The following is a 144,179-nucleotide window of genomic DNA, read 5'->3' as shown; positions in this document are numbered from 1 at the left end:
CCCACAGAAAGAAATCGCATGGGGTTAAGTCGGGAGAGTGTGGAGGCCATGACATGAATTGCTGATCATGATCTCCACCATGACCGATCCATCGGTTTTCCAATCTCCTGTATAAGAAATGCTGAACATCATGATGGAAGTGCGGTGGAGCACCATCCTGTTGAAAGATGAAGTCGGCGCTGTTGGTCTCCAGTTGTGGCATGAGCCAATTTTCTAGCATGTCCAGATACACGTGTCCTGTAACGTTTTTTCCGCAGAAGAAAAAGGGGCCGTAAACTTTAAACCGTGAGATTGCACAAAACACGGTAACTTTTGGTGAATTGCAAATTTGCTGCACAAATGCGTGAGGATTCTCTACCGCCCAGATTCGCACATTGTGTCTGTTCACTTCACCATTAAGAAAAAATGTAGCTTCATCACTGAAAACAAGTTTCACACTGAACGCATCCTCTTCCATGAGCTGTTGCAACCGCGCCGAAAATTCAAAGCGTTTGACTTTGTCATCGGGTGTCAGGGCTTGTAGCAATTGTACACGGTAAGGCTTCTGCTTTAGCCTTTTCCATAAGATTTTCCAAACCATCGGCTGTGGTACGTTTAGCTCCCTGCTTGCTTTATTTGTCGACTTCTGCGGGCTACGCGTGAAACTTGCCCGCACGCGTTCAACCGTTTCTTCGCTCACTGCAGGCCGACACGTTGATTTCCCCTTACAAAGGCATCCAGAAGCTTTAAACTGCGCATACCATCGCCGAATGGAGTTAGCAGTTGGTGGGTCTTCGTTGAACTTCGTCCTGAAGTGGCGTTGCACTGTTATGACTGACTGATGTGAGTGTATTTCAAGCACAACATACGCTTCCTCGGCTCCTGTCGCCATTTTGTCTCACTGCGCTCTCGAGCGCTCTGGCGGCAGAAACCTGAAGTGCGGCTTCAGCCGAATGAAACTTTTTGAGTTTTTCTATGTACCTGTAGTGTGTCGTGACCATATGTCAATGAATGGAGCTACAGTGAATTTATGAAATCGCTTCAATCGTTTGTAATAGCCCTGTAGAGTTATGAAACCTAAATATGGAGAAAATATTGAATTGTGTTGTCAAGACACAAATAGTTATATTTACAATATTAAAACTGAAGACATCTATGAAGATATAAAATCAATGATTGATTACTTTGATGCAAATGAATATCCAACTAATAATATATATGGTATTCCGCAAGTAAACAAGAGAGTTGTTGGAAAAATGAAAGATGAATGTAATGGAAAAATAATGGAAGAATTTGTGTTTTAAGAGCAAAGATGTATGCTTATAAAGTTGGAGACAAAATAGAGGAAAAATCTAAAGGAGTTAAGAAATGTATTGTTAAAAACAGAATAAGTTTAGAACACTACAAAGATTGTTTGTTTAACAATGTAGAACAATACAGAAGAATTAATTTCATTAGAAGCGAGAAACATGAAACCTATAAAATTGAAATAAATAAGAAAGCTTTAAGTCCACATGACAATAAAACATATGCTTTGGAAAACATAATGGTTGCATTTCCATATGGTCATTAGTCATAATTGAAAATCTAATAAATATTATCATGTATAAATCTAATTAATTTTTTTTCTATATAATGGATACTTTAATCAAAAAGCTCAATGTTATTAGTATCTCAAAAGATATTAAAAAATATATGAACTGGAGATAAATGTTTTATATAATGTTACTGATTGTGAATATTTAAACACTAGGTATGGAGAAAAAATTTGTATGGAGCTTAATAATGTTTTCAGTTATTTTGCCAAATAGGTATTAAAAATTAATTGATCACTGGGATTTAGAAATAACTAGAAAAGGACAAATGAAACTGAAATATAAAGGAATAAAGAAACTTAAAAATAGAAATAATGAATTTCATGACTTAGAATTCACTATGTGAAATTTTTTAAAAAATATTTTTCTCATTGATTTTATGTTCTTTAAATGGACAGCACTAAGCCATAGTTAAGGCAGTATAGTGAAAGTATGATCAAAAAAAGTATTGAGGAATTTTACAAAGATAAATATCGAACAAGTGGACATTCTTATGAATGTAATCAATGCTGCAAAGATCGTCAGAAAATTAAAGTAACTTGTGAATGTGGTAGAACTGTAAATAAGCGTTATCTCAAAAAACATTTACAAACAATAGCTCATAATAATCTTATGCCTCCTAAAGCAGAATATAATTAATTTTATTTTATTTATTATATATTATTACATATTATATAATAACAATAATATATTGTATATTTATTATATATTTATGTATTTAATATATTACATTCACCTATGGGAAATGTATGTAAAGTAAGTGATTTTTTTAGTACTTTACTAAAATGGTTCTACTTAGTAAAGTACTCAGTAAAGGTTCTACTTAGTAAATAAAGTAAACTGTTAATGTATGTTCTGGGTAATTAGATCAGTTTAATGGAAAATAAAAAAACTGTAAGCAATTTTTTATTTTCTATGAGACTCAGCTAGTGAGCCAGAACATACATTAATAATCTACTATTGATCAAATAATTAACCACACTGGTAGCAAAATGCCACACCTCACCCCCCCCCCCCCCCCTGCCACGCCCTCCTGGCAGGAAGTTCAAATTCCACCAGGACAATGAAACCTCTACTAACCTAAGAAAATAGAGGGAAAAAATAGCACCTCCACTAACCTAAGTCATCTGACCGCCGCCTCTTCCTAGGAATTGGCAGGAAAAAGAATCAGTTGATTGATCATTTGGAAAGTGTTCGATTGTAGTGTATGGAATATTGGTTAACTGCTTAAACATTGTGTGGACTGTATGGAAAGGGTATATTGTTTATTTATAAAAAAATTCAGTTTGTGGGGGTTGGATTTCTCTTACTCATCATTCTCTGCTGTTTGGAAACATCTAGGTCTTTCAAGAAGCAATTAGATGCGGCAAACATGTTGCGAAACCTAATCGTCGGCAATGTACTCTGTGTGTCTTAACCTAATGTTAGGCCCTTTATCGGTACTTAACCTATTGGTGTGTTAAGTGGTTTTCCATGTCACTGCACTTAAACTATTGTACCGTCTTCGATATGAAATTAAGTAATCAGTTATGTCCTCTCGCCATTTTCTGGTACACGTTTCGAATTTCACATGCTTTTCAAAGCCATTTCTGGCGCATCCTTCTGTGCCACCCACACCCTTAAACTATTGTCCTGCTTTTTATATAACAATTATTCAGATTAACTTAGTGTTGTGCCCTTAACCTGCTGCTCTGCTCCATGTCACCCACTCACAGGAATAGGTATAAACTGACCGAATATACATCGAAATGTGGGGAAACTGAGGAAGTACTTGTGTATCTTCTGGTTCGCGCCAGAAAATTTGTACATTGACAGAGGTAGCGGCAGCAAGAGGATTCCGAGGAAACGCCGACATCGAAACAAAGGGAATGAGGGAGGTAGTCAATTTTCCTCCGTCAAGGCGGCATTATACTGTATGTCTATTGAGGGACCAGTGATACACGCGGGTTGACTAATGTATTTGATGCTTTTCAGGAGGACAGAGAACCATCCGCCTCTAAACTTACTTCCATCTGTGTTAAAGGATAACAGTGAGTGGCTGGGATGATCGGTTGAGATGTAGCTGTTACGAGGTACGATTTAATGGTTGACTGATGATGCATTCTTGAGAAGGAGAAGTTACTGCAGGTCAATTTTTCCACAGTTCTGTCAGGATGCAACAGTATACAGCCACGTGTTCTGTATATGGTTTTAAGCACTGTCTACTTGCAATCGTAAACAGTGAACCTGTCAGTCATCAGAGGACTTCCATCTCATGTGTGATGAGACGTGGCACATTCCTCTAAACGAACTTTGATCTATGCGATGTACTCCATCCCCTCTGTCGCATCGTGGGTGTAATATCTAGACTTCAGAGTCATAACAAAGTAAGTGATAGCTGCTTGCGAGGCACTGCATTCCCTGAGTACACATTTGCCTGACAGGTGTGCTGTTTACAGAGTTAGTGACGGAATGACTGGTAATTTTCACATGTCGGACGCTGCTGCTATGCGTTATCTGTTTCCTTGTAAGAGGTATTCGCCGTTACTATCGATCACTTTATATAGGCCTGATGCAGGCATAGTATAATTTCCGCACCGTGATCGGATGTGAACAGTGGGCGCTATACATCTCTGGAAAGCTATATTGTACCAGTATCACACAGAGCCAACGTTTTAAGGAAGTAGTTTTTTCTTTTTGCGGTTCGATAACATAGTTTATCGTAGAGAAACCGGGAAGAAGGATGTATGTCCTGCCCTTGAAATATATTTCTTACATTGGAATATTAACACCGCTACATTCCATATGACTGAAAGGTTGGAAACGCAGGCGGTGTAACATTATAGCCCCTTTTCAGTGCGGAATGTTGTAGCCCTAGGAGTGCATGTTTTTATGTTCTCTCTTACTAATACCTTCCAGGTACCGATCCTAGACTCCAGAACAATACTTTAGAGTATGTTCGGTGACGCTCACACGCAGAGAGATAGATCGTCAGTTAAGCACTGTGCTCGAGGTGTTAGAAATACGTAGACCTCTGTCTGGTATTCTTTTATGATTTATGTGTTTGAGAATGAACACTGAATGGACGTACTGCGCAGTCATCTATCTACATTCGCAATGATACTCGCGAAGTAGAGAAGGGGCAGTTTAGCTATGATAGTGAAATTGGGGAAACGTGCAGTCACATCATTGGTCAGTGTTGAAATTACTATATAATTGCATAAACTGTTCGCACTATTAACTTGATAATTATTATTACAGTTCATCGGCAGTGTCTTTTCCATCCCATCCGTGCATTGGCGCGCTGTTGGTTACCACATAATGGTTGACTGACAGCGCTTGTTGGAGTTGGGGAATGAGTTTTGTGGATGGGTGACATCCTCTGGGGGTTGCTAGCACCGAAAGAGTGACCGCGTACATGAGTGCAATATGAGGAATCAGTCGAAAGGGAACGCAGAGCCATAATCTGTTCCATCACTGTGGGAGATTAGTATAAATGTAGAGGTCGTTAATCACTTTCGGACATCAGTTTGGAAACTCTGCACAACGTAACCAAACTCTTCTAGTTTCCTTATGTTGTAACTGTCTTTTATTTATAACCATCCACCGTGTGTCACGTGTTAAGGTAGCTGCAGTAACAAAATTATTTACATCGTGTAATGTCTAGTTTTCTGCGAGAGGCCGTGGATCAGAGTGTCTTAATGTGAGTTTAGGACCTGACACAGACCTCGAAGTCGTGGCAGAAAAAGAAAATGTATGGCAGTGTAAAAAGAGTGTTAGAAAACTATGTTTCTAACAACGACACAGGGTCACAGCGAGCATCTCTTGCGATTACAGTATAGTCTACGGGATACGGTCTACATCCTACAGTACGCATGATGAAACCTTAAACTGGTCTGTGCAGTTGATCAAAACTAGTATATTTAATAGGATCATCATATGTGCTCGATGCCTGCACACATGCGATATTTGGTTTCCATATATGGAAAATCTTATCTTGTTCTCTATCGGATGAAGTTAGTTGAGCTTTTATAGTTCATAATTTTTCTCTGGCTGATGGAATAGAATAACGAAGACAGAACGTTCTGGTGATAGACGTGAATGGACCCTGTGGGATGCAGATCTGTAGTACCTGCTTGTAGCTCGCAGAAGCACCACAATGCAGTAGCAAAATCCACGTCCTTCCCCCAGCTCCCGCATCGTCTTTTATACTACCTCGTGTTGCAGGATGAGGCTTCATTTATGTCGAGTGATTCAGACACAGTTCTGTCACTGTAACTCAGCTTCGTCTGTTTCTACACGGGTTGCCAAAGCTGGTAGATGTAGCTTTCTCCTACTTCTACTCAGTTTTGACTTACATTGGAAAAATTACATGTGCAAAGCTGTAGGAGTGGTAGCGTAGAGTCGGAAGGTTAGTTGCAAGATACATAGGGGCTTCCTAAAACCACATTGGAATTTTACTGTAGCAGATAGGTTCGAGAAAGGTGGCTCGTTTTCTAGATATGTGAGTGCCAGAAGTATGATATGGCAGCGAGTCAGAATGCGTTACAAATATTGGAGAAATATATAGCGGCAGTGGCGTGAGGGGGTTGCACACATCTGTTTCATACCACGCTCCTTAGCCGAATCACTTTCAAAATTCAGCGATTTTATCACAAGGTTGCATCGTGGGTTACGTGTAAGCGCGCTGCTATTGTGGTAATATATACTCCGGCAATCACCGTCTCGGTATTTGTCCCGATAGAAAAACTACATAATTCGTAGCTAATGCCATATGTGGATTTATAAAGCCGGTATAGCTTTTAACATGGATACTTGTCTGCATCTGTAGAAGCAAGACCGCTTGTAACAGTAACATACAGCAGTTGTTGTGATCGGGTTTATTAGCATCTGGCGGTTTGTAAGACGATCACTGTCTCCGTATTTGTCTGGAAACCCCACATGGTTCATAGGTAAAGCGATACGTGGATTTATAAAGCAAGTATAGCCTTTAACATGGACACTTGTGTGCACCTGTAGAACGAAGGCCGCTTGTGACAGTAACATACAGTTGTTGTTGCGATCGGGTTTTTTAAACATAGGAGACGATTATGGCTCTCTTTGTAAGAGGCAGTGGTACCATTCACAAGAAAACCTTATGAAACTTATGAGACATTTCTACCCATCGCTGATTTTCTCTCAGTATTATTCTATATCATAGGTAATTAGTTATTGACGAAGTATTACACTTAGTAGTAGGGGTGCGTGATAGGTTCGCCTTGATCATCAGGCACATAAAGTATGTGTTTGTGTTCCGACATATGCAAGGAAATGGCTATGTCCATTTATAAGGAAGGTATGGATTTGACGTCTAGTACTGTGATAGCAAAGGGAAGAGTATGCCAAGTCATAAGAATGGTACTGATATTCCTATTACCAGAGCCATAGCCGTCAACAGAGGCTATTTCCGATACTTCGCTCATTGTCGAATGTCATTCAACTTAGACCGCGATCGTAATATTTAGTTGTAAGTACAGGGATAAAATATATGTGTGACCGATTTCTTAGGATGACTGATTGTATCTGTGCGTGCTCGGCCTGCAGCGCCGGTGTCCTGTGTGGGGTTATTCACGTTTTCCTTTAACGGTAGGTGCTGTCAGAATGGAGAGGCCTGTTGGAGTGTAGGAATGTAGATGAATTAACGTGTTGTCCTCTAGACTACCGAATAGCGAACTAATACTTTGTATGTGTTGCATAGCTTTCGTGATCGCTTGGAAATTTGAGATTGAATATGGAGGTGCGTTTGTGCTGGACCGTTATTCCCTCCAATGTAAATTTTTCGGTTGACTGCTTCTGCACATTTCGCGCCTTTATTTAGTTGGCGGAGAATCGATTGTGGTGTGTGCATCTAGCATGTGGAAGAGACATTTACCAGATCTCTAGACATGAGAAACACCTTAGTTGACCTTGTAAATTATAGGGATGATTTGGAATCTGCTACATCACCAGCATCAGTATTCGCGAGTGGAGATATCAGTTTTCTCTGTTTTTCTCGAGTTTCTGGGTAAATGTCTTGGCATACGTGACATGTTTCTAGGTAGTCAGTGGTTTACAGCACGCCCCCATCTAGCTAAAGTTCCGGGTTTTGTAGAGAAATAATTTCCAGTCAGTATCTTCGGAATTATGTTGCGTGAGAGATCGGTAGGATACTGCTGCGTTCTTGACATCGAGAAGTACCGCGAAAATGGTATAATATTATGGCGAATCATACAAAAATACGTGTGTTTTTGTGATCCCCGAGACTGGAGATGTGTGTAGAAAAGCGATCATGCAAGCAGGTCTGGACCAGAAACAGTAATGCGTTTGTGCCGACAGGAAACGTGTCCAAATTTGTAGAACAGTTCTGAGAGTGACTTCGGTCCGCTGAGAGCGCTCTGGCCACCTGTCGGGGGTCAATGACCCCAACCTCACATGGAAATATCCAGTGCTGCGAGGAGTATATATGGTGCTGTCTGTCTTCACAGTAAATGTACGGATGATGTAAAAGAGATTATTTTATATGGTGCAGGATATGAAATTTGTGTTTACTACATCGAGATGGTAGGTGGTGATATATTGATGGGTTGGAGATCTGTTTCGCGCTCTAATATTGAAGCTCCTGTCCTCAGTGGGAGAGCAGTGTAGTTGAGGAAGAGTCTTTCCGTATTTTACGATACGTAGGGCACGTTGGAGGTTTTAATTGTCGATGCAATATGGTGATCTGTACAAAATGCAATCATAATGCTCTATTCATTCGCAAGACATCCATTGTGCTAGGATGTAGGAGCTTCTACAAACTGATTTGGACAAGATGGAGACAAGTTATGTACAGAAAGTTCTGAAAAAAGCAAGTGGTCAAAGACAAGTTGAAGCAGACCATCCATCTCTGGCGGGGATGCCGTCCCTCATCCGCCACTGTGGCATTAGGACATCTTCAGACCTGTAGCTGAAGGATACCGAATTTTCCGGACAATTTTTTCTCTTCTGTAAGACAGTGCTTCGAATTCTGCTTGCGTCATTGTTCTGATTTCTCCGTCTGTGCTTAGAGAGTGCTCTGTTTCAAAACAAAAAGAATGATTTTATGATTAACGGTGTTTTCGCTAGCGTGCACAGGCTTTCAGCGGTGAGAACGTTTGTGTTTGTTGAAAGCAGGGAGGGTAAGACGTGATGGACGGGCTGTCACGTTATTCTGCGCTATTTTCGTAAACAGGTTCTGTTAGGGCAAGAATTTCCGTGCATACAAGCCGAGACATCACGAAAACTCCTACAAAAGCGCACCTTAAGTATCTCTGGGGCACTATGCAGTTTGCCAGAGTTTGCTATAGATACTGAGATTCATTCCAGAACCACAGCCATCAAGAGGAGGCATTACCTGTACATCGATCGGTGTCAGACTGTACCACCAATCGCAATATTTAATTGTAGTTACACTGGTAAATATGTTCCTGGCTTTCAATATTCTTCTGAATTTTGTATGTATTTGATGATCTATAGATAACTTTTGTGGTGTTTACTGCCAGTGCAGTTTAGCGATCTGTGCAAAATATTTTTACCTCTGAAAGTCTCGTCTGCAGAAAACAATGGCGAAAGGATCGCTAGGGACAATGAATGCACCCTGTGCTATTCTGGGAAGCATTGGAACATACCTCTCGGGGCTGGACCATTCCACAGCTATGCGTCATTGCGTATGTGACCAGCGTGGGCGCGCCTTGGAGTTCTATGACGTCAGTATAACACTCGAAGAATTGTATTTGTATACAAGAAAATAGACCCAAGTTTCACCTGCAACGGTGTGTGAGCGCGATGGCTCGCGCTGGCTTGCCTCCGGCAGTGGCTCGCGGCGGCGGCTGCATTGGGAGCGGCGTCGGCGTCGGGCGTCGAGTGGCAGGATGTGTTTTCATTAGAATCTTTTGTTTACATTATATTCCATCGATTTCATCAACCCATAGGATGTTGCGAATTAAAAATACTACCCCATACATGTGAAGAATATCGATTTAATTAATATGCATAAATTTTTTATATCAACACAGTGCTAGCGGTACAGTGGTTAATGGGAGTTAGTGCGTGTGTGGGTGACATGGAGCAGAGCAGCAGGTTAAGGGCAAAACACTAAGTTAATTTGAATAATTTTTATGTAAAAAGTAGAACAATAGTTTAGGGGTGTGGGTGACACAGAAGGATGCGCCAGAAATGGCTTTGAAAAGCATGTGAAATTCGAAACGTGTACCAGAAAATGGTGAGAGGACATAAATGATTACTTAATTTCATATTAAAGGTGGTACAATAGTTTAAGTGCAGTGACACGGGAAACCACTCAACAGACCAATAGGTTAAGTGCCGATAAAGGGCCAAACATTAGATTAAGACACCCAGAGTACAGTGCCGACCATTAGGTTATGCAACATGTCTGCTGCATGTAATTGCTTCTTGCAAGACCTAGTTGTTGCCAATAGACATGGGGGATCCGCTCCTGAACTGATTCATAGAGTTGAATCTTTCAAAGGAGTGAACAATCAGTGATTCAAAAAAAAAAGAACGGTAGCTCCAAACATTTCCCACAGCAGAGAGGGAGAGAGAGAGAGAGAGAGAGAGAGAGAGAGAGAGAGAGAGTAGGAGCAGATCAGCGGGGCTTCTGCTGGTCAGAGCACACAACACAGCCAGCGCCGGCCTCTGCCTTGCTTCTGCCTTGGCTGCCTGCATTGTGCAGTGCCCCATTGGATTTTGTGTTTCACATATGCCGTGCTGTCTCTGTTCTTCCTCTGCCACGTGCAGTGTCTGGCGCACCTTAACTTAGCATCGCACTCCGTCGGCGATCGTTTCAGTCGCACGTCCTGCCCTCTGGACAGTTGATGTGAGCAACAGGACAGAGAGCCTCCTAGCGGAGAACATAAGAACTACTTGCAACAACCTGCTCGCAAGAGAACGGACGATTTGTCTCGGAGTGGGTGACTGGTGGCCGTTCACCGCTCCCCCCACCCTTGGAACTCGCCCACTCAACGCTCACCCCACCGTTCTCGACTCTAGCCAGAGCGTTGAGCAAAGCAACTCAGGTGTCACTCTGGTCTCTGCGGTCTTAGCTCATGCAGTAATACAGCTCGCGACTCGACTTGCTTCACTCAGCGCCTCTGCATTGGAGCTCGTCTCTACTGGATATTGTTTTTCATAGTAATACCGGTATGTACATTACATAATTATGTTATGTGTACATCATTTGTTTTTATTTTATTTTTATTTGCTTAGACTGATCAGATTAGGTTCCTGACAACTCCTCTTACTACAGGATTTTTTATTATGGGCACTCTAATTTACGCTTTAATTATGAGTGTGTGTCGACTGCACATACTAAAATATATTACTGTTTTTTACGTTACTTTTTATGCAATTAAAGTTTGTTTACATAATATGAATCAGTCTTATTTTCAAACTTTCCCTACCTGATAAAAATACTTAGAATTTTATTTTAATATTTTTATTTTTTCCACCAGACGAAATGTATAACTTTTCTATCTCAAAGTGACTCAGGATGTAATATAAACCTATCAGTGATTTTTCCTTCATTGTGGACTGCAGTCATACTGTACTTTATGAATGAAAACGCAACCATTTGATTAAGTTTCATTATTACTTCATTTCACACTATCACTATTTAGATGTGGAGGTTTGTTTTGCGGGGCACTCAGAAGCGTCGTTATCAGCATGCTATTTTAGCTTTGTAGCCATTATCACATGCAAAGGTGAAATATTTATTACATATCTGACATGTCTGAATGATTGTTGTCACAATATTACAATCATTCAGACATGTCAGATATTTTATGACTATTTCACCTTTGACCATGATAATGGCTACAAAGCCAAAACCACGATAGTGCAAAATAAATCAATAATCAAAAACTTTGTCATATTGTGGAAATTTCAATAAACAATACAAAATTCTTACTCATTATCTGTGTTACTTCAAAATAGGATCAGATAAGATCAAAATACAGGTATAGTACTGGAATAAACCAAGTTTAAAGGGCAATGTGCCTTCCATTTATTTTCTATTGTGAATGAGTGGTGAGTCATGAAAAAGAGCTAGTTCATTTCAGGGAGTGAACAGTTCTGATCCGATCTCTGAAAAGAACAGTTTTGCCCATCTCTAATTGCCAAACAGCAGAGAATGATGAGTAAGAGAAATCGAACCCCTACAAACTGAATTTTTTATAAATAAATGTTGTGGGTTGGCAGGAGAGCCAACACTGGGTACTAGAGGAAGCTGAAAAGGCACGCGTTTTAGCTCACGCAGGCTGGCGTGAGGTCTGGAACAGAACAAGGAAATTAGACTTTAGAAAAACGGACGTAGCTGGTGGAATACTTAACTTTAATCCATTAAGATGAGCGTCGCTCTTGACTGTACATGATTCAGTATCAATAGTAACTGGTAATGGCGCCTTGCTAGGTCGTAGCAAATGACGTAGCTGAAAGCTATGCTAACTATCGTCTCGGCAAATGAGAGCGTATTTTGTCAGTGAACCATCGCTAGCAAAGTCGGTTGTACAACTGGGGCGAGTGATAGGAAGTCTCTCTAGACCTGCCGAGTGGCGGCGCTCGGTCTGCAATCACTGATAGTGGCGACACGCGGGTCCGACGTATAGTAACGGACCGTGGCCGATTTAAAGGCTACCACCTAGCAAGTGTGGTGTCTGGCGGTGACACCACAATAAACAATATACCCCTTCCATACATTCCACACAATGCCTAAATTGTTTAAACAATATTCCATACACTACAATAGAATACTTTCCAAATAATGGATCAACTGAGTCTTTTTCCTGCCAATTCCTAGGAAGATGTGGCGGTCAGATGACTTAGGTTAGTGGAGGTGCTCTTTTTCCCTTCATTTTCATAGGTTGGTAGAGGTTTCATTGTCCTGATGGAATTTGAATTTCTTGCCAAGGGGGCATGGCAGGGGGGGCGTGGCACTTTCCCGCCAGAGAAGTTAGTTAATTGATCAATTTAATTAAATAGTCAATGTGACCTATCTTCCCGCCATTTTCTTTGGTTAGTAGAGGTTGTATTGTCCTGCCATTTGTCTAGGGGGGGGGGGTGAGGCACATAAGTGCAGCGACATGCAAAACCAGGTAACAGTTCAATAGGCTAAAGACCTGTCAATCAAAGGATCAATCAAAGGAGAACAATAGGTTTACCCCTGAGTGCATACCTGCCCCTGATGTAGGGAACCCACACTAACAAATTGCGCCAGCACTGCCTTCCCGAGGGGTGGGGTGGGGGAGGGGCGGACAATGGTTTGATATGGAGAAGCACTCAACAGAACAATAGGTTGACATGTAAAAGCACTTAAAAGAACAATATGTTTGGACCTGAGTGCATACCTGCCCCTGATGCATGCAACCCACACTAACAAAATGTGCTCGTACAAACATAGCCTTACCACTGGCATTCAGGCATTCACATACTGTTCAGCCATTACGACACCTTCCTTGACCACCAGCGTCGTACCTCGGCCTCACATGATGCCACCCCAAAGCAGGAGGGAACCTCCACCTTGCTACAGTCACTGGACAGTGTGTCTGAGGCTATCAGGCTGGCCAGCCAGTGTGGCCGAGTGATTGTAGGCGCTTTAGTTTGGAACGGCGCAACCGCTACGGTCGCAGGTTCGAATCCTGCCTCAGGAATGTATCTGTGTGATGTTCTTAGGTTGGTTAGGTTTAAGTAGTTCTAAGTTCTAGGGGACTGATGACCTCAGATGTGAAGTCCCATAGTGCTCAGAGCCATTTGAACCATTTTCGATCAGGCTGACCGGATTGCCTCCAAACACGTCTCCAACGATTGTCTGCTTGAAGGCATATGCAACACTCATCGGTGAAGAGAACGTGATGCCAATCCTGAGTGGTCCATTCGGCATGCTGTTGGGCTCATTTGTACCATACGGCATGGTGTCATAGTTGCAAAGATGAACCTCACCGTGGACATTGGGAGTTAAGTTGCCCATCATGAAGCCTATTGCACACAGTTTGAGTTGTAACACGATGTCCTGTGGCTGCACAAAATGCATTATCAACATGGTGGCTTTGCCTTCAGGGTTCCTCCGAGCTATAATCTGCAGGTAATGGTCATGCACGACGAGTAGCCCTTGGCCAGCCTGTGCGAGGCATGTCATTGATTTGGCACAAAGTAATAATGTGGACACGTTCGAATCGCGGTATTGACTGTCTAGGCATTGTTGAACTACAGACAACCCGATCCGTGTACCTCCTTCCTGGTGGAATGACTGGAACTTGTAGGCTGTCGGACCCCCTCCGTCTAATAGTTACTGCTGATGCATGGTTGTTTACATCTTTGGATGGGTTTAGTGGCATCTCTGAACAGTCAAATGGACTGTGTCTGTGATACAATATCCACAGTCAACGTCTATTTTCAGGAGTTCTAGGAACCAGAGTGATGCAAAACTTTTTTGATGTGTGTATATCTTTGAATACACTGAGTAAGGTAGCACAATTGTTAGCGCACTGGATTCGCATTCGGGAGGAGGAGAGTTCAAATCCACATCTGGCCATCCAGGTTTAGGCTTTTCTTGAACTCCCTAACTGGTTTCAGGTAAATACCGGCATGATTCCTTTGAAAGGGCTCAGCTGACTTCGTTCTCCTATCCTTGAAGCAATCAGAGTGTAAGGTGCAACATTTTTGGTTTACTTATTCTAGGATTGAAGACAACTGTGTAAGTTGAAATGACATGTTGAATGTCGCAATATTAGCACAAAAATACACGCTTTTACTCAGTTTTCAATGTGACAACAAAAAACAGTTGTCAGGATAACGCATCTCGTCAACATCAAAAAGTGAAATAATCCTAAACACAATAGTATTAAATATTAACTCTCAGAAGGTTAAATAATCCTAAACACGACAATATTAAAGTTTAACTACAAGTTTTTTACAAAATTGTTCCTTCAATTGCGTTATGATGTTGGTCAGTACTACGAAAATCGTCCGATGCCGGTTCAAAGTTAGGTACCACTTTTAGGATGACAATCAAGTCTATGGTAGATGGTTAGTTATGTGACAAATTGAGCAAAAAATTACCCAAAGTCGCTCGAGTTTACAGCGGACGCAAGCTGGTGAACCAACAGTTTTACCCTTCTGCGCGTGGTATTTACCTTATGCTGCGATGAGCTGTCGTCTGCTAGGCTGCTCTCTTCCACTGAAATTCCTATAAAATTAATTACACCTTTGCTGAATTTTCCAGCAGAAACTTTCCCTATGTTTCTCATTATGCGAGAGAACATGTACTCATCCCTAGTCTTAGAATGTGGTGATATACACGGGCATGGTTGGAGCAGCGTGCATACTATAATGCCCTATCAGTTCTGGCAGGGACGATTAACTAATTGGCTGGTTCGTTTCTCCACAGTTTGAGCTAAACGATGCTACAGCTAATTTCTTGCTGGATATCAGCCGCTGTGAACACAGTGTTCACACAAATGTCTCCTTTGCGTCATACAGAGCGTTATGCGCTCCATTCTGCACTTGACGCCATTTCAGAGATGAGTCCTCTAAAATTTTGGTCTTGTCTTACTCATAGCCGTTCTGTCTCCCCATCCGGGTTCTTTTGTTCTTCACGTCATGTTTTTTCGACCAAAAGGAGCATTCCTCTTGTTTTGTGGAAACTGTCTCTACCAATCACAAGGTCCCTATCATTAAACTGTGTCGAAACTTTGGCTCTTTTCTCCTTCCAAGCGCGTTTCCGCCAATCGAACGCTTTGTGACCATTCCAGATGCCTAAATGCTTACATTGACTCTCTCACATGTGCACTATTCGCTGGACATGTGATCGAAAATGCGTCACTGGTCTTGTTTGGTATCCATTTGGAACTCCGAAATGCAGTTTTCTAAAAGCTTTCTTTCCTGTCCTCCCTCAGATGGACCATTATACTCGCTCTCCCTGTATGATTCACCTAGTCGGTGGTTGACTTTCCGCCACGAACACCCCTTTAAGTGGTTTCCGTGATAGCCCCTGTAGTGTGGCCTTGCCTCTGCCCTCGAATTCCAAACTAAAATGCTTCTCGCTGCTTGTTTCACCTTCCGCTCAAACATGCAATATAGGAAACGTGTGTTAATTACTATCGATTGAGTGTCATCCCTTTTTGCATTACATACTGATAGGCAAATTTGCTCATTACCGCCGAATTAAGTTAGGTGTCATATTCACCTCCCCCCTTGCGATGCATAAAGCTCTCATGTAAGGTGCGAATCTGACCTTCGTTTATTCTGCTACCTTACAAGAGTTAGTACACCATCTCTAATGGCCTTTGTGTCAAGGGAATATAAACTATAATCTACCTTACTTCTTTCAAAACAATGGAATTGTTGTTATCAATGCCCGCATTTTTCCTATTACTTTGTCTACGCAACATCATTGACCTAGCAATTGTCCCCCCGTCGGAGGTTCAAGTCCTCCTTCGGGCATGGGTGTGTCTTGTCCTTAGCGTAAGTTAGTTTAACTTAGATTAAGTAGTGTGTAAGCCTTGGGACTGATGAACTCAGCAGTTTGGTCGCATAGGAACTTTCCACAAATTTCCAAATTTTTTCCTAGCAGTTGTTGTATGGTAGCTGCCCAGTATGTGTGTGTTACAGCTAATGAAAAATGTAAACATGAACGTCGCTACAACGCGATTTGTCGAAACATTATTACCTTCGTGTGTCATTTCCACTATATCACCTGATCGGTATGCAGGGCAGAATTTGGTAGCACTTCAATTTTCGACGTTTACATATCGGAGATTTTAATGCGTGATAGAGAAGGCATCATCAGAATTATGAATATAAAAGTATGTACTTCTTTTTACCGCTCTTAATGACTACATACACAAATGATTTTTATTTTGTGTATGTTTATGGAAATGTACCTTTCAAATATATGAGTTTCACTGGCCTCATTGTATAATTAATATTAAAAATCGGTACTACAGTTTTGTGTTCACGTATTAATATTATGACATGAAAGTCGATCATCCTGCGTATAGTCCCAACTTGACCTCACCAGATTTAGTACTTAAAAGAACACCTCTGAGGACTTCAATTTCAACCAGAGGTGCACTTGTGGCTCCATCAACAACGTCAAATATTCTACACTAATGATATCAACAAACTGGGCTCTCGTTGGGGAAAATGTGTTCGTCGCTATTGTGACTATGTTGAGAAATAAATATGTTGACTTGAAGAATAGCAATGTAGGATGTTAATAACGTTTGTTTTATTGAAAAATCTTTGCGAGTTTGCACATAAAAAATTAGGAGGCATTACTTTTCAGCACTTCCTCGTAATAATAACTTGCTTACATTAATGCTTAGTACAAATGGTTCAAATGGCTCTGAGCACTATGGGACTCAACTGCTGAGGTCATTAGTCCCCTAGAACTTAGAACTAGTTAAACCTAACTAACCTAAGGACATCACAAACATCCATGCCCGAGGCAGGATTCGAACCTGCAACCGTAGCGGTCTTGCGGTTCCAGACTGTAGCGCCTTTAACCGCACGGCCACTTCGGCCGGCTGATTAGTACATTGCTTTCACATAGGTCCCAAGAATAATGACGATATAAAATCGATAATCCATAAAAATTATAAAAATGGCTGTACATATCACTTACTATCTGTAAAGAATCGCCATGTGGGTAAGAACAAGCCACCTATCAAAGGGGTGGAAGTGGCGGTGAGCAAGGGGTGTAGCCCATGACGCAGTGGTTCCCACACTTTAGTCCTGTGGTATTTGGGAATGATAGCATTTAGAAAGTCATACCCACCAGGGTAGCTAAGATCGCTAATGCGCTGCTGCCTGGACTCGGGTAGGCGCGCTGGCCCCAGATCGATTCCGCCTGGCGGATTAACAATGAGGGCCGGTATGCCGGCCAGCCTGGATGTGATTTTTAGGCAATTTTCCACATCCCGCTAGGTGAATACTGGGCTGGTCCCCACGATCCACCTCAGACTCACAGACATTTGAACACGTTCGCTCTATTTCATGGCTTACCCTAGACGCAGACAGCTGGGGGTACACTACTTACGTCCCGCAGGTGCAGGGTTCGTGATGGCAGCAGGATGTGTATCCGGCCACCCTAAGCAACTAACACTGCCAAATCTGTAATAACATGGCCGACCCCGCGTTGGCGTGGGACAAGGCCCAAAGAAAGAAAGAAAAGAAATAAAGCAATTAAAGAGTCGCAACAATCTCTACACGTAATTTCAAAGCCTTAAGAAACTTTTTCTCGGTGTCTACCAGCACGATATGATGAAAGGAAAAACTATTATCGCTTCCAACATTTTCGCTGTTCATGCAATAAATCGGCCGCATCAAGCGTGGCGATTTAATTTATTACTTCTTTGCTACTAATTCTATTCATGACACATTCTGTAGACGGTATTGACATATGGCACTAAATGTACCAGAAAAATTCCATCACATTGTGCTACAATAGTCCAAGACATATGACGCACTGAGATGCGTGAAAAATTACCACATCTTGCAACAAGATTAAATTTATTACTTCGTTGTTAGAAACTCTGTATGCAACGCTTTTCGCAGACAGTATTCATGAATGCCACTGAATGCACCTAGAAATATATGTCATTGTACGACACACAGTTTAGGAGGTATGACGTCAAACACTGAGGTCCATGGGAAACTGCCCGATCATGCATGACGTTTTAACTTAGTACTTCTTTACTATTAACTCTACCCACAACATATATCGCAGGCAAAAAATTATATCATTGTACAGCACGTACACACCTATGTCACAGAATTTACTACAATGACTTCTTATAGTACATCCATTGAGGTTTGTACAGTACCTTATCAACAAAATAGACAAAATTCCGTCTGAAAACGAGAACGATTTTGGTTAGTTACAAAAAACCATTACAAAACAATGCAGACTCTAACCTAACTGTACATCTTGATCATAAATCTCATTGTGATGATTATCAGTCTGTAGTAGTGAATGTTTCCTCCTCGCACACGCACACAGGTGAGTTCTTCCACTACGTGAGGAATGCTTTGGTTGAGACCTTCGGGTCTGTCTTGGAGTATAAGGTCCCACTCCTCAATGGCAGCTTCAGTGAGGTCCTGAAGATTGTCAGATGGATTCGGACGCTGTGCAATGGCCACCTTCATCAGGTCACATGTATGCTCAGTTGCATTCCTGTATGGGGACTGTGTTGGCCAATGCATTCGGCTGATGTTGCAACTTTGAAGATAACGAGACACTGCTATGGTACGGTGCGGTCTTGCATTGTCATCTACTAGGAAGAACTTACCACCGACTTCACTTCCGTAGGGTCTGACAATCGTTTGTAGGACCTCTTGGAGGTATCGGGAACCAGTCAAATTGCCGTGCACAGGAATTAGAGCTGTATGCCGTACTATCGTTATTGCCGCCCAGAACATTACTCTTCCACCTGCAAGCGGATGGACTTCCTGAACGTATCATTGTTCCTGGTGTTGTCTAGCGCTTCTCTAAACGCTAACACATCTAGTGTCTGGTCACAAACCAATCCTGGTCTCGTCATCAAACATGACTTACTCCATTCTGCAATGGTCCAATGTTGGTGTGGAAAAGCCCAGGTCCTTCGATTGCATCGGTACTGTTGGTTCAGTGCAAAACTTCTCATTCTCTTTTGAAATGAAGACCTTCCTGATGCAATCTTCTGTGCACTGTTTGGTCTGAGATACGAATACCTGTTGCTCGGAAGAAGTCATTTCCAATATTTCTGGTAGGTGATGTTGGGCGCTTAAGAGCCGACAGTTGGAGGAAACGATCCTACATTGGTGTTGTCATACGAGGACTACCTCTGCGACGTCTATCGTTCACATTTCCCGTCTCTCTGTACTTTCTCCACATCTTATACACACGACTTTGAGTGACATGCAACCGGTATTACCTACTGAAAGTAAAGCCACTACCCTGACTCTATAAAAGTACTGTATGCCCCTAGGAGGCATGTTACTGTAATTCTGAACGCAAACTAAATGAAGCTGTTGTTGATACTGGACTGTTCGTGGTGTGCTGCTGCGGCAGCGGTATGTTTACATGACTGGGAAACGGCACAAAGCATGCCAGTAGTAAACACGGTCCATTATATGGGCTCTAACTGGATTATGCATGAACTGCCTAGGTCAAATGGCTCCAAGCACTATGGGACTTAACATCTGAGGTCATCAGTCCCCTAGACTTAGAACTACTTAAACCTAACCAACCTAAGGACGTCACACACATCCATGCCCGATGGAGGATTCGAACCTGCGGCCGTAGCAGCAGCGCTGTTCCGGACTGAAGCGCCTAGAACCGCTCGGCCGCAAAGGCCGGCGTTGCCTAGGTCAATGAGAACTCTAGTGTCATAGGCTACATTTTATGATAGTATTCCAAAGTTTTGTTCAGCAGTATAGTTCCGAAGATACGACATCGTAAACATTGAGCTGCGTGAAAATGAAACTGCAGGGCGAAATTCTGTAGACAAACAGGTGACATGTGTGCGAAGATGCGTGTGAAATACGTTAAATGTTTGAAATGTCCAGAATGAGATTTTCACTCTGCAGCGGAGTGTGCGCTGATATGAAACTTCCTGGCAGATTAAAACTGTATGCCCGACCGAGACTCGAACACGGGACCTTTGCCTTTCACGGGCAAGTGCTCTACCAACTGAGCTACCGAAGCACGACTCACGGCCGCTACTCACAGCTTTACTTCTGCCAGTACCTCGTCTCCTACCTTCCAAACTTTACAGAAGCTCTCCTGCGAACCTTGCAGAAATAGCACTCCTGAAAGAAAGGATATTGCGGAGACATGGCTTAGCCACAGCCTGGGGGATGTTTCCAGAATGAGATTTTCACTCTGCAGCGTGAAAATCTCATTCTGGAAACATCCCCCATGCTGTGGCTAAGCCATGTCTCCGCAATATCCTTTCTTTCAGGAGTGCTAGTTCTGCAAGGTTCGCAGGAGAGCTTCTGTAAAGTTTGGAAGGTAGGAGACGAGGTACTGGCAGAAGTAAAGCTGTGAGTACGGGGCGTGAGTCGTGCTTCGGTAGCTCAGTTGGTAGAGCACTTGCCTGCGAAAGGCAGAGGTCCCGAGTTCGAGTCTCGGTCGGGCACACAGTTTTAATCTGCCAGGAAGTTTCATGTTTGAAATGTATTTGACGTATGCGTACGCAGGCAAAGCGACGGGTAAAAAGATCATCCTAAACCCCTGGAACGATTTCAATCAAGTTTTGTGCACATATTAGTTTGAGTTTGGAAAGAAATACTGTAGAGGTAAAAAGCACCAGCCTCTTACTGAGGTGAGCGTGATAACGAGGAGAGAGAAGGGGGAAAGAGGAGATGGACAGACAGTGAGGGGGAAGAAGAATGGCACGGATAGGAGGAGGAGGAGAAGACTGACCAAGACAGTGAGAGGAGGAGCTGGAACTAGAAGGGGAGGACGAGATGGACATAGAGAAGGCGAAGGAGGAGATGGACTAATAGAAGGAATAAATAGTTACCCGGGAAACGCCGAGTGCTCAGCTAGTAACGATACAAATTGCAACTCACCGTTGTCAGTACTTCAGTCAGGGCTACGACTGCAAATAGAGTTAGGCAGACTATGTCTATGTAGCCATGTCAGTGAGAGGAAAACTGGTTCTTTCAGTCGTTTTTGCCAGGAAAGTGAGTGTTTGTCATTATTTTCCTTCCTGGGGTCGCTTATATTTCTGTCTTGCCCTGCAAAAGTTCGGATGGTTTGCCGGTTCCATCCGTGAGTTTCTTGTTGTCAGCAGGCAGGCAGGCCGCTGGCTCGAATGCTCTCTGCAGCCTGTCAGCTTTACGTCGGCTAGCTCTCAAGCGAGCAACTGCTAATATTCAAAGCTTTTTAAAACTGTTTTCGTGGTACTTCATTTTCCGGTATTTATCTAAAAACTTTGGAAATTGATTTTCGTTGGGGGAGGTCATAACGTCGCTGAAGTGCCCCCGCCTTTTTTTTTTTTTCTTTATTGTATTTCAATTTCCCATCGGGGCGGGCTGGCAGCAGCATAGGCGCTGCTCTTCAGCCGAAAGACATAGAACAAAACAATAGAAGACATTTAAAAACAGCAAAGGAGAGAATAAGGTGAACATAGATATATAAAAGGGGGAACATCATGGAAGGCAATAGACAAAAAACGGGGTGACTGTAAAATGGAGATAAAAAACAGTTTAAAAGTAGCACACACACTGCAACGGTGAAAAGAACACAAGGCACAGTACGACAGGAGCATAAAGGTAGCGACGGATGGCATAGCACATAACGTAACACTGACGGCGAACCTCAAGGCAGTACACAATTAAAATCACACCTCTAGACGCAGACGAGAAACAGCACTAAACACAACACTGATGTGGCACACTGATGATGATCAATACAGAGGATCTGCCAGGCGCTAGGAGATGAGGGAGACCTGAAGAAGGGAGGGAGGGGAAGAGATGGGGGACGTGAGCGGGGGGCGCGCGGAAGAGGGCCAGGTAGGGAGGGATGTGGGAAGGAGAGAGGCAAGTATGGGGTGATGGGTCTCAGGGGAGGGGGGGACGGAGGAAAATCCGCTCTGGGAGAAGGAGGAAAGAGGAAAAGGGGGCCCTGGGGAGGGGGGGTGGACAAGGCCAGGTTATAGTTGGAAGGAAGGGTAGATGTCACGGAGAAGTTCGTCATCCGGGAGGGGGAGGCGTTGGAAATTGCCCTGATGAAGGAGATGGAGGGTGTGGAGGTGGAGAGAGGGAGGGATACAGCGATAGAGGCGCGGTGACGGGCGGGGGGTGGAGAGGAAGGAGGAAACCAGAAGGTGGGGGGGATCAAGCCTACGAACAATGTAAAGGATGCGGAGATGTTGGAGGAACAGGAGGAGGTGGGGGAAGGGGATCAGTTCATACAGGAGCCGTGTGGGGGAAGGAAGGCGGATGCGGAAGGCAAGGTGAAGCGCATGGCGTTCAAGGAATTGGAGGGCCTTGTAAAAGCGGGTGGGGGCGGAGATCCAGGTGACGCTGGCATAACAGAGGATAGGACGGATGAGGGATTTGTAGGTGTGGAGGATGGTAGAAGGATGCAATCCCCATGTCCGGCCAGACAGGAGTTTCTGCAGGCGGAGGCGGGAATGGGCTTTCTGCTGGATGGTCAGGAGATGAGGGGTCCAGGAGAGGTGTCGGTCAAGGGTGAGGCCAAGGTATTTCTGGGTGGGGGTGAGTTGGATAGGACGACCATAAAGGGTGAGGTAGAAATCATGGAGGCGAAAGGAGCGAGTGGTGCGGCCTATGATGATTGCCTGGGTTTTGGAGGGGTTGAGACGGAGGAACCACTGGTTACACCAAGTGATGAACTGGTTAAGGTGGGTTTGGAGGGTATGTTGAGACCGTTGAAGGGTAGGATAGAGAGCCAGGAAGGCGGTGTCATCAGCATATTGGAGAAGGTGGACTGGTGGGGGTGGCTTGGGCATATCAGCTGTATACAAGAGATAAAGGAGAGGGGAGAGGACAGAACCCTGGGGGACGCCAGCTGTGGGATAAAAGATACGGGAGTTGGTGTTGCGGAGGGTGACATAGGAAGGACAGTGCGAGAGGAAGGAAGCGATCAGATGGACAAAATTGATAGGCAGGGCGTAGGTTTGGAGTTTAAAGAGGAGACCGGGATGCTATACACGGTCATAGGCATTTTGGAGGTCAAGGGAAACAAAAATGGCGGAGCGACGGGAGTTGAGCTGGAGGGACAGTAGGTGAACAAGGTTGAGGAGTTGGTCATCAGCAGAGAAGGAGGGTCGGAAGCCACACTGGGTAAGGGGGAGGAGGTGGTGTTGAGCAAAGTGCTGATGGATACGGTGGGAGAGGATGGATTCAAAGACCTTACTGAAGATGGAGGTGAGGCAGATGGGATGATAGGAAGAGGCGGCAGAAGGGGGTCTGTTGGGTTTGAGGAATAAGAGGACACGGGAGGTCTTCCACAGGTCAGGGTAGAAGCCAGTAGAGAGGACGACATTATAGAGATGGGCAAGGACAGTCAGGAAGGAATAGGGGCTTTCGCGAAGGTGACGGTAGGTGACACAGTTGTGACCAGGGGCCGTGTTGCGTTTGGACCATAGGATAAGTTTAATGTCTTGTGCTGTGATGGGAGTGTTTACGTCGGAGGGGGGCAACTGCCCCAAGTACTGGAGACTAGGAGCAAGTGGAGCAACCGAGGTATCGGCACGTTCCATGACTGTGGGGAAAAGAGAATAATCAAAGTGGGGATCATCGGGGATGGAGAAGATCTCGGAAAGGTGGGAAGCGAAGTGGTTGGCCTTACTGAGGTTGTCGGGAAGGGGGCGATCGTTATGGAGAAGGCGGTAGTGGGGAGCGGAAAGGGAACCAGTAAGACGATGGAAGGCGGACCAGTACTTGGAGGAGTTGATAGGGAGGGTGGCGTTGAGTCGCGTGCAGGTCTGGCGCCAGTCACGGCGTTTCGTTGCTGTAATAAGGTTCCGTACGTGTCGCTGTATTTGCCGGTGGCGTTGGAGTGTATCCCTGTCACGAGTGCGCAGGAAGGAGCGATAGAGGCGGCGGGATTCACGGAGGAGGAGGACAGCCTGCGGAGGGAGAGTGGGATGGTGTGGTTGGATGGTTTTAGCAGGAACATGGGCCTCCACGGCGTCAGTAATTACCTTCTGAAGGAAGGACGAGGCGTGGATGATGTCGTCAGGATGGCGATAGGTAAGAGGGTGGCTTTCGACCTGGGTGGAGATGGAATCCCGGTAGGCATCCCAGTTGGTATGGCGATAGTCATGGACGACCTTGGGAGGGGGTGCAGTGTGCGGAGCCGGAGGGGGGCGGTGAGCAGACGTTATGGTGAGAAGGACCGGGAGGTGATCGCTACCTGTGGGGTCAAGGACGGCGACAGCGATACGCCCAAGGAGGTTGGCGGAGGCAATGACAACATCGGGGGTGGTGTCACTTTCGGGTCGGGTGTGCTGGGGAAGGGGAACAAGGTCACCTTGGATTGTGGAGAGGAACTGATGCCACCGCCGAAGGGCAGCAGGAGTGCTGCTATGGATGTTGAGGTCGGCAGCAATCACATAGGTGGAGAAGGTGTGGTCAATGTGTGAGATGAAGTCATAAGGAAGAGGTGCAGTGGAGCGGACATAGATGGTAGCACAGGTAATGGTGAGGGAGGGGAAGAAGACACTAAGGATAAGGTGTTCAGTGGGGTCATTGAGGAGAGGTTGTGGCCGGACGGGGATATGCTTAAGGTGGCCAATCGCGACTCCACCCTGCGCACGAGGACCAGGAGCGTCAGTGCGGTGGAGGATATAGGGGGAAGTGCGGATAGAATGGTGGGGCTGGAGAAAGGTTTCGTTCAAGAGGAAGGTGTCGACCTGGTGGTGGGAGAGGGTGTACATGAGGAGGTAGTTGTTGGAGCAAAAGGAGCGAATGTTCTGGAAGAGGATGCGAGACTCGTGCCGCGCCATGACGGGAAGGAGGGGGGGGGGGAAGAGAGGGAAGGGAAGAGACTTAAACTAGGGTGTCGAGGCGGGTGAAGGTGAAGTGGGCTTGGTTGTGGGAGTAAGTGGCGAAGGTGTTCAGGTGGAAAACAGAGCGAGCAGCAAGGGAGATTTGTTGGAAGGTTTGGGGGCGCTGAAATGGGTGAATGTTTTGGAGTACAACGGTAATGAACCGAATGATGTCCTCGGCCGTGGGGGGTGGATGGAGGGAATTGTTGGGATGGACAGGGGGATCAACGGGACGAACTGGGACTGTAAGTTCAGGGGTGGCTGGAGGGGGTTTAGCTTTACACTTGTGGGAGTATGTGGGATGGGGGCCATTGCAGTTATTACAGGAAGGAGGAGCAGCGAGGTTGGGGCAGTTCTTAAGAAAGTGGGAGGCCTTGCAATGGGGACAGGTGGGGGGGTTTTTGCAGTTGGGAGTCAGGTGGTCATTGTACATCAGGCACCGCTGGCAACGGTAGGATTGGGGAGGGGATTTGGAGGATTCAACAGGGTGGCGACGGTGGTATATCAGGGCACCCTGGGTGAGGAGATGGTCTATGGATGGGGCGGACTCAGAGAATATCCGCATGAGGTAGGTGGGACCAGAGGCATTGTGGATACAGCGGGCAGAGCGGATTTCCAAGTCCGGGTGGGAGTTCAGTTCTACCAACACTTCATCCTCTGTGATCACCGGGCTGAGCTTGGTGATCACAGCTGTGTAGGTGGGGGGGGCGACGGGGAGGCTGGGGCTGACGAGGAGTGGAAGCGAAAAGGAAGGGTGTCAGAGAGGTGTGGGGGCCAAACATAACTCGTGGGAGTTTTCCCAGGAGGTCTGTGTGAAAGGATGGGGACGGGGACTTGATAAGGACTGAGTCCCTGCGGGGAATGAGCTGGGAGATGGGAGCACCAGGTAAGTACTTTCGTATTTCCTTGGTGAGGGTACGAGCGTCGAGGAACTTAGGATTGGGAGTTGACAGGACAAAGGTGTGGAGGGTGGGGGCCAAGGTATGGGTGGCAGGACGAGGGGTGGTGTCCATGGTGACGGCAGGGGGAGGAGGAGGTGGTGTTGATTTTTTGTGGGAAGTGGCAGGAGCAGAGTCGGTAAGGACGCGCTTTTGGGGTTTTTTGGAGACTGGAGGCTGGGAGGAGGGGAGAGGGATGGGGAGGAGAGGGAGGTGGCGGGTGGCAGATCCCTGTGGCGTAGTGGAGGCACCGGGAGAAGCAGCTGGTTCAGTGGTGGCGATGGTGGCTCGGCGCGACATGATGCGTGCGGGAGATGCAGAAGACGAAGCGACGGGGTCGGTGAGAGAGGGGAAGCCAACCACCTGAGGGGCGGCAGCAGAGGCGGCAACAGAGGCGTACGTGAGGGCGGGGGTAGTAGTGGGAGCTGTTGAGGGTGTAGAGGCTGGAGGAAGGGTGTAGAGGTGTGGGTATACAGCAGGGGAGGAGATTGGGGGATGGGTAAGTGGGGGAAGGGAAGGGGAGGTGTAAGGAGGGAGGCTAGGGGCGGCACTCCAGGAAGTGACTGTGGGAGAGGGGGAGGGGGAGGTGTAGATGACGGTGGAGGTGGGAGTACTCATTGCAGACGAACGGCGACGGACAGACGGACGTGCAGCAGGCGGCGGCGGTGGCGGCGGCGATGGTCGGCGGCGAACAGACGGACGAACAGCAGGCGGTGGCGGCAGCAGCAGCGGCGGCGGCGCTGGCGGCGGCAGTGGTTACGACGACGGCGATGGACAGCGAGCAGGCAGGCGGACGGACGAACGAACGAACGAACGAACGAACAGCGATAGCAGCAAGCGGCGGGCAGACAGACAAACACAATCTTCGAAGACGGAGATTGCACCCTGAGAGTAGCCCAGGCTTTGCAATCTGACGCTTTCGAAGGAGGGGATCCAACCCTCTAGATGTGTGGTGCCCCCGCCCCTCGCATATGCGATATGAGTACTCGGTCCTTCCAAAAAGTTGCGAGACTAATTTATTACCGGCGTACCAGCGGCATCGACACAGTAAGTACGGTAGCAAGTTGAACTACGAGGGGCGTCTGGTAAGTAACGCAACACTTTTTTTTCTCGGCCAGTTTCGGTTAAAATAATGCGGTAATTGTTGTGGGACATCGTCACCTCAGTCCCCACAGTTTCATGAAGTTCCGGTAGGTGGCGGTGCTATACGTAGTCTTCAAAATAGCACCTATAGCGAAGGTGCGTTCCAAACAAAAAGCTGTCATCGAGTTTCTTTTGGCGGACAACCAGAGCATCGCAGATATTCGTAGACGCTTTCAGAACGTCTACGGAGACCTGACAGTGAACAAGAGCACGTTTAGTCATTACCGTTAACCTGTCCAATCTACCGCGTGCCGGCCTCACCAACTGTAATTCCAGCAATGTCGGAACGTGAGGACACTCTCGTTCGATACGATATTGCAGTGCAACATCATATTTATCCGCCGATACCCTGTACGGGAATCGTTCACCAGTGCCATCATCATCTTCAGTGGTTGTGCGTCGTCTCATCAGCTAGCAGTGTGGATTATCGACGAGTGTGAACGGCTCCGTGATTGTCTCTATGTGTCTCCTGTTTTATTGCCCACCGCTCTGTGACTTATGTGTCTTCTCACTGTTTTTGCTGCTTGTGTCTTCTATGGCTGAAGAGCAGCGTAGTGTGCTGCTGACAGCCTGCCTGTTGTACAGGTTTTAAAATAACAATAAAGTAAAAAAAAAAAAAAAAAAAAAAACCCTGTACGGGAATTACGTAACGTGTGGACTAATACAGACGCAGGACCGACGGCATATGGAAGTTTGGGTCTGGCTGCAAGTCACGCACAGATAGCCAATGCAGTTAAGGCAACCGCAGGAAACCCGGGTTCGAGTCCCGATCCGCCACAGAATTTGTCGCCGTTCCCTTTCTGAGCTGATAGTTGTTCGTATTCGCAACTGCGAATACATTTCGTGGGACTCTTGTTCGAGAAGATCGACGGATTGTAATCAAACGCTTCGCTGTTCCACTGCACGTCCCTGTTGGCACTGTAAACGCACACCCACCAGTTGGGGTACTCAAAGGGGTGTGCCCGTTGTGTTCCTCGTCGCCTAATATTGGACCATAAAGAGCACCGGAGGACCGTTTGTACAGAATTGCTCGCTCCTTATGTTTCTGACCGTGACAATTTTTCGTCGAACGTCGTCACTGGTGATGAAAGATTGGTTCATCGCTTCGAACCGAAAACAAAACGGCAGTCCACGGAGTGGTGCCACAACACATCTCCTTCGAAGAAAAAGTTCAAAGCCGCCCCCTCAGGTGGTAGAGTCGTGGCGACGGTCTTCTGGGACTCTGAAAGTGTTATTTTGTTTGATGTCCTCCATCACGATGCAGCGGTCAACTCCGAAGGGTACTGTGCTATCCTCAGGAAACTGAAGAGACGACTTCAGCGTGTTCTCTTTCTCCGTGACAACAGAAGGCCTCACACAAGTCTGCTCACAAAACTTCATTGGCATGCTCTTCCTCATCTACCCTAAAGCCCGGATCTCGCACCTTCTGACTTCGATCTGCTCGGTACGATGAACGATTCACTCCGCGGGAAGCAGTACGTGAATGAGGGGAAGGTTATGCAGCAAGACGCTGGCTCCGATGTCGCTCAGTAGAGTGGCACTTCCCAGTAAGATGGCGTAAGGCCGTCGCATTGAACGGCGATTGTGTTGAAAAATAGCGTTTTGTAGTCAAAAGAGTGGGGAATAATATGATGTATAGGAAATATGAATAAAGCAATCTACTTTCAGAAAAAAATATGTAGTGTTACTCATTGAACGCTCCTCGTATATTAATCCAGTTTCAAAAGGTTTTTGGTCCGCATCTCGTGGTCGTGCGGTAGCGTCCTCGCTTGACGCGCCCCGGTTCCCGGGTTCGATTCCCGGCGGGGTCAGGGATTTTCTCTGCCTCGTGATGACTGGGTGTTGTGTGATGTCCTTCGGTTAGTTAGGTTTAAGTAGTTCAGTATTTTAAACATAGCTGCGCTACAGCAATGGTTCCACGTAAATCAGACTAAGAACAGCCGACCAGTTGCAAAGGATAAAGTAAACTTTACCTAGGTTTCAATAGATATAAATCTATCTTCTTCAGAAGATGCCTAGGGACAATGAACATCGTAATATATATTAAGGTATGAAACATGAGTCAAGAATAAAGTTTAACATATGTTGTTGTTGTGGTCTTCAGTCCTGAGACTGGTTTGATGCAGCTCTCCATGCTACTCTATCCTGTGCAAGCTTCTTCATCTCCCAGTACCTACTGCAATCTACATCCTTCTGAATCTGCTTAGTGTATTCATCTCTTGGTCTCCCTCTACGATTTTTACCCTCCACGCTGCCCTCCAATACTAAATTGGTGATCCCTTGATGCCTCAGAACATGTCCTACCAACCGATCCCTTCTTCTGGTCAAGTTGTGCCACAAACTTCTCTTCTCCCCAATCCTATTCAATACTTCGTCATTAGTTATGTGATCTACCCATCTAATCTTCAGCATTCTTCTGTAGCACCACATTTCGAAAGCTTCTATTCTCTTCTTGTCCAAACTATTTATCGTCCATGTTTCACTTCCATACATGGCTACACTCCATACGAATACTTTCAGAAATGACTTCCTGACACTTAAATCAATACTGGATGTTAACAAATTTCTCTTCTTCAGAAACGCTTTCCTGGCCATTGCCAGCCTACATTTTATATCCTCTCTACTTCGACCATCATCAGTTATTTTGCTCCCCAAATAGCAAAACTCCTTTACTACTTTAAGTGCCTCATTTCCTAATCTAATTCCCTCAGCATCACCCGACTTAATTAGACTACATTCCATTATCCTTGTTTTGCTTTTGTTGATGTTCATCTTATATCCTCCTTTCAAGACACTGTCCATTCCATTCAACTGCTCTTCCAAGTCCTTTGCTGTCTCTGACAGAATTACAATGTCATCGGCGAACCTCAAAGTTTTTATTTCTTCTCCATGAATTTTAATACCTACTCCGAATTTTTCTTTTGTTTCCTTTACTGCTTGCTCAATATACAGATTGAACAACATCGGGGAGAGGCTACAACCCTGTCTTACTCCCTTCCCAACCACTGCTTCCCTTTCATGTCCCTCGACTCTTATAACTGCCATCTGGTTTCTGTACAAATTGTAAATAGCCTTTCGCTCCCTGTATTTTACCCCCGCCACCTTTAGAATTTTAAAGAGAGTATTCCAGTCAACATTGTCAAAAGCTTTCTCTAAGTCTACAAATGCTAGAAACGTAGGTTTGCCTTTCCTTAATCTTTCTTCTAAGATAAGTCGTAAGGTCAGTATTGCCTCACGTGTTCCAGTGTTTCTACGGAATCCAAACTGATCTTCCCCGAGGTTGGCTTCTACTAGTTTTTCCATTCGTCTGTAAAGAATTCGTGTTAGTATTTTGCAGCTGTGACTTATTAAGCTGATAGTTCGGTAATTTTCACATCTGTCAACACCTGCTTTCTTTGGGATTGGAATTATTATATTCTTCTTGAAGTCTGTGGGTATTTCGCCTGTTTCATACATCTTGCTCACCAGATGGTAGAGTTTTGTCAGGACTGGCTCTCCCACGGCCGTCAGTAGTTCCAATGGAATATTGTCTACTCCGGGGGCTTTGTTTCGACTCAGGTCTTTCAGTGCTCTGTCAAACTCTTCACGCAGTATCATATCTCCCATTTCATCTTCATCTACATCCTCTTCCATTTCCATAATATTGTCCTCAAGTACATCGCCCTTGTATAGACCCTCTATATACTCCTTCCACCTTTCTGCTTTCCCTTCTTTGCTTAGAACTGGGTTTCCATCTGAGCTCTTGATATTCATACAAGTCGTTCTCTTATCTCCAAAGGTCTCTTTGATTTTCCTATAGGCGGTATCTATCTTACCCCTAGTGAGATAGGCCTCTGCATCCTTACATTTGTCCTCTAGCCATCCCTGCTTAGCCATTTTGCACTTCCTGTCGATCTCATTTTTGAGACGTTTGTATTCCTTTTTGCCTGTTTCACTTACTGCATTTTTATATTTTCTCCTTTCATCAATTAAATTCAATATTTCTTCTGTTACCCAAGGATTTCTACTAGCCCTCGTCTTTTTACCTACTTGATCCTCTGCTGCCTTCACTACTTCATCCCTCAAAGCTACCCATTCTTCTTCTACTGTATTTATTTCCCCCATCCCTGTCAATTGCTCCCTTATGCTCTCCCTGAATCTCTGTACAACCTCTGGTTCTTTTAGTTTATCCAGGTCCCATCTCCTTAAATTCCCACCTTTTTGCAGTTTCTTCAGTTTTAATCTACAGGTCATAACCAATAGATTGTGGTCAGAGTCCACATCTGCCCCTGGAAATGTCTTACAATTTAAAACCTGGTTCCTAAATCTCTGTCTTACCATTATATAATCTATCTGATACCTTTTAGTATCTCCAGGGTTCTTCCATGTATACAACCTTCTTTCATGATTCTTAAACCAAGTGTTAGTTATGATTATGTTGTGCTCTGTGCAAAATTCGACCAGGCGGCTTCCTCTTTCATTTCTGTCCCCCAATCCATATTCACCTACTATGTTTCCTTCTCTCCCATTTCCTACACTCGAATTCCAGTCACCCATGACTATTAAATTTTCGTCTCCCTTCACAATCTGAATAATTTCTTTTATTTCATCATACATTTCTTCAATTTCTTCATCATCTGCAGAGCTAGTTGGCATATAAACTTGTACTACTGTAGTAGGCGTGGGCTTCGTATCTATCTTGGCCACAATAATGCGTTCACTATGCTGTTTGTAGTAGCTTACCCGCATTCCTATTTTCCTATTCATTATTAAACCTACTCCTGCATTACCCCTATTTGATTTTGTGTTTATAACCCTGTAGTCACCTGACCAGAAGTCTTGTTCCTCCTGCCACCGAACTTCACTAATTCCCACTATATCTAACTTCAACCTATCCATTTCCCTTTTTAAATTTTCTAACCTACCTGCCCGATTAAGGGATCTGACATTCCACGCTCCGATCCGTAGAACGCCAGTTTTCTTTTTCCTGATAACGACATCCTCTTGAGTAGTCCCCGCCCGGAGATCCGAATGGGGGACTATTTTACCTCCGGAATATTTTACCCAAGAGGACGCCATCATCATGTAATCATACAGTAAAGCTGCATGCCCTCGGGAAAAATTACGGCTGTAGTTTCCCCTTGCTTTCAGCCGTTCGCAGTACCAGCACAGCAAGGCCGTTTTGGTTATTGTTACAAGGCCAGATCAGTCAATCATCCAGACTGTTGCCCTTGCAACTACTGAAAAGGCTGCTGCCCCTCTTCAGGAACCACACGTTTGTCTGGCCTCTCAACAGATACCCCTCCGTTGTGGTTGCACCTACGGTACGGCTATCTGTATCGCTGAGGTACGCAAGCCTCCCCACCAACGGCAAGGTCCATGGTTCATGGGGGGGGGGTTTAACATATATTAGGAAAATATTGTATTACAAGATGTGAGAAAGATTCTTGGTACTTACAGTATTATAACAACATGAAGTGATATGTCCTTATCGTTTAGGCAAACATCTGCATAGTTACATTAATCATATAAAATATAGCCCTGACACCAGGGTTTGTCAAACAAATAAAATAGGTACATAGAAGTTGCAGAGCGCCTAAGCGACTGAGTAAAATCGGCCAGCGTAGTAGCACAGCGGCCAGGGCAGGTGGCGCTCATGTCGCGAACTATGTGCCGATAGGCGTACTGAAGTAACATTTGAAACATCAATTTTAATTGCGTTCTTAAATAGAGTGATAATAAATAAATTGGCAAGCATTTGACACTCCCGTTATGACATTGTGGGAGGTATAGGAACAATAACGTAGATACATACATCAAAAAGACAGGTGGCGCTTCCGCCGTGAGTTACATGCAGTGGTCTATATAGCCAAAATATAAAGTTATATTACCATATTAGTGAAGCCCATAGAACGTATATAAGTCAAACCATCAAGAACAATCAGTAATGGCTTTTAAGAAAATTACGAGACCTGGTCTACAATCCAGTTACTACGTAATATAGAATAAGAGAAAATTACATGAGGGCCGCTGTAGTGGCAGCCATATCTCGTGAAAAGAACACATTATATAAACGATAGTAAACTGGAGGATTTGAAAGTGCATTATAGCTTCCTGAGGAAATAGACTACTGAGGTTACTAACATTAATGTCATATATTACACAGTACGGGTTTAAAGCCTTCGAAAAATTGTTTACAGGCAAGGTTCAACTGATCATTCAGAATATTGCCGTCTTTGAGCTCTAGATGTTTAAAAATAAATAGCTCTTCCCACAGATCTAGTCTCCGTCCTTTGACCTGTCTATGTAGGATAACCGTGTCTTCTAACTGTTTAGGCGTATGGCCGGTTAACAAGAGGTGTTCAGCAAAGGTAGAGTTGCGAATATTCGTTCCTTTTTTACCTAACAGATGTTCTTTATATCGTGTTTTCACAGCTCTGCCGGTTTGACCAATATAATAAGAGGGGCAGTTATTACAGGTTAGCTTGTAAATACCTGAATTAGAAAACCAATCGCTGGCAATCTCTACTGACTGTACAAGATTTCTTTTTAAACTGTTATCTGTAGAAAAGGAGACGTTACAGTTATATTTTTTATTCAGAAGACGTTTAATCCTATACGATAAGTTACCCAGGAAAGGGATGGAAATAAATTTTTTAGTTTCTGTGGTATCCGTGGGGAGAATATTTCTCAAAGTCGAACATTTTTGGGAGATTTTCTTATTGAGCAGGTAATCGATCATATTCTGGTTATACCCATTATTAACCGCAATCGCTTTGATGACATTCAATTCCTTTTTTTGATCCGCAGGTGATAAAGGAGTGGTTACCATTCGGTGAATGGCGGAATGAAAAAATGCCAATTTATGAGCTTTTGGATGGGTTGAGTCAGCAGGAATGACATTATCAGAATATGTTTCCTTGCGGAAGATATTAAAATGGAAGGAATTATCTTCTATAGAAATTGTTAAATCGAGAAAATTAAGTTCACGTTTATCATTTTGAAGTTCTTTTGTGAAGGAAATTTTTTCGTGTAAACCGTTGAAAGTGTTAAAGAGATGCTCTAACTCATGATCAGTGCCATCAAAAGCAATGAAAATGTCATCAACATACCGTGCATAATAGCGGATTTTGTGGCGTAATTCTGAACTTGAATTGAAGAACGTTGTTTCTAAGGCGTTAATGAAAACCTCTGCTAGAATACCGGCGAGGGGGCTACCCATTGCTAGACCATCTGGTTGTACATACATTTTCCCGTTAAATGTGAAGTAATTGTATTTTAAAATGACTTTGAGCAAACCAATGAGTTCGGCAATCTGAGTTTCACTTAATTTTTTGTGTTTAAGAAGATTCTCTTTTACAAGGTCTATGGTTTCATCAACCGGAACATTTGTGTAAAGGCTGACGATGTCAAAAGACACCAGTCTAGTGTCAGGTGTACAGCTTATAGATTGAATATTGTGAATTAATTCCTTACTGTTTTTTACAGAGAAATTATTTTCAAAAGTGAAAGCATCTTTAATTTTAAAATGGAGGCGCCTAGCAAGTGTGTGATGTGGACTGCCTATACCATTCACTATAGGGCGGATCGGGTGATTTTGTTTATGCAGTTTAAACTGACTTCTAAGCACTGGTGGTTTAGGGTTCATATTTATAAGCCCTTTCTTTTGGAACTTATTGAACAAGCTGACGGAATTCGTTAAAGTACGCCGGATTTCATTTTGCAGTTCAGTAGTAGGATCTACAGTAACCTCAGTGATGTCGTTTTCCTCAAAAAACTTTACAGATTACAAATAACTGGATATTTATCGAGTTTAGCAGGCAAGTTATATTTAAGGCCTTTACACAACAAGTCATTTTCGGCCTGCGTAAAAGAGATATTGGTTTTATTTAGTACTCTATCGTAAAATAGGTGCTTAACACTATTGTCTGCTGTATTATCACTTTTACTTGTGGTCCTATTACTAAACTTTAAAAGCTTTCTTTCATGTCTGGCCTTGATTATTTCTTTACGATTAGAGAGCCATTCATTAATACTATTCCACAGGTGGTCAATTTGAAAATTACAAAGATCTTTAAAGGCTTTAGTTAAAAATAGGTGTATACAGTAGGCTTCACTATTAAGGACATCTTTTTTCTTGTACAAATTTACTGTGCGTACGTAAATTTTAAACAGTGTAACAGGGTGCCTTCTATTAAAAAGAAGCTAGTGCGTTTAGTCATTTCCGAGAGCACAGTAAATTTGTACAAGAAAAAAGATGTCCTTAATACTGAAGCCTACTGTATACACCTATTTTTAACTAAAGCCTTTAAAGATCTTTGTAATTTTCAAATTGACCACCTGTGTGGTCGTGGCTTATAAAAATGAATATATAGAGAAGACTGTAAAGTTTTTTGAGGAAAACGACATCACTGAGGTTACTGTAGATCCTACTACTGAACTGCAAAATGAAATCCGGCGTACTTTAACGAATTCCGTCAGCTTGTTCAATAAGTTCCAAAAGAAAGGGCTTATAAATATGAACCCTAAACCACCAGTGCTTAGAAGTCAGTTTAAACTGCATAAACAAAATCACCCGATCCGCCCTATAGTGAATGGTATAGGCAGTCCACATCACACACTTGCTAGGCGCCTCCATTTTAAAATTAAAGATGCTTTCACTTTTGAAAATAATTTCTCTGTAAAAAACAGTAAGGAATTAATTCACAATATTCAATCTATAAGCTGTACACCTGACACTAGACTGGTGTCTTTTGACATCGTCAGCCTTTACACAAATGTTCCGGTTGATGAAACCATAGACCTTGTAAAAGAGAATCTTCTTAAACACAAAAAATTAAGTGAAACTCAGATTGCCGAACTCATTGGTTTGCTCAAAGTCATTTTAAAATACAATTACTTCACATTTAACGGGAAAATGTATGTACAACCAGATGGTCTAGCAATGGGTAGCCCCCTCGCCGGTATTCTAGCAGAGGTTTTCATTAACGCCTTAGAAACAACGTTCTTCAATTCAAGTTCAGAATTACGCCACAAAATCCGCTATTATGCACGGTATGTTGATGACATTTTCATTGCTTTTGATGGCACTGATCATGAGTTAGAGCATCTCTTTAACACTTTCAACGGTTTACACGAAAAAATTTCCTTCACAAAAGAACTTCAAAATGATAAACGTGAACTTAATTTTCTCGATTTAACAATTTCTATAGAAGATAATTCCTTCCATTTTAATATCTTCCGCAAGGAAACATATTCTGATAATGTCATTCCTGCTGACTCAACCCATCCAAAAGCTCATAAATTGGCATTTTTTCATTCCGCCATTCACCGAATGGTAACCACTCCTTTATCACCTGCGGATCAAAAAAAGGAATTGAATGTCATCAAAGCGATTGCGGTTAATAATGGGTATAACCAGAATATGATCGATTACCTGCTCAATAAGAAAATCTCCCAAAAATGTTCGACTTTGAGAAATATTCTCCCCACGGATACCACAGAAACTAAAAAATTTATTTCCATCCCTTTCCTGGGTAACTTATCGTATAGGATTAAACGTCTTCTGAATAAAAAATATAACTGTAACGTCTCCTTTTCTACAGATAACAGTTTAAAAAGAAATCTTGTACAGTCAGTAGAGATTGCCAGCGATTGGTTTTCTAATTCAGGTATTTACAAGCTAACCTGTAATAACTGCCCCTCTTATTATATTGGTCAAACCGGCAGAGCTGTGAAAACACGATATAAAGAACATCTGTTAGGTAAAAAAGGAACGAATATTCGCAACTCTACCTTTGCTGAACACCTCTTGTTAACCGGCCATACGCCTAAACAGTTAGAAGACACGGTTATCCTACATAGACAGGTCAAAGGACGGAGACTAGATCTGTGGGAAGAGCTATTTATTTTTAAACATCTAGAGCTCAAAGACGGCAATATTCTGAATGATCAGTTGAACCTTGCCTGTAAACAATTTTTCGAAGGCTTTAAACCCGTACTGTGTAATATATAACATTAATGTTAGTAACCTCAGTAGTCTATTTCCTCAGGAAGCTATAATGCACTTTCAAATCCTCCAGTTTACTATCGTTTATATAATGTGTTCTTTTCACGAGATATGGCTGCCACTACAGCGGCCCTCATGTAATTTTCTCTTATTCTATATTACGTAGTAACTGGATTGTAGACCAGGTCTCGTAATTTTCTTAAAAGCCATTACTGATTGTTCTTGATGGTTTGACTTATATACGTTCTATGGGCTTCACTAATATGGTAATATAACTTTATATTTTGGCTATATAGACCACTGCATGTAACTCACGGCGGAAGCGCCACCTGTCTTTTTGATGTATGTATCTACGTTATTGTTCCTATACCTCCCACAATGTCATAACGGGAGTGTCAAATGCTTGCCAATTTATTTATTATCACTCTATTTAAGAACGCAATTAAAATTGATGTTTCAAATGTTACTTCAGTACGCCTATCGGCACATAGTTCGCGACATGAGCGCCACCTGCCCTGGCCGCTGTGCTACTACGCTGGCCGATTTTACTCAGTCGCTTAGGCGCTCTGCAACTTCTATGTACCTATTTTATTTGTTTGACAAACCCTGGTGTCAGGGCTATATTTTATATGATTAATGTAACTATGCAGATGTTTGCCTAAACGATAAGGACATATCACTTCATGTGGTTATAATACTGTAAGTACCAAGAATCTTTCTCACATCTTGTAATACAATATTTTCCTAATATATGTTAAACTTTATTCTTGACTCATGCCTGTATGATCTCATCCCCTTCCCCCACCTCCTCCTTTTCCTTGAAAGGATACGTATCCTGTACACCTCACGTAAACTTGATCCTCCTCACCCGCTCGTTTCCTCGCTCCTCTCCCACCCCCGCCCGCTGCCGCGCCTGTATTCGCACGTCCCACCCGGTCTCCATCTCTCCACCCTCCATACCCTCTCCCAAGGTGGCTTCCGCCAGCTCCCTCTCCCTGATGATGTCCTCGTCCCCTCCATCTACCCCTCCTATCAACTTTGACCCTGCCCCACCCCCCACTTCCCGTGTCCTTTCCTTTCGGCACCCTCCCTCCCTTCTCTTCTCTTCCCTTCTTTTTCCATCTCCCTGTCCCCTCCCTTCCCCCTCTTCCCCCGGGCTTCCTCTCCCCCTTCCTCCCTCCCCCCTATCTCCCCTGCCCGTGGCATCTCTGCTCTCCCCTCTCGCTCTCCCACTCCCCTTCCTCCTCCTCCTCTCTTGGCAGGTCCCCGGACTCGCACACGTATAGTGAACATTCGCGCGCCGGAGATCGTCGCCTTTTGTGCTTCGTGTGTGTGACGTCATATAGTGTTTTTGGTGTCCGCCATCCCACTCCTACGTTCACTTGTGCCGTCGGACTCACCAGTGTTTTGTGCGCCGTGCCGACGTGTTTTCCGTGTTGTTATCGTCACATGTGAACGACTCCGTGTTTTTTATGTCTCTGTGACCTCTCTCTTTTGCCCGTCACTCTGTTCATTGTCATTCACCATGTTTTATACTCTTGTAAACCGCTATGGCTGAAGAGCGGCGTAGTGTGCCGCTGCCAGCCTACCTGAATTGTACAGGTTTTAAAATAACAATAAAGTAAAAAAAAAAAAAAAAAACTTGACTCATGTTTCATACCTTAATATATATTACGATGTTCATTGTCCCCAGGAATCTTCTGAAGAAGATAGATTTATATCTATTGAAACCTAGGTAAAGTTTACTTTATCCTTTGCAACTGGTCGGCTGTTCTTAGTCTGGTTTAAGTAGTTCTACGTTCTAGGGGACTGATGACCATAGATGTTAAGTCCCGTAGTGTTCAGAGCCATTTGAACCTTTTATTTTTTTTTTTTCAAAACGTTTTGGACTGACGTGGTAGGTTGATGAAGAGTTGGCCACTGGCACAGCCGCAGAACGACGCTATGTCGAGCAGTTCCCGCAGAGATAACAACCCTATCACAAAACTTCTGCATCCCATATAAGGATTGTTGCATTATTTTATACACATTTTGGAAATTAACTAGTAAAGGAATTCTCTCAGTTGTGATGGTATTATCATAGAAACTAAGGCAAACGGGACAACGCACCGAATAAATCATAATTAATCATAATTAAATTATCACTCTGTAACGAATCACCAGAGACCAACGGTCCTTATATGCCAAAATACTTAGAACCAACCCTGAACAAACGCCGAAATTTATTTTTTGGAGTCCGGAGGCGCACTGTATATCGCCGCACGCTGGGCTCGTATTCGGAAGAAAGGCTTGAACAAGAAGGCACATTTAGTTTGTGTTCAGGAAGACGACTGTACAAGTATCCGTCCGGGCATCCAAATTTAGGCCTCGCGAGGTTTCCATAAAACACTTACGGCAAATGACGGGATGGTTCCTTCGGAAAGGACACGGTCTATTTTCTTGTCCTATCCTAGCTTCCTACTTCTGTGCGACAAGAGATGAATAGTTTAAAGAGTTAGGCACACTATTTCCTGATATTTTTAATAAAATCGCAAGAATTGTGGCCTTTTAGCGTACGTATGATTGTCGCCAACGGAGAAGTTATTGGCTTCACTTTCCTCATCCTTTTTAAGTATAGACTCTCGAATTCCTCTCGACATCTATACATCGTTAACAGCGGAAACGCCGGCCGCGGTGGTCTAGCGGTTCTAGGCACGCAGTCCGGAACCGCGCGACTGCTACGGTCGCAGGTTCGAATCCTGCCTCGGGCATGAATTTGTGTGATGTCCTTAGGTTAGTAAGGTTTAAGTAGTTCTAAGTTCTAGGGGACTGCTCACCACAGATGTGAAGTCCCATAGTGCTCAGAGCCATTTGAACAGCGGAAACTGGCACGGATGAAAGTATACGATAATACAGTGATGTGTAAAAATTGAGAACGAAAGTAACTTTCGCATGATGTTTCACTGCTAAGTAACATAGCTTGTTGAAACTTGGACCGTACGTACAAAGAACTGAAAGGATATGCAATGTGACGAATAGAAATGACAGTTTTATTCAAAAACAGTAACTACACTGAAGTCACGGTGATGCATGCGGATCCCTCGGACATTATAAATGGCGGGTGGTTCTTAGCGGGGTGCTTGATAACATGTACATTCTGCAACGTGCTCCTATCCTGGCCGCGGTTCACAACTACTGGACGTGCTGCCGCACGTCTTCCAATCGCAACTCACACGTCATTCTACGGGATTCAAGTAGGGGAACGGGCAGGCCAATCCATACGCCCAATATCCTCTCGTTCCGAGAGCTGCTCCGTGTGCGCTGTTCACTGTTCGACGCGGTCGTGAACTGTCATCTATAAAAATGAAGTCAGGGCGGAATTCACCCCTGAAAAGACATTAATAAGGTAAGAGTTCAGCGCCACAATAACGGTTTCTGGTGTGTGTTCCGTGCTCAAAAATTTGCAACATTATGCCTCCCCACACCGCAACACGTGCATCACCAAAACGTTCGTGTTCGACAATGTTCCTGAGTGCACTTCTCGCTATATGGTGTACGTGCAGAATGACTGCCCTGACTTAATCTGCTCACGTCCGAGAAGAGCATGCAACCCCACTCTCCGTTGGGCCAGTCCATATGATCTGGACACCATCCTTTATTGTGCCACCGATATGCGGATGTCGAAAGAAAACAACGGACTGGTCTTCGGGCAAAGTAGTCGCAGTGCCAATGTGGAGCGCGACATTGCATACCTTGAAGCCCTGTTAAATGTGATTACAATTGCACCCTGTAACTGGACATCCTCCTGTACCATTACTTTTCCTCAACAGTAGTTGTCGATACCAGTTTTATTTTTAGAATTTTGGTAAGGCCAGTATTATTTCAGCTGCTTTTCTGAAATCTTTCATATAATTTTATACCCAGTATGTCATATTTCAAGCTAAAATTTAGTAAAAGGAATTACTCCATTTTGGCAGCTATAATCGATAAGTACGGGTTCTGAATGTACAGTTAAAAATATTTTTTTAGAAGCATTTGAAAATTACGAATCACTTAAAATTTCTATTATTGATTACGCAATCTAGTACTGTTTACTATGTTTATATCTGGATTCATTTATGAAATAATAATCGAAACGAGTAGAAATTCATTTGTTAAGAAAAATTGTAAACCCTCTGGAATATTGTTATTTCCGCTGAGTGAGACAGTAGTATGCATGCCTCTGATATGACTGGACGTATTTTTGTATTTTGTGCGAACAACGTAATTTCGGCTTTGTTCATGTGAAAAATCAAAAGACTGTATGGTGTACTAAAATGTAACAAAATATATTAACGTAACAACAAAAATTCTGCAACAACTGTCTTCAAATTTATTTAGATCATTTCAACCATGAGGACCTAAAATGTGAGAATTTCGGCTTCAAGAATCAGACCCCTAGACAAGAAAAACTGGAGCCATTTCTACGTGAAAAGATACAGGGTGTTTCAAAAATGACCGGTATATTTGAAACGGCAATAAAAACTAAACGAGCAGCGATAGAAACACACCGTTTGTTGCAATATGCTTGGGACAACAGTACATTTTCAGGCAGACAAACATTCGAAATTACAGTAGTTACAATTTTCAACAACAGATGGCGCTGCGGTCTGGGAAACTCTATAGTACGATATTTTCCACATATACACCATGCGTAGCAATAATATGGCGTAGTCTCTGAATGAAATTACCCGAAACCTTTGACAACGTGTCTGGCGGAATGGCTTCACATGCAGATGAGATGTACTGCTTCAGCTGTTCAATTGTTTCTGGATTCTGGCGGTACACCTGGTCTTTCAAGTGTCCCCACAGAAAGAAGTCACAGGGGTTCATGTCTGGCGAATAGGGAGGCCAATCCACGCCGCCTCCTGTATGTTTCGGATAGCCCAAAGCAATCACACGATCATCGAAATATTCATTCAGGAAATTAAAGACGTCGGCCGTGCGATGTGGCCGGGCACCATCTTGCATAAACCACGAGGTGTTCGCAGTGTCGTCTAAGGCAGTTTGTACCGCCACAAATTCACGTAGAATGTCCAGATAGCGTGATGCAGAAATCGTTTCGGATCTGAAAATTGGGCCAATGATTCCTTTGGAAGAAATGGCGGCCCAGACCAGTACTTTTTGAGGATGCGGGGACGATGGGACTGCAACATGGGGCTTTTCGGTTCCCCATATGCGCCAGTTCTGTTTATTGACGAAGCCGTCCAGGTAAAAATAAGCTTCGTCAGTAAACCAAATGCTGCCCACATGCATATCGCCGTCATCAATCCTGTGCATTATATCGTTAGCGAATGTCTCTCGTGCAGCAATGGTAGCGGCGCTGAGGGGTTGCCGCGTTTGAATTTTGTATGGATAGAGGTGTAAACTCTGGCGCATGAGACGATACATGGACGTTGGCGTCATTTGGACCGCAGCTGCAACACGGCGAACGGAAACCCGAGGCCGCTGTTGGATCACCTGCTGCACTAGCTGCGCGTTGCCCTCTGTGGTTGCCGTACGCGGTCGCCCTACCTTTCCAGCACGTTCATCCGTCACGTTCCCAGTCCGTTGAAATTTTTCAACAGATCCTTTATTGTATCGCTTTTCGGTCCTTTGGTTACATTAAACCTCCGTTGAAAACTTCGTCTTGTTGCAACAACACTGTGTTCTAGGTGGTGGAATTCCAACACCAGAAAAATCCTCTGTTCTAAGGAATAAACCATGTTGTCTACAGCACACTTGCACGTTGTAAACAGCACACGCTTACAGCAGAAAGACGACGTACAGAATAGCGCACCCACAGACTGCGTTGTCTTCTATATCTTCCACATCACTTGCAGCACCATCTGTTGTTGAAACTTGTAACTACTGTAATTTCGAAACTTTGTCTGCCTGAAAATGTACTGTTGTCCCAAGCATATTGCAACAAACGGTGTATTTCTATCGCTGCTCGTTTAGTTTTTATTGCCGTTTCAAATATACCGGTCATTTTTGAAACACCCTGTATATAAACTAGAAAGTTTATTGCAATCTTCGCTCGTCTCAAACCTTCAGAAAAGACTAATGTGGACAATAGCTGCAACTAGGAAGGAGGAGGTAGATTACAACCCGCTGTTTGACGTGGGTCCCTTTTTGCCCGCAGCGGTGATCTGCTGCTGTTGTTGAGCGTGGTCGGCCTCCTCCTCTTCTTCTGGCAGCAGAGCCAGCGGTTCAGAGCGCTTCCCACGCACGTCAAACAGTGCTGTGAACATTAACAAAGTATGCTGCATTTTCATCAGTGTAGAACAGGACACACACATTACCTTTGAAAGCCAAAGGATTAACACAAGAAATTTGTACCATCAACACAGTTGGAGTAGATAATGCGTATTCAGAATAAATCAATTGACGAAATATCTAACAAAACACAGGCCAACATCAGTAACAGAAGCACTACAAGAATAACAACTTTTAATCCCCCCCCTCCTTCCTACTTGCAGCTGTTGTCCACAATAAGCAAAGTCTTTTATGTAAAATTTGAGAGGAGCGAAGATTACAATAAACTTTCTAGTTTACTTAGCTTTTCGTGTACAGCTGGCTCCAGTTATTCTTGTCTAGGGGTGTGATTCTTGAAGCTGAAAATGTCACATTTTTAGGTCCTCACGGTTGGATTGATCTAAATAAATTTGAAGGTTGTTGTTGCATAATTTTTGTTATTATGTTAACATATTTTGTCACATTTTAATATATCGTACAGTCTTTTAATTTTTAACATTAACAAAGCCAAAATTACACTGTTCGCACAAAATACAAAAATACGTCCGATCACATTAGAGGTATGGTTACTACTCTCTCTATGAGGAAATAACCATATTCCAAAGGGTCTACATTTTTTCTTGACAAACGAATTTCTATTAGCTTCTGTTACATTATTACTTTAGATTATTTTTTCATAAATGAATCCAGAAATAAACATAGCAACCAGTACGGTATCGCGTAATTAGTAATATAAATTGTAAGTGTGCCAATAGTTCGTAATTTCAAATGTTTCTTAAAAAATAATTTTAACTGTACATTCAGAACTAGTGCTTATCGATTATAATATCGAGACTAAAACATTTTATAAAGTAATTCATTTTCATAAATTTTAGCGTGAAATATAACATACTGTGCATAAAATTAGATGAAAGATTTCAGAAAAGCATCTGAGATAATGTTGACCTGTCCAAAATTCGAAAAATAATACTGGTATCGACAACCACTGTTGAGGAAAAGTAATGCTAGAAGAGGATGTCCGGTTACAAACTGACACAACACATTTCTTCACCAGTATTCCCTATTTAGGCACAGAATCACAAAAATGCTAACTTATTTAGAAACACCAATATTAAAATATTAATCTCCACAAATCTCAAACTTGGACAACACTTACTTCATGCAAAAACACAAACACCCCAATAATAAAACGTAGTGGAATATATAAATCACAATGTAACAGCTGCCCTGCCTTTTAACAGGCAAAAAGAAAGATCTTCCCACACACTATACAAAGAACACACTGATACTTTTCGACTTAACCACTTTGACAAATCCACAACAGCCAAGCACGTGTACCTTAACAGACAAGGACTAAGTGACACATGAGTCTAACTGTACTACACAGAGAACAGTGGTAAAAAACTTTATCTACTATAACAGCTAGAAATTAAGTTATTGAAAGTAATATCCCATTACAAATAACGTTTCACAAAGTAAAATCTTCTGATAACATGCTGAATGAAGAAACAGAGTTTAAAAGCCACAGTTTTTTCAGTAATCTTTTAGTTGACTTTTTCCCAAAGAAACAAATACTTACTAGTACAATCATATGATAACATAATGCACGTTTGACATGTTCACAAATATTTGTTTCATTGTTTAGTTAGCTCTATCTCATTTCCAAAAATGTTCATTTATTAAATCTAAAATATAATTAAAATTATAATTATCAAATCACAGTTTGAAAACAAACAGACACAAATGGCCACATATTACTTCATCAAAATATTGTATTCTCTCAGTATTATAGTATAGCTCATTTTTTCCCAAATCACAGTTTGAAAACAAACAGACACAAATGGCCACATATTACTTCATCAAAATATTGTATTCTCTCAGTATTATAGTATAGCTCATTTTTTCCCAAATAGTCAACTAGTTATTTTGGAACGTTACCCCCAAAGGACTCGAATCAAATTTTAAATTTTTTGCTTTATAATAAAAAATCCAGCAAGTGCCAGGATGATCAGATGGTTCTAAATTATCTATTCCACATTCATATTCTCTTGGATGATACAGTAATTCATCAATCATCTATACACCACGAAAGTGTTTAATTTTCAGTTGTTTAGGAAGTTTTTCTATGTCGAAATTAGATAAAGGACTGTTAAATTTTTCGATCAGCTCTTCGAATTTTTTTTGCTTTCATCAGTCCGACACCAACGACACTTGAAGCTGTCTCCAGACTGTGTCCAAATTTCTTCTCCATTGCTTGATTATGTCTTCCCTTTTCTTCTAATTCTGTATCGGCTTTCTTCTTATTTATTTCTGCATTTGCTATTGCTGCAGATCCTCCAGTGAGTGAATCAATAGTTGCTAGAAATGGTAATGCAGCCAAAAGTAATGGTAGAAATCCACCTTCATGTTGTGTTAGTCCTTTTCCTTCATTCTTTTTTGTTAGATATTCAACAATCTTTTTCACAACAGGAATAGCTAATGTAACAAGTAAATTTCCGCCAACTTTCTTTTTTTTCTTTTTCTTCTGAAGACCAGTCAAAAATGGTTCAATTGCATTTAATTGTTCATTATTCAACTTTAATTTAATTGATTTTCGTTTAGTCTTGCCACTAGGTAGCAAAGTGTAATCGATCGTAAAGTTTCATTTATGTAGATTAAAAGTTAATAAAGATTAATATTTTTTTAGGTAGCACCAAAATAGGACTACCAAAATTTTATAAACCTTAACCATTTTCATCCACATCTAAACCCATTCCTAATTTTCGTTTTCCATACATTATTCCTCTAACTGCTCCTGCTCCAACTTTTCCTCCTAGTGAAGCATCACTTGCATGCATTCTTTCTTTTGCAGCTAACTGAAGTTCTTTATAAGCTTGGTGTATAGATTCTAAATCTTTATGATCACGATAAGCAATATCATGTTTTTTACTAGCCTCATCTAGTAGATTAATTCCTGGATCACCACGTGATCGTCGCTCATGCAATTTAGTTCCCAGACCGCAGTATGAGTAGCCTGGAAGATGCAATTCGAATGGTAATTCGCTGATCAGAGTGTTTACTGGGCCTTTCCCATATTTTTCGCTTCTCCAGAATGTGTGTAGTAAATTATTCAAAAATCTAATCCGATATGGAATGCCATTTGGATTGTCGATTATGAAATCACTACATTTATTTGTTAACATCTGTGCAATGCTAATTTTTTCATGTTGAAAATTTTTATTCCCCGATAGTTCTTCACCATGGATTACTGCTAATCCATCGATTAATCGCCGAACATCATTCATCCAAACATATTCAACTGGTTTTCCTGTATACTTTTTAATTAAACCTTTACCTTTTTTCTCTGCATCAGATCTACGATCAGGTGAGCTAAAATCTGAAGAATCTATAGTTGGTCTTCTTATGTTTGGGAAATAGTCATCAAAAATTGCCTTTACCAGATATTTATATTTATTACCTCTACTTGGTTTCATTTTATTCGGATTGTTGTCGGAACATAATGCTCCTGAATTATATAATATATGTGCATAATTTGATAAATCGACACCATCGAACTTTTCATTCATATCATCCATAATAATTTGTTTTTCAGTTAAAAGACACATTAATTCATCTGTTCCTTCATATGTCTTTCCAAAAATTGTTAATTTATCCCCACTGAATTCATCTGGTAAATTACCAACATATTTAAACATGCCAACAAGTTTCAATCCAAAAACTTTATTCTCACTATGATTAATATACTTTAATATTATTTCACTAACATTTATTTTTTTAGCTTCATCCTTGTGACTGCCAGACTGTCTCTCCTTAGATTGTTCCTCTTCTTCGTATTTATTCAATACATCCTGAATTTCTGATTCACTTAAGGTGTAGTCATACTTTCCAGAAACGTCATCAGACTAATCATGTATTTGTCTAATTGGAGATAAATCTCCAAAATCTTCTATATGATGACAATATGGAATCATCTGTTTTTCAACTTCTCCGTTTTCTTCTATCGCCTTCAGAATGTTATCTCCTAATCTTTAGATTCATCGTTTTACTTTTTCAATAGCAACAATAGCAGGTTGATCTTCCTTTTTATAGTTTTCATACTCTGTTCTTGGTTGTTTTTATCCAAAACTTGAATTGCTCTTCCAATTCATCAGCTTTCTTTGTATTTTGCTTAGTTTTTTTTAACAACTTCTTCATCGTACTTTGCAAACATTTATTAGGGAAGAAAAACATTAATTAAACATTTCTAACGTTTGTGTTGAATGCTTATGTTTGATGTTTATGGTTATGTTCAACCTTTATGTTGTTAAGGAATGTATTTTATTTCTGAGCTTACCTTCATTTGTTTTTCTACTCATGTCTATTGTGAAAAATCCAAAGTGGTCACTCCAATATTTGCTACACGTTTCTTTAAAAATATCAAACTTTAAATCTTCTCCAACAAACTCATGGTAAATATTATTTAAATTTGTGTCATCCTGTGTAAAGATATTTAAAAAAATTAGATTGGCTATGACTAACTGTTTTGGTATATTTGAATACGTTTGAGCTAAGTAAAAACAATCTATTCCTTTGTGTCTACCTCTAGTAAAATATTCTCTAACGATATCTTGATTTTCGAGAGTGAAGTCATCAAATACAACAACTGAATTTTTTTCACATTCATCTATGGAATGATTCCTTCGTTACTTTCAATAAAACTAACAATTTTTTCATTAATTTTATCTTCAATTTTTTCACAACTTTTTATAAATTCTTGGTATTTTGGTTGATCTACACTTTTTGAATAAACATACAGATGATTAATTTTATTCCAGTTCAACCGACCAGGAGCTAGAATATAATTGTCGACCATTAATGTTGTCTTTCCACATCCACTCGGCCCAATTATTGCACATTGAATATAATTTGGCAAAAGCTTACCATGTTTGTTTTTCGACTTCTTCTCTGGAAGTCTTATTTTTGGCTCCCAATCAGTTTTGCTCATTTATTAATAATTCTTTCAGTAGTAAATGGGGCAATTGTTTCAATTAAGTGGTAAGTCATCAGTTCTATTTTTAAAAAAACGCAGCTGATACCCATTTGACCCATGGCAGCGCCATCTAGCAGGCCAACTATAGCGCCATCTGGTTTCCCCCTTCAAGCTAGACAAGTTTCGTTCTTTGTAGTTTTTTCGTTTGATGCTTATTTCGTGAGATATTTGGTCCGGTCACTATCAATGGACCACCCTGTCAATATATATATGAAGATGGTATCTGTTCTTTCGGACATGTCCGAAAGAGCAGATACCATCGGTGACCATGCAGCTTGTTAGAATGAAATTACAGTGACATGAATACCCCTAGCTGCATACAGGTGTGGATATAAGTCAACGGGGACAGTTGAAAATGTGTGCCCCGAACGTGTTTTCGGGGAAAATGGATACAGCAAAAGAGACACCGCAAACGCTTTCAAGGGCCGCTGACGAAAGACACATGGTGAATCAGTAGAAGCGGCCAAACGGACTGCATTCCTGCCATACTGTGGAGCAACTAGGAGCAAGTTAGGACGTCTGCTGGAGAAACATGGACTAAGACCAGTGTTCTGGCCCGCCCCCAAGATACGAGATATGTTGCGCCCTGTTAAAGACGATATTGCTCTTCGAGTGTCCGGCGTGTATGTGAATGTGGCAGCATGTATATCGGACAAACTATTCGCACCGTTGCGGAGCATTGTACTGAGCACAAGCGCCATAGGGAGCTTGAGAAGTCGGCCATAGCGGAGCATTTCCTAGAAAACGGACATAAAATACAGTTCGAAAATACAAACGTGTTGGCTCATGCATCTACATATTGGGACTCCGTTATAAAGGAAGCGGCAGAGATTCGTTTAAACAACAACAATTGCAACAGAGACCAGGGGTACACACTCAGCAGGGCAGGGGGGCGAATGAAAGCAGACAGATGCGCGACGCGGGAGCGGCAGTTTGAAACGTGGCGCCACCTAATAAATAATCCTAAGTGCGAGATGGCGGACGCTGCTAGTACTTCCCCTGCTGTTACCCGCAGTAAGACTGCAACACACGAGGCGCGACGATCGACTGCAACCGCCGAAACTCGCGCCCCGCCCGCTACCGAAGGCAAGGGAGCGGCTGGCGACGCTCGACAGTTCGGGGCGAAAGCGCAAAAGCAGCTCGAGTCGCGCCGGCTAATCACCCAACTTTTCGGGGCGGACGTCTCACCCACCAAAACAACTACAGTCGACATCACCTTACACTCACCTGTCACTGGACAGTCATGTACCATTGTCCCACCGACGCCGCAGCCTCAAGAGATCGAGGCAGCGGCGGCGGATGTGGACACAGAAAACCACTACACAGAGCCCTGGCAGTTGGAGGGCCCAAAACGCAGACCCAGAAAAACACAAACACAAACAAGCGAGCAACCAAACTCGCTAGGCAACCGAAAGGCGCTGTTGCCTACACCTACTAGCTCATCTCAGGCTAGCAACATTAACACAAAACAAAACGCAAACACAGCTGTGGCGAACAACAGCAAAGCACACAGAGCCACAGTGGTGCCCACACAACACGAGACTGGTTTCCCCCCAGTCGTTATACAAAACTATGGGAACCTTAGTGCCCTTAACACTGCATTCCCGGAAAGGCACATAAACAGTACATTACACGCAAAGTACTCGGGGGATAGGGCCTCACTGTACGTTGCCACAGGCAACGAATATAAAGATCTTCTGACCTTCCTCAAAGATCGGAAGATCGAACATTACACGTACAGAACGCTGGACGAGAGAACCCAGCAGTACGTGATCGGGGGAGTGGATCCCAGTACCCCCAACGAGACAGTACAGGCGGCGCTCTGTTATCTGGGATAAAGAGGTTTCTGCGGCTGGACGTACGTGTAGAACTCCACGAACCACCCAACGTCCCCCAACAATGTAACACCTGCCAGCGGCTCGGACACTCGGCCCTCCGCTGCGGCCTGGTAACTCGCTGCCGCGGATGCGCTGGCAATCACAGATCCAACAGCTACACAACAGCCACAGACAACACCTGAAACCCAACAAGCATCGGTACCGACACCTATGCCCCCAAACAACACGACCCCACTCCCGGAAATCACGTGCTGCGAAGAAACGCACCATACACAGGAAAACACATCCACACAAGAACCCCCCGAACTCCAAACCCAGAGGAGGAATAGACGTACACGTAAACACAGGGCGGGGAACACGAAATCACCACAACAGGCCACGCAGCAACAACAGAACAGCAACACACAGGAAAACAGTCAACAAGACACCGAGACCGTAACTCACACTACCATCCCCCTCACCACAGAAGTAACACAGGCGCCACAACCTCAGTCACAAAACAAAAACACAAATGCCACTCCTAACAACACACCAATACCCGCACAAAATGGTTCAAATGGCTCTGAGCACTATGGGACTAAACATCTGTGGTCATCAGTCCCCTAGAACTTAGAACTACTTAAACCTAACTAATCTAAGGACATCACACACATCCATGCCCGAGGCAGGATTCGAACCTGCGACCGTAGCAGTCGATACCCGCACAAGCGGCCGCTAACTCCACAACAGCACCTCAGGCTGCCACACCCAACACCAACACATCACCTGGGGGAATACTGGAAACACTATTCCCTCGACACCCGACCGTTCAAATCCTTACCGAGGTGCTGACGGCCGTCACTACACTCATCACCCAGCTCATGAGCGCCGAACCCGGGCAATACTGGGCTGTCATACACACTGCCATCACAACACTCCTTCACACTCTTACATGAATAATATACCACACCCGGCCCGTAACGCAAACCCGCGCACAGTATCACAGATCCTGTTCTGGAATGCAGACTCGATCCACAACAAAAGGGTAGAATTTGCCGCGTGCGTGGAGCGCAAGGGAATCCTTGTCGCGCTACTGAGCGAGACTAAGCTTAAACCGCACAAACAATTATACTTTCCTGGCTACTGTGTCTATCGTACCGACCGACCGGGCGACGCCGTGGCAGGTGGAACTGCAATTGTCATACACAAAGACATTGAGCACACAAACATAGAGCTCCCTGAACTGGAAAAATCGAGGTTACGGCCGTCAGAGTCAAGTTAACGGAGCCTACACCACACTGATATCGGTATACAACAGCCCAGTAGGCTTTTCAACACGCGATATCAGCGCATTACTCAACATTTCACCGCGAGTAATAGTCGCTGGAGATCTGAACGCAAAACACCCAGAATGGAATTCACGCATACGAAATCCCAACGGCAAAAAACTGTACGAACATTCACTAGGCAGAAACTACATTATACTAGCGCCGACTGAACCGACGCACATTCCCTATCAGAGGGGACACAGGCCAGACGTGATAGACATGGCCCTCATCAAGGGCATTACATCGACACTCAACGTTGCCGTTGAAAACGATCTGCCCTCAAACCACCAACCTGTAATACTACACATCGAGGAAATACTGCAGCACATGGAACAACGCAAGATGTTGGACTACGGGCGTGCGAATTGGATATTGTTCAAGCAAACGCTCGATAGCCACATCCCACCTATACGCGAAATTAATGAAACAGAACAAATCGACGAGACAGTAGAAACCCTCACTAACGCCGTCCAGGACGCAATGGCAGGCACCATACCTGATCGCACCTCACAACAACGCAGTGTGGCCCTGCCCCAGGAAATCCTGGGCCTAATCTCAATGAGGAATCGCCTCAGGAGACAATGGCAGCGCACCAGGCGTTCGTACTTCAAACGGCACATTAACAGACTACAGGGCATCATACACGATAAAATACAAACACATAGAACACAACAGTGGAACCAAAAACTCGAAGGGCTGGACACCGCACGACCTGGCGTGTGGCAACTAGCGCGACACTTCACCAGGGAGAAATTATACACCCCAACGCTTCAAGGGCCTGACGGACCTGCATACTCAGCGGAAGAGAAAGCAGACCTAATGGCCCGAACACTCGTAGCGTCATTCACACCGAGTCTGGTACCGTCAGATCCAGTGTTCACACTTGCTACTGACTAAGAGGTTACACGCATTCTAGCTCAACCATCGCGAGACGACATTCGACATGCTAGCACAGCCGAAGTCTCCTGGGCTATAATGCATTCCGCTGCTAGGAAAGCCCCTGGTCATGATGGCATTTAAAACCGTGTTCTCCAGGAGTTCACGGATAAAGCAACTGAGTACCTAACACACATAACGAATGCCATACTAAAACACCAACACTTACCCGCCTTTTGGAAGATGGCTGAGGTCCTGATGTTCAGGAAGCCGGGGAAAGACCACAGACTCCCACAAAATTACCGACCCATCAGCCTTCTGAGCTCGCTCAGTAAGATTGTTGAGAAGGTGATTCTCAAACGCATACTAGGCACTGCATAACAAATGACATCCTGAGACCGGAGCAATTCGGCTTCAGGAATCACCACTCCACAACACAACAACTCCTACGGGTCGTTGAACATATAACATATGGCTTCAACATAAACAAAGCTACAGGGGCGGTGTTCCTGGACATCGAAAAGGCTTTCGACCGTCTATGGCACGACGGCCTCATCCGCAAACTCAGCGACGCGGGATTCCCCGACGGGCTGCTGCGTCTAATACACTCATACCTCACAGACAGGAGTTTCAACACTGACGTGCAGGGAAAACAATCAACACGACACGGTATACACGCGGGAGTACCCCAGGGAAGAATCCTAGGGCCCCTACTGTTTAACCTCTACATAAACGATCTCCCAACCACACACAACACAACGATGGCGATCTACGCGGATGACACAGCCATCCTTGCGCAAGATTGGAAACCATCAAACATTACGTCACGCCTACAGACTGCACTCAGAGCGGCTGAGCCTTGGTTGGAGAAATGGCGTGTTAGAGTAAACGTCGACAAGTGCGAAGCCGTTCTGTTCACTAGAAGATCGAAGCAACTGCGCAAACACCGCCACTGCAGACCAATAACTATACATGCACGCCCAATACGTTTCCGCGAGAAAGTCAAATACCTCGGTGTCTGCCGGCCGCGGTGGTCTCGCGGTTCTAGGCGCGCAGTCCGGAACCGTGCGACTGCTACGGTCGCAGGTTCGAATCCTGCCTCGGGCATGGATGTGTGTGATGTCCTTAAGTTAGTTAGGTTTAAGTAGTTCTAAGTTCTAGGGGACTGATGACCACAGCTGTTAAGTCCTATAGTGTTCAGAGCCATTTGAACCTCGGTGTCTGGCTGGACCGGAAATTACTCTGGGGGGACCACATACAACACATGACCAACCGAGCTAGCGCGAGGCTCAAACAGCTCTATCCTATGCTCAACAGGCGTAGCACACTGAACAGAAGGGTGTCGAGGTCCTTGTACATGACACTTATCCGACCCCTGATGACGTACGCAGCTCCTGTCTGGGGATACGCTGCGCCTACACGCCTGCGCCGTCTGCAGCTGATACAAAACAAAGTACTCAAAATCATAAGCAATGCTCCACGATACACACACATCGCGGACCTTCACCGGGAATACCGACTTGAGACTCTCACGGAGGTAATCCACAAACTCACCACAAGACTATACAGAAACTCCAGACATTCGCAGAACCCGTTTATTCTGAATCTGGGGAACTACGACCACAACCATAGATGGAAACATAAAAGACCAAAAGACATACTTGTAAGGACATAACATCTATGGCCAAGCATACGCAAACATAACGGTACAGGCGAGCCCCTGTTAATCAGACGCCATTACTGGATATCCAGCTGAAATACACTGCCGAATAACTGGTACCACACAGGGAAGCCGTACCGTACACTGCATGCAGACAAGCTCCATACATCCCCCACACAGTGAGATGATCTATGGCCGATCTCCCACTACTGTATAACGATCTTGATTGTTCCAGGAATGTAACAGCTGCAGCAACCGGGACACATCGCCATCGCTTGTCACGGTAATGATGCATGATACCTATACTAACAAATCCAACCTTGCATGAACTATCGCAGCTAGTAAGCCACTACTGCTCTTACTACCCATCCCACTGTCGCAGAGGTTTTTTTCCCACGGCACGAGCCATGGCACTTTTTTCCCCTCTGCTCTTCAAATCGCTACCCTCACTCGCGTTTCGTCCACTATCTATCACCTGATGGAACGTGTTAATGCGTAGTCTTACCCAGACGCACGGAAAACATCACAGGGGACTAATGACCTCAGCAGTTGAGTCCCATAGTGCTCAGAGCCATTTGAAAACATCACAGCCCAGCATCCTGTGATCCACTTACTAGATAACTAACATGTTTACGGAGGTGACGGTACAACTTTTGGTTTGGTCACCACATTGGTGCGGGCGTGGAGGTGCCCCATCTCTTTTTTTACCGGTGCTGCCACGGGCAATAGCTCCGCTAGCTGCCCAGGTCGACTTACGCCCGCGCGTCAGATTGGGTCTATCTGATTGGCTGCTGATGATGTCATCATGCCTATATAAGCGAGAAACCGTAGCAGCCCCGGCAGTCCGTGAACTCCTGACGACGATGGGGGAGATCGTCATCGAAAGCTCCAGGATTTTTTCGAATTGACGCGGCTTGAAAACCGAGAACGTTTTATTTATGTATGCTGCCGCGGAAGACTCCGAGGACACGTTGAGGAATGGAGTATTGCATTGATTGGACTGGAGACGTACAACAGCATCCCAAATATCACTGAGACTAACAGCAAACTGCATCTGGATGTTAATGGTGAAAAAGATATTGTGGAAATAGAACCGGGTGCATACGATATCGACGATTTAAACGAAGTCTTAAAACAGTCTGGAAAAGGTACTGAACTACGTACAAACATCAATATACTTAAATCTGAAATAAGAACTGTAAATGCAAAGATCGACTTCAACCAGAAGGGTTCAATAGAGCACCTGTTGGGTTTCACAAAAGGGCAGATTTTGAAGAAGGATCCAAGTAAATTTTACATGTCAGATCAGACTCTGGACATACTTCCCGGCAGCAAAATCCGAATCGAGTGTAACATTGCAACGAACTCGTATCTCAATGATAGTCTTCCCCTCAGTTGCAATGGGATATAAAATTGTTGAGATCCCTGCCAATGCAATATACCTCCCAGTGACAGTGAGCTGTGGACCAGAATAACCAATTTGTTGACTTTCGTGCTGGGGAGATCATTGTATGATTACATCTAAGGCGGGATGGGCGTACGGTATAAAACAAGTGCACGCAAACCTCAGCATGTCACTTCGCTACCGAACAGCAAAGTGACAACACATGCAAACTACGAGTTTTTTAAATCAGTGGACTTGAAACCGAGCAGAGACGTCCTCACTCAATATAACCGGTCTGGTAGAGTATGATGAGGGAATTATACGTCAGGAATACTTCTCTCATAAGCCTTACGCTTCAACCACATTTAACAAGAACGATGAAATTAGGATTGTCATCCAGCACCAAGACGCACTCACGCTTTCATGCAAGAGTTACATATATCTAGAAAGGTCATTCAAGAAAACCGACAGCAGCGATACAGTGGGATCCAAGCTTACACGTAACGCTTTAGCATTCCTGTTCCAATAGATACGCTATGAACTCAATGGGTCTGAGTTCGACCGTACACACAATGTCGACATAAAATCGACCCTTAAAACATACACTCTGTATCACACGCAGATTTGCATAGTTTATAAAATGCGGGGTGGTTCATAGACGATCCAAAGGATAGAACAGTTGCGGAGTACAAGAGGTTTACTGCAGGCATACCTCTAAAAATGATTATGGGCTACTTTCCGGACATGAGACAGATTATTATGAACGCTAAACAGGAGCTCATTCTGGTGCGGAGTGCGACAGGCAATAACTCATATTTTCAAGGAGCTCAAGAGGAGAGTATGATCACAATCAGCAAGATAATATGGAACATACCTCACATAGTGTATCTGACGAGGAGCATTTGAAGCTTTTAAAAGTCCTGAATTCCGGTACATTTCTGTCGTGTGTGTGTGTGTTTGAGGTTTACGGGTGCTAAACAGCGGGGTCATCAGCGCCCAGACATTTCTGTCACTGGCATTTCGCTCGTGAGAGGTTTTTGAGTACCCAGTGTTACCGATTGCGAGCAGACAAACGTGGGCTATTAAAACCTCCTCGCTGCTAGAGACATCTAGATTCATCATACTTGCGTTTCAGAGTGATCGAAGAGGCAATATAGCAAATGATTCCACCATGTTCGACAACTGCAAGTTAACTAATGCCAAAGTCTACCTCAATTCAGAATTCTAACCGTATGAAAATTTACATCTACAGTGGAATCAAAATGTATACAGTCTAGCTTATGACATGTATGCAAGAATTCGTGCTTCTTACTATGAAATTGCCAAAGGAGAGGGAGGAGGGTGTCTACTCAGTCCACATAAGTTCAAGGAGCTTTCACTGATCATCATAATAGACTGCTCAAGACAGAATGAGGTAATAGATGTGCGAATTGAATTTGAATCTTCGACAAATTTCCCAGAACACACTGCTGCATATGCTCTTGTTCTATATGACCATGTGATCAACTACTGCCCGCTCACCGGTGTTGTGCAATGAGCTGAATAAATGAGTAGGTGCTTTACCATACCTAGAGCATTTCACAATGGCGTTTCAAAGTCTGAACATCATTGTGGACGCTCAGGGTTTCTATGATGGTGAGCGTAGACAATTCGTATTTAAAAATGTTGCATTGTAGTGCACACACAAGATGTTGGAATAATAGAGACATACTCAGCAAACATTGCATCACCAAGGTCTTTCAAGTACATGAAGTGTGCTAAGACACGGAAGAGTGCAAAGTATTTAACGCATTTATACCATGGAATTCACTAGGATGATCCTGGCATACCCTATAAAGATATGGTGACGGTACTTAAATTATTTGATCACATGGATACCATCGTCTACGTGAAGTGGAAGGAGAAGATCTCATGGATGCGTCGAATCTTTAAGTTTGTTGCTATTCAAGACCTGGAATTCTACAAGTGTCTTTCTCTCCATCGACTCAAGAACATGTATGAAAAAAGTGTTGCTGTGTCTGCTTATGAAAATGTAAAATTACTTTTAAGTTGGACCAGAAATAAATGAATTTTTTCCTCACAACCTCAGTGTTCTTTTTTCTCAATCCTGCTCCCGCCGTGACAGTGTACAGTTTTTTTTAAAAAATGCTATGTCTGTGGTTTTCTTCAAGTACAGGAGATATAACTTTAGATATGTCCGCTATATAGCTTTGGAAGCGGACACAGTCACGTGCCTTCTGCTCCCATAGCCCAATTCGTTTCTGCATGATAGGCGTAATTCCAGGCAATCACTATATTTTTTTTGTTATCTTCCATCTTAAACTTCACCTCCTTAATAGCACTCATCTTCAGCAAAAACTAATGTCATTTGAGATGGTGCTCCCACACCGACAGCAGCTGCATTTTGACGGGTAAATTCAGTGTTAATTGCTAGGAGGAATGCACCATGTGCTATTCTGGGAAGCATTGCAACATCTCTTGGCAATGGACCTGCTTCGCAGCTATGCATCATCGCACCAGCAGTGGTGCTTAGGTGAACATGTATTTCGAAACGAATTGCTCAGGTGTGAAGTATGAAAGAGATGTGACCACCTCATGCTTGCGGGACCCAAATGCTCGTGCTTAGCTTCGCGGGGACCGTCAGTGCACCCTGATTCCAGTGTCGGGTGCTGGGATGTGTTTTTGATTAGCGATCTCTTGTATTCCATCGATTTCACCGACCAATAGGATGCTGTGAATTAAAAAAAAACTGCCCCATACATGTGAATAATATCGATTAAATTAATTTTAATAAATATTTTATATCAACGTGGTGTTAGCGGTCCAATAGTTAAGGGGAGGTTGTGTGTGAATGGGTGACATGGAGCAGAACAGCAGTTTAAGTGCATAACACTAAGTTAATTTGAATAAATTTTGTCTAAAATGCAGTACAGTAGTTTAAAGGGGTGGGTGACAAAGAAGAATGAGCCGGAAATGGCGTTCGGAAGCATGTAAAATTCGAAAAGTGTACCAGAAAATGGTGGGATGACATAACTAATTGTGCTGTGTGGGATTAGCCGAGCGGTCTAAGGCGCTGCAGTCATGGACTGTGCAGCTGATCCCGGCGGAGGTTCGAGTCCTCCCTCGGGCATGGGTGTGTGTGTGTTTGTCCTTAGGATAATTTAGGTTAAGTAGCTTGTAAGCTTAGGGACTGGTGACCATAGCAGTTAAGTCCAGTAAGATTTCACACACACACACACACACACATATCTAATTACTTAATTTAGTGTCAAATGCAGTGCAATAGTTTAAGGAAATGGGGGTGACATCGAATACCACTTAACAGGACAATAGGTTAAGTAAGATTTGTGTCAATCCTATATAGCACAGAGTGAGTCCTTTTCCAGCCAATTCCTAGGAAGAGGTGGCGGTTGGATGACTTAGGTTAGTGGAGGTAGCCTTGGTATGTTGCATAGTCCTGGTGGAATTTGAACTCCCTGCCAGGGGGGCATGGAAGGGTGCGTGGTACTTTCGTATCAGAGATGTTAATTAATTGATCAATTTAATTGAATTCATAGGAGTGATAGTGGGGGCTATTCCAATAACTCAGACATGAAAGTGTTCCTGTAGCAGTGGGGAGGGGAGGGGGGTTGGGGAGGGGGGGGGATGGGGGGAAACAATAGGTTAAGTGCCTGTCAATCAAAAGGAAATAGTGGTGACTTGGAAAAGCACTTAACAGAACAATAGGTTAAATCAGATCTGAGCCGGCCATTATGGCCGAGTGGTTCTAGGCACTTCAGTCTGGAACTGTGCTGCTGCTACAGTCGCAGGTTCGAATCCTGCCTTGGGCATGGATGTGTGTGATGTCCTTAGGTTAGTTAGGTATAAGTAGTTCTAAGTCCCATAGTGCTTAGAGCCATTTGAACTCAGACTTGAAAGTGTACCTGTAGCAGCGAGGGGTGGGGAGTTTCCTGAGGGGGAGAGTAGTAGGGGGTGGGGGAACAATGGGTTAAGTGCGGTGATATGGAAAACCACTTAACAGAACAATAGGTTAAGGACCTGTCAATCAACGGAGAACAATAGGTTAAGTTCCTGTCAATCAAAGGAGAGCAATAGGTTTGCCCCTGAGTGATTACCTGCCCCTGATGTAGGCAACCTGCACTAACAAATTGGAGCAGAACATAGCTTGTCTCACTACTTGTGTGTGCAAATCCGCTAAGTTGTGACTGAACATTTTTGTCTAACATTATGCATGTTGTAGTTGTTTACGTTCTTTATCCTTTACATTATTTCTACTTTACTAATACCTTTTTATTATGTTTTGTGGCAAAATAAACTAAACTTTGTAAAATTTTCGTTTGGTGCTTTAATTTTGGACACCAGTGTATATCCACCCTGTAGGAAATGTATTGCAAGAATAATATTCAATGATAGAACATAGCCCACCGAATTTGTCTTTTGGCCAGAATGTAGTCACTTTGTTATTCTCGGATGGGACTTCTTGCAGGTATCATAAGCAGTCATAGACTGTGGAAGATTAGAGCTCCATACTGACAAAGCTAGTCCAACAAGCAAGCACACATAGGAAAGATTTCTCTGGGCAGTTTTTTGCCGTTGAAGACATTGTTACACCTGCATAATGAACGAGATGAGTTGCAGTCGTGAACCTAGATGCTCAGTTAATCTGTGAAGCTTTTGTTGATTCCAATAAAACTACTCAGGCTCACAATAGAAATATGTATGCCAACGACGATAATTAGCATTGTAGGTGATCAACGAAAACTTTGGATCTCTAATTGTCCTTAGCAACCTCAAATTATCTGCGTAGGAACGGCCGAATCATTCCAAGAAGGTCAGCTTAAAACACTCGATGAAGCATTATGCTCCGCTGCCACTACAGTGTCGACTACCGATGAGTGTACAAAATCACAATAAAATATGTGTGCCCATTGCTGTGCATTGACGACTCTGTAGACTGCTCGATATTTCTAAACTACGGACATGAAGGCAGGCTACTGGCAAATCGAGCTTGACTAGGATGGCTGGGAACAGACTGCCTTCATAACTCCTGACAGCCACTACGAGTTCAAAGTTACATCATTTCGACTATGTAGCGTTCCGTAGACCTTCCAGCATATGATGAACAACCTGCTTTGACAAATTAAATGAACATGTCTTTATTATCAGGACGAAACTGTCGTTTTGTCGAAGACATTTGAAGACCGTCTAAGCTGCCTGACAATCATGTTGAAGTGTATTCGTACTGGAGGCCGCCACCTGAATCATAAAAAGAGCCTCTTTGCCGCCCAAGAAATAACCGTCTTGGGGCACCCAGTGATTGGTGATGGAGGCTGCGCAATCCACAGAAAATGAGAGCAGTAACAGAGTTTCCGATTCCCGGCACGTTCGTGACGTGAGAAATTTTCACGGAACGTGTTCATACAACTAGTGATTCATAAAGGACTTCTGTACCAAGGCACATGCCTTACAAGAACTAATACATGGAGACGCCACATTTTCCTGGAACGAGGTGCAAGAAGGTACTTTCTTTGTCCTTTGGCGCTAACATCTTCTCCAGACCTAGAATTGTATGACAAAAAAGCCGAGACAGAACTTCCCACTGACACTAGCAGTTATGGGGTAGATGCAGCTGTAGCACAAATGAAACAAGATCTTGATACTTTCAAAGTGCTCTCCAGGGCCGACGCTCTTTCGGAGAAAGAGTGCCTCACAATTTTTTGGGCTGTCGACAAATTCCGGCCATATTTATTTGACAAACCATCCCCTGTTGTGATGGACCTGTATGCTGGTTGACTAGATTGAACGATCCGTCGGACGACTGGAGAGATGGGAAAAATGGGAATCAACGGATAGCTAATTCACCTGCTACACCGTCACGAAAGGTGTGCCACTGCTGAAGCTCATGGAATTGCAGCGTTCCTTATAGAAGGCATTATTCTGAACGTTGTGTGATGATCTGTGATCGTCTAAAAGTTTTCAGTCGAGATTAGTATCATAGATAATTTACGTTGTGACTTCACCACAGGAAGAGAACTGACTACTACACACAGACGGACGGCCTGAGTGGTCGAGCGGTTCTAGGCGCTACAGTCTGGAACAGCGCGACCGCTACGGTCGCAGGTCCGAATCCTGCCTCAGGCATGGATGTGTGTGATGTTGTTAGGCTTAAGTAGTTCTAAGTTCTAGGTGACTGATGACCTCAGAAGTTAAGTCGCATAGTGTTCAGAGCCATTTGAACCATTTTTTACACACAGACAGATGGCCCCAGAGGACAGTTTAATACGGCTATGCTGGATATGCTCTCGATGAATGACGATGCCGAGCAGTAAGTTCGAGATACCATAATGCCATTGGGACATTCGCATATAACGCAGTAGAGTGGGACACTAGAGGCTTTACACTGATCTTTCTGTTCCACTGTCACAAGGACAAAACGATAATGATACTCAGGAAGACTATGTGAAACACTTCATCGTCAATACTGAAGAGGTAAGACGGCTGGGTCGTATATGGACCCAAGAAAATGGTTCAAATGGCTCTGAGCACTATGCGAGTTAACTTCCGAAGTCATCAGTCGCCTAGAACTTAGAACTAATTAAACCTAACTAACCTAAGAACATCACACACATCCATGCCCGAGGCAGGATTCGAACCTGCGACCGTAGCGGTCGCTCGGCTCCAGACTGTAGCGCCTAGAACGGCACTGCCACTATGGACCCATGAGCAAACGCTCAACGCTCAGGAGGAATACCGAGAGTGCCCTAACACGAATCACAAGTCAGTGAGGTACAGCCCATGAGACTTGATGTACCTGTATTTTACACCTGTGCGGAAATTTAGCCTATCGGAAAAATTATTAAATCGCTGCTTTTGGCTGTATTGTATCTTTCGTTATTTGTCGGACGTCACATAAGAGTTCGAGGATTATAGCCCTTCATCGAGAAGATATAGGAGCAGAGACTTCGTCCATACCTTCTATATGAAGGCCTCCTACAGTGTGGAAGTGCAGATCGACTACGGGAAATTCTCGTTTAACGTAACTGGAGACCTGCGAAGCTTCAATAGGAGCGGCCAACTTGAATGCTCGACATAGTGAAGATGATGTGAGAAGACGATCCGCCAGGCTGCCATACTGAGAACGAGTGACAAGTCTTAGATCCAGGGTACTGTAGTCAGGAGCCTGGCTGTTGTGTGATGTCCTTAGGTTAGTTAGGTTTAAGTACTTCTAAGTTCTAGGGGACTGATGACCATAGATGTTAAGTCCCATAGTGCTCAGAGCCACTGTAGTCAGGAGAGGGAGCAAATCCCTAGCTGTGTTGCATGTAGTGTGGCCTAGCGGCTGGCATCCACGGCTATCGTGTTGCGGGACCCCAGCACAAACCTGACCATTAGAAATTACTTGTTAATTGGTATTTATCGTTCCTAGAAGTTTCTCTAAACTTTTATCGGTTGTACGTTCTTGAATATTCGAAATTTGTATAAATACCATCACTCTCTCTTCAGGAGTACAGCTCTGTTTTGTTCTGGCTGTAAATCTGTGTTCATAATATAGGCGCTTTCAGTGCTAATTGTTGTGCTTCATTGACGACCCTGCTTCTGGATTCACTCTTTATTCCGGTTACGACGTGACGTTACTTCCGGTTGAGCGATAGTGTTGAACATCTATTGGTTGAAAGGTTGCTCAGCTGTACTGAACAGTTCAAACAACTTACAGAAGTGCAGCCAGGTGATGTCTTCGAACACCGCCCATGTTTCGACAAGCACACATGACACTCTCTCTCTCTCTCTCTCTCACACACACACACACACACACGCGCACACGCAGAAACTGTAAACATTAGCGCCATCACACAACAAAAGACGACCGACGTCAGAAGTTATCGATAGTGAATTTTAATAACCAACTGGTGAAGTAGCACTAAATCCGATCTCCCTGTTGTTTGACCACTGAAACAGCAGGATTCCACGAAGAATTTGAGCACAAACCTCCGTCTTATTTGTAAGTTCACTTACTGACTTAATCACAACTGCTTCCTCAATAACGCTGTTCCAGTAGTTGGAATTTATGTGTTGTTGTATTTCGTAGGATTACCGGTGTCAAGGCAATGTTCTGCGACAACAGATTTGCTCGGCCATCGTAAGCGTGTGTGACGCTTATGCGCAATACACCAGACCTTCACGGAGTATTGAGCATAAGCTGTATTTACAGTTTTTTGTTCGTGTGCTACTAGATCTTTTGTTGACACATCGTCTGGCATAGAATATTGAAGACACATCTTCACTATGTCTAATAGTTTTTCGGAAATACCGGATTACGGAGCGTATTTAAGTCCTTTATTTAGAATTATGAATTCTGTATAAATCGAGAAAACATTTGGACAGGCATAAGCATATGTGTAAGATCAGGCAGACTTCATGTTCCTCAAGGATTTCCAGGGAGTGAAAGGATTCTGGGTGGCCACGCATGCTACATTGGCAATCATAAAGATTAGGGCTCTATAGGTGTAAAGGATGAAGGAGGTGGAGTAATTCCCGCATACAGCTGGCCACTAGTTTATATATGTTATCAATTTTGTCGTCGTCAGTTAGCGGCATGGATTTCTATGTTAACTTGTCCTTAACGGTTATGGCTAATTATTGGACTAACTAGTTGGATTAAGATAGGAGGTGGTAGTAAGGGGAGCCAAGGAAAAACAGGTGTGGTACTCTCGCGATTACTGCCTTCGGCTTGACAGAACTGACCTCCACGGACCATCGTTTGCACTATCAGACAATTTTCTTAAAAATGATCAGGAATGACCTCTGGGATTTCTGGAGTGTCGTGTGCAGGGCCATATATTGAGGATCGTTAGAGTAGTCTTGTGTATATGGTTTGCTTGGCTGCCTGCGTGCACTGAAATAGTGTCGATGATAGGCTCAGTGTTTTCTAGCAGCTTCCATTTATGTTTTTTAACAAGTTTGGTAGTGCAAATCCTTGTCTAAAACACATAATGGCTCGTTTTTGTCTATTTTTACCTATTGTTTTTCATTCTAACTTGTATCAGTAGCATATACAGAGAGTGGGAATGCTGTTTGTGGATGCATTAGGAGCTGGCTGCTCTTCGCGAACAACTGAAGACGCTGTTGGCTGTGGTCAGACGTCTGCCTCGGGGTGGAGAAACTGCTGCGTCACGTGGGACACCTCACTTGTTTCGCTTGGCGCAGATTGATTCGCATCGATCGAGGCGGCGGATATATATAGGGACTAGGAATTTTGCCTCACTCATTCACCCTGTTGAATGGACAAGTGGCCACTCTTTCAGCAGGATCCAAGTAGCCACAGGGGGGACGGGGTTTGCTAGTTATCGGGAGCTCAGCATCGGGCGCATTATGGAGCCCCTTACGGAAACAGTGTCCAGAACTGGAAAGAAGTTGAAAGTACTTTCGGTATACCGACCAGAGGGCCTCATCTGTTCGACAGTAGCAGCTGTAGAATAATTCAAAGAAAGTCTACGTTCAGTTGCGCGGAAATACCCCGATCGTGCAGAATTAATTGGAGACGACTTTAACCTACCGAATATAGACTGAGACGTCTATGGATTCATTGCAGACGGTATTATGAAATAGTTTTGAACACGGCTTTCGAAAACAATTCTTACCATTCTACTTACGCGTCAGTCCGGAACCGCGCGACTGCTACGGTCGCAGGTCCGAATCCTGCCTCGGGCATGGATGTGTGTGATGTCCTTAGGTTAGTTAGGTGGTGGTGGTGGTTGGTGTTTAACGTCCCGTCGACAACGAGGTCATTAGAGACGGAGCGCAAGCTCGGGTTAGGGAAGGATTGGGAAGGAAATCGGCCGTGCCCTTTCATAGGAACCATCCCGGTATTTGCCTGAAACGATTTAGGGAAATCACGGAAAACCTAAATCAGGATGGCCGGAGACGGGATTGAACCGTCGTCCTCCCGAATGCGAGTCCAGTGTGCTAACCACTGCGCCACCTCAGGTTAGTTAGGTTTAAGTAGTTCTAAGTTCTAGGGGACTGATGACCTCAGATGTTGAGTCCCATAGTGCTCAGAGCCATTTGAGCCATTCTACTTAGAAAATGAATGGACGTCATTTAGTTCCAATACCACGGGCGTGAAGAAATTATGGGCAAAGTTTAAACGATTGTAAATCGTGCACTGGAGAGATATGTGCCGAGTAAATGGATTAAGGACGGGAAATCCCCAACGTAATTTAATAACAAAATTCGAAAAATGCTGAGCAAACAGAGGCAGTTGTATTCCCGGCTCAAAAAAGAACATGAAAATGACGACAGAAAAAGGTTAGTAGACGTTAGTTTGTCTATAGAGAGATCGATGCGGGAAGCAGACAGCACCTTCCACTGTCATACATTAGCGAAAGATCTTGCCGAGAACGCGAGACAGTTCCGGTTCCACGTGAAATTACTAAGTGAGTCGACGGCTTCTGTTCAGTCACTCGTCGACCAGGCTGGTGCTGCAATATAGGACAGCGAAGGGAAAGCTCAAGTTTTAAATTTCGCGTTTAAAGCGAACCGTACAGACGTGTCATAGTTTATCCGTCGCACAGATGCTCGTAAGGGTGACAGGCATCCCTGGCGTAGAGACGCAACTGAAAGAGTTGTAAATAAATGTCGCCAGGTCCGGTTTCGGTGCACAGAGAGCACTCTACAGCATTGGTCCCTTACTTAACTTGCATTTATCGCGAATCTCTCGCCCTGTGCCAAGCCCCAAGCCCCAAGCGACTGGAAAAAGCATATGAGACTCCTGTATATATGAAGGGTAAAATTACAGAACGTTTTCTTTAACATCGGTTTGTTGTAGAATTCTTGACATATTCTGAGGTCGAATATAATACATTTCCTTGAGACAGAAAAGCTTCTGTCCACAAATGACCACATATTTAGAAAGTATTGCTAGCGTGAAACGCACTTTGCCATTTTCTTGCACGCCAATCCGCGAACGATGGATAAAGGCAACATGCAAATTGCACATTCCTAATTTCCGAACAGCGTTTGTCAGCGTGTCCCGTTACAGACTATTAACGAAGGTCCAAGCTTACGACATAGGTTCTCAGGTGTACGAGTAGCTGGAAGACTTTGTTAAGTAATAAAACTCAGTACGTTGTCCTGGTCGGCAAGTGTTCGTCAGAGAGATGGGCGTCGTCAGGACTGCCCAGGGCAGTGTGACAGGACTGCTCTTCTTCCCTGTATATGTAAAAGTTCTGACACAGGAGACCGCATCTCGTGGTCGTGCGGTAGCGTTCTCGCTTCCCACGCCCGGGTTCCCGGGTTCGATTCCCCGCGGGGTCAGGGATTTTCTCTGCCTCGTGATGGCTGGGTGTTGTGTGCTGTCCTTAGGTTAGTTAGGTTTAAGTTGTTCTAAGTTCTAGGGGACTGATGACCATAGCTGTTAAGTCCCATAGTGCTCAGAGCCATTTGAACCATTTGAATCTGACACAGGGAGAGAAGCAGGCTGATGAAGCTGTAGTATACGTGAAAGTATCGTCGTTGAGTAACTCTAGGAGAGAACAGGCCCATTCAGACAGAATTTCTATTTCGTGTGAGGAATTACAGCCGCGCGGGTTTAGGCGAGCGGTCTACGCGCTGCAGTCATGGACTGTGCGGCTGGTCCCGGCGGAGGTTCGAGTCCTCCCTCGGGCATAGGTGTGTGTGTGTGTGTGTGTGTGTGTCATTAGGGTAATTTAGGTTAAGTAGTGTGTAAGCTTAGGGACTGATGACCTTAGAAGTTAAGTCCCATAAGATTTCACACACATTTGAACATTTTTGAGGAATTACAGCTTGCTTTAAATGCAGAAAAATACAAGACGATGAAGATGGGTAGAAACAACAATCCTGTTTATGTTCGAATACAGTATTAGCGGTGTGTTTCTTGGCACAGTCAAGTCGGTTAAATATCTAGGTGCAACGTTGCAAACCGGTATGAAATGGAATGAGCATCTAAAGATGGTAGAAGGGAAGGCGAATGGCCGACTTCGGTTTACTGGGAAACGTGTAGCTCATCTACAAAGGAGACTCTGTATAGGACACCAGTGCGACCCATTCTTGAATAACTGCTCTAGTGTTTGGGATTCTCACCAGGTCGGATTAAAGCAAGACATCGTAGCAGTTCAGAGGCGTGATGTTAGATTTGTTACCGGTAGGTTCGATCAACTTGTGAGGATTACGGAGATGTTTCGTGAACAGAAATGGGAATCCCTGAAGGGAAGACGACGTTCTTTTCCCGAAACACTATTGAGAAAATTTAGAGAAGTAGTCTCTGCGACTGACTGCAAAACGATTCTACTGCAGCCAACGTGCGTTTCTCGTAAGGACCACGAAGATAAGAGAAAGAGGGCTTGCACGGAGGCATACAGACAGTGGTTTTTCCATCGCTCTATTTCTGAATAGAACAGGAAACGAAATGACTTGTAATGGTACAAGGTACCTTCTGCCAAGCTCCTTATGGTGGCTTTTGGAGTATCTATGTAGATTTAGAATGCTTTGGATTCGACAACAGAACCGTAGAAGAGAGTTTAATGTTTAACTCTAGCCGACGACATACGGAGCACAAGCTCAGATTAGGGAAGGACTGGAGGTGATATCGACCGCGTGTTAAAGCTAAAATTGGGAGGTCCGACACGCTGTGGACCAGCGTACTGCCAAATGTGAGTCCATTGTCTTACCATTGAGCCACGTCAAAGCGAACGCAGAACATAGGAACTTCCGTATCCATGGAGATTACATCTTTAACTCTGCTCGCCTGAATTTCATGTAATTTGCGACAATTACTATAAATTTCAGAATGAACTTCTTCTTCACAGTCAATGAAAAAAAACTTTTTCTCTTTATCAAACGATTCAGAAATTTATTTTTTGTTCAAGATAAAAATAGCGAATGATTACAGTACGGTGTCTGAAGACTGACACGAATGTGGTAGCACGCGAGATCGCACCTTGAGCGTTGCGTGCTTTTCCTCAAAACGCAGAAGGTGATTCCGCCAAGTCTCAGCTGCAAAGGTCACGGATAACTGAAAAAACCCAGCTTTTTAAGTGCAAGCAGAATGACCTTCTAAAGATTCTCATTATAGAAGTAATGTGGCACCACGGGTTTACTAATAACTTTGCGAATAAGTGAAACATAATCATTATTGGCATTCCTGAGTAAAACTGTATTGATTCGCTAATTATACATATCTCAACCAAGCGATCAATTCACTATAATTCCTCTTTGGTAAACCTCTGAAATATTTTGCGTGAGTGTTGGTTTGGTTCTCGATTCCTAGTGCATGTGCTTTCGTCATAATGACATCAAAGCAGGAAAGGTCGATAGGGAGATTCACACCGTGTTCAAGTGTAATATTTTATTTTTGTGTTTAGAATACTTGTAGTACTGCCGCAACAACGTACTGGGGCGAAACTCATCTTGTCGTTCTCTGCCCAGAAATTTCATTCTTCGCCAATATAACACACTAAGCTTACTTCTTAGCAGAATTCAGCAAATCGATAACTCAAATCCAACACTACACTAAATAAGAAACTAATTTCGGCATTTCTGCTTTGTTAAAACGTCCACTGGCGATTATACGTACGAGTGATTTTGCCTTGTTTATTTGTCCGTCTTTAAAACGTGTTCAAGGCAAATGCATGTGCAGAAATTTGCAATTTACACAGTGGTTTAATGTATGTGTAACGTTTCCACAAAACCGTAGTAATTCTGCCTCAAGCTGATATTTATGAGTAGCAACAAACGAACCATCGTTAAGAAAGGACATCAAGGTTCTCTATTTGCCTTATCAAAACAGAATCCGTCTTCCAATACTTTTATACGTTTACCCACCTTACCTTCCATCACTTAAATAACGAAAAGATATTGTGAAATAGAAAAAAAAAACCTTCAGTCTGCTCCTCAGATTGAAGATCTACGCTCTCCCAGTTAATTATGTCAGACATGGCATTCCGTCTCCGTCACCATTCTACATGTGTTGCAATCAGTCCTACTTCAGACAGTCAGTAGAAATGTCAGTAGTGAGCTGTGGGACGGTAGGTGGTGAATATGTGCGTTTTCGTGGTTTGGCTGCTCTTGAGAGAAGGAAAATTTGTCTTCCTCGCACTGGAGGTTTTCCAAATCCGTGCCACCAGCTGGAACTCCAGGAGTTGGTGTCAGGAGTCCACATCGCAGAAGTTGGGGAAACAGCCCAAAATACGGTCCCCCATCGTAGTTACTATAAAGATATTTCGCTAAGCGTGAATCGGTCAGTAAGTTCCTAGAAAGTATTATCATCTAATCGAATGTATCAGAAAGCAGCAACACACCTCCATCCACTGTGGCTTCTGTTCTAACTACTTCGTGTGGCATAGATGCCCAACTCCTCCATTTTACACACCTACTCTCCCATCAATTAAATAACGATAATCCGCTATTTTCGTCTGTCGTGAAATCGAAAAACCTCAGGTTGCAGTTCTACGCGCTCCCAGTTACGTCTGCCTTCTGGAATCCTGTTTCCGTCCCATTCTACACGTGTTCTAACTATTCTGTAGGGCAGAGGCAATCAACTCCGCCAATTTGGCCACCTTATCTTCCATCACTTAAATAGCGAAAATCATCGTGAAATCTAAAAAAAAAAAAAAAAAAAAAAAAAACCTTCGGTCTCCTCCTCAGACTGCAGATCTACTCTCTCCCAGTTAATTATGTCCAACTTCCGGCTTTCTGTCTCCGTCGCCATTCTGCATGTGTTTCAATCAACTACATCTGCTGCTGGATATTTTATCCTACTACCGCTGGCTATGATGATTCAAGGGGTAATGAATTTCGTATCGTTGAATGTTGGTCTCCTCAATTGTTGTCGCGACGCCTTATCGGCAAATTATTTTTTTTTTTCATTTTCGCGACGTTAAGTTCAGTTGAGCACTTTATTTTCTAGTTTGGAGTTTTTTGTAGTTAAACTAACGCTTGGGCATGTGTTTCTGTCACATTCAAACTAGCTGCACGGTACACTTTGTAATTTTTGTCACGTTATGAAAATTGTTGAGTTCTAAAAAGGTTATTTCATTTTTCTATAATTTATTTTCGGGCGTCTGACTACTTGTTGTCAGCAAATTAAGTTTAATTTAAATCAGTTTTTTTAATGGATCAATTTTTCTAAACAGTCGATATGAGTCTTTGAATTGTATAAGTATCTCTGAATATTGCGCCATCGTCGGTGAATGGACGTATGTTACACATTCCAAATGTAGAGTACCTTGAGTTGGTTGTAAAGTTTAGGTCTGTGGCTAAAACTCCCATGTAAAAAAAGCTTCAAACGGCTGATTATTTTACAAATGAGTTAATAGGTTAAATATTTGATATTAAGCATGTAAGTGAGGAAAATTTTAGAAAAGATTTGAAGTTATCTTAAACGTTAATTGCAAATCCCTAAGTGCTCTCATTATCAAACACTCGATGACTACAGTCTTTGTAATTAGCGTTCCGTTTTACGAGAACATAGTGTTTGACACATATCCGTGTCAATGACGGTCCATCCCTTGAACTATGTGTCGTATAGTGATATAATGTGGCAAGTACATTATGTTATAAGTGGATACTGTCTGCAAAATTTGTTGCAAATAGAACTAGCAGTAAAGAAGTAATAAAATGAAACATCATGCCCGAGGCTGAAGTTTTACTGCATGGCAATCAAAAATCTAGTAAGCAACAAATTGCTTTCCTTTCATCATTCTTTGTTGGATGTCAACGGAAAATAGTATCGTAAAGGTTTGAATCCGTGTGTAAAGTTCGTTGAAAGTTGCTAATGGTAACATCCTCAAATACTGGATGAGCGTAGTCTGGATAGACTACGGTAGTTTTCCTAGTAGTCTTGCTCAGTTAAGATCGTAACCGCATTACCTGTACGCTAGGTGTGTTGCATTCCTGTCGGGCGTTACCTGATTTCGATGCGATCAGTGCCTTACTAGATTCCCCTAGAATCCGGAAGCGGTGAACCGTTCAGAAAGTGAGTGACGATATGTAAAGGACCGCGTAACCTACGGAATATTTCTGCTTTACATATTTTCCTCCTGCCTGTAACTTAAAAATTAACAGTATCTGTAGCAAACTGAAAATTTCAACGTTTAATTCAAGTTTTACTCGAAAACTCTTGATTTGTAACGTGAAACGGAAGGATGTTGTAACAAAATTAAAAAAAGAAATACAGATTTACCATGTAGCATTAGAAAACGCAATTTCATCAAAAAGACGTAAAATTTTAAAAAAATTGCAAAATAAAAACATGTCAAACATCGCTTCAATACTTCGTCAAATATGTATAAAACCTGTTTCTGTTATTCATAAACAACTTTCTCACTCATCAGTAATAACAGGAAACATTTGATTTCGATCAGAGTGAAGAACATTTCATTGAATACAAAATAGCATATTGACTATACAGATTTTTTATGTTTGTGCCTGTAAACTGTACTGCATCAAAAGTAATTGTTTTGCTTACATAAAAGTGCATATGTTACGCGATTAGCTAATTTGCTTACTTATAAAATGCAATTTGTATTTTGTAAGGATATAAAATACGTGGTGGACTAACATTCAACGACGCGCGGTTCTAATTATGTGCAAAACAAACAAATAAAAAACAAGGAGAAGTAGTCGGCTTCCAGTTTCTCTCTCACATATTCATTTATGTTTCGTGGAGGTATGTGTCACCTATGCAAGTAAATGAAGGCAATTTGTTTCTTGCCTGTTGTGTACATAGTTCCGCGTAGTCGGCGTGTACACAACTTTCCCACTAGAGCGCGCCCCGCTAAGCACAACAGCGCAGGCGCAGCGCTCGTCCGTCTCCGCACTACGACATGGCGCTGTCTTAGAGATGGACCAAATTCTGCTTCCTCCGATCCGCATATTAATATGTAACGCAGCCAATGAGATTGCTGCTAACGTAGAACCTTTTCTCACCTCCATCTACATCTACATCTACATTGATACTCCGCAAGCCACCCAACGGTGTGTGGCGGAGGGCACTTTACGTGCCACTGTCATTACCTCCCTTTCCTGTTCCAGTCGCGTATGGTTCGCGGGAAGAACGACTGTCTGAAAGCCTCCGTGCGCGCTCTAATCTCTCTAATTTTACATTCGTGATCTCCTCGGGAGGTATAAGTAGGGGGAAGCAATATATTCGATACCTCATCCAGAAACGCACCCTCTCGAAACCTGACGAGCAAGCTACACCGCGATGCAGAGCGCCTCTCTTGCAGAGTCTGCCACTTGAGTTTATTAAACATCTCCGTAACGCTATCACGGTTACCAAATAACCCGGTGACGAAACGCGCCGCTCTTCTTTGGATCTTCTCTATCTCCTCCGTCAACCCGACCTGGTACGGATCCCACACTGATGAGCAATACTCAAGTATAGGTCGAACGAGTGTTTTGTAAGCCACCTCCTTTGTTGATGGACTACATTTTCTAAGCACTCTCCCAATGAATCTCAACCTGGTACCCGCCTTACCAACAATTAATTTTATATGATCATTCCACTTCAAATCGTTCCGTACGCACACTCCCAGATATTTTACAGAAGTAACTGCTACCAGTGTTTGTCCCGCTATCATATAATCGTACAATAAATGATCCTTCTTTCTATGTATTCGCAATACATTACATTTGTCTATGTTAAGGGTCAGTTGCCACTCCCTGCACCAAGTGCCTATCCGCTGCAGATCTTCCTGTATTTCGCTACAATTTTCTAATGCAGCAACTTCTCTGTATACTACAGCATCATCCGCGAAAAGCCGCATGGAACTTCCGACACTATCTACTAAGTCATTTATATATATTGTGAAAAGCAATGGTCCCATAACACTCCCCTGTGGCACGCCAGAGGTTACTTTAACGTCTGTAGACGTCTCTCCATTGATGACAACATGCTGTGTTCTGTTTGCTAAAAACTCTTCAATCCAGCCACACAGCTGGTCTGATATTCCGTAGGCTCTTACTTTGTTTATCAGGCGACAGTGCGGAACTGTATCGAACGCCTTCCGGAAGTCAAGAAAAATAGCATCTACCTGGGAGCCTGTATCTAATATTTTCTGGGTCTCATGAACAAATAAGGCGAGTTGGGTCTCACACGATCGCTGTTTCCGGAATCCATGTTGATTCCTACATAGTAGATTCTGGGTTTCCAGAAATGACATGATACGCGAGCAAAAAACATGTTCTAAAATTCTACAAGAGATCGACGTAAGAGATATAGGTCTATAGTTTTCCGCATCTGCTCGACGACCCTTCTTGAAGACTGGGACTATCTGTGCTCTTTTCCAATCATTTGGAACCCTCCGTTCCTCTAGAGACTTGCGGTACACGGCTGTTAGAAGGGGGGCAAGTTCTTTCGCGCAGTGATACCTGAACGCGCGAGGTATTATAACGAGCGTACAGACCTCCGATTAGTCAGTCTGCCTCAGTCTGCATTAGTCTGCATTTGTCTATAGTCAAGTTTCGGTCTGCGCCTAATAAGATTATCATATTCCTGTACATAGCCATGAAGATAAATGTGTAGACACTTTGTCAAGTATCAGAGATATGTGAGAATAAGATTAATGTACCAAGACCAAAGGAACTTCAGATTGTCAATTGTAAATAGCATCCAGAATAAAGTTAAGTAAGGTTTATGACTGTTATTATTTTAATAAATGTGTGGGAAAATTAATCAAGTTCTGTTTAAAGTTGGTCACCGTCAATCTGCTACTCTAAGCGTGTAAGTGGCATTTCTATTGCCTGACCTAACGGCAGAAGATAAACACGCCACGATAAGACCACGAGACATATTGCTGACACTCGCCTACTTCGATACAGCAACAAGTCAAATAATCTGATGGTGTGTGTGCCGAAGGTAATACAGTACGCACACCACATTGCCATAGCGTTTCGCTTCTTTTATTTGGGAAGCATCATCAGTGCTCTGAAATACGTGTTTCTTTTTACACATACAATATACGTATTATCTGATAGATATAATATGCTACTATATTACACTTTGTCGTGTTTTTCTCTTGCTTTTTAGGTTAGAAGCGACTTTTGTAGCACAAGTTCCGTATTGTGAATGTATCGTTAGGTGTTACTTACGATTTCCAGCGCTGTTAACACATGTGTGTGGTCTTGGAGATGTATTTGTTAGTCTTCATACTCTATCTGGCCGATTTCTGGTGTTGTTTCATCCACATTTGTCACATCGCATGTTTCAGTTTTACTTCCATTTGATGATAAACATATGTGTGTATTCGGTGTGTAGTGTTGACAACTGTTGTGTGTTTGAGTTTTGTTTCTGTCGTGTTTGGTGTTTTTCATTTGTTGTCTGTGTGTGTTCGTGCACGCACGCACGCGTATGTATTCTTTTTCTTTGTGTGTGTGTGTGTGTGTGTGTGTGTGTGTATTTCGCTGGGCATTAAAATTGTTACACCACGAAGATGACGTGCTACAGATGCGAAATTTAATCGACAGGAAGAAGATGCTGTGATATGCAAATGATTAGCTTTTCAGAGCATTCACACAAGGTTGGCGCCGGTGGCGACACCTATAACGTGCTGACATTAGGAAAGTTCCCAACCGATTTCTCATACACAAACAGCAGTTGACCTGCGTTACCTGGTGAAACGTTGTTCTGATGCCTCGTGTAAGGAGGAGAAATGCGTACCATCACGTTTCCGACTTTGATAAAGGTCGGATTGTAGCCTATCGCGATTGCGGTTTATCGTATCGCGACAATGCTGCTCGCGTTGGTCGAGATCGAATGACCGTTAGCAGTATATGGAATCGGTGGGTTCAGGAGGGTAATACGGAACGCCGTGCTGGATCCCAACGACCTCGTATCACTAGCAGTCGAGATGACAAGTCATCTTATCCGCATGGCTGTAACGGATCGTGCAGCCACGTCTCGATCCCTGAGTCAGCAGATGGGGACGTTTGCAAAACAACAACCATCTGCACGAACAGTTCGACGACGTTTGCAGCAGCATGGACTATCAGCTCGGACACCATGGCTGCGGTTACCCATGACGCTGCATCACAAACAGGAGCACCTGCGATGGTGTATTCAACGACGAATCTGGGTGCACGAATGGCAAAACGTCGTTTTTTCGGATGAATCCAGGTTCTGTTTACAGCATCATGATGGTCGCATCCGTATTTGGCGACATCGTGGTGAACGCACATTGGAAGCGTGTATTTGTCATCGTCATACTGGCGTATCACCCGGCGTGATGGTATGGGGTGCCATTGGTTACACGTCTCGGTCACCTCTTGTTCACATTGACGGCACTTTGAACAGTGGACGTTACATTTCAGATGTATTACGACCCGTGGCTCTACCCTTCATTCGATCCCTGCGAAACCCTACATTTCAGCAGGATTGTGCACAACCGCATGTTGCAGGTCCTGTACGGGCCTTTCTAGATACAGAAAATGTTCGACTGTTGCCCTGGCCAGCACATTCTCCAGATCTCTCTCCGATTGAAAGCGTCTGGTCAATGGCGGCCGATTAACTGGCTCGTCACAATACGCCAGTCACTACCCTTGATGAACTGTGGTATTGTGTTGCAACTTCACGGGCAGCTGTACCTGTACACGCCATCCAAGCTCTGTTTGACTCAATGCCCAGGCGTATCAAGGCCGTTATTACGGCCAGAGGTGGTTGTTCTGGGTACTGATTTCTCAGGATCTATGCACCCAAATTGCGTGAAAATGTAATCACATGTCAGTTCTAGTATAATATATTTGTCCAATGAATACCCGTTTATCATCTGCAGTTCTTCTTGGCGTAGTAAATGTTGGTTTGTGTGTGTGTGTGTGTGTGTGTGTGTGTGTGTGTGTGTGTGTATTTTGCTGTGTGTAACTGTCCTTTTTTAAAATGTGTATTTCTTTCCCAAACAATACTACCAGTACTACTGGCAGTCCTATAATTTACTATGTCATTTATGTATTGTACCAAAACTACCGAACCCCAGTTTTGGTAGAGCGCAGCTCTAAGTCCGGGTAATTTTTTCGCTGTAGGTTATGCTGCCTAAAGATATATACACAGTTTCTACTTATAATAATTGTCTTACTATGTTAAATCTTTAACATAAAATTATACCTCTTAATGAATTGGCTGTGTCAGCATTTCAAATTTTTAAATGTGGTCCATGATTATATGAACAAACGAACAAACACCGCCCAAACAGGCCATGGAGACCCAACGGAATAGACCGGCCGCCGTGTCATCTCAGCCCACAGGCCTCACAGGGAGGGGCTTGTGGTCAACACACCGTTCTCCCTTCCGTTTTCAGTTTTTGTGGCCGGTGTCGCTACTCACCCCGTTTGCCAACAGCACTCGGCAGCCCTGGACGGTGACCCATCCAAACACTAACCAAGTCCGACAGCCCTTAACTTCGTTGATCTGTCGGGAACCGGTGTTACCATTGCTGCAAGGCCGTTGACATGATTATATGAAATATTGAAAATCAAATTTGTGTTGCCCCTTAAAGCCATTAGTAAGGCAACCTGCATCTGTGACTGTGCTCCGAGGCTCAGGTTAACATTTTAAAAAAGGACAGTTACACACAGCAAAATACACACATACACACACACAAACAAACATTTACTACACCAAGAAGAAATGCAGATGATAAACGGGTATTTATTGGACAAATATACAGGGTGATTCAAAAAGAATACCACAACTTTAGGAATTTAAAACTCTGCAACGACAAAAGGCAGAGCTAAGCACTATCTGTCGGCGAATTAAGGGAGCTATAAAGTTTCATTTAGTTGTACATTTGTTCGCTTGAGGCGCTGTTGACTAGGCCTCAGCGTCAGTTGATGATAAGATGGCGACCGCTCAACAGAAAGCTGGACTACAGTATCTTGAGATGTTAGAAAATTGGCTGTTCCCTCAGCTCGAACAAGAGGCACAACAATTCATATTTCAGCAGGATGGAGCGCCACCACACTGGCACTTATCTGTCCGTAACTACCTGAACGTCAACTACCCGAGGCGATGGATCGGCCGCCAGGCAGCCCGTGACAGAGCACTTCATCACTGGCGTCCAAGAAGCCCTGATCTTACCCCCTGCGATTTTTTCTTATGGGGGTATGTTAAGGATATGGTGTTTCGGCCACCTCTCCCAGCCACCATTGATGATTTGAAACGAGAAATAACAGCAGCTATCCAATCTGTTACGCCTGATATGCTACAGAGAGTGTGGAACGAGTTGGAGTATCGGGTTGATATTGCTCGAGTGTCTGGAGGGGGCCATATTGAACATCTCTGAACTTGTTTTTGAGCGAAAAATAACCTTTTTAAATACTCTTTGTAATGATGTATAACAGAAGGTTGTATTATGTTTCTTTCACTAAATACACATTTTTAAAGTTGTGGTATTCTTTTTGAATCACCCTGTATTATACTAGAACTGACATGTGATTACATTTTCACGCAATTTGGGTGCATAGATCCTGAGAAATCAGTATCCAGAACAACCTCCTCTGGCCGTAATAACGGCCTTGATACGCCTGGGCATTTTAACATTTGTACATATATGTACAAAAATAAAAAAAATCCTGAAAAACTTACAGAAATGATAATTGCTGATAGTCGGGTTTGACCGAAGCCGGAACAAGTCATTCAGCGCCGCTAACCTCTTCTCCACACTGTAAACACGACAATACGACAATCCTGGAGAACAGCTACCCGCTGTTTGAGGAGTTGTGGTCGGAGCCCTGGCTCTAGATCTTGCCAGTTGTCCTCAGTAGGGCAGCACTGGCGGATCATCGAGCTCGGCCCGTGTTGCCACATCATCTTCATTAAGACGAGCACTGAAGGTAGCTGTTCCAAAGAAGCTTCACCATCATCGAGCGGCTCTCCAGTTCCTTTGTACTAGATGGCCCCGTTGTTGATCTGCGCCTCAGGATTCTAGCAGAGCTTCGTATAGAGGACGAGAATGTGCTGTTGTCTTCTTGGTCAGGGTCACCATCCTCGAACACTTACGCTCCGTCTGACAACTGACAAAGTATAGCTCCACAATAACTTTTCTGATAGTCTATTTCTGCTCAGGCATAAAAACCCCACGAAGTCTCAAGGGCTGAACCTCATTGGGTGGTGCTTAGCATTATAGCGCTCTACCGCTTCCTTCCGGGCGTCTAGGCTCAATTTCAGAACAGCTGGCAGTAGATGAACTGTGATGACGAGCAACCATTTCCATCACGTCGGAATGTAGTTCCTCCTATACAACGCTCCTTTCATTAATTGGAATACGTCTTTGCCCTGTTCCTGCATCTTCAGGGCTTCTATGATTTTAAACAATACTGGATCTTCCCTCTGTTCACTAACAGTCACTTAATGCTGCGATGACTGAGATTTCGTCCATGGTGCTGTGTTCCGCCACAGGAGTGCTTGAGAGGCAGTTAGCGTCCTTGGGTTTGCGTCCGTTTCTGTGTACTACTGTTAAGTCGTATTCCGGGAAACTGAGTGACCATCTCGCCAGTCCCTTGCGGATTCTTCAGGCTAACCAGTTAGCGTAGCCAACAGAAATCCAACCCGTCGGTGAATGGTTTGCCAAATAAATATAGCTGGAAGTTGTTGTTGCCCAAAACAACAAGGCACTCTTTCTCGGTAGAGTACTTCCTCTCAGACTTCGGGTGTACACTGGAAGCATAAACTGTCACTTTTACAGCACCTTCTTCAGTTTGTACAAGAAATAACTGCTAGTGCTGGTGCGAAGTTTTGTCTGGGAATTCTTTTCATTCCATTCTAGGACTGAAGTAAATGTTCACGCATCCTTAAGGACAATAAAATATCGTTCTTGCACCTCCTTCCAGGAAAATTTAGCGTCTCCATGTACAAGGGTCGTTCAATAACTAATGTTCCACATTTTTTTCTCAGAACATATTTATTTTTAAATGTCAGAATTTGATGAGTTGGGCTGGGTTGTTTGGGGGAGGAGACCAGACAGCGAGGTAATCGGTCTCATTGGATTAGGGAAGGAAGGGGAAGGAAGTCGGCCGTGCCCTTGTAAAGGAACCATCCCGGCATTTAACTGGAACGGTTTAGGAAAATCAGGGAAATCCTAAATCAGGATGGGCGGACGCAGGATTGAACCGTCGTCCTCCGGAATGCGAGTCCAGTGTGCTAGACACTGCGCCACCTCGCTCGCTCAGAATTTGATGACACTATTCATCAACATGTCTTGTCCATTTCCTATTTTTCTACATAGTCTCCATCACGTTCTATGGCCGTACGCCAAGTTTGTGGAAGAGCATGTATTTCCTGCTGGTGAAAGCTCTTGTCCTGTAGGCGTAGCCATGTTTTCACTGCATGACTGGGACTCTCGTCATCTTCAAAGTGTGTTCCCTGTAGAGAATCTTTAAGCGGCCCAAGGAGATGGAAGTCCGAGGGTGCCAGGTCTGGACTGTAGGGAGGATTAGATAATGATGTCCAACCCAATATGGCGATGTGTTCCCGTGTTCTCAGACTTGTGTGTGGGCCTGCATTATCGTGTTGGAGCTGGATTATTGTCCGATCGAATGCGTCGGAAACGGTTCTTGAATTTATTCAGAGTCTTCATGTATGCCTCTGAATTGATTGTTGGCCCTCTTGGCATCACATCCACGAGAATGACGCCATCACAATCCCAGAAGACTGTCACCATGACTTTCTGGCAGAGGAAGTTGTCTCGAATTTTTTCTTTTGTGGTGAATGAGGATGATGCCACTCCATGGACTGCCTTTTTGTTTCCGGCGCAAGGTGGTGCACCCAGTTTTCGTCCCCCGTAATGATGCGTGACAGCAAGCCCTCTCCGTCGGTCTCAAAACGCTCCAACAATTCAGATGAAATGGCCTTTCTTTGAATCTTGAGGTCCGAGGTGAACATTCGTGAAACCCATCGTGAGCACCTCTTTGAATATCCGAGAGTCTCGATCATTGCAGACGCACTTCCAAGCTGACCGACAACTGTAGTGCTAACTGTAGAGTTGTGATGCGCCGGTCGGCACGAATAATGACATCTGCACGGTTGAGCTTGTCTGCAGCAGTGGTTGTGGCAGGACGTCCCGAGCGTGGCTGATCGTGGAGCTCTGTTTCTGCATTTCCTGGTGCTGTAACTTTCTTTACCCATCGCCCAATTGTACTCTTATCAACTGCAGCATGGCCATGCACCGCACACAAACGTTTATGGATGTTAACTACGGTTTATTTTTCTGCACACAAGGATTCAATAACAGCACGCTGCTTGTAACGTGAGTCGTATGTAGACGCCATTTTGACTACGGGTCTGCCATCTGCCAGCACGGTTCGAAACTTCACTGGCGCACAGAATAAACATCAAATGTGAAGCTATGTATTGAAATGGCTTTTTAAAATAATGTGGGGTATTACTTATTGAACGACCCTCGTAGCAGTTCTTGCAAAGGATGTGTCTTGCTACAGAAGTCCTTTATCAATCATCAGTAGTACGAGCATATTCTGAGGAAACTTTTCACCCTTCAAATGTGCCAAAGAGTTGGAAAATTTGTAACTGCTGTTACTTCGCCTGGATCTGGACCTACTTCATTACCATTAAATAGGTGCCCCAAGATTGTTATTTCTGGGGAGCAAGGAGGTGGAAGCCTGCAGTCTGAACATACATCAACATGGTTGTCAGATAGCTTAAATGATCTTCAAATGTCTTTAAAAAACAACAATGTCGTGTCCACCATATCCTCGAAGTTGGCTGATGCGTTAAATAGTTCGAACAGTATAACTTTGAACTAATAGTGCCCGTCAGGAGTTGTGAAGGCTTCTCAAGCTGTTTGACAATAGCCGACTGCGTGCTCCTGTCAAGCGCCATGTCACGGTTTGCGGGGCCCCTCCCGTCGGAGGTTCGAGTCCTCCCTCGGGCATGGGCGTGTGTGTTGCTCTTAGCATAAGTTAAACGTTAGTTTCTGTAACAAACGTCTTGGAACACTCTAAAAGTTCTTCCAGTTTATTCGCGTAGTTCTTGCTTACATATTTCGCAATCTTCCTGCTCGTTCAAATGGTTCAAATGGCTCTGAGCGCTATGGGACTCAACTGCTGTGGTCATAAGTCCCCTAGAACTTAGAACTACGTAAACCTAACTAACCTAAGGACATCACACACATCCATGCTCGAGGCAGGATTCGAACCTGCGACCTTAGCGGTCGTGTGGTTCCAGACTGTAGCGCCTTTAACCGCTCGGCCACTCCGGCCGGCCTTCCTGCTCGTAATTTTGTATTTTCTTTTGAACGTGACAAGCCAATGAGATGAAGCCTTGAAGTCCAGGCCGATTTGTTTAGCGTAATGCAATCTCCAAATCTGTAGGTCTGTATCATGCACTGCACTTAATTCATTTCTGGCTTTAATAAATTGTCTTTACACATGGCTTTCTAGTTCACTGAACTTCTGTCTTCGGGTTCCACCTCGTTCCATGACTTCTATGCAATATTTAATTGTGCTTCTTTCCTCCATCCCTTTAAATTTCTTAAATTTATTTGTTACTTCACTCCATAATCTATACTTGCGTCTTTTAATTGGTTTGGACAGTAACCTGTAATGGAGCATTTCCTTCATGTAACCCAAAGAAATACCATCAGATTGAAGTCGCAGTATTTCCTCTTTGTGTTCTTCGTACGGATCGTCAACAATCTCATCATCTGGTACATACAGCCCTGCAGCAATCAGAAAGGTATCGTCATCACCACACGTACTGTTTGTCAACAAATGTAGGAAATAATCATACAAATGTTCGACAATCGTTCAATCCCTTAAGAAACTTTCCGATTCCTTACAGTTCGGAAAATATTCATTGACCTTGTTATTGAAGTCGCGAGCTATATTTGCTGGACTCATATTGCCCACGGAATACATCTCACGTATTTAATGCACTCTCGTCCAAAGTAGCGAGCAGTCAACTGCCAGCCAGGGAGCCTTGTTAGCAGGAATACTCTCTCTTCCGTGCACTGTAGTCGACTGACGTCGTGTGTTTCGATGTTGGTTTAGGTGTAGCGTCCCCATACTATGGCGCAGTTACCTCGCATCGGACTGACCGACAGACAGATAATAATTGCCTGAAAATTAAAAATTAAACTTTTCACTTGAGGGAAGACTTGAACGAAAAACCTCTCGTTCTGCAGCTGCTCACGCTAACCACGGGACCACAGCGCTCCTGAGCTCACACTTTCCTTTATGTTGCATATCTTCCACATGGACTACTCAGTTTGTATATTTCGCTTATTTTTTTCATAGTTCCACACAACTTCTTCCTGTTTTCTCGATTGATCTGTGTTCAGATTTTCAAGGCCTATCCACTGTGCCAACTTATAACTAAATCTGAGGGGGGTGTGATGGGGGGTTCCCCTTGTTGGTACACAGTACTGCCACCAGAGGGCGCTCTCATCCATGATGTAATCCAAGATGGCAGGAAACAGTGTGTTTGCCACGAGGTCTGAACTCAAACCGACCTAGTACACAGCCCTACCACCAGAGGGCGCTGTCGTCCAAGATGGCGGCCATGATGTTAGGTGATGATGCAAGTACCATTATACAAGATGGCTCCAAACAGTGTGTTCACCATAAGTCCTAGTACATATTGGCACCACCAGAGAATGCTACCGTGGACTTGGAATGAATTTTCGCGAATGCCACGCCCACCTGGACACGGAAGGAAATAGTTAAAGTCTCCACCACCATCCTCATCCGACCGCAAAGTCCCCTTACCGACCGATGTTGTAGGGCTAACGTGCACTTACATGTATTAAAGTGTACTAACGTGCACTAATGTGCACTAATGTGTACTAATGTGCACTAACGTGTACTAACATGCACAGTGCATATGTCATCCAAGATGGCGGCTGTGACGTCAGTTGATGACGCAAATGCCAAACCCCCCTGGCTGGAAGTTTGAATTTTGGCGGAAAATAGATCAATTGGGCTACGTACTCTAACCTAACACCCAACCCACAGAAAAATGGCGGGAAGTTCAAATTTCAACACGATAATGCATCACCCCACGGTTTTCTCTACTAACCTGAGAAAATAGCGGGAAAATATGTCACTTGATTTATTTATGGATGGAGTATATTTATCATGCTGACACAAAACACTCGCCCTGATGTGCTTGGGGTCACAATACACAGTCTGCAGACATGCAAACTACTCGTAAATAATGCAACAGACATGCTTGCTAATTGTACACTGTCAAAGTAATGCATTCCACAGCCTACACACGTGAAAACTACTACACCGAAATAATTTCAGTACAGACCTGCAAACTTCTCCTAAATAATGCAGCACAGTGATGTGCAGGCACGAAATCGTAAACTGCCCAAATAACGCATAGCACAGCCTACAGGTCTGCTCGAAAAATAATGCAACAGACAAGTAATCAATGCACGCAAGCACCCTCAGCCACCTCCTGTCCATTACACTGCACAGGAGGTTAATGGCAGCCCGCACAAAGTGACACGGGCGTCAGCTGTCAAACCACATACAGGCGCCCATTAAGGTCCCACATGCATGAGGCAGTATCGTCCCTTTCATACTTGACACCTGAGAAATTCCACACAAAATACGTGATCACCTAGGCGTGCACAGTCACAGCCGTGAGCCGCCGCTGGACGCAGGTGAAAGTTGCCTCTATTTTCACGTATACAGCCACTGTTATACTGACGTCACAGAACTCCAAGGCACATTCACGCATTCTCATGTGCGACACACCTACGGGCAGAATGTGCCTTTACCATTGATGACAGAGTAGCTACAAACCTTCACAAACACATCTAACAATGTTCTCAATCTTGTACTCATGTCACATGTCTATGTAAAAAAAAAAAAAAGAACTAAGTCGACCTCAAGGAAATTGTGTAGTGTCCCAGAAATAGTTAACATTCACTTTCATGATGTCTCAGCTTGTATGCAAGAAAACTTTTGCGGATCCACATTCGAATGCTAACTTGGGTCTATTGTGGGTCCTGGGAGCCTTCCACGAGGCATGCGTATACACCGACATACAGAAAACAGAGAAAAACGCTCTCCGAATGTGGAGGTGACTGGATACAGTCGAGTACAGTGCTATATTACGCCTCCCTAGCAGTGCATTTGGGCTCTGTCTTGGCAGCTGTGCTACATTTACAGGCAATTTTAGAACACAGAACGAGGTCTCTTGTCTTGATACATGGATAGATCTGACCTAAAAGTGATAGAATTGCGAAAAATGATGAGTGAATGGGTATAAATTGACCAAATATACACCAAAATGCGGGGAAATTGAGGAAGAACTTGGGTATCTTCTGGCTCGTGCCGAACAATTTGTACATGGGAACAAGCATGCGGCAACAATAGGAATCTGAGGAAACGTCGACACCGAAACGAAGAGAATCTAGGAGGTAGTCAATTTTTTTCCGTCGAGGCAGCATTATACTGTATGCTTATTGAGGTACCAGTGATACACGCGAGTTGACTACTGTATTTGATGCTTTTCTGGAAGATAGAGAACTATTCATTTGACTGATGCATTCTTGAGAAGGAGCAGTTGCTGCAGGTCAATTTTTCCAGTGTTCTGTCCAGATGCATCAGTTGCATGACATAGTCTATGTTCTAGTCGTATACAGCTACATGTTCTGGATGTGGTTTAAAGCACTGTCTACGTGCGATCGTTAACGGTAAACCTGTCGGTCATCAGAGGACTTCCATCTCATGTATAATGAAACTTGACACATAACTCTAATCGAATTTTGATTTATGCGATGTACTCCTTCCCCCCTGTCGCATCTCGGGTATAAAATCGAGACTTCAGCGTCATAACTAAGTCAGCAATAGGTACTTGTGAGGTGCTGTAAATCCCCTTGTACACATCTGCCCGACAGATGTACTGTTTATAGAGTTAGTGACGGAATGACTTTTAATTTTAACATGTTGAACGCCGTTGCTATGCGTTTATGTTTCCTTGTAGGATGTATCCCCCGCTACTAACGATCTTTTCATATCGGCCTGATACAGGCATTGTATAATTTCTGAACTGTGATCAGATGTGAACAGTTGGCACTATACGTCTCCAGAAAGTATATCGTGCTTGTATCACGCAGAGCAATTTTTTTATGGAAGTAGTTTTTTTTCGTTTTATGGTTCGATAACAGTTTATCGTAAAGAAACCGGGAAGAAGGATGTAGGTCATGTCCTATAAATATATTTTTCACAATGAAATATTAACAACGCTACATTACATATGTCTGATAGGTCAGGAACGCAGGTGATCTAACATTACAGTCCGTTTTAAGTGCAGAACGTTGTAGCCTTAGGAGTGCGATTGTTTATGTTCTCTCTTGCCAGTACCATCCAGGTACCGATCCTAGACTCTAGAACGATACTTTAGAGTTGATAGCTTGGTTGATTTACGTAAAAATGCGTCGAACTCCATCCATGTGGTGCTCCATCGCACATAAAAATCATTCGTTTCTTGTTCTTCTTAACTGTCTGCTGTTACATCACAGCACTTTGAAATCTGTTACTAAACATCGATAAGGAGTGCTAAGCTCCTCGACATGGGTTCATGTCGATATGGATGACAACTCAAAATTGATGTACTGCAGAGTCATCAACCCATGTTCGCAATGATACTCGCAAAGTGGAGAAGGCGTGGTTTAGCTATGATACTGAAATTGGGGAAACATGCTGTCACATAATTGGCCTATGTTATAATGAGTGAGTGATTTCGCTTGTTTGAGTTGAGGAAAGAGTTTTGCTGAATCTACAGCAACTTCTGGGGTGGATAGCACCGAAACACTGATTGCGTGCTGGACACTGTGGCCGAGCGGTTCTAGGTGCTTTAGCCCAGAGCCGCGCTGCTGCTACGGTCGCAGGTTCGAATCCTACCTCGGGCTTGGATGTGTGTAATGTCCTTAAGTTAGTTAGGTTTAAGTAGTTCTACGTTCTAGGGGACTGATGACCTCAGATGTTAAGTCCCATAGTTCTTAGAGCCATTTGAACCATTTTTGAACTGATCACGTACATGAGTGCAATATGAGGAATCAGTCGAAATGGAATGCAGAGCCATCAGCTATTGCTTCAGTGTGAGAGACGGGTCTCAATGTAGAGCTCGTGAATCATCTTTGGACTGTAGTTTGGAAACCTACGCCAATGCCGTAAAACTCTTCCGGTTTCCTTATGTTGTAAGTATCTTTCATTTAATATCATCTGATTTGTGGCGTGTTATGCTATCTGCCGTAAGAACATGATTTACGCCGTGCAACGTCTAGTTTCCTGCGAAATGCCATGGATCAGAACTTCTGAATGTCAGTTTAGAACCAGGCACAGGCCTCGAAGTCGTGGCAGAAAAACGAAATGTTTGGCATTGTACAAAAGCGTGATAGTAAACAGTGTTCTAAACAACTAAACAGGACCAGAGGGAGCGCCTCAGGCGATTTAGTACAGTCTGTGGGATACGATCATTCGCCTAGAGCATAGGTGATCAAACTTTAAAGTGGCCTCTGCAGTGCCTGTATATTTAATAGGATCGTGCAACACAGGCGGTAGTAGCAGCAGCAGTTTGAGGTGTGCATTCGGTGAGGGACTGGGTATACCGTCAGAAATGCTTGGAGGGCTGCAGGCTGCGTTATTTTGGGGAAGCGTTGCGAAATCTCCTTCTCCACCCTGGAGCCGCACTTTTCTCTGTTTGGTGGTAGAGAATAACGATGATAGCATGTTGGGGTGATATATTTGAATGGATGCGGATCTGTAGTACTTGTATGTAGTTTGGGGATGCACCATAATGTGCGCATTTCCATCGAATGGTCAAAACATGCTCCTGTCGCACTAACTCAGGTCGCTATGTTTCTACACGGGTTGCAGAAGGTGGTGGCTATGGTTTCCTCCGATTTCTGCTCAGTTCTGACTTAAAATAGAACAATAACATGCGTGAAGCTGTAGAAATGGGCGCAGCTGCAAGATGCATAGGGACTGGCTAAAACCAGGTTGTAGTTTTACTGTAGCAGACAGGTTCGAGGATGGTGACTCGTTGCGAGATGTGAGACTGCCAGAAATATGATTCACTTGTGGGTGTGATCCGATGCAGGTATGTGCTTGAATGGGAAGACCTGATTCGAAATCGTGGACATCATTTCTAGTGGATAGCGTGACACTAGAGATCTGAGAAGCTAGTGTACATTTTCTTATGACCTCAATCAACACATCATCTATTACTACTGTTTGTGTTCCTTCTCAATCAGTCGTCGCCTATTACTTAGCAGATATATCGTAGAACCTCTGATATGATATTGAGACTGAATGTGCTACAAATACTATAGAATCATCTAGCTGGGGCGGTGTGAGGGAGTCGCAAATACCACTTACATACCACTTTCCTTAGCCGAACCACTTTCAAAGTGCGTTAATTTTATCACAAGGTTGCATCGTGGGCTACATGTTAGTCTGATAATACACATTCCTACGATCACCATCATGGTATTTGTCCAGAAAAAACCACCTCATTCAGGTTTAATGTCGTACCTCGATTTGTAAAGCGGGTATAGCTTTTAACATGGATACTTACGTGCAGCTGTAGAACCAAGACCACTTGTGACGGTAACATACAGTAGTTGTTGCGATCGGGTTTTTTAACATCTGATCGATTACATCTCTCTTTCTAAGTCACAGTGGTTAACACTCAGAAGACAAAACCTAAGAGACATGCCCACCCATCATTGATTTTCGGTCAGTTTTATTTTTCATCATTTATTGGTCAAGTATTATTATACTTAGTAGTAGTGGGGGGTTCACGACATGTTTGCATTTGAGCATCAGGCTTATAATGTATGTGTTTGCATTCCGATATGTGTAAAGAAGATGACTATGTCCAGTCGTAAGGAAGTTACATATATTTCCATTTCCAGAGCCACACACTTCAGCAGGGTGTATTTCCAATACTTAGCTCATTGTCAAATGCTGTTCAATTGAGACTGCTATCGTAACATTGAATTGGAAGTATGATGACAAAACATATATTGACTGGTTTTCTAGAATGATTCCGTGTATGCATGGCCTGTGGTGGGAATGATTCGCGTTTCCTGTTAACGGCAGCAGCTGTCCGAATGCAGGGGCCTGTTGGAGTGTAGGACTGTATCTGAGTTAACTTTGCCATCGTCTAGACGACCGAATAGTGAACTAATACTTAGTATGTGTTGGGCGGCTTAGTGATCAAGTTGAAATTTGAGAAGATTGTGTATGGAGGTGCGTTTGCGCTGGACTGTTATTCCCTCCCATGTAAACTGTTCGGTTGACTGCTTCTGCACATTTCGCGCCTTTATTTAGTTGAGAGAAGGTCGATTGTGGTGTGTGCATCCAACATGTGGAAGACACGTTTGCCTGTCCTCTAGACATGGGAAAGGCGTTAGTTGGCTTGAAAATTGTAGGGATGATTTGGAATCTGTTACATCACCGACGTCGGTATTCGAGAGTGGAGATATCAGTTTCCTCTATTTGTCTCTAGTTACTCAGTGGTTTACAGCACGCTGCACCTCGGTAAAGTTTGGGGTTTGTAGAGAAATAATTTCCAGTCTATATCTTGGGAATTATGCTGCGGTAGCGGTCGGTAAGGTGCTGCCTAGTGCTTGATATCGAGAAGTACCGCGAAAATGGTCTAATATCATGGTGAACCACGTGAAAATACCTGTGTTCTTGCAATCCCTGAGTCTGGAGATGTGTGTAGAAAAGTGGGCAAGCAAGGAAGCAGGTTCAGAACAGAAACAGTAACGTGTTTGTGCCAAAGTGAAACGATCCTGAATTTGTAGAATAGTTCTGAGAGCAGCTTCGGTCCGCTGAGGGTACTCTGATGTAAAAGGGATGATTTTGTATGGCAGAGGATATGAATTGCATGTTTACTACATCGACACGGTATGCGGTGATATATTGCTGAGTTGGTTATCGGTTTCACACTCTAATATTCAAGCTCATGTCCTCAATGTGAGAGCAGTGTAATTGAGTAACAATCTTTCCATATTTTAGGTTTAGTTGTCGGTGCAATATGGTGTTCCGTGTAAAATAGTTTATTGCTGCTGAATGTCACGTCTGTAGAGAGAAAGAAAAGGCTGGTGGTGCTTCCGTAGGACTGAGGAGCGTTGTGACATATAGCCACTGTGAGAATAGGCATACCATAATTTTTTCCGGTGCTGTACAGATATAAAAAATAACTGCACTGTTTATGTAATATATATATACATACATATATATATATATATATATATATATATATATATATATATTTATTGTATTGTAAAGTTACTGGGGCTTACATAGTGTAAAATGTTTATATATTGCATTGTAAAGTTACACTACTGGCCATTATAATTGCTACACCAAATAGAAATGCAGATGATAAATGGGTATTCATTGGACAAATATATTATACTACAACTGACATGTGACTACATTTTCATGCAATTTGGGTGCATAGATCCTGAGAAATCCATACCCGGAGCAACCACCTCTGGCCATAATAATGACCTTGATACGCCTGGGCATTGAGTCAAACAGAGCTTGGATGGCGTGTACAGGTACAGCTGCCCAAGCAGCTTCAACACGATACCACAGTTCATCAAGAGTAGTGACTGGCGTATTGTTAAAAGCCAGTTGCTCGGCCACCATTGACCAGACGTTTTCAATTGGTGAGAGATCTGGAGAATGTGCTGATCAGGGCAGCTGTTGAACATTTTCTGTATCCAGAAAGACCCGTACAGGACCTGCAACATGCGGTCGTGCATTATCCTGCTGAAATGTACTGTTTCGCAGGGATCGAATGAAGGGTAGACCCACGGATGGTAACACATCTGAAATGTAGCGTCCATTGAGCAAAGTGCCGTCAATGCAAACAAGAGGTGACCGAGACGTGTAACCAGTGGTACCCCATACCATCACGCCGGGTGATATGCCAGTATGGTGATGACAAATACATGCTTCCAATGTGCGTTCACCACGATGTCGCCAAACACGGCTGCGACCATCATGATGCTGTAAACAGAACCTGGATTCGTCCGAAAAAATGATGTTTTGCCATTCATGCATCCAGGTTCGTCGTTGCCTACGCCATCGCAGCGCTCCTGTCTGTGATGCAGCAACAAGGGTAACCGCGGCCATGGTGTCCGAGCTGATAGTCCATGCTGCTGCAAACGTCGTCGAACTGTGCGTGCAGATGGTTGTTGTCTTGCAAACGTCCCCATCTGTTGACTCAGGGATCGTGACGTGGCTGCGTGATCCGTTACAGCCACGCTGATAAGATGCCTGTCATCTCGACTGCTAGTGATACGAGGCCGTTGGGATCCAGCACAGCGTTCCGTATTACCCTCCTGAACCCACCGATTCCATATTCTGCTAACAGTCATTGGATCTCGACCAATGCGAACAGCAATGTTGCGATACGATAAACCGCAATCGCGATAGGCTACAATCCGACCTTTATCGAAGTCGGAAACGTGATGGTACGCATTTCCCCTCCTTACACGAGTCATCACAACAACGTTTCACAAGGCAACGCCGGTCAACTGCTGTTTGTGTATGAGAAATCGGTTGGAGGCTTTTCTCATGTCATCACGTTGTAGGTGTCGCCACCGGCGCTAACCTTGTGTGAATGCTCTGAAAAGCTAATCATATGCATATCACAGCATCTTCTTCCTGTCGATTAAATTTCGCGTCTGTAGCACGTCATCTTCGTGGTGCAGCAATTTTAATGACCAGTAGTGTAATATGCCTTATGTTGTGGCATGACTAGAGAGGATGGGACTGTGTCCTATCGTGAGGGACACATAGATTCAGCACATCGATAACTGTGAGCGTATGAGAGAGATTTTCTATGTCGAAAATTATGTGCGGTATAGATACTGAGATTCATCCCAGAAACACATCCGTCAAGAGCAGAAATTACGTGTTCATCGATCGGTGTCAGATTGTTGCGGCATCGTAATAATATTTAATTGCAAATGGATTAGTAAATATGTTCTTGGCTTCCTATATTCTTGTGAGTCTCGTACGTATTTGATGATCCGTAGAGAACTTTGCGGGTTTAACTGTGAGTGTAATTTAGCGATCTGTGCAAAATAATTTTACCACTGCAAGTCTCGTCTGCAGAAAGAAAGTAAAGGTGGATGGTGCTTCAATACAGGCGGCATCAGTAATTCGGCGGCTAAATTCGATAAGAGCCAATCATAATGCTCGATTCATGCACTCCTTTGTGCTGGGATATAGGAGCCTCTACATGGCGGAGCGAACGGTTTTGTGTGTTGAAAGCAGGACAGGTAAGAAATGATGGAGTGGGTACTACGTTAGGTCTGCGAGGAAGATTACATTCTACATTATTCCGTGTTATTTTCGTAAACAGGTTCTGTCAGGGTAAGAATTTTCGTGTATAAAATGGGAGACATCATGAAAGCGAATGTCAACTATTTCTGGGACACTATACAATTTCCGTGAGGTCGACTCAGTTCTTTTTTTTTACATAGTCACTTGACATGAGTATAAGATTGAGAATGTTGTTAGATGCGTTTGCGAAGGTTTGTAGCTACTCTGTCATCAATGGTAAAGACACATGCTGCCTGTAGGTGTGTCGCACATGGGAATGCGTGAATGTGCCTTGGAGTTCTGTGACGTCAGTATAACAGTGGCTGTATACGTGAAAATAGAGGCAACTTTCACCTGCGTCCAGCGGCGGCTCACGGCTGTGACTGTGCACGCCTAGGTGATCACGTATTTTGTGTGGAATTTCTCAGGTGTCAAGTATGAAAGGGACGATACTGCCTCATGCATGTGGGACCTTAATGGGCGCCTGTATGTGGTTTGACAGCTGACGCCCGTGTCACTTTGTGGGGGCTGCCATTAACCTCCTGTGCAGTGTAATGGACAGGAGGTGGCTGAGGGTGCTTGCGTGCGTTGATTACTTGTCTGTTGCATTATTTTTCGAGCAGATCTGTAGGCTGTGCTATGCGTTATTTGGGCAGTTTACGATTTCGTGCCTGCACATCACTGTGCTGCATTATTTAGGAGAAGTTTGCAGGTCTGTACTGAAATTATTTCGGTGTAGTAGTTTTCACGTGTGTAGGCTGTGGAATGCATTACTTTGACAGTGTACAATTAGCAAGCATGTCTGTTGCATTATTTACGAGTAGTTTGCATGTCTGCAGACTGTGTATTGTGACCCCAAGCACATCAGGGCGAGTGTTTTGTGTCAGCATGATATATATACTCCATCCATAAATAAATTGTTCCAAAATAAATAAAGAACACTCCTTCCTCTCTCCAGCAGCCCAGCTTAGGCTGAATCATTTTTTCACCAATCGGTGGTCGGGTGACTGAGGTTAGTGTGGGTAGCCCAACTGAGCTATCTTCATGCGATTTTCTTAGGTTAGTAGAGATAACCGTGGTGTGATGCATTATCTTGTTGGAATTTGAACTTCCGTCATTTTTCTTGGGGAAGGGGGCATGACACTTTCCTGCCAAAAGCTGCCATCTAAGATAATGGTACTTGCATCATCAGCTGTCGTCATGCCCGCCATCTTGGATGACGTGATGCGCTGTTGGCAGGTCTACACGTTGCAATCTTGGATGACGTTATCGCCGCCATCTTGGATACATCTGGCAACAATGCAGAGTGGGCTCGTACCCCCCTTGCCCCAATACTCATATTATTACCAATTCTGATATGGAGAACCATATGAATAAAGAAAGAACAGAATGCACATGAAAATGGAACACAGATTCTACACATTGTCAGCTATGCGAGCAGTGCTCTGATCGAACAGTCTTCATCTTCTGGATACATAAGCGAAGTATGTTCTTTAAAATGATAGTTTTGACAGTTTGGCTTCTGCCTTGAAGGGGCACCTTACTTGCCTTCCTTCCTATGTCCGCCTTTCTTCTATTTTGCCTCACTGACATTGATAGACTTTGCCCTGGGTTTCTGCGTGGTAGGCTGTCGCTGATCTAGTCATATGGACCTGTCTGCTCGAGAACAAAGGCACTGATGACGTAGTAGTTTGGTCCCTTTAAGCATCGAACCAACCTAACTCGTTACAGTTTCTTTCCTCAATCGATTTATATCAACCCAGTGTTGCTCTGGTATTATTTAACCCAGTTCTATTCGTCCAACTCCTTCACCCCCAATATCTGTCTATCTCCACGTGCCCCTTTCTCTGTCTGGCTGCTGCTACCCCCTCTCTCTATGTACCTGGTGCTCCCCCCTCTTCTGTCATGTCATGCTTCACACAGCAGTTTTACTGCACGAACAGCGAAAATGGGGGAAACGATAAATTTTTTCTTTCACCATCTTGTCGGGGTTTTCAGAGAGAAAAAGTTTCGTAATGTTTGAAATTATGCGCGAAGCTTGTTGCAAGTCACCGAGTGCTCTCATCCTTAGATACTGGATGCTTAAAGGCTGGGTATTCGCCCTTCATGGGCTGCACTACTCTTTCACCCCCAGCCTCACCCCTTTGATAGGTAGATGGTTCTTACTCCCACAGCGTTTGTTTCCAGGCAGTAAGTGATACATGTAGCAAGTTTGATTGAAATCGGTCCAGTGGAGTTGTGGAATATACATAACTCCATTTTTATAATATGTGTGGATACACCTTTGCAGACCCCACATATGATGATGAAAACGCTCAATATTCAGTTATCTATCGATGCCTTCAGTTAGAGTCGGTTTCGCGTCATAAACTTCAGGGGTTATTTTCTCAAGACCGTCTGGGTGTTGAGATGAAATATCTTACAGTCTTTGATTTTAGGCTGCACGCAAGTGACCTGTCAAATATGGACCCAGACCTTTCTCTTGTGAGTGGGATGGAACTGAGGTACTCAAAAAAAGTTTCAGGCTCGCAGAAAGTCGTAGTTTACTACGCTCTACCGTACTTCGAGAGGTCACCTGCCCCTCATCTACAGGTGAGCCATCGTAGATGGAACTGAAGTACTTTTCCAAAAGAAAAAGGAGCAAAGTGCACAGAATAGATATGCCTTTACAATCTGGATAAATAAGTTATTCGGCCGCAATTTCTGCGATATTACGAATAATATCGAATTACCGTAGCGTGTAAAATTTAAGGACGAAAGTAAGTTTCGCATGATGTGTCTCTATCAAATAACATACTGTAGCTCGATGAAATTTGGACCACACATAGAAAGAACTGCTGCTTTTGTATATAGTACAGAAGGTAATTAACAGAAATACGCAATGAGACGAATAGAAATAACACTTTGAATAAGACAATAATTGCACTGGAGTCACAGCGATTTATGATGGTCCCCTGGACATTAAAAGGGCAGGACACGGTTGTTAATAGGGTGCGTGATCACCACGGACGGCAGTGCATGCAAAGTTCGGCCACAAGGTCGGCAGAGAGTTGTTACAGTAGGGCGTTCCATTCCCCCGGCGGTACGGTTGATGGTGTTCGGTGCATGTGGACATACAGCAATACGTCTCCCACACGAGCTTGGTGGGAAAGGGCAAGCCTGTCTTTCCGAAAGCTCCTCCAGCTACCTGCGTTCTCCGATACATACAAATGAAGTCAGGGCCGAATGGACCCCTGAAAAGACACGCATGGCGAACGAGTACTGTGTCACAGTAACGTTGATCGGTGAGGGTACCGTGTTAAAAGAGTTTGAGATAAGTACACTCTTACAAAACGATCATGCTCGACAATGTTCCTGGACGCATCACGATTAATCCCTCACACTATATGAGGGTATGTCCAGAATCAGTACTGAGACTGAATTCGTTTGTCCAGTCCCTACGCTCTTGGCACCGTCGCAAACGGTGTCGCCGGTGTACGAGCGTCAACAGAGTACAACGCACTGGTCATCGGGCAAAGAGACTTCCCTCATAGAACCGCCGTACCACTGCGGAGCTCGAGACTGCATGCCATGCAGTCCTGTTATATGTGGTTGCAATTGGATCTGCTGTTTGGTGTGAGGCCCATTTTGCCTGTTGCATAACGTAGTATTGATCGAATGCTGTAGCTGACCGTGTTCGGCCACCCCCTCTCCTTCGGGCAGCTCCTCGTGCCCGTGAAACGATGTTGTGAGCAGTACCGAACTCCTGGGCCACACCCGTCACACTTCGTCCTTGTTCCAGTTTCCCTACGATTCTTCCCCACGTGAAGTTATCCAGATGTTGTCTCTGAGACAGCCGGCCGGTGTGGACGAGCGGTTCTAGGCGCTTCAGTCTGGAACCGCGCGACCGCTACGGTCGCAGGCTCGAATCCTGCCTCGGGCATTGATGTGTGTGATGTCCTTAGGTTAGTTAGGTTTAAGTAGTTCTAAGTTCTAGGGGACTGATGACCTCATGTTAAGTCCCATAGTGGACAGAGCCACTTTGTCTCTGAGATATGTTGTAATGAAGAACAGCACCGTAGTGCACCGTTACTGCTCGCTGATGATGCACTCTGTCTTTTCTCGTTCCTTCAACTGCCTCAAGTTGCTGCGCCAGCCCCATTTGTCGCTGTAGTCACGCTGACTTCACGCCACGTGACGTACAGCTTTCTGTGAAGAACTGGGAGACCTCCCGCACTTTCATTTATTTCCACTGATTTATTAATACGTTATGTTACTTTATCTATCTTCTCCAGGGCCGGCCACGGAATGCCAAGCTTGACGCGTGGAGTGTGTGCGGACGGCAGGCGGGATAAAGCGCAGCTTGTCTCAGTGCTTCTCCGTAGTACCAGGAACAGCGCGACTTTCATTGAATATTGCGCTGGGGCATTTTCGGGCAGCACAACTCTCTTCAGTTCGGCAGAATCTTGGTATCGTGAGCGCTGTTCACCTTTGCTATTCGTTCGTAGTATGGAAGACGTTCACAGGTCCTGTGGCTGTTTCCACAAAAACAGGCAGTCCAGCAACCTATCATCACACTCCTATGAATGGGAATGAAAGAAGAGAATCCTCCATATACATTATGCAGTAGCATAAAAAATGTATTTTGTTACGTTTTTGAGCTTCCACTACTATGAGTATGAATCCTGAATCCTTCCTGATCATACTTTCAAAGTTTTATGGATTTATTTGTAAAAGTATAGACAGTGGAAATGAAAATGTCCTGTGGTGCCTCTCCTGCTCCAAGTCGGCCCTTTTGACGTCCCTTGAATTCCCTTAACACTCCCCCTTACACTCCCCTTAACACTCGATAATCTACAACAGGCCGAAAATCCTTACTGTTCGCCTTAGGGACAAGGAACATAGGCGAGGCGTATGGAGATGTTGGTGGCCTAATAACACCGTCCTTCAACATGCTTTCTAATTTATGTTTTAATATCCTCATCTTGGGAGGGGAAAGACGGTACGGAGATTGCCGAACCGGGACGTTATCGGATAACTGAATCTGCTACTCAATAATATTAGTAACACCAACATTTATCGGAAAGCACATCCGGAAATTCATCTAACAATCTAACAGGCTGATTACAATGCTCACGCGAGAGGTGATTAAGTTCAAATTTACTACTCTCCTCCCCGACGACATTGACAGAATTAGACTGCCGACACGCGCAAAGTGCAATTCTTTCCTGAGGTTTAAATTTAAAACTTAGGGTTCTGCTGGCATAGTCCCGTATCAAACCAGTACGTTGAAAAGTCACAGCTTAACAGAAGTAACACAATTAAATCTTTAACCACCAAGAAGGTAATCGGTCAAGTGAAATTACAAATGGAAATACTCCCCTGCACCGGACCTACCACTGATAAGGCTTGACCACTACCGGCATAACAACTCTGCGCGGTGGGTTGAATAGGCGACAACTTATTTAAACGCCGGAATTCAAAATACCAGTCATAATCAATTAAAGACACGGAACTCCCCGAATCAATTAAGCCACAAAGGAGTTCTCATCCTACGCGGGCACAGATATAGGAAGAGGGGGCCTAGTGAGAGCACGAATGTGCGCACATCGAAACAGGAACTTACGTTTTCTGCCCCTCCTCCTTCCCTGGCGTCAAATACCTGACTTCAGGGGTTTCTGATTAGGGCAGTCGCGCACCACACCTAAAACAACGTCTTTTATTGTCTTCCGAAAGTGTGGGCCCTGTTACTGAACTCTGACTAAGTCTACGCTGCGAATCGGCAAACACAAGAGCTCGAATAGACTCGACCACAGTATCCAACTCCATAAAGCTTTTGGGCCGATTAGAAAATATAAGCCTCGAACGATCATCCGGGCGCATTCCCTCCAGAATACTCTGAACAGCATCCGCTCCAGAGACTGACATTTCCAGAGCTAACATGACAGTACGAATTCTTTCCACTTATTGCTCTAACGTTTCTCCCGGACCTTGCACTCGACAGCAAAATGTACGCTCAAGTTCATTTCGCATGCGTGCCGATAGCTTCCTAGTAATTATTTGGCCCCTCGAGTGTTTAATTAAGCCTTGTCACCTCAAAACTTCAGACACTAATTGATTTAACATTCCCCTGGTCAACGGGTAAAGCAACGAAAGGACAACTCTGTGAGGTACACCCAATGTGTCGGTCTGAATCTCAAGTTTAACTAACAACCACAGCAATTTCTGAATCTGAGTCAAATCATCTCTCGATAATTCTGATAAGCCGGAGAATAAGCTCATAATGGGGTTTGGCAATTTATCAAAACAATCAACGTTCACTTCTTTAGAATGCACCGCCCCAGAAATTCGAGTCCTACTAGCTCGTTGCTCTTGGATGCCTCCGTGTTCGGAACTGGTCCCTTCAGCTTCTAAATCCAAAGATGCGGCTCTAATCTGTAAACCACGCACATGATCCATAACCTGCTCAACTTCTCGTTTCTCTTTATCCTTAAGCTCTATATTACCCAGGTCTCTCAAACGATTCATGAAATGAATTAACTGTACTTGAACACGATATACTTGTCTATGTGTCGGTTGATTACCGCCCAAGAAGGTAATATTTCTATCCATCTCATCCACGGCACTCACAAGAAATTGCAGGACGTCACCTACCTTGCCAACGATGTCTGGGGAGACAGAAACCGGCCGATCTAAAGCCGCGCGCAACCTAGCCGCTAATTTCGGGACACTTCCCGTCACCGGGTGCTCCCTGATCTTGAGCTAACACTGCAAAAGCTCTTCCTTTAAATACCCAATGCCTGGACATTCCCTCTAAGCCATATCGGACGCCAAGCACCTGTGAACAGTAATGTTAAGTGAAAGCTTACAATAACACTAAATAATAACACACAAAGAACGAGTTATAAAGAATTAAGGGAAGACAGTCCTACCCCCCCCCCCCCCCCCCTTTGCCAACAGAACGAAACCACGCTCTGTTACCAATAATGATACGTGTTACAAACCGGACACAATAGGAAGGACTGGACCCCTTTGCATTTTTCTTTTATCATTCGTTTATTACATCAGAGAAATACACATTTTAAGACAAAATTTAACTACATGAAATATTGCTCCCAGTAAAGGTTAACATAAGCAGTGACAAAACTTAGCTCTCTTAAGGGTTTCTGCTGACAACAAATTTGAAGGAGGCAATGTAAGGTTTATATCAGTTTAGCTCAAACACGTAGCTAGTAATTGAAACACGGCACAGACACTTTAACAATTTCGGCAACAAATAAATAGCGTGAATTTGTACTCACAGTAACCAACTAATCAACAGCCTTCCCACTGAATAAGCAGTAGGCCATTTGAAACGAATTAGCAATACCCAGTAACTAGGGGAGTTAATACCAACAGTCTTTAAATGTCTTGCTCCCCTTTAAATAAACAAACTTACAGTAATTAAATGAATAACAAATCAAACACACTACGCCCCACTCAAACTTTTCAGTGGAAGCCAAGCCAAAATGAAGATTCCATTAACTGACTACCACTGAATGGTTCAAATGGCTCTGAGCACTATGGGACTCAACTTCTGAGGTCATTAGTCTCCTAGAACACATCAGTAAAACCGGTAGTGGAGCTAGCTCGTGCCACTGAAAATCAAGGCACTAGACTGGGGCACAAGGTGGCATACAATGAGGTTGCTTTAGTGCTATGCTGCGCTCCAAAATATTAATTCAAATGGCCAATTCAAAATTAAGTACACATAAACCAGCATTATTTAACGAGGAGTGACACTAGGTCGCTCGAAGGGATGACAACACTTAATTGAAAAGACGAATGCCGGAGACGGCAGTAACATCAAACACCGAATTTTAACCAGGAGTCACTTCCCGCTATACAAGTAAACATTTAACCAAGCACAAAGAAGGAACCCCAAAGAGAAAATTCAAATAAAACCCCCAAAAGATTATAAAGGACAAGGAACCCCAACTATTTAAATTTAAAAGAATTAGCTCTCCCCAAAGGCAGTGTAAACGCTAAGGCCACACTTAAGAGGCCACCAAAATTTGTTACAAAAGGTATTATACATTTGATCCTTTTCTTTAAAAGAAACACAAGGCTGCTTAACTTCTGCTGGACGTCCGGTATGGCTCGTGTAGGATACAAAAGGTATTATACATTTGATCCTTTTCTTTAAAAGAAACACAAGGCTGCTTAACTTCTGCTGGACGTCCGGTATGGCTCGTGTAGGATACAAAAGGTATTATACATTTGATCCTTTTCTTTAAAAGAAACACAAGGCTGCTTAACTTCTGCTGGACGTCCGGTATGGCTCGTGTAGGATACACCAGGCAGCAACCCAAGCTAGGCGGTAGCAAGGCAGGGCGAGCAAAATCAGGAGAGCAGACAAGCAGGCAGCCAACACCTATCCTCCATCCTGAACCGGCAGACCGTGTACAACCAACTCCACATATACATGGTTGCTTCCCACTTCGTACCTCGCGGCGTCTCAGCAGGTAGCCCGAGCAAATGTCAGCTGTCACTCGCTCCACGTACTGCAGAAAACAACAAAGCAAGCAAAGATAAGAAACATCCAAGGATCGATAATAGACATCCAAGAGACTGGCCCGCCAGTAACGAGCGCCACGGCTCACTTACGTCACATGGCTTTGTAAAAAAATAACAGTTAAGTCGTCCTCTCGTGAATTTTATAGTGACAAAGAAATAGTTAACCCTAACTTTTTTCATGCCTCAGCTTGTATGCAGTGAAATTCTTACCCTAACAGAACCTGTTTACGATAATAATATCGAATGCAATCTCCCCAGCGATCCTACCGTGTTATCTTCCTGCTCTCAACATATGAAAATGTTCTCACCACTATGTAGAGGCTTCTATATCTCAGCACAAACGATGGAGCATTATGAGTGACTCTTAAAGAGTTTATCTGACGAATTACTGATGCTGCCGGTAACGAAGCACCATCAACCTATTCTTTCTGGTCCTTTCAAAGGTAAAATTATTTTACACACGTCGCTAAATTACATTGACAGTTACACCCCCAAAGTTGTCTACAGATCACAAAATACACACTAGACTCACAAGAATATTGGAAGCCAGGAAGATATTTAACAGTGTAACTACAATTAAATATTACAATTGCTGCTACCGTCTGACACCGATCAATGTACAGTTAACGTCTCCTCTTGTCAACCTCGCTCCAGTATCTATAGTGTATATAATTTTCCATGTAAAAAAATCTCTCTCATACCCTCACGGTTATCGATGTGCTGAATCTACACGTCCTTCATGACAGGACACACAGTCATCCTCTCTAGTCATGCCATAACATAAACCATAGTAACTTTACAATACAATATATACACACTTTACGCAAACAGTGCAGTTATCTTTTATATCTGTACAGCACTAGAAAAAATTATCGTATGCCTACACTCACACAGGCGATATGTCACGATGCTCCCCAGTCCTAGGAAAGCACCGTCCACCTTTTCATTCTTTCTACAGACGTGACATTCAGCTGCAATAAACTAAACCGTTCGCCATACTGCACTGACAACTAAACCTCGCAACATGCCATACATATCGTCAAATACGTACAGACGCCTACTCATTTACACTGTTCTCCCACTCGTGCCAGGAGCTTGAATATTAGTGCGTGAAACTGATCTCCAACTCGGCAATATATCAACACGTACCGTGTCGATGTAGTAAACCTACAATTCCTATCCTATGCCATACAAAATCACCCCTTTTACATCAGAAAGTCCTCACTCAATCGAAGTCACTCTCAGAAGTTATGTGCAAAGACAGGCTCGTTTCCCCTCGATACAAACGCGTTACTATTTCTGGTCCGGACCTGTCTGCTTGCTTGCTTTTCTACACCCATCTCCAGACTATGGGATTACAAGAACACGTCTATTTTCGCCGTAGTATTGTATCATTTTCGCGGTACTTCTCGATATCAAGCACATAGCAGTAGACGCCCGATCGCTCACGCAACATAATTCTGAAGATATAGACTGGAAATTATTTATCTACACAGCCCAAACTTTAGCTAGGTCGAGCATGCTCTAGACCACTGGGTAACTAGAAACAAACAGATGAAAAATGATATTTTCAGCTGTGAATACCAATCTTGCTGATCTAACAAATTCCAAATCATCCCTATAATTTACAAGCCAGCTAAGGTATTTTCCATGTCTAGAGAACAGGTAAATGTGTCTTCCACATGCCAGATGCACACACGACAATCAACCTTCTCGCAACTAAATAAATGCCCGAAATGTGCAGAAGCAGTCAAACAAGCAATTTACATGTAAGGGAATAACAGTCCAGTGCAAATTCACCTCCATACACAATCTTCTCAGATTTCCACTTGATCACAAAAGCTGTCCATCTGACGATCACGGCCTCAACTGAACGTCATTCGACAATGAGCAAAGGATCGGAAATACACCATGCTGTCGGCAGTGGCTCTCGAAATATAAATATCACTACCTTTCTTATTACTCTGTATACTCTTCCCTTTGACGTTACAGTACTCCAAGTCTAATCCATACCCTTCTTATGAGTGGACATGGTCATTTCCTATCCACAAACACATACTTTATAAAGCGGATGCTCAAATGCGAACATATCACACATCCTCTACTACTACTACTAAATATAATACTTTGTCAATACATGACTGCCTGCAATACGTAATGGTACTGACCGAAAATCAACGATCTTTGTGTGTGTCGCTTATGTTTTTCCTGAGAGTCCTTCCACCCTGTCCTAGAAAGAGAGACGTCACCTGTGAGATGTTAAAGAAAACCCCGATCGCAGCAACTACCGTATTTTACCATCAAAAGCGGTCTTGGTACTACAGGTGCACACAAGTATCCATGTTAAAATCTCTACCCGCTTTATGAATCGAGGTACGACATTACCTGTGAATGAGGTGTTTTTTTTCCGGACAAATACCATGACAGTGATCGTATGGATGCGTATTACCAGCCCACGATGCAACCTCGTGATAAAATTACCCCATTTCGAAATTGATTCTGCTAAGGAACGTGGTATGTGAGCTGTATTTGCGACTCCCTCACACAACCCCAACTAGATAATTCCACAGTATTTCTAGCGCATTCTGTCTTGATACCATATCAGACGTTCTGCCATGTATCCACTGAGTTATAGGCGATGACTGATTGAGAAGGAACACAAACAGTAGTAGATGATGTGCTGATTGTGGTCGTAAGAAGAAAAATGCACACTAGCTTCTCATATCTCTAGTTTTACGCTATCCGCTAGAAATGATAATCATTTGGAGTCAGGTCTCTCCATTCAAGCACATACCTACATCCAATCACACCCACAAGTGACTCATATTCCCGGGACTCCCATATCTCGAAATGAATCACCTTTCCCTAACCTAGCTGCTACAGTAAAACTGCAACGTGGTTTTACTCACCCCCTACCCATCTTGCAACGGTTTCCATTTCTACAGCTTACCACAAGTGATTCCAATTTAAGTCTGAACTGAACAGAAGTCGGAGAAAGACATACCCACCACCTTCTGCAACCAGTGTAGAAACAGAACGACCTGAGTTAGTGCAACAGGACAGTGTTTTGACCATTCGGCGGAAATACACGCAATGTCCCCAAACTACATACAACTACTAAAGAGTCACGTTCATTCAAATCAATCAGCCCAACATGCTATCATCGTTATTCTCTACCCCCAACATAGAAAAATTATGAACTATAAAAGCTCATCCCATTCAGAAGTCATCTAGGCACCGATGTGGGCACAATGATGCATAGTTGCAGTGTGGTCCAGTGCGGGGAAACAGATTTCCCAATGCTTCACCAGAATAGCGAAGCGTGCAGCCATCCAAGCATTCCTAAGTGTTTACCAAGTGCCTCACCGCACTTACACCTCAGACTGCTACTGCTACTATCGTCTATTAAATATACAGGCGCTGCAGAGGCCACTTTAAGTTTGACCAGCAATACTCTAGGTGAATTGTCTTATCCCATACGCTATACTAAGTTGCATGAGACGCTCCCTCCGGCCCTCGTAGCGCCTGTATATTTAATAGGCGATAATAGCAGTAGCAGTTTGAGGTGTAAATTCGGTGAGGAACTCGGTAAACAGTTAGGAATGCTTAGATGGCTGTACGCTTCGCTATTCTGGGGAAGCACTGGGAAATTTGTTTCCCCATGCAGGACCACGCCACAACTATGCATCATTGTGCCTGCATCTGTGCCTAGATGACTTCTAAATGGGATGAGCTTTTAGAGTTCATAATTTTTCTATGTTGGGGGTAGAGAATAACGATGACAGCATGTTGGGCTGATTGATTAGAATGGACGTGGATCTGTAGTAGTTCTATGTAGTTTGGGGATGTACAACATTGCACGCATTTCCGCCGAATGGTCAAAACACTGTCCTGTTGCACTAACTCCGGTCTTTCTGGTGGGTATGTCTTTCTCCGACTTCTGCTCAGTTCAGACTTAAATTGGAATCACATGTGGTAAGCTGTCAATTTTTTAGGTTGGCAGCGAAACCCCAAGTGACGTTTGTTTACTGCAAAAATTCAAACTTGGCGCCAGTTCTTAGGAGGAAGTGGCTGTCGGGTGACTTACGTTAGCCCATGTGACCTATTTTCCCGTCATTTTCTTTGCTTATTAGTGATAACAGGGGTGTGATACATTATCCTTTTGGAATTCAAACTTGGCGCCAGTTCATAGGAGGAGGTGGCAGTCAGCGACTTAGGTTAGTACAAGTGAGCTATCTTTCCGCAATTTTCTGAAGTTGGTAGCAAAACCCCAAGTGACCTTTGTTTACCGCAAAAATTCGAACTTGGCAGCAGTTCTTAGGAGGAAGTGGCGGTCGGGTGACTTACGCTAGCCCAAGTGACTTATCTTCCCGTCGTTTTCTTTGCTTAATAGAGATAACGGGTGTGATGCATTATCCTCATGGAATTTGAACTTCGCGCCATTTTTGTGGGGTTGGGGAGGGGAGGGGATGGAGGTTAGTTTAGTGGAGGATTGCCCAATTGAGCTTCTTCCCGCCATATTCAAACTTCTCGCCAAAATCCGCTATCTTGATTTACATCAGCAGATGAAATCATCGCTGCCATCTTGGGTGACGTCATCGACGCCATCTTGGATAACGGTACTTTTAGTGTGGGGCTGGCTTTGCCCCAATACTCACGATATCATCATAAACTGTCAACAGATGTCAGTAAGATCGTGTTATGCAAGGAAGATGTCATTCCGGTCAATGGACAACCATGCCATCTGCTGTGAAAGGCCAGGGGAGGAATTGAAACAGGACAGTCTCAACCTGATGTAGCCCGATGATTTAGCGTGAATCGTTCTGTTGTTTCTCGGATGTGGTGACATTTTATAGAGACTGAAGCTATATCCCAAAGACCAGGACAGGACTGACCATGTCTAACACCAGAATGAGAGGAGCGTTCTCTAGCTGTAAGGGCACAACGGTTCCGCCTTAGTACTGCAAGGCAACTTGCATTTGATGGCAACATCCACTGGACGTCTCGTATCAAGGCAAATGGTGTACAGAAGGCTTCGGCAGAGTGGCCTGCTGTATGTGTACCTGTGACGTATCCTCACAGAAGGGAACGTCCAGAGTGGAGTCATCAATATGCCACTTGAATGGTGGAACAGTTTGCCAATGTTCTTTCCACAGATGAGTCCCAGTTTGGTCCGGAGAGTGATTCTAGACGGATTTACATCTGAAGGAACACGATTTCAGGAGCCAAACATTGTGTAAAGAGACCAATACCAAGAAGGATCCCTAATGGTGTGGGCAGGTATTATGTTGACAGCTCAAACACCTCTTCGTGAAATTGTACAGGTGAATCGACAAGGTTTATCTGTTGTCAGGTACTGTGACGAGATCTTCGGACCTCAAGTGAGGTTGTCACGAGGTGTTGCGGGCCCAGACTTCATACTGATGGACAATAATGTTCGAACTCACAGAGCATGGATGGTCGATGTTTTCTTGAAAACAGAAGATGCTGCACGCATGGCGTGGCGTTCTCGCCCTCTCAATTTGAATCCCATAGTGCACATCTGGGATGCACTAGGTAGAAGGATTCCACCACATCATCACTCACCAACCATTCCCTAAGATATGTGAGCTGTTCTGCAGGAAGAATGGGCGTTATTACCTCAACATGTGATTGATGACATCATTCACAGTATTTCCCGTCGTTGGGTCACAACCCATGATGAGCACATTAACCAGTTGTCAGATTTTGCCTACAAATCCGTTAAGTTGGAGAAAAACGAAGAACGTTTTTGTATACCATTATTTATGTTGCATTGCTTACATTCTGTATTCTTTACATTGTTTGTAGTTTACTCTCACATGTTTATACTGTTTTGTGGCAAAATAAACACATCCTTGCAAAATTTCCGACTGTTGTTTTAATTTTGGACACCAGTGTATGTTGTTGAGAAATGTGAACTATAAAACCAAGTCATACGCAGTGTTACTCCACTGCCATCCAAATGCGACAAGTCTGCAGCTTCCCTTTTTCACTTTCGAACAGGGTGGCGTGATGGTGGGGGAAATGTGCCAGCCACCCTGAGCGCTATGGCACTCGTGCCAGGGGACAACTCGCAAGCCCAAGTCTTGGACATCCCTGATCTACTCCCTACGTTTTGCAGAGCAGTATACAAACTTTGCTAGAACTTCAACAGTAAAAAAGTCAAGAAAATACTTTCTACCAACAATATTGGAGCACAAGTTCTTAACAATCCATAGCATGCCAATGTGGTGCAGAACCTGCATATATAACTCTTCTGTCGATTTGTAATATTATAAACATGTACAAAGCAATAATTCTAAAAAAGACAGGACATGACAGCAACGATGTTACATGTAAGGTAAAAACACCTACTGATGTGTTATAGCTTCTCAGATAATAGTTACTAGACCATTGTATTAAGGCCATCGCTTACTTATGTATTTAGAGAGTACCTGACGATGGAAATATGCCGAAATGGGCTCATCGTGAATGATATAAAATGTAAACAATTTACATAGCAGTGTAGCTGCCTATTATACATAATAATTATATCATTAAAAGACATATTTTTCCCTGCAGACCTCAAAGAACAAAAGGAAAAATTCTCTTTTCAATCAACGTGGCCACAGTAGTCTGGCAGGTAGAGCACTAGACTCTGGCTGTGGAAGTCCTGCATTCAGTCCCAGGTAGGACTATGGAATTTTCTCTCGCTTCAGTCTCCCAAGGACAGTCCCAGGTACACTCAGCCTGCTATCAACTGAGTACTGGCAATCTTTTCTGGTGGGAGGGGTTAAAAGGTGGCCAGGGCGAACAGAAAGGTAGAATGTACTCTACTGGTTGTCAGGCCAAAAGCCAATTCGAGGTTGGGTGCCACAGGCTTTACCTTTTACCTTTCCAGTAAAATTTGTGTACCACTGGCTTCCGGAGCCAGGACAACGAGCACGTGCCCATGTCCTGGAACACCGTGCCAACGCTGCTACACAGGTGACTTAGGGTTACCAGATATTGTAAACTGAAAAAAAAGGAGTGACGACTTGTTACTTGTTTATGACAAGATTTTCAAAACTAAAATACGCATATGTATTATATCATACAAAAAATTACATAGCCCCATCCATATATTTAGTAGAGTGCCCAAAATATTAATAGTGTGGAAGTACACACCTAAAGAATACAAAAATGTATCATTTTCAAGGGCTAGTCGCTCACGTTCAGTTAATACTAATTGTATTTCACTGAACGTTTGTCACTGTTTAATAACTGAATATCGCTGTATGCAAATTTTAAAAAATCCTGAACAGGGCATGCTTTCATAGCTCACTGTCAGTGTTGGGACAAAGCCTGTTCTACCCCACCCTATAATGTTTTCAGATGCATCCAAGATGACGGCGATGACGTCATCCAAGATGGTGGCATGTAGACTTGGCTACAGCACGTGAAGTCATTCAAAATGGTGGCCATTACGTCATCCAATATGGCGGGTTTTGGCGGGAGGTTTGAATTTTGGCGCTAAATAAAGGTCACTTGGACTGTCTCTACTAACCTAAGAAAATGGCGGGAAAGAAAAGGCACTTGGGCTACCTTCACTAACCTAAGTCACCCGACCACCACCTCGTCCTAGAAAATGGCTGACAGAGGACTCAACCTGTGCTGGACATAAGCTTTTATTTTGCATGCACCAGTCTTTATTTAAACAATTTGATGCAGTACAGCCATCCAGTGTGTTCACCATGAGGTCCAGAGTCCAACTGACCTAGTACACAGTACCGCCACCAGGACACTCCTTCATCCGTTCTGTGACATAATCCATGATTTAGGCCATGATGTCAGCTGATGATGGAAGTACCATTAGCCAAGATGGCGGAAAACAGCGTGTTCGCCACAAGGTCTGGGCCTAGTACACAGTGCCGCCACCAGAGAGAACTGTCGTCCATTCCATGATGTAAGCCAAGATAGTGGGGAAAAATGATAGGAAACAGTGTGGTCAGCATGAGATATGGACCAGAGGGTACTTTACCAGAGGGCGCTGTCGTCCATTTCATTACATAACCCAATATGACTGTCTGGAGGGGAAATGACTGAGCCTGCGCTCGACTGCTGGAGAGAGGAAGGACTGTACTTTATTTATTTTCGAAAAATTTACTTAGGGATGTATTTCAGATAGTATACTCATCACACTGGTACAAAGCACACGCTCTGACATGATTGGGGTCACACCACACAGCCCACAGATCTGTAAACTACCCCTAAATAATGCTCTGCAGACATGCAGACAACTCCTAAATTACCAAAATAATTTCAGAACAGACATGCAGTCTGCTCCTAAATAATGCAACACTGATGTGCAGACATGGAATCAACTCATAAACTGCCCAAATAATGCATAGCACAGCCTACAGACGTGCTCACAAAACAATGCGACAGACACACAAACAACATATGCAGGCACCACCCGCCACCCCCCACAAAATGACGCCCAACTGCCTGTTCGGGTCCCGCAAGCTTGAGGTGGCGACATCCCTTTCATACTTGGTAGCTAAGAAATTCCTCCTGAAATAAGTGTTGACCTAGGCACTGTTGCTGAAGCGACCGGATGGGGGTGAAGTCGCAATTGCAGAGTGCAGACGCTCCAAGGGCGCATGTGTGTCAATACCGTCGTGAGCCAACACCGGACTCAAGCCAGTGCAAGCTATCACTCTCACTCTGCTGCCAACGGCATGTGAAAGTTCTTCGAGTGCTATATGACGTCACATGTCTATCTAAATAAGCACCAAGTCATAGTCTGGACCGTGTGCGTGTGTGTTTACTGCTGCTGGTGCGATGACACGTAGCGGCAGTGCCAGTCTAGTGGGAACACCATTCGCCATTGTTTTCTGTAGACAAGACTTTCAGTGGTAAAATTATTTTTTAAAGATCGCTAAACTGCACTGGCAGTTAAACCCACAAAAGTTTTCTACAGTTCATAAAATACATACAAGTCTCACAAGAATATTGGAAGCCAGGAACATGTTTACTAGTGCAACTACAATTAAATATTACGATTGCTGCTACAGTCTGACACCAAGGAGTGTATACGGTGCTGTCTGTCTTTGCGATAAATGTATGAATGATGTAAAAGGGCTGATTTTGTATGGCGCAGGATACGAATTGTATGTTTACCACATCAATACGGTATGCAGTGATATATTGCTGGATTGGAGACCTGTTTCACACTCTAATATTCAAGCTCCTGTCCACAGTGGGAGAGCAGTGTGATTGAATAAGAGTATTTCTGTATTTGACGATCTGTATGCCACTTTGAAGGGTGCAATATGACGATCACTGTAAAATAGTTTTTTGCCACTGAAAGTCTCGTCTGCAGAAAGAAACAAAAGGCAGATGGTGCTTCCACAGTGGTGGCATCAGTAATTCGGCAAGTAAATTCAATAAGAGCTAGTCATAATCACCCATTCATTCACAAGACACCCTTTGTGCTGGGATATAGGAGTCTCTACATAGCAGTGAGAATGTTTGTGAATGTTGAAAGCAGGAAGAGAACATGTGATGGATGGGGTGCCACGTTAGGACTGTGAGGAAGAAAGAATTCACATTTTCCTTGTTGTTCTATCGATAGTGATGATGATTACAGTACACCAACCCACATCGGTGATGTCTTTCCAAGCATTATCACACATAGTGGCAGATGCCTGTCCTTCACAACACTTGTTTGAGAGAGTCTTGGCAGGATGCAGCACCTTCCAGAAGCGCTGATTGTAAGACTTTGTCGAATAATTTCTTAGGACTGAGGCGAATCGAGACATATAGCCGGTGTCAGTGTAGGCATACCATAATTTTTTCAGGCGCTGTACATATATAAAAGATAACTGCACTGTTTGTACAAAATGTGTATATATTGCAGGGCAAATATACTGTGGTTTATGTTGTGGTGTGACCTGAGAAGATGAGTGTGTGTCCTATCGTGAGGGACGTATAGATTCAGTACATCGATAATCATAAGGGTATGAGAGAGATTTTTTACATGGAAAATTATGTGCACTATAGATACTGAGATTCATTCCAGAACCACAGCCGTCAAGAGGAGACATTACCTGTACATTGATCGGTGTCAGATTGTAGCAGCAATCGTAATACTTAATTGTAGTTGCACTGGTAAATATGTTCCTGGCTTCCAATATTCTTGTGAGTCTTGTACACATTTGATGATCTGTAGACAGCTTTTGCGGGTTTAACTGTCAGCGCAATTTAGCGATCTGTACAAAATAATTTTACCACTGAAAGTCTTGTCTGCAGAAAACAATGGCGAATGGTGCTCCCACTGGACCTGCACCACTGCTATGTGTCATCGCGCCAGCAACGGTAAACACACGCGCACATGGTCCAGAGGATGACTTGTTGCTTATTTAGATAGACATGTGATGTCAGTATAGCACTCGTAGAATTTTCACATGCCGTCGGCAGTGGAGTGAGAGTGATGGCTTGCACTGGCTTTCGTCTGGCGCTGGCTTGTGGCGGCATCGACGAGCGCACGCCCATGAAGCGTCTGCACTCTGCAACTACGCCTTCACCCCCGTCCGGTCGCGTCAGCAACGGTGCCTAGGTCAACACTTATTTCGGGAGGAATTTCTTAGCCTAAGTGACCTTTCTTTACTGCCAAAATTCAAACTTCGCATCAATCCCTAGGAAGAGGTGGAGGTTGGATGACTTGGGTTAGTGGAGATAACCAAGTTGCACTTTCTTTCCTGCCATTTTCTTATGTTAGTACAGCTTGCACTATCCTGTAGGAATTTGATCTTCCCACCATTTTTTGGGGGAGGAGTTAGTTTAGTGCAGTTAGCCCAATCGACTTACCTCCCCACCAAAATTCAAACTTCCCACCAAAATCCACCATCTTTAACGACGTCATGGCCGCAAAATTGGATGTTGCCATGCGCTGTTGCCAAGTCTGCACGTCGCCATCTTGGATGACGTTATCGCTGCCAGCTTGGATGTATCTGACAACAATGGAGAGTATGGTAGAACCGTCTTTGTCCCAATAGTACTGTCACCAGGAGTTCTGCCTTGATTTAATCTGCTGCACTCCTGTTTCTTGAGTCACACCATTTACTCTTCACGAAGACATTGGAGCCCAAGAGACTGAACAAAAAGTTTACCACTTTGGAACTATTTGGTACACATTGCTCAGGTACTGAGGAAAAGAATTTAAACTAGTTTGCAATATAATCACCATCTTTGTTTACACTGCTGCTAAGGTAATTTCGAAACTGCTGAACTCGTCATATAGGTCGCGTATGCAAACATTTTCACTTAAGTTAAACAGTTCTATACCCATTTCAAACTCTTTCAACTCAGTCTTTTCCTATAGAGAAAATGCTATAGGAGATGCATAGGGGCTGTGGCTGTCACCTGTCACATCACACATTTATTAGTAGATACTGAAGCATATTGCTATAAAAGCTGTAATACTCTTTACTTACCTTTTTCTGTAACATCGTAGACAGTCAGTTTAGGAGTTTCTTTGCTTTGTTATAAAAAAAATTTGGATTTAGAATTTAGATGAATTTCGTATTAATGAGAAGTTGGTTCTCAGTGAGGTAAGATCATATTGGTATCAACTATTTGGGTTTCGTGTGGAAATGAGAGTAGTCAAAGAGACCTCTGCTCCATACACTGCTCCAAGGAATATCGAAGACCCGAACATTCGACGGTCAGTAACATCAACTACATTATTGTCATTTGTAATGGCATTCATTTTATATCACTTCAGTGTTGGACTTGGTTCAGGTCAGAGTCTTGTATAATGCTAGTTTTAAATCTTGTAATTACAGTGGGCCAAAATATAACCCAACCTAAGTGCCCAACAAGTTGTCAAAAGTTCCAGAGCTGACTTCTTATACCATATACGGGGTGTTCAAAAAGTCTCTCCGCAGTGTCGAATGATTGTTAGCCGCGCGTGCCTTATGCCGCAGAGAATATACTGAAATGACACTCAGTGAAATACAAGTTACTAATTTAACTAGTATACTGTAGTCAGACCTTCTAGCTACCACTTCTAGCTGACTCCTAACATTACTCAAGAAATTGCAGTGAAATTTAGGTAACACGGCCTCTTCTCGCTCATCTTTCATGAAAATGTTATGCAGTAAACATGAACATTTAGGAATACTATTGGAGCAACTTTTAATTGATTCGCAGTTCTGAAGCCGTCTAGAATTAGTTGGTGTTAATTCAACATAAGCAAAGAAACTATTACAAAGTCATTTTTCAAAAAGATAAGTTTAAAGATTATATTTATTCCATAAAATATAATACATAACAGACTTGAATACAAAAACGGAGGCTCATTCACTCCGGGTAAAAAGTAAACGGAGAAAGAAAATTTGGACGAAAAAACGGAAGAGTCCGTTAATAACGTAGTGTCTGGTAATCCTGAGATGATTCCTTAGATCCTGGGCCGTAGCGAAGGCTCCCGCTAACAGGGAAAGCACAGAGGAGAATGAGAACTGATCGAAAATAAAGTAAAGTAAAAAAGAAAAAGAAAAAAACAAAGGTTCGAGAATGAACTGGGAGAGGTATGTGAATTCTCTTACCCTTGTGTTTCAATATTTTGTCTCCTAGAAGAAGCCTTTTCCTCACCCCGTTTATGTAAACACACGCTGTAGGCAGAGAGAGAGTTATTTCTACAGTGCCATTAAGTACAAGTAGCTTCAGAAGAGACTTTCATCACCGAACGGATGACTGTTGATAACATTGTTTATGTGTCAAAGTCCGCTTGATGGACACATCTGGCGCCTACGCAGCTCGCTCGTGCTGAACAATGTTCTTGCTGTTATTTCGTTACGTTTCTGTAGGATACCAAAGGTCAGCAATCGAATGCTAAAATAGCTCTGATATTCTGACCAATTTTTGCTGATTTTTGCCGACTTTGAGCGAGAAGCAACGGTGGAGGAAGGAAGCAAAATACGTGGAAGGCGTACGTAATTTACTTGCCCTTCCAACCAGAACTTTTGCCGCTCCCAAGTTTCGGTTGATGCGTTCTACTGTGTCAAAAATAATTCAAGAATAAACTTTCTGTAGCTGACTAACAATATTACGGAGTGTGTTATTCTTCCTGGTTAAAGACAGTTGTACACTGTTCATCTAGCAATAAGATGAACCCTCGTGTAAACAAAGTAATGCCCGTCAGGGGTCATTGGCCGCATTGCTCAAGCGTCTGTTTTCGTGCGATCTCTGAAAATACGCCTTAACTACGTATTAGGTATTTTGTCCTCATTCCAGCTCAAATTGTGGTGTCATTATAAGACACCAATCCAGGAAGAGTACGCGACACCAGCGTCTTACTGGGTGCTGGAATATCGCACGTCAACGACAACTGTCGGGGACCAGCAGTTCGACAGCTCCGCTCCACGGGACAGCGGCTGCCGAGAACCAGCCGTCAAAAGACTTTATTCAGAGATTGTAAATGCTTGTTATGTTCAACACAACTGCTTTTCAAAATCTGAGTAAATGTGTTTGATTATTCAGTTGTAGCACTGTCGATCCATGTTCTGTGGTGTGCCCAGCTACTCTAGTCTCTCTCTTGCTTCTTAGTCCATAAATTACTGTCATGACCACCCGAGATACAACACAAACGAAATTCTGACATCTACATCTACACGGATACTGTGCAAATCACATATAAGTGCTGGCAAAGGGTTCATCGAACCACCTTCCCGATTCTCTATTATTCCAATCTCGTATAGCGCGCCGAAAGAATGAACACCTATATTATTTGGTACGAGCTCTGACTTCCCTTATGTTATCGTGGTGATCGTGTCTCCCTATGTAGGTCGGCATCAACAAAATATTTTCGCATTCGGAGGAGAAAGTTGGTGACTGGAATTTCGTGAGAAGATTCCTCCGCAACGAAAAACGACTTTGTTTTAATGATGTCCACCCCAAATCCTCTATCATTTCAGTGACATTCACTGCCCTATTTCGCGATGGTACAAAACGCGCTGCCCTTCTTTGAACTTTTTCGATGTATTCCGTCAATCCTATCTGGTAAGGATCTCACCCGGCGCAGCAGTATTCTAAAAGACGACGGACAAGCGTAGCGTAGCCGGTCTCGTTAGTAGATCTGTTACATTTTATAAGTGTCCTGCAAATAAAACGCACTTTCGGTAGTCTTCTCCACAACATTTTCTATGTGTTCCTTCCAATTTACGTTCTTCGTAATTGTAATTCCTAGGTATTTAGTTTAATTTACGGCCTTTACATTTGACTGATTTATCGTGTAACCGAAGTTTAACGGATTCCTTTTAGTACTCATGTGGATGACCTCCTCCCATGAACCATGGACCTTGCCGTTGGTGGGAAGGCTAGCGTACATCTACATCTACATCTACATTGATACTCCGCAAGCCACCCAACGGTGTGTGGCGGAGGGCACTTTACGTGCCACTGTCATTACCTCCCTTTCCTGTTCCAGTCGCGTATGGTTCGCGGGAAGAACGACTGTCTGAAAGCCTCCGTGCGCGCTCTAATCTCTCTAATTTTACATTCGTGATCTCCTCGGGAAGTATAAGTAGGGGGAAGCAATATATTCGATACCTCATCCAGAAACGCACCCTCTCGAAACCTGGCGAGCAAGCTACACCGCGATGCAGAGCGCCTCTCTTGCAGAGTCTGCCACTTGAGTTTATTAAACATCTCCGTAACGCTATCACGGTTACCAAATAACCCAGTGACGAAACGCGCCGCTCTTCTTTGGATCTTCTCTATCTCCTCCGTCAACCCGACCTGGTACGGATCCCACACTGATGAGCAATACTCAAGTATAGGTCGAACGAGTGTTTTGTAAGCCACCTCCTTTGTTGATGGACTACATTTTCTAAGCACTCTCCCAATGAATCTCAACCTGGTACCCGCCTTACCAACAATTAGTTTTATATGATCATTCCACTTCAAATCGTTCCGTACGCATACTCCCAGATATTTTACAGAAGTAACTGCTACCAGTGTTTGTTCCGCTATCATATAATCATACAATAAAGGATCCTTCTTTCTATGTATTCGCAATACATTACATTTGTCTATGTTAAGGGTCAGTTGCCACTCCCTGCACCAAGTGCCTATCCGCTGCAGATCTTCCTGTATTTCGCTACAATTTTCTAATGCAGCAACTTCTCTGTATACTACAGCATCATCCGCGAAAAGCCGCATGGAACTTCCGACACTATCTACTAAGTCATTTATATATATTGTGAAAAGCAATGGTCCCATAACACTCCCCTGTGGCACGCCAGAGGTTACTTTAACGTCTGTAGACGTCTCTCCATTGATAACAACATGCTGTGTTCTGTTTGCTAAAAACTCTTCAATCCAGCCACACAGCTGGTCTGATATTCCGTAGGCTCTTACTTTGTTTATCAGGCGACAGTGCGGAACTGTATCGAACGCCTTCCGGAAGTCAAGAAAAATAGCATCTACCTGGGAGCCTGTATCTAATATTTTCTGGGTCTCATGAACAAATAAGGCGAGTTGGGTCTCACACGATCGCTGTCTCCGGAATCCATGTTGATTCCTACATAGTAGATTCTGGGTTTCCAGAAATGACATGATACGCGAGCAAAAAACATGTTCTAAAATTCTACAAGAGATCGACGTAAGAGATATAGGTCTATAGTTTTGCGCATCTGCTCGACGACCCTTCTTGAAGACTGGGACTATCTGTGCTCTTTTCCAATCATTTGGAACCCTCCGTTCCTCTAGAGACTTGCGGTACACGGCTGTTAGAAGGGGGGCAAGTTCTTTCGCGTACTCTGTGTAGAATCGAATTGGTATCCCGTCAGGTCCAGTGGACTTTCCTCTATTGAGTGATTCCAGTTGCTTTTCTATTCCTTGGACACTTATTTCGATGTCAGCCATTTTTTCGTTTGTGCGAGGATTTAGAGAAGGAACTGCAGTGCGGTCTTCCTCTGTGAAACAGCTTTGGAAAAAGGTGTTTAGTATTTCAGCTTTACGCGTGTCATCCTCCGTTTCAATGCCATCATCATCCCGTAGTGTCTGGATATGCTGTTTCGAGCCACTTACTGATTTAACGTACGACCAGAACTTCCTAGGATTTTCTGTCAAGTCGGTACATAGAATTTTACTTTCAAATTCAATGAACGCTTCACGCATGGCCCTCCTTACGCTAACTTTGACATCGTTTAGCTTCTGTTTGTCTGAGAGGTTTTGGCTGCGTTTAAACTTGGAGTGGAGCTCTCTTTGCTTTCGCAGTAGTTTCCTAACATTGTTGTTGTACCACGGTGGGTTTTTCCCGTCCCTCACAGTTTTACTCGGCACGTACCTGTCTAAAACGCATTTTACGATTGCCTTGAACTTTTTCCATAAACACTCAACATTGTCAGTGTCGGAACAGAAATTTTCGTTTTGATCTGTTAGGTAGTCTGAAATCTGCCTTCTATTACTCTTGCTAAACAGATAAACCTTCCTCCCTTTTTTTATATTCCTATTAACTTCCATATTCAGGGATGCTGCAACGGCCTTATGATCACTGATTCCCTGTTCTGTACATACAGATTCGAAAAGTTCGGGTCTGTTTGTTATCAGTAGGTCCAATATGTTATCTCCACGAGTCGGTTCTCTGTTTAATTGCTCGAGGTAATTTTCGGATAGTGCACTCAGTATAATGTCACTCGATGCTCTGTCCCTACCACCCGTCCTAAACATCTGAGTGTCCCAGTCTATATCTGGTAAATTGAAATCTCCACCTAAGACTATAACATGCTGAGAAAATTTATGTGAAATGTATTCCAAATTTTCTCTCAGTTGTTCTGCCACTAATGCTGCTGAGTCGGGAGGTCGGTAAAAGGAGCCAATTATTAACCTAGTTCGGTTGTTTAGTGTAACCTCCACCCATAATAATTCACAGGAACTATCCACTTCTACTTCACTACAGGATAAACTACTACTAACAGCGATGAACACTCCACACTCCACACTCCGGTACCTCAGCAATACACATAGCCGTACCAAAGGTTCAACCACAACGGAAGGGAATCTGTTGAGAGGCCAGACAAATGTGTGGTTCCTGAAGAGGGGTAGCAGCCTTTTCAGTAGTTGCAGGGACAACAGTCTGGATGATGGACTGATCTGGCCTTGTAACACTAACCAAAACGGCCTTGCTGTGCTGGTACTGCGAACGGCTGAAAGCAAGGGGAAACTACAGCCGTAATTCTTCTCGATGGCATGCAGCTTTACTGTATGGTTATATGATGATGGCATCCTCTTGGGTAAAATATTCCGGAGGTAAAATAGTCCCCCATTCGGATCTCCGGGGCCGGACGAGGTGGCCGAGCGGTTCTAGGTGCTACAGTCTGGAACCGCGCGACAGCTCCGGCCGCAGGTTCGAATCCTGCTACGGGCATGGATGTGTGTGATGTCCTTCGGTTAGTTGGGTTTAAGTAGTTCTACGTTCTAGGGGACTGATGACCTCAGCAGTTAAGTCCCATAGTGTTCAGAGCCATTTGAACCATTTGGATCTCCGGGCGGGGCGGGCTACTCTGGAGGACGTCGTTATCAGGAGAAAGAAAACTGTCGTTCTATGGATCGTCAGATCCATTAATCGGACAGGTAGGTTAGAAAATTTAAAAAGGGAAATAGATAGGTTAAAGATAGATATAGCGAAGTTCGGTGGTAGGAGGAACAAGACTTCTGGTTAGGTGAATACAGGGTTATAAATACAAAATCAAATAGGGGTAATGCAGGAGTAGGTTTAATAACGAATAAAAAGATAGGAGTGCGGGTAAGCTCCGACGAACAGCATAGTGAACGCGTTATTGTAGCAAAGTTAGACACGAATCCCACGCGTACCACAACAGTACAAGTTTATATGCCAACTAGCTCCGCAGATGACGAAGAGACTGAAGAAGTGTATGATGAGATAAACGAAATTATTCAAATAGCGAAGGGAGACGAAAATTTAATACTCATGGAGGACTGGAATTCAGTAGTAGGAACAAGAAGAGAAGGAAAAGCAGTGGGTGAATATGAAATGTAGGTAAGGAATGAAAGAGGAAGTCTCCAGGTATAATTTTTCACAGAGCGTAGTTTAATCATTGCTAACACTTTTAAGGATGGATACATGGAAGAGACATGGAGATACTGGAAAGTTTCAGACTTTTAGGAACCACGATTTAACTTGTAAGACGTTTTCAAGGGCAGATGTGAACTCTGACCACAATCTATTGGTTATGAACTTTAGATTAAAACTGAAGAAACTGCAGAGAGGTGGGAATTTAAGGAGATGGGATCTGGATAAACTGAAGGAAGCAGAGGTTATAGGGAGTTTCAGACACAGCGTTAGGGAACGATGGACAATAACGGGGGAAGGAAATACAGTAGAAGCAGAGTGGGTAGATTTGAGAGAGGAAACAGTGAAGGCAGCAGAGGATCAAGTAGGCATAAAGACGAGGGTTAGTAAAAATACTTGGGTAACAGGAGAGATATTGAATTTAATTGATGAAAGGAGAAAATATAAAAATGTAGTAATGAGATCGACGGGAAGTGCAAAGTGGCTAAGCAGGGATGGCTAGAGGACAAATGTAAGGAAGTAGAGGCATGTATCACTAGTGGTAAGATAGATACTGCCCATAGGAGGAAAGAGAACAACTTGTGTGAATATCAAGAGCTCAGATGGAATACCAGTTCTAAGCAAAGAAGGGAAAGCAGAAAGGTGGAAGGAGTATATAGAGGGTCTATACAAGGGTAATGTACTTGAGGGCAATATTATGGAAATGCAAGAGAACGTAGATGAAGATCAAATAGGAGATATGATACTGTGTGAAGAATTAGACAGCACGAAAAGACCTAACTCTTAAGAAGGCCCCTGGAGTAGACAACTTTCCAGTAGAACTACTGATAGCCTCGGTTGGGGCAGCCATGACAAAACTCTACCATCTGGTGAACAGAATGTATGAGACAGGCGAAATACCCTCAGACTTCAAGAAGAATATAGTAATTCCAATCCTAAAGAAAGTAAATGTTGACAGGTGCGAAAATTACCGAACTATCAGTTTAATTAGTCATGGCTGCAAAATACTAACGCGAATTCTTTACAGACCAATGGGAAAACTAGTAGGAGCCGACCTCGAGGAAGATCAGTTCAGATTCCGTAGAAATGCTGCAACACGTGAGGCAATACTGACCCTAAGACTTATCTTAGCAGGTAGATTAGGAAAGACAAACCTATGTTCCTAGCATTTAAAGAGTTAGAGAAAGCTCTTGACAATGTTGCCTGGAATACTCTCTTTCAAATTCTGTAGGTGGCAGGGGTCAAATACAGGGAGCAAAAGGCTATTTACAATTTCTACAGAACCCAGATGGCAGTTATAAGAGTCGAGGGGCATGAAAGGAAAGCAGTGGTTGAGAAGGAAGTGAGATAGGCTACAACCCTATCTCAGATGTTACTCAATCTGTATATTTAGCAAGCAGAAAAATTTGGAGTAGGAATTAAAATCCATGGAAAAGAAATAAAAACTTTGAGAATTCCCGACGAAATATAATTCTGTCAGAGACAGCAAAGGACCTGGAAGAGCAATTAAACGGAATGGACAGTGTCTTGAAAGGGAGATATAAGATGAACCACAATAGCAAAACGAGGATAATGGAATGTGGTCTAATTAAATCAGGTGACGCTGAGGGAATTAGATTAGGAAATGAGACAGTTAAAGTAGTAGATGAGTTTTGCTATTTGGGGAGCAAAATAACTGCTGATGGTCGAAGTAGAGAGGATATAAAACGTAGACTGGCAATGGAAAGGAAAGCGTTTCTGCAGAAGAGAAATTTGTTAACTTCAGGATTTAAATGTCAGGAAGTCTTTCCCGAAAGTATTTGTATAGAGTGTAGCCATGTATGGAAGTGAAACATGGACGATAAACAGTTTAGACAAGAAAAGAATAGAAGTTTTCAAAATGTGGTGCTACAGAAGAATGCTGATGATTAGATGGGTAGAATACGTAATTAATGAGGAGGTACTGAATAGAACTGGGGAGAAGAGGAATTTGTGGCACAACTTGACCATAAGAAGGGATCAGTTGGTAGGTTACGTTCTGAGGCATCGAGGGATCATCAGTTTAGTGCTGGAGGGAACCATGGAGGGTAGAATTTGTAGAGGGAGACCAAGAGATGAATACGCTAAGCAGATTGAGAAGGATATTGGTTGCAATAGTTATTCGGAGATGAAGAACCTTCCACAGGATAGAATAGCATGGAGAGCTGCATCAAAGCAGTCCCTGGACTGAAGAGCACAACAGCAGCAGCAACAACAAAAACAAGAACAACAGTGGATGACCTCACACTTTTCGTTATTTAGGGTCAATTGCCAATTTTCGCACCATACAGATATCTTTTCTGAATCGTTTTGCTATTTGTTTTGATTTTCTGACGTCTTTACTAGTCGATTGAGACAGCGTCATCTGAAAACAACCCAAGACGGCTGCTCAGATTGTCTCACAAATCTTTTATATAGATAAGGAACAGCAAAGCGTCTTGGGGAACGCCAGAAATCACTTCCGTTTTACTCGATGACTTTCCGTCAATTACTACGAACTGTGACCTCTCTGACAGGAAACCAAGAATCCAGTCACATAACTGAGACGATATTCCATAAGCACGCAATTTCACTACAAACCGCTTGTGTGTCACAGTGTCAAAAGTCTTCCGGAAATCAAGAGATACAGAATCAATTCGAGATCCATTGTCAATATCACTCAACACTTCATGCTAGTTGTGTTTCACAAGAACGAAGTTTTCTAAATCTGTGTTGACTGTGTGTCAATAGACCGTTTTCTTCGAGGTAATTCATAATGTTCAAACACAACATATGTTCCAAAATCCTGCTGCATATCGACGTTAATGATACGGGCCTGCAATTTAGAGAATGACTCCTACTGCGCTACTGGCCATTAAAATTGCTGCATCAAGAAGAAATGCAAATGATAAACGGGTATTCATTGGACAAATATCTTATACTAGAACTGACATGTGATTATATTTTCAAGCCATTTGGGTGCATAGATCCTGAGAAATCAGTACCCAGAACAACCACCTCTGGCCGTAATAACGACCTCGATACGCCTGGGCATTGAGTCAAACAGAGCTTGGATAGCGTGTACAGGTACAGCTGCCCATGCAGCTTCAACACGATACCACGGTTCATCAAGAGTAATGACTGGCGTATTGTGACGAGCCAATTGCTCGGCCACCATTGACCAGACGTTTTCAGTTGGTGAAAGATCTGGAGAATGTGCTGGCCAGGGCAGCAGTCGAACATTTTCTGTATCCAGAAAGGCCCGTACAGGACCTGCAACATGCGGTCGTGGATTATCCTGCGGAAATGTAGGGTTTCGCAGGGATCGAATGAAGGGTAGAGCTACGGGTCGTAACACATCTGAAAAGTAACGTCCACTGTTCAAAGTGCCGTCAGTGCGAACAAGAGGTGACCGAGACGTGTAACCAATGGCAACCCCTACCATCACGCCGGGTGAAACGCCAGTATGGCGATGACGAATAGACGATTCCAATGTGCGTTCACCGCGATGTCGCCAAACACGGATGCGACCATCATGATGCTGTAAACAGAACCTGGATTCATACGAAAAAATGACGTTTTGCCATTCGTGCACCCAGGTTCGTCGTTGAGTACACCATCGCAGGCGCTCCTGTGATGCAGCGTCAAGGGTAACTGCAGCCGTGGTCTCCGAGCTGATAGTCCATTCTGCTGGAAACGTCGTCGAAATGTTCGTGCAGATGGTTGTTTTCTTGCAAACGTCCGCATCTGTTGACTCAGGGATCGAGACGTGGCTGCACGATCCGTTACAGCCATGCGGATAAGATGCCTGTCATCTCGACTGCTAGTGATACGAGGCCGTTGGGATCCAGCACGGCGTTCCGTATTACCCTCTTGAACCCACCGATTCCATATTCTGCAACAGTCATTGGATCTCGAAGAACGCGAGCAGCAATGTCGCGATACGATAAACCGCAATCGCGATAAGCTACAATCCGACCTTTATCAAAGTCGGAAACGTGATGGTACGCATTGCTCCTCCTTAAACGACGCGTCACAACATCGTTTTACCAGGCAACGCCGGTCACCCGCTTTTTGTGTATGAGAAATCGGTTGGAAACTTCCCTCATGTCAGCACGTTGTACGTGTCGCCATCGGCGCCAACCTTGTGTGAATGCTCTGAAAAGCTAATCATTTGCATATCACAGCATCTTCTTCCTGTCCTGTTAAATTTCGCGTCTATAGCACGTCATCTTCGTGGTGTAGCAATTTTAATGGCCAGTAGTGTAGCTTTCTTGAATATCGGTGTAACCTGTACAACTTTACAGTGTTTGGGTACGGATCTGTAGTCGAGCGAACGGTTGTATATGACGTGCGCTAAAGCTTCGAGTCTTAAGTTTCTTTGCTAATCACTGTGCTAAACGTCTAACCCACGGGGTTGTATAAAATCTCACTGGACAGTCGTTTCCGATGTGCCTGGCAGTCGTCGTACGAGCTTAACCGAATGCAGAAAAATGCGCATAAGTATGATCTTACGCCAAAAAGGGGTTGGTGTTAGTGGTGGTGGTGGTTGTCACAGCTTTGGCAGTTCTTCCTGGGGCGCAGGATCATCTCGGTAGGACTCTCCTCGCATCCAGCGTGTTGGCAAATTGTCCGGAAGCAAGATCCTGCGCTTACCGTCCCAGAAACCGATCTCGCCGAAATTCATTTAGCAGCACGAATTGTGCTAGTCGACACCGTCGCCTCATGTCTACGGTGTTTATAATTCAGTGTGCCGCCTCCGCAGGCGAGATCGCTAACGAGATTTTTAGAATCATATTTTCTAAAATTTTTTCATTCTTTTTTTCTTTTATGTGTACTGTTAGCCGCAAATTGATTAAAATAGTGGAAGTACTTATACAATATAAATGTTTCAAAGACATTGTGTTGATTGTAACACGTATTAGATAACCAGGGAACGGGTTTAATAAGTACAGAAACAAATGAATAACGTATCACGGAATGAGTGCCTGTGTCGCTGTCGATAGTGATCCGTCAGTCGAATGACATTCCAGTTTGTGTTATTGGAGAGGAATACATTATATGCCGACATCCCATTTCACTTTCTCCCTACTCAAAAATGGTTCAAATGGCTGTGAACACTATGGGACTTAACATCTGAGGTCATCAGTCCCCTAGACTTAGAACTACTTAAACCTAACTAACCTAAGGACACCACACACATCCATGCCTTAGGCAGGATTCGAACCTGCGACCGTAGCAGCAGCGCGGTTCCGGACTGAAGCGCCTCGAACAGCTTGGTCACAGCGGCCGGCTTCTCCTACTCATCATCTGCAACAACACGAACACAACACTAAACTGTAGAAGCACTCGTCACAGTCATCCACACGCAGAGATACACACTTCACGCTTCGTTACATGTCGGAGGAAGGCAACAGAAAACCACCATCTTTAGGATCTCGCCCAAGACGAAAATAGGCGATCCCCGCATCTACAACGTTCATTTCCTTAGTATGAGACTGACTCAGACTGTAGACAGCAGCCGGCCGGAGTGGCCAAGCGGTTCTAGGCGCTGCAGTCTGGAATCGCGCAACCGCTACGGTCGCGGGTTCGAATCCTGCATCGGGCATGGATGCGTGTGTTGTCCTTAGGTTAGTTAGTTTTAACTAGTTCTAAGTTCTAGGGGACTGATGACCTCAGACGTTAAGTTCCATAGTGCTCAGAGCCATTTGAACCATTTGTAGACAGCACAATGCTCGGAGAAAATATCGCTCTTTAAGTGCGCCAGATACATTTGTTACGGTCTCAGAGTTTCGTTGTTTCGTAGGAATTCCTAATCTGCCCAGACGACATCTTCTGGGCCCTCTGCCATTTCCGGTTGCAGAGGTGGTGTTATTCGTTTTAGTTTTGGAGGTATTCAGTTTCTTCTGTTATTGGTGTATGTTGGATCTTAGTACTCTGGCCCATGCACTGAATAGTAGCTTACTTAATAAGAATGCTAGAACGGAAATAAATGTCCTCGCGCAGTGTGGGGGCGCCGCCGATAGGAAGAGCGAGCTCTCGGATGCCGGGATTACAGCAACCGCAAAGAGCCCGCTTCCGGACTGCGTGACTCACTTGTCTTGCCTTTGCGATTGCGATCTTTCCTACAGACTCTTTTAGACGCACTGACTCAGCAATCTGTTCCCCGGCTGACGTCACTGCGACCTTCATCTCTACAGGTAAGCATTCTCGTTGAGGGGCTTCAGCACTCGGCGTACCCTGCCCTCCACTACAGTACACCGATGCACTGACGTGATCCACAGAGCCACTCCCTGACATAGTCACGCTCCCTACACGAGCGACAGTGCGTGGATAGCACTTGTATCTTTGCAATTTTTTGGAGTCCAATTGACAGCTGACACCCCGCTTAGGCAGAGGTTTCATTGATGCTGACACTGAACGTTTTTTTGTAATTTCTAAATTTTGGTGAGTAAAGTTTTCATAGTTTCTAAGTTACAACTTTCATCGTTTGTCGCCTAATAATGTATAACAAATATCTCTCATTTTTATGTCACTTTAATCCTAATTACAGATCTGATGTTGACAGTAGCCGAAAAGACATAAAAAATAAAGAAATACACTGATCGCTATAAAAAGAAATCCACCCAGAAGGACAAGGCGGATTGCGATCGCCGCGCGGGATTAGCCGGGCGGTCTCAGGTGCTGCAGTCATAGACTGTGCGGCTGGTCCCGGCGGAGGTTCGAGTCCTCCCTCGGGCATGGGTGTGTGTGTTTGTCATTAGGCTAATTTACGTTAAGTAGTGTGTAAGCTTAGGGTCTGATTACCTTAGCAGTTAAGTCCCATAAGATTTCACACACATTTTTTTTGTTTGCGATCATTGTTGACAGGTAGGTAGATGGTTCCATTCATGCGAAATGATTACACTTTAAACTTTGAAGGAACAACATTTGTTGCGCTACACGGCCACAAAATGTGTGCGTGAGTATGGCGTTTGGCCCCACGGTTGTGAATACAACCGTCCATACTTGGCAGAATAATAGATTTTTACAGGTCTCGGATGCAATCGAGAGATGCTCCATACCGTGCTATTTGCAAACTGCTGGGCGGAGGTGGAGCGCCGGTGGCACCCACACGTTCTCGATAGGGGAGAGATCGGGCGATGCGTTGACCGTGGCAGAGTATCCGCAGCTGCAAGCCACTCCCGGGAGCTGGCAGCTGTATGGGGATGAGCGTTGTCCTGTTGAAATAGGCCACGGACGTGGCAGAGCCAGCGGTTGCAGGACCTCCTCCACGTACCGTGCGGGTGTCAGGGAGCACGTTAGGAACACTGACGGTGAACACGGCCACCGTAGGATATCGCTCCCCACACTGTAACGCCGTTCTATGCGGGACGTGTGAGCTTGCAAAATTACCCGCGATTCAACTGTTCCGCCAGCCTCTGCCGTGCCACTAGCACGAGATTCACGCGTACGATCGGGATGGATTCTATTCTCACGCGCACGAAAGTGCTTCGCCCATGCGCAGACGACCGAGTGGGGAGCGTAACTGACAAACAGAGCGAAGTTCTTAATGAATTGCGCATCCTGCTTAACGGAAGGTTGTAGTTCATTCATCTCATAAACAGTTAACGGATGGAACATCTGCTATTAGCATTCACTTTCTCGCGAAAGGAAAAAAATGTGTGAAATCTTATGAGACTTAACTGCTAAGGTCATCAGTCCCTAAGCGTACACACTACTTAACCTAAGTTATCCTGAGTACAAACACACACACCCATGCACGAGGAAGGACTCGAACCTCCGCCGCGACCAGCTGCACAGTCCATGACTGCAGCGCCTGAAACCGCTCGGCTAATCCCGTGCGGCTCACGAAAGGAAAAACGTGAGTTAATGTGGTAAATTAACATTGGCATCACAAACACATTTCTATTGATTTAACACGATTTCCATCTTTTATAGTGGGGTCGTTTACACATGTAAGTGACTTCGTTTCACATAAACTGCAGGAAGACAACTAAATATAGCGTCACACTGTACGTCTACAATACAATAAAATACTGTATAGTAATCATTACAAAAACGCATAAAATACTAGATAGTCACGGAAGGTGAATTTAAGCCGTCGGTTCACTTGCTGGAAGCTGACAACAAAAACAGTAGACACGTAGAGCAAACGACTCGGCAGGCACGCGCCGTGTGAACGCTTTTCTGTAGTGTAGGGTGGAGCGACTTTCTTGTTAGTGTGGCACGTCCCGTGTAACAGCAGGCCGGCGAGACGTGTGATGGAGAACGACAGTGCCACTGTCGACTGCGTCTCCAGACACGGACACGGTGGCCGTCGCCTGCAGGACTCGTCATTACAGAAGTCTGCCCTTTACTGAAACAGTGTTGGCTGCTATTGAGAAGGGATTTAAAATCGATTTCGTGTTTCTAAATTTCCAACGGGTTGTAGTGAAATTGCGTGCTTATGGAATACCGTCTCAGTTATGTGACTGGATTCGTGATTTCCTCTCAGAGAGGCCACAGTTCGTAGTAACTGACGGAAAGTCATCGAGTAAAACGTAAGTGATTTCTGGCGTTTCCCAAGGTAGTGTTATAGGCCCTTTGCTGTTCCTGATCTATATAAACGATTTAAGAGACAATCTGAGCAGTCGTCTTAAGGTTGTTCTCAGATGAAGCTGTCGTTTATCGACTAGTTAAGTCATCAGAAGATCAAAACAAATTGCAAAAAAATATTTAAAAAAGATATCTGTATGGCGCGAAACTTGAGAGTCGACCCTAAATAACAAAAAGTGTGAGTTCATCCACATGAGCACTAAAAGGAATCCGTTAAACTTCGGTTATATCATAAATCAGTCAAATCTAAAGGCCGTAAATTCAGCGAAATACTGAGAAATATCAATTACGAACAATTTAAATTGGAAGGAACACATAGAAAATGTTGTGCGGAAGGCTAACCAAAGAGTGCGTTATATTCAATTATAAAACGTAACAGACTTACTAAAGAGACTGACTGCACGACGCTTGTCTGTCCTCTTTTAGAATACTGCTGCGCGGTGTGGGATCCTTACCAGATAGGATGGACGGAGAACATCGAGCAAATTCAAAGAAGGGAGGAACGTTTTGTATTATCGCGAAATAGGGGAAAGAGTGTGACTGAAATGATACAGGATTTGGAGTGGATATCACTAAAACAAAGGTGTTTTTCGCTGCGGTGGAATCTTCTCACAAAATTTCAATCACCAACTTTTTCCCCCGAATGCGCCGATCTACATAGGCAGACACGATCACCATAATAAAACAAGACAAATCAGAGCTCGCATGGAAAGATATAGGTGTTCGTCTTTTCCGCGCGCTGTACGAGATTGGAATAAAAGAGAATTATTGTGAAGGTGGTTCGGTGAATCCTCTGCCAGGCACTTAAATGTGATTTGCAGAGTATCTATGTAGATGTAGGTATTGCCGATACTATGCAATTCGGACTGCCGCTGGTAATGTGTGAGTGGCAGCCACCGTAACGGCGAGTCCTGCGCCTTGCCAGTGCTACTGGCACTTACAGAATAAGGCACAACAGCCTGCTGAATGGCCCCTGTTGGCTCTTTTCTTTCATTCGTATCTTCCTGTGCCCATCGTCACCAATAGTGTCCGTACGATACGACGATAGGACCACAGCCCCACGAAGCGGCTTCTCTTGGACTCGTCTAGTGTCTCCTGGACGGGGATTCTCTTGTGACGCTGCACGGCGTCGCACTGGCCGTACGGCCGTTTGGAGCACTCTTACATCAACCGACAGACACGACGTCACTGCCCCACCCACGCTGCCCGCGTGCGCGGCCGGCCGTGCGAAAGTAATCGGCGCGACAGGTAGTGGTGTGCAACATACCCACCCATTTTGCAGTGGATCAGCCGGGACCTTCTGAGTGCAACGCCTTTTATGACGACCAGTGTATACTAAGCGATTTAAAATGTTTTATTCACAGAGTGTACATTCTATCTTTCTTAGCGTTCATCTCGTCGCACGGGGTCGGCTGCTAATTCGGAGTATTTATTTTTATCAATTTTTGGGCTGGATACTCTTTCTATTCCCTCAGTTGTCGTTAACTTGAGAAAGAAAAGTCTTGCGTGACATCTGTGTGGAATCGTGTAAGCTTCACTCTGTGTTATCGTATTTTATCTGCTCGTTATCGTATTTTCTGAGAGGGCATTGGGGACCAGCCCAGCATTTTGTAGCGTTTCCTACCTTGTTTTTACCTCAAAAGTCTCATATAACTTCTCCTTTAATCGTCCTGCGATTACTGCATGTGGTAAACACTTGTAAAGTACTGCATATATTTTTTCGTTCTCTTCGTATTTATTGACACTAACTGGAAGTTCAGTTTTAATGATCGGCTTTGTAAGATGTGGGAGCCTCAGTAGGTTAACACGGATCAGCAACTTACACCAGTCAGCAGGAGTTTTAGATAGTTTACAAGTGGCCATTTCGATTACCGGTAATGAACAGACAGATGCTTTAAGTACGACGCCTATTTATGGACACCCGCATTAGAGAAATTAAAAAAATGTAAATTACAGGATTATTACATTTTGGATATTAACATAAGAGACAGAGAAACTGAAAGATACACTAGAAGGTCAAGCAAAATTGTTTAACCAAAAGCTGTATAATTTGACATTTTTAGGTACTACTTTATTAGAGGGAAGTGTTAATGTATTGGGCGTTTCCCAAAGTTTGCCAACAATTGCATATAAAGCGTAAATTTTTTATTGAAATAATTAACAAACTAGTATGTAATTTTAGTAGAACTCGAAAAATGTGAATGTATTTCACTTTAGAAATATTTAATTTTCAGGAAAAAGAGGAGAATGACGGCTTTCAAATAAGCTACGTCAATCTTAAAACAAACAAATTTTTAACGGTATTCTGTTTTGATGAGCACATGGTTTATAACTTTTGTATTACAATCGTCTATTTATTTACGTGAGTGACTGGTTGCTAAGCTCAGCATGTTGTACACACACGTACAGAGTGCTTACACACTTGTAGAAGTTGCAGAGGGAACTCAGGTACGGAAACGTTATCAAGCGACGCTACAGAGTTTCGTAAATTTATGTACCAGGAATAGGCAAAATTATGAGAACACCTGTACTTACTTCGGAATAAACCATTAATAAGGGGTTGGATACCTATTTGCTGGTAATACAGCTGCAATTCTTCTTAAAATACTGGCATACAATGATTGTATAGTTTCCAGTGGAATGTTATGCTACTCTTCGATCAGCACCGCTTCTAAGTTCTGTAGTGACGGGGGAGGCGGAAATCTGCCCCGGAGTCTGCGCTCCAATAACACCCACAAGAGTTGATAATGTTATAGTCTGGGGACTGTGCTGGCCAGGTAAGATGCTGCAGTTCAGTTGCAAGCACCACGTACCACGATTGTACTCACCTGGGTGAGTGAGTGGGTGCACTATCGTCCTGAAATATGACATCACTGTTGGGGAACAACATTTGAATCATGAGGTGCTCCCGATCACTTAAAATGTTCACATAATCGTTGGCTGCAACACGGCATTTGAGCCGACCGCTGTGGCCGAGCGGTTCTGGGCGCTTCAGACCGGAACCGTGTGGCTGCTACGGTCGCAGGTTCGAATCCTGCCTCGGGTATGGATGTGTGTGATGTCCTTAGGTTAGTTAGGTTTAAGTAGTTCTAAGTTCTAGGGGACTGATGACCTCAGATGATAAGTCACGTAGTGCTTGGAGCCATTTTTGAACGGCCTTTGAGAATGATGATGGGACCAGCAGAAAACCACGATATGGCTGCCCACCCCATGGCACTTTCACCTTGATGATTAACCGTTGGAATTAAGAAGTCACGATTGTATGCTTCTTTTGACAGTCTCCAGACGTAAACTCGTCCCGATTTGGAAATAACGAATACGTTGACTCTTCGGACCATATGACGTGTTTCCTCTGACCAGCCGTCCAGGATGTATGCTCCTGACATCATGTTTTAGGCTTGTTTGCGTTGGTTCTCGGCGGACAGTGTCGGTAGATACGGGGTCCCGGAAATGCTGACGATGTTTGGTTTGTGGGGCGCTCATGTGCGCGGTTATCAGCGCCAGTACGAAATCCCAATTTTCACACAGTCAATTTTTTTCTCCCAATCGAATCTAGTCACTGTCACAAATGATGATGATAATGAAATGATGAGGACAACACAAATACCCGATACCCACGCAGAGAAAATCCCCAACCCGGCCGGAAATCGAACTCGGGACTCCGTGATCCAGAGGCAGCAACGCTAGCCACTAGACCACGAACTGCGGTCACGGGGCCTCGAAGATGGCTATCGAGCTCTACAGTCACTTTAGCTGCCGTAGTTTTGTGTTGTTTTGACACAATTCGTGTTAGCGTACAACGATCTTCGTCATTTAGTTTTTGAAAAAAAAAAAAAAAAGGTTCAAATGGCTCTGAGCACTATGGGATTTAACATCGGAAGTCATCAGTCCCCTAGAACTTAGAACTACTTAAACCTAACTAACCTAAGGACATCAGACACATCCATGCCCGAGGCAGGATTCGAACCTGCGACCGTAGCAGTCGCGCGGTTCCGGACTGAAGCGCCTAGAACCGCTCGTCCACCGCGGGCGGCTAGTTTTTGATTTGCTGCTACTATTAGGTTTACGCGATGATGTCTTTCCATGTTTTACGTGGGCTATCATGACTGTTGAAACAGTTGCTCTTGAAACATTCAGTAAGTTGGTTGTCTTGGTTACTGATGGTCCAGCTAATCGGGCCCCCACAAAAAATGGTTCAAATGGCTCTGAGCACTGTGGGACTTAACATCTGAGGTTCTCAGCCCCCTAGAACTTAGAACTACTTAAACCTAACTAACATAAAGACATCACACAGCCGGCCAGAATGGCCGACCGGTTCTAGGCACTACAGTCTGGAACCGCGCGACCGCTACGGTCGCAGGTTCGAATCCTGCCTCAGGCATGGATGTGTGTGATGTCGTTAAGTTAGTTATGTTTAAGTAGTGCTAAGTTCTAAGGGACTGATGACCTCAGAAGTTAAGTCCCATAGTGCTCAGAGCCATTTGAACCATTTTTGACACCACACACAGCCATGCCCGAGGCAGGAATCGGACCTGCGACCGTAGCGGTCGCGAGGTTGCAGACTGAAGCGCCTAGAGCCGCTCGGCCACCACGGCCGGCTCGGGTCCCCACAATCTGCCCTCTTTGGAACTCTGTTAGGTCTTTCATTGCACGTCGACCTCGGCCTCTGAATGCAAACAAGAAATGTGTGCTGCTCGTAAACAACCTGCATTGATGGCTGTCCGTACTGAACACGCACAGTCCAGTGCGACACGTGTCTTATCTGCGTTGTTGACCTTCAAACACAACCATCCCATTACTACCACTGTTCACATTATTTTGCATACCCCCTATAAACTCGTGCCGAGTGAGTCACGTAAGACGTAACACACCTTTTATTTTGTAAACTGCTACACATATCGAAACGCGGTTTTAAGCAAATGTTAGAGCGTCGAGGGACACGTTTGATTTTGTTTCGGTAATGTTTTGAGCGCTGGTATCAACTGAGATATTGAAGTAAGTACGATTTTTTAAATGAAACCGTACACTTTTTGTAATTGTATCAGACAACTCCTGAGGCGACAATTACAGTGATATCGCGTTTGTTCATGTTCACGTTGAAACCTATAATAAAAAAGTCGAGAAATGTCTTAGAATTTGGGAGCACGGTGGCCGGAAACGGCATTTGCGGTGCAAACACTGTCAAACAGACGTATCGGACCAGGTTGCGTAGTTCTATACCGTAAGGTAGACCTGCGCTACGACAATAAAACGTTATTTTCCCTTGAACCAGCTTACGGCCTAGATGCGGTTCACCAACGTTTGTTGTATGTGGAAATACGACATAGGCTAGAAGCTAGCGTATCACAAAGGGCTTAGGAAAACTGTTTCACGTTTTTGTAGCCTCCCAGACTTACGTGAGCTGAAACAGAAAAATCAACTGTTCATTCTTAAAATATAGAGAAGGTCTTATACGCTGCAAAAAACAACTAATGTATTAAATACCCAAATGTTAGAAGGAATATTTGACCTCTCTTTTCCCGTATATTGCTGTGTGATTCTTAGACATAAAATACATCCTGTCGGACAACTATCTTTCCCTACGCTGCTCTAAATTATATCATATGGGATATATTCGTTGAACTAAACATTTTATTAAAAATACTTTGTTGACTCTCTTTTCACCGCAAAATAACTATTCTTCTTAACGAAACGTCGTTTCATGCTGAACGCAAACGCCTAATTACAGTGTTAGCAACTACATGCACATTTGCAGTCGCCGTTCGAAAGAAGAACAGATGTAATTACAGTGGGTGGTATGGTAGAGCATGCACTGGCAATTCGACGGCACATATCGTCTGGCGTAGTTGAGGCTTCCTCATAGACTGCATCTTTGAGTGCTCCCCAAAGAAAGAAATCAAGAGGGGTCAAATCTGGGGACCTCGTAAGCTATTTGACAACAGAATTTCGTCCTATTCAACGCCCAAGAAAGTTCTCGTTCTGTGTTTAAGTTCCAGCACGGGACAAGTGAGCTGGACAACCGTCGTGTTGTAGTCACATACACTGTCGAGGATGCAGTGGTACCTGTTCAAGAAGAACCGGCAGAATGTTCGTCAGAAAGTGTGCGTACGAATTTCTATTTAGAACGCCTGAGATGAAGTAAGGTCCCACAGTGTAGTTTCGTATGACGCTGCACTACACGTTTACGCTCCAGCGCCATTGAAGTTACACCTAACGAAGTCAGTGTGGATTTTCGGCTATCCAGTAGTGCACGTTATGTAAATTTACATTAGCGTGGTTAGTAAACGTTGCTTCGTGGGTAAAGAGCACACGTTGGCAAAACGTAGGGTCGTCTCTCAGTTGTTGAAGGCAAACCGACAAAATTCTGTACGACGTTCGAAATCATGGTCACCGAGTGAGGATGCGATGACACTCGTCTGGCTGAGTCCACATTCCTTGCCAATATGTCTCGTACCACTGTGCGGATTCATTAGCGCCGTAGCCAGATCAACTCCTTCGTGTTCTCCGTCAGTTTCAGTCTTCTTTCTTGTCCGCTTTTTGACGTTCAAGCAGCCTGTCCGCACTAGTGTCTTAATAATTCGTGCAACTGCCTGGAGCGTCAGACATTGACGATCCGTATAGACAGCCTTATACCGCTGTATTGTTTTCACGGAATTTCTTTTACGTTCACCATATAAAGGTAGTATATCCAACTTCTCCTCATTGGTGTACAATTCTGCATGCAACGAATGTTGAAGCAGAAATGAGCGGCTTGCAGTGCAGACAAGCAAGCAGGCAAAATGTGTTGACATTCTGACACAGCGTAGGCTGAGAGCTCTGCTTGGCCGTATTTGCGCCGCCAATGCCGATTCCGACCACTGTGCTCTCAAATTCTAGGACATTTCTCGAATTTTTGTACGACTGGTTTCACCTCAACATTAACAAACGCTATATCAGTGTAGCTGTCTTCTCAAGAGCTATCGAATGCAGCTATAAAAAGCATACAGTTCCATTTAAAAGAAATGCACTTGCTTCAATATCTCCGTTGATACCAGCGCCAAAACCATTAACCAAATAAGAAACGACGTGCCCCTCGACGCTCTAAGATTTGCCGAAAACCACGTTTCGATATGTGAACCGTTCACGAAATGAAGGGGTGTTACGTCTCACCCTGTATACAGTGTATACATGGTGATATTACGAACGTTCTAGTACGATGGTGAAGGATAGATGTATCAATCTGAGGTAAGGGCTCCTGTAAAGAAAACAAACGAGTTGAAAGTTACAAGCGAAAACCGTTCTGATAGGTTTGACAGTGGAATACATGCACTGGTACTGTTATTGCTAAGATTGTAGGGTAGGCCATAGTATAGATCAAAACAAGAAAAAATGACTGTTAAACATGGTGGGAAGTGCATACCTTAAGAGCTATGAGCACTTGTCCAATAGAGGATAGAGGAGATGGGTTTTACAGAAGCAAAGGTGAACAAATACCCGTAGCTCCTCTGGTCTGCATTTTAGAGCTCCTATTTACTGGACATCTTTTCCTTGTTTTGGTCAAACTACCACCTCTGAAAGTTGCCTATCCTACGATCTTAGCAACAAAAGTACCAGTACATATATTCAACTGTCAGAGATATCAGAACGGTTTTCTCTTATAACTTCCACTCGTTCGTTTCCGGTACAGGGATCCTTACATCAAATTGATACATTTATCCCTCTGCATGATCCCAGGGAAGCCTGTAACACCATCACGGAATCACCCTGTATACATATTCATTTACAGCCGCCGGCGCCTATCACTTGGACGCTCTGTAGCGTCGCTGGATGATGTCTGCCGACATGGGTTCCTATATAAAATTGATATATCCCGTATAACAATCCGATGTCTCTCTCGTTCAGTCACCGAGTTGCAAGTAATTCTTTATACGGCCAGACCGTGAATCGTGGCCTCAATTGACCTCCCCGTCTGTTCGTTAAAATAAGCGCGTATGTAGGTGGGAGACAAGTGATCTATAGTCCATTATTGGAATATGAGCAACAAATTACCACGTGGCTTGCAGTAGGTAAGTTACGGTGAAAACAAAGGCGACATAAGTTTTTCAACTATGTCGGAACAGTTTTAAACATTATTCGTTTCCACGTGTTTCGAGAACGCTGCCTCTCCGCAAATGTGTATTAAATTTATGTATAGCCGCTCTAGGTATTAAACAGTTCTTAGTTTCGCCTTTCATACAGAAGTCATTTCCTAGCGTAATCTGGAAGTGACATTGTAAATGCAAACAGACATTGTACATAATGATATAACGAATATTTAAATAATTTACTTAACAAAAACACGATTCAAAGTTTACACATGTACAGTACAGGTACAGAAAAAGTAGATGGAAATTTATTGATATCTTCCCTTAATGGCATTCCGGTGGATTCAGATGATTACATGCCCTTAACTTACAAGCGATCCACGGTGTGTCGATGACATGCCAACGATCTCTACAGTTCCTTTTATCCTAACTTCTGACCTATCACGTTAAGAGGACGCTTGAGCTGGATACAGTTCGCCCTCGGTAGCTGAGTGGTCAGCGCGGCAGATTATCAATCCTAAGTGCCCGGGTTCGATTCCTGACTGGGTCGGAGATTTTCTCCGCCGTGGGACTAGGTGTTGTGTTATCCTAATCATCATCGTTTCATCCCCATCGACGCGCAAGTCGCCGAAGTGGCGTCAAATCGAAAGACTTGCGAACGGTCTACCCGAAGGGAGGCCCTAGTCACACGACATTTTTTTTTTTTTTTGTTACCTGGACGCATCATCCACTGCAGTTATTTTAGAATTTCACTAAATCCAAACACCTAGATGCGGCTATTCATTGGTAAGGTGTGCAGTTTGAAATTTCTAACATGTAGGAATAGAAATTCTTTTGGTGATAAAGCACGTTAATACCTTTAATTCATGAAAGTGTACAGTTTTTGTAATTATGACATGCCCATTTTTTCTATAGTGTTACTGGGCACATAACTTTTAAATCGACCCGAATTTTATGTTCTTGATCATTCCACTATGATTAGCCACAGCCCAATATAAACTATATTTTTTTGCTTCCTGGTGCTCTGCCGCTGGTTCGGTCACGAAATATTGTGCATGAAATAGGAATAATAACTCGGCAGAGCGCCCAGAAGCGCACTATTAATCAACTGCGCCGAGAAAACCTGAGAGATCACATATATTTATTTCTTTTTTCTCTACTTCTGCTACACATGTGTGAACTTAAAAGGTTTTTCATGTCGAAATTCCTATCTTCCTGTTATGTAAATTGTGTAAATACACATTATATCATTATGTACAGCATTTGGTTGCATTAACAGTGTCAGATTCCATTTGGGAAGTGGTTTCAATATAAAGGCATGAATAATTCGTGGAGTAGAATAAAGAGCGTTTTAGCAAATGTAGCGCGTATTCAGCAGTTTTAAAGATTTTTCTCATGAAAATGATAAAGAAGTCGATAATTTTGGAAAGCGTAAAGTAATTCACATGGAGGCGGAATACATCGATACAAAATTGTTCACCAAGCAAACCCTACAGTCTCCTTGGTTCTGTGTACATAGCAAGTAACTGAGCGCTTGAAAAGAGCCCGGCAGTTGATACTCTCATTCAGACAACTTGTCTGAATGACATCAACACATTTCTTTAGTGGAATAGCTGCGATGAAAGGCAAATGGCAGATTGGAGGTAACTGGAATCCAGGGGTGGCCAGATGGCAATACATTCGTCCTTTGGTTATTCATAGACTGTGACGGGAAGGTATAAGAACAATTTCGGCAGGCAGAACGTTCACCTAAAGACGACCAAGACCTACGACGCGCCCCAGTGCCGAAATTTCACTCTTTTGCAAGTTTAAGGAGTCCGTTGCAACTATGATCTACCCTTGCTTTGGCAGTTGGATTGATGATACCATCGCGTGCTGTGAGCAGAAGTCGTCGGGAATATGGAATGTATTCGTAACGACCAACTACGTATGCACCGCCACGCTGCCTGTGTTTTGTGGTGGGATCATTAACATCTAAACTGGTTTGCCGATCAGTTGATAGCCGTTCTCTTCATGGAGAATAATCATTTAGCTTCCAAAGATTCAGTAAATGTCTTTTTATTTGGCGAGATGACGAATTTTGTGGAAGAGTGATTTTTGGTAAATGCAATTTACAACTTTTCTAATGGAAAAAAGATACAGATTTAACTTCTCGTCGACATCGAGATCGTAAGAGACGGAACGGAAACTGAGTTTGGACAAAGATGGGATAGGAAAGCAGCTGTACATATTTAAAGAAACCGTCACGGTATTTCTCTGTATATAGTGCGTCCCACTAGGAATGGTCAGTATTCAGGAATATGACAGAAACAACTATTCGAAGCAAAAAAGTTAAAGTGGACATATACCCTATTCCGAACAGTTTCCGAGACAGAACACATTTAATGTATATTGTTATTTATTTTATATATTATTCAGTGCATTGTCTGGTTTACACATGTGCAACAGTTAGTAGTCCGCAGCTCGTGGTCGTGCGGTAGGGTTCTCGCTTCCCGCACCCGGGTTCCCGGGTTCGATTCCCGGCGGGGTCAGGGATTTTCTCTGCCTCGTGATGACTGGGTGTTGTGTGATGTCCTTAGGTTAGTTAGGTTTAAGTAGTTCTAAGTTCTAGGGGACTGAAGACCATAGATGTTAAGTCCCATAGTGCTCAGAGCTATTTGAACCATTTGAACAGTTAGTAAACATTACAAGATGCGTTTCACAAGGCACCACTTGAACAATAAGTATTTTTAAAATATTCACCTATAAGCATATCGTCGCCGGCCGGTGTGGCCAAGCGGTTCTAGGCGCTTCAGTCTGGAACCGCTTGACCGCTACGGTCGCAGGTTCGAATCCTGCCTCGGGCATGGATGTGTGTGATGTCCTTAGGTTAGTTAGGTTTAAGTAGTTCTAAGTTCTAGGGGACTGATGACCTCAGATGTTAAGTCCCATAGTGCTCAGAGCCATTTGAACCATATAAGCATCATCATACACGCCACATTACAGCTGTTGTACAGTTCACAATAAATGTTCGAATATCGCGCTGTAAATTTCATTGCATTTGCGGTAAACGTGTTGTGTTCAATGGCCTAGAGTGGATCTCCGCCACCCCGTGCGAGCCCTAAACTTGCTGCACCCCCCACCCTCTCTCTTCGCAGTTAAGCATAAAATAATCGAGACATCTGATAATGGGTAACCATATTTGGTTAATACTTATATCAAAAGATAGGGACGCTAGAATTTGCTTTCTCTGCATAATTTTTTAGCGTCTTCTAAGCTTTCCATTACGCTGAGCAGATCGTTTTTGAAGAATATTTATATGACTTGTTTGTGTGAGTTGTCTGTAACAGCAAAGAAAAAAATCATATATTTAAGACAACTTCAACAAAGAAAATATACACATTCATGCAATGAGAATAAACAATTTGTTACATCTGAACCTACAGGGAATGGGCTTTCGTAGCAATAAATTATGCAGTTCTGATTTAAGTCTGAAGAGTACTTTTTCGGATGTTAAGTGTATAATAATTCCATGTCAGTAGGGGCTTAGTAGGCAATTCCACTGCCCATTATACGACATGCATCCAGTCTGCGTATGGACAGCCATGCATAATTTTCTTTATATAGACTGAAGCTGCGAGTGAAAGTTTGTACCAAGACTGGGAATCGACCCCAGATCTCCTTCTTACTGGGAATGTGCGTTACCCACTAAACCACGTTGGCACAGCGGTTCACATAAATGCACGGATTACCCTGGCAAGCCTCGCTCCTCACTGCCGCCACAGTCTACTTTACATTCCCCCATTACACACGAACAGAATTGCTGAGATTCTACATGTTCTCGAGTAGCACCTCAGCATCGAAGGTAAATGGGATTCCAGACTGAAAACCAGGTGCAGGTACTTATACAAATGAAATGACACAATTTCAGAGACTTTACTAGTCTCACTCGCAGTTTCGTCTCTGTACATATAAAATCATATCTATATGAGACCAGTAAAGTCTCTGGAATTGTGTCATTTCATTTATATATGGATCTGCACCTGGGTTTCATGCTGTATCCCCCATTTATGTTCAATTCTGATATGCTATTCCAGAACATGGAGAGGCTCGGCAGTTCTGTTCGTGTGTACGGGGGAATGTAAAGTAGACTGGGGTGGTAGGCGGCAACGCAGATTTGAGTTGAGGAGGGAGGCATGCGAGGGTAATCCGTGTATTTGTGTGAGCCGCTGTGCCAATGTAGGATGTATTAAAAGAAAAAAAAATTAACAGAACAACTCGTTGACCCGGCAGAGGTTCGAGTCCTCCCTCGGGCATGTGTGTGTGTGTGTTTGTCCTGAGGATAAGTAGTGTGTAAGCTTAGAGACTGATGACGTTAGCATTTAAGCCCCATAAGATTTCACACACATCTGAACACTTGAACAACTCGTTGACAGGTAGGGAGGGGGGGGGGGGAGGGGCATCGTGGTCAGGCCTCTGAATCCTCGAGCCCTGCCCTCTTTGCCTGGTGCTGTCCTGCATCCGAGAGGAAAAAACTGCTTATGATGGTGGGTGGCTGTGTAGCAATTTCGGAGGCATGCTATTTGAAGCTGTAGGTGATTCGTGAAGCGAAATAGATATGTTGCTCTGGAAATGTAGATATACATCGGTAACATCTACATCTACATCCACATTTATACTCCGCAAGCCACCCAGCAATGTGTGGTGGAGGGCACTTTACGTGCCACTGTCATTACCTCCCTTTTCTGTTCCAGTCGCGTATGGTTCGCGGGAAGAACGACTGTCTGAAAGCCTCCGTGCGCGCTCGAATCTCTCTAATTTTACATTCGTGATCTCCTCGGGAGGTATAAGTAGGGGGAAGCAATATATTCGATACCTCATCCAGAAACGCACCCTCTCGAAACCTGGCGAGCAAGCTACACCGCGATGTAGAGCGCCTCTCTTACAGAGTCTGCCACTTGAGTTTGCTAAACATCTCCGTAACGCTATCACCCTTACCAAATAACCATTGACGACACGCACTGCTCTTCTTTGGATCTTCTCTATCTCTTCTGTCAACCCGACCTGGTACGGATCCCACACTGATGAGCAATACTCAAGTATAGGTCGAACGAGTGTTTTGTAAGCCACCTCCTTTGTTGATGGACTCCATTTTCTAAGGACTCTCCCAATGAATCTCAACCTGGCACTCGCCTTACCAACAATTAATTTTATATGATCATTCCGCTTCAAATCGTTCCGCACGCATACTCCCAGATATTTTACAGACGTAACTGCTACCAGTGTTTGTTCCGCTATCATATAATTATGCAATAAAGGATCCTTCTTTCTATGTATTCGCAATACATTACATTTGTCTATGTTAAGGGTCAGTGCCTATCCGCTGCAGATCTTCCTGCATTTCGCTGCAATCTTCTAATGCTGCAACTTCTCTGTATACTACAGCATCATCCGCGGAAAGCCGCATGGAACTTCCGACACTATCTAACTTGTGAGATGTGTTGAAAAACAGCAACTGTGCTCCTTAAACGCAACAATGGCCGCTAATGCAGTGCGTTTTCAGCAGAAGGCCGACAATTCACTAGTACGTAAGAGCGAAGTGCCCCGAAAATTCTGCTAGGAGGGGGAAAAGAAAGTGGCTAGGTGGCTAACGCACCTGGACAGTAAGCAGGAAAGCAGGAAACCTCGGTTCGAGACACGGCCTTGGTACAAATTTTCACTTGAGGTTTTAGTCTATGTGTATAAAATAATATCTGTATGAGACCATCCTTGTCACAGTGGTAACACCGGTTCCTGTCAGATCACCGAAGTAAAGCACCGTCAGGCTCGGCTAGCACTTGGATGGATGACCGTCCGGTCTTCTGAGCGCTGTTGGCGAGCTGGCTGCACTCAGCCCTTGTGAGGCAAACTGAGGAGCTACTTCATCAAGAAGTAGCGGCTCCGGTGTCGAAAACTGACAACGGCCGGAAGAGCGGTGTGCTGACCACACGTCCCTCCATGTCCGCATCCAGTGGCGCCTGTGGGCAGAGGATGACACGGTGGTCGGTCAGTACCGTTGAGCCTACCGAGGCTTGTTCGGACAGAGTGTATGAGACCAGAAAAGTCTCTGCAATTGGGTCATTTCGTTTTAATCAGCCAAGCTTCAGTTCGTCGTCTTACCACTAGCTAACGGAATGAATTCAGATCAACCAGGCTTTGTTGGGTCGAGTAGAATTTCACCACTCACAAGAGATTACCTTGACGCATTAACTCTTCGTAGCGTTAGAACGAAAAAAAAAAAACAATAACTAGTAGTCTTGCCAGCAACAGCAAGGAGGAAAGTGGTAGTAGCGGAGCAGAATGGGAAAACTGATACTGTCAGTCTGATAGCACAGCTCTTGTTGGCGGAAACACTGAATCTAAAATGACTGTCCTCAGACTAGGGATTCAAGGATCTAATAAGGAACCCTTGCGGAGTCTGGAACACATGCAGACATCCTGTGGGGTATGGGGAACATACGGTAGATTTTTTATTCTTCACCTCTGATTCTTGGGTGTGAGTGATTATCTTTCGGTGGCAGCCATGTGATAGATTGTAGAGGTAATAATTAGTTGCAGAAGGTTTGCAATTGAGGAAATGTACTTATCAAAATGGTTCAAATGGCTCTGCGCACTATGGGACTTAACTTCTGTGGTCATCAGTCTCCTAGAACTTAGAACTACTTAAACCTAACTAACCTAAGGACATCACACACATCCATGCCCGAAGCAGGATTCGAACCTGCGACCGTAGCGGTCACGCGGTTCTAGACTGAAGCGCCTTTAACCGCACGGCCACACCGGAGGGCATGTACTTATCTATAGCTAGGACTGAAAGCAGTGGCATAGCTGTTGTGACGGAATATCTTTGGCCAGCGATTTAAGGTGAATCTTTAACTATTTCTAGAATCGTCGAAAAAAATATAATTAAAGTTTCCTTTACCGATCGCGGTGCAGTTAAGATTACTTTGCGTAACTAAACAGAGTCCACCTCACGCCACCTGGAGCACACGAACGAGGACAGCGGATGTTCTCACGGACGTCGCGAAAACAGGAAAAGGTACGTCACAACTTCGCTACGGCTTAGATTCATGCGCCGCTAATTTTCTAGGTATCTTGCCCTACAAAGATAAATAAAATGAAATAAAATTGTACTGCAGACATCAAAATCATGAGCATTGTGTGTATGAGTAGCCAGTGCCGTTACTGTATTATCTGTAAAATCCTTCTGCTCTATAGAAACAATGTTATGGTCACACTCACGCTCCAGCGGTATTTCCTGCAATTGGTCGCTTTCCTTGACCCTATCAAACACGACCGATGTAGCAATCAATTTTAACTACACTACTGGCCATTGAAATGCTACACCACGAAGATGACGTGCTACAGACACTAAATTTAACCGACAGTAAGAAGATGCTGTGATATGCATATGATTATCTTTTCAGAGCATTCACACAAGGTTGGCGCCGGTGGCAACACCTACAACGTGCTGGTATGAGGAAAGTTTCCAAACGATTTCTCATACACAAAAAGCAGTTGACCGGCGTTGCCTGGTGAAACGTTGTTGCCTCGTGTAAGGAGGAGAAATGCGTACCATCACGTTTCCGACTTTGATAAAGGTCGGATTGTAGCCTATCGCGATTGCGGTTTATCGTATCGCAACATTGCTGCTCGCGTTGGTCGAGATCCAATGACTGTTAGCAGAATATGGAATCGGTGGGTTCAGGAGGGTAATACGGAACGCCGCGCTGGATCCCAACGGCCTCGTATCACTAGCAGTCGAGATGACAGGCATCTTATCCGCATGGCTGTAACGGATCGTGCAGCCACGTCTCGATCCCTGAGTCAACAGATGGGCACGTTTGCAAGACAACAACCATCCACACGAACAGTTCGACGACGTTTGCAGCAGCATGGACTATCAGCTCGGAGACCGTGGCTGCGGTTACCCTTGACGGTGCATCTCAGACAGGAGTGCCTGCGATGGTGTACTCAACGACGAACCTGGGTGCACGAATGGCAAAACGTCACTTTTTCGGATGAATATAGGTTCTGTTTACAGCATCATGGTGGTCGCATCCGTGTTTGGCGACATCGCGGTGAACGCACATTGGAAACGTGTATTCGTCATCGCCATACCGGTGTATCACCCAGCATGATGGTATGGGGTGCCATTGGTTACACGTCTCGGTAACCTCTTGTTCGCATCGACGGCACTGAACAGTGTACGTTACATTTCAGATGCGTTACGAGCCGTGGCTCTACCCTTCATTCGATCCCTGCAAAACCCTACATTTCAGCAGGATAATGCACGACCGCATGTTGCAGGTCCTGTACTGGCCTTTCTGGATACAGAAAATGTTCGACTGCTGCCCTGGCCAGCACATTCTCCAGATCTCTCACCAATTGAAAACGTCTGGTCTATGGCGGGAAGCTGCATGGGCACGCCATCCAAGCTCTGTTTGATTCAATGCCCAGGCGTATCAAGGCCGGTATTAGGGCCAGAGGTGGTTGTTCTGGGTACTGATTTCTCAGGATCTATGCACCCAAATTGCGTGAAAGTGTAATCACATGTCAGTTCTAGTATAATATATTTGTCCAGTGAATACCCGTTTATCATCTACATTTCTTCTTGGTGTAGCAATTTTAATGGTCAATAGTGTATTAGTTCGAACGTCATTGTGTCTAAGTACTGCCATGGAAACTGAACTGCTCTGTTTAGGAGTTGTGGCACTGATTTCCGTGTTTTGAGTAATACTTGAAAAAATGAATAATAAATGGGATGAAATTTATGAAACTTGTTTTGGAACGCTTTAACAGGGAACTGAAGGCTATCCTAAATAATACATTACTTTTTCATTCACACCAAGTGTCTTGTGTATATGTTTCCGGTCTGTATTTATCAAAAACATTCTAAAATCTGAAAGCAGCCTCCTCCCTTTTGAATTACACTGAAGAACCAAAGAAATTGCTACAACCGTCTAATATCGTGTTGGGCCCCCGCGAGCACGCAGAAGTGCCTCAACATGACGTGACATGGAGTCGACTAAT

This window comes from Schistocerca americana, chromosome X (assembly GCF_021461395.2).
Source record: "Schistocerca americana isolate TAMUIC-IGC-003095 chromosome X, iqSchAmer2.1, whole genome shotgun sequence".
Classification (NCBI taxonomy): domain Eukaryota; kingdom Metazoa; phylum Arthropoda; class Insecta; order Orthoptera; family Acrididae; genus Schistocerca; species Schistocerca americana.
Note: the sequence above shows the minus strand (reverse complement) of the source record.